The sequence below is a fragment of the Akebia trifoliata genome, chromosome 9, assembly GCF_017979445.1.
Source record: "Akebia trifoliata isolate Shusen 1 chromosome 9, ASM1797944v1, whole genome shotgun sequence".
Lineage (NCBI taxonomy): Eukaryota > Viridiplantae > Streptophyta > Magnoliopsida > Ranunculales > Lardizabalaceae > Akebia > Akebia trifoliata.
The window spans coordinates 25,392,161-25,503,084 of NC_141383.1; the positions used below are offsets into that span (position 1 = coordinate 25,392,161).

Here is a 110,924-nt window from a genome sequence, read left to right on the forward strand (position 1 = left end):
TAGCTTCTTCTATGTACTACCATGGTATGTACTATCATGGTATGGGGCCGGGGACGCTAATTGTAGTGCCCAAGAGTGCCACCGTTATGGTGTTTACTCCTCTTTATAGAAGGGCCAATGTTTTAAATTTTGAAATCAGTAGCTATTTCGATCATCCTGAAAATGGAAACAATTCATGAAAATGTTATAGAGATGACAAATATTGAGGAAATACAATAAACAACCATACGAAATGTGGAAATGAAGATCAACAACGTTATGATACAGTTATGCACAAGCATTTGACTGTTTGATAGTGAAAACAATAGTACTATGTATGAAAATAAGAATATAATGTTACATTATATATATACTCCTTAATATATAAAACACTTGCTTAACTGAAGAAACTATCAAGTATTCCATTCACACGTTATTATATGTCTTATTTTTTAAATAGGTATGAATAAATTACTAATGTACACAACTAATTAAGATATGGATAATCGTGTGTATTTATCCTCTCTGTCCTTGTATCAACATGATGGGGTAGTTTTACCAGTATTGGGTATTGAATGAATTTTGATACTTTCAATATTATTATTTACGTTTTATTTGAAAAGGTGAAAACTTATTAAGAAAGAGAAATACAATAAGTGCCTTTTTTATTAGTACAATAAAAGCTTTTTTAAGGGAGAACAACTACGAGATAGGGAACTGATCTCTAACACTAAGGAAAACACTCTCTACAAACTTTGGCTAAAATATTTGCATTGGGATTTTTTTTTTTTTTTTTGTGGATATGTGAAACACGATAAACAATAAAACTTTATAACAAAAAGTTTATTTCCAGAAAGAGGAAAATGTATCTCCATTTGGGATAGGAATTCTTCTTCATTGCTTTCGTTCTGATATTGAATTTCCTAAAGTGCAAATATGACTTGGGGGATACAGTGATAATAGAAGGTCTCCATTCCAAAATGCTAATATTTCTTCTTCCAAAGATGGAGAGGATTAGAAAGTACTAGCATAAGTTGGTTTAACATCACTTACCCCACTGGTAATAATGTTACCTCTATGCCCAGCTTCTCTCTTGCCACCACTAGGAGCCAAGTGTGAGACCTCTTTGTTGCTTCTGTCAAAGTTTAACTTTTGCCCAACCTTTAGAGGTAACATTAGTATCAGTGGGTTAAGTGATAGAGGCTGGGCATCGAAGTAACCTTTAGATTGAATATTGAAGTTCTTTCAAAAACCAGTTGAACATTAGGGTCCTGGATGTTAGGGCTCTCTGCAAAGGCTAGGATTTGGGTGGGAATATAATTATTGGGTTCGAGGAGGAATCAATATCACTGGGTGGAACTTCAGATTTGACATGTGGGTTAGCTCCAGTGGAGACTTTCAATGGTGCAAAGTAGTTGATTGAGGAGGTAGTGAAGTTATTAGGGAATGATTGGAAAAAAGGATATTCCGCAATTGCAGCCCAGTAGGAGCATGAAGAAAAGATCTGATTTTTAGTGCTCTTTGTTCTTTCTATTAATATTTATGATTCTTTTACATTTTTTTTCCAAAAATGCCATTTTTTTTATTAATAGCAGGAAAAGAAAAGAAAAGAAGCAAGGATAAAGAACACAAAACACCAAGTTAGGCTTCTGACAGATTACAAACAAACTCCTAGCGAACTAAATGTCCTCGAACAACACTCCTTTGAACTCCTTAAAGATCTTGCACCAAAATAACAAATGCCCAAAATTATCATTCTAACAACAAGCTGCTTTTAGTGCTTAGATGTGATTCTTTTTGCCTAAGACTGTAATTACTTTTCATGATTCTTGTAGTCTACTAGTTAACGTTAATAAATAGTTGCATGTCTTGCAGAATTTATGGTTCGTCTTTGGCATGTTTTTGCAAATTTATGACATAGTTATAGAGGATCTAAATATTAAATTCATACTTAGTGGAATTTATTCATGCTGCATACTTTGCTGTGTTATGAATGGTTGGTTAATCTTTCCTGTGGTGAGTCTACTTATCTGGCAAATTGCACTGTTGTTTTTGCATTGGAGAAAATGCTTAGGATGTTTAATTTTTTGGTGTGGATTCAGGAGTGGTTACAATATGGTGCTATACAGATACGGAGAAAAGCTGTATTCAGGACTCGTGACAAGTTTGACAAAGCATGTAAATTTAATGTCACAATCGATAGAAGCTACTCAGGGAGGTTTGTTTCTAGAAGAGCTGAACAGGAAATGGACCGAACATATCAAGGCAGTGCAAACGATCCGGGACATATTGATGTACATGGACAGGACTTACATTCCCCCTACCCGCAAACTCCATGTTTATGAGCTCGGGCTGAATCTTTGGAGGGAAAACATCATCTTTTCCAGCAAAATCAAGCCAAGGCTCCTGAATACGCTCCTCGAACTTGTTAACAAAGAACGTACTGGGGAAGTTATTAACCGAGGGCTGATGAGGAATATAATAAAGATGTTTATGGATTTGGGTTCTGCTGTCTATGAAGAATACTTCGAAAGGCCTTTTCTTGAGGCCTCAGCCAATTTCTACAGTGTAGAGTCTCGACAGCTCATCGAGTGCTGTGACTGTGGGAATTACTTGAAGAAAGCCGAGAAACGTCTAAGTGAAGAGATGGAGAGGGTCTCTCACTACTTGGACACCAGGACCAAAGACAAGATAACTAAGGTGGTGGAGAAGGAAATGATTGCGAACCACACTCAACGATTGGTCTACATGGAGAAATCAGGCTTAGGGAACATGCTTGTGGAAGAAAAACATGAGGACTTGGAAAGGATGTACAGTTTATTTTGTCGGGTCCCTGATGGGCCCACAATAATAAGAGATGCGATGACTTCTTACATTCAGGAAACTGGGAAAGAATTAGTCACCGATCCAGAGAGGTCAAGGGATCCCGTAGACTTTGTCCAACAGCTCTTGGATGAAAAGGATAAATACAATAAGATCATTGACTTATCCTTTAACAACGACAAGACATTCCAAAATGCTTTAAATTCCTCTTTCGTATATTTCATTAATTTGAATCCTCGGTCTCCTGAATTTATTTCATTGTTTGTGGATTACAAGCTCCGTAATGACCTGAAAGGGTTCAGTGAGGATGATGTGGAGATCATCCTGGACAAGGTGATGATCTTGTTCCGCTTCCTGCAAGAGAAGGACATGTTTGAAAAGTACCACAAACAACACTTAGCAAAGCGGCTTTTGTATGGCAAAAATGTCTCTGACGAGGCCGAGAGAAGTCTGATAGTTAAGCTCAAGACGGAATGTGGGAATCAGTTTACTTGCAAATTGGAAGGAATGTTCACGGACATGAAGACCTCTCTGGATACAATGCTGGGGTTCCATGCGAGCCATGGTGACGAGATGGGGGACAACAGCCCCATCTTGGATGTCCAAGTCCTTACAATGGGGTATTGGCCAACTCAGTCAATCACAACTTGCAACCTGCCTGCTGAGATCCTCGGGATCTGCGAGAAGTTCCGGACATATTATCTTGGGACTCACACCGGGCGGAGATTGTCTTGGCAAACAAACATGGGCACGGCTGATCTTAAAGCAACGTTTGAGAATAGCCGGAAGCACGAGCTGAATGTATCAACATATCAGATGTGTGTCCTCATGTTGTTCAACAATGCTGATTGGCTGAGTTATAAGGAGATAGAGCAGGCAACGGAAATACCGTCCTCGGATTTGAAGAGGTGTCTGCAGTCCTTGTCCCTTGTGAAGGGTAAGAATGTCCTTCGGAAGGAGCCCATAGGCAGGGACATTGGGGCGGACGACACCTTTTTCTTCAACGACAATTTTACAAGCAAGTTTTACAAGGTGAAGATAGGCACCGTGGCTGCGCAAAAAGAGTCAGAGCTAGAGAAGCAGGAGACTCGTCAGAGAGTGGTGGAGGACAGGAAGCCAGCGATCGAGGCTGCAATTATGAGGATTATGAAGTCGAGGCGGGTCTTGGATCACAACAATGTTGTGTCAGAGGTCACAACACTGTTGCAGTCACGGTTCCTGCCAAACCCCGTTATAATAAAGAAACGTATCGAATCCCTAATCGAGCGCGAGTTCTTGGAGAGGGACAAAGACGATAGGAAATTGTACCGATATCTTGTCTGAGAAAGAAAAAAAAAAACCGACTTTGTCTTACCAAGTGGATTTCTATCATCCATTAGGTAAGGGGGAAAGTGTCCTTGAATTAGCCCAAGAGATGATGGGCTTGATTGAATAATGTTGCTTTCTGTTTGTCAGTTTATTTGTTCTGCTTCAAATGCCAGATTTCAATCCTTGGCAAGACAATCAAACAAAGCTCTAGAATTTAATAAAAGAACATTACTCATTTTCTGTCTTTGTTTTTGATAGATAAGTTGGACTTGGAGGAGTATAATTTAGGCCGCAACAGTCCATCAACAGAATACACAAACGTATCACTACAGTATGACCTTTTGTTATTAGATTTGATTGGTTTCTTCTAAAGAGAATCGTGAACCGGTACAAAATGAATAGGGATGGTAGTTTTTCCCTGTCCCGCTGGTGTCCCACTCCTATAGGGTCGGTTTTTCACTATTTTAAACGATTTCAAGGTGGAAACGGTTTTGATATACGTGATTTTTTTTACTTATAACATTAAAAAGGGGTGTGGGGGCTTAGAAGAACTATTCGGGTATGGATGGATCATAAAAAACAGACCCAAGTCCGCGACAAATAAATATAATCTGGGTCAGGGACAGATTTAGCTAAATCCGGCCCAAACCTGCCCCATTGCCGTCTGGTTTGTAGAATACAACAAACCCATACAAAGCAATTTACGATTGATTGAAAAACAAGTTTGTATGTACTTCTAGCTAAGGTTGGCAATGGGTCGGATAATATCATTTATCCAACTCATCCGGCCAAAAACATTTGGGTATGGGTTATGAGTACATTTTTATCCGATTAAGAATTCAAATAGAATTATCCATAATTATTTTATCCCAAAAAAAATTTAGGATTGGATATGAACATATGTTATAAACAATCTAAATATCCATTTATTGGACCTCACATCGCACTTCCTGACCTGAAAGTGTATAGGAATCATAGAAGCTTTTCTCGAGATACAACTAAAAAAGCATTTATGATTCCTATCCACTTTCATGTCAAGATGTGCGATATGCAACTTAGACATAAGGTGGATATGAATGTCCTTTAAAAAATTGGATGAATAGTTGGATACAGATATTCTAAATAAATTCGGGTATGGATATCTGAATATTAAGTCGGATATGAATACAGTATATACTTCATCCGACCCACACCTGACCCGTTTCCACTGCTAGAGTGCTAGAAGTTCTAGCGAACCAATAAAACGAATTATTTCACAACCCGTATTCGAACCAGGTAAAGTAGTGGATTTTGACGTACAAAAGCACGAGAAATGGACATGACTGATATTCTTGCATGGTTGTCTCGATGGAAGTATAATCTGGCGCACGTTAGCCACCTTTCATATATACGAGACAGTCGTGTTAACTTTTGATAGCTTAGCGAACTACTTATCGATTTCTTTTTCTCACTATTTTGAGTCCAAATCTTTCTAGATAACTTCGCGAAGAATATCGATGCTTCGATAATCTGTAAGTTTTCTCTAATGTTTTGTGAAATTTATAGCAGAGTTGTGTTGATTCAGAGAAATTTTTTCGGAATTTCGATTTATAATCAGCGATTTGATAAAGTTCTCATCTCTCATTATATCTTCTGCAAGATCCTTCAAACTGTAGTTTTTTTTAGCAATCTAAGGTATATTTAACTTCGACAAGTTTGTGAAATTTGTATTAGAGTTCTGTTGATTCGGAAATGTTTTTTTATTATTCAGAATTTAGTATATAATCAACTATTTGATAAAATTCTCATCTCTAACCAAATTTCTGCAAAAATCTTAATCTTGTTAAACTGTAGATTTTTAGCATTCTAAGGTATTTATCTTCGAAATTTTTTAAATTTCTAGTGGAGTACTGCTGATTCAGAGATTTTTTTTTTTTTTTTTGAATTTGTATGTGTGGAGGATGTTTTTCGTTGGGTACCAAGGGGTGACACGTAGCATCTAGGGATTCGAATTAGACACGGAGATTTGAGCCAACTCGTCCAAGGGTAAGCTTGGTAGCTCGGTCACAAACCAATCATGGATTCAGGTCTCGGTTAGTCAAGGAAATATTGGGTCAATGACGCATGGTAGAGTTGTTCAATCAGCTCAAAATCAGGGATTAGACCAAAAGTGATTAACATCTTAGTGAGGGATAGTCTTAAGGAAGAAAGAATGTATGAGGATGGGATATTTACTAGATATGTTCTAAAATCAGTAACAAGATCTAAAGGGATCCTAGGGGTTTATCTCTATAAATAGATGGATAGAGATACAAAAAGGTATAAGTTCTCCTCTAAATTTTACACTATTTTTGTATTAAGATTCTAACTTGGGCCTCGGAGAGGTGTTGTTGCAGGCACACCCAAAGCATGAGGAGAGGAGATCGTGATGTATTGTCACAAATCTCAAGGTAGTGCAAGTTTTTGAATCTACAATATGTATAATAAAAAATTTAACAAAGTTCTCATCTCTCATCATATCTTTTGCAAAAAACATTTAAACTGTAGATTTTAGCAATGAAAGGCATATTTATCTTCAAAAAGTTTGTTAAAATTCAAGTAGAGTTGTGTTGATTCGGACAAAATTTTCCGGAATTTAGGTATATAATCAGCGATTAGATAAAGTTCTCATCTTTAATCAAATTTCTGCAAGAATCCTAGATTTCTCGTCAAACCTTAGATTTTTAGCACGTTTATATCTTCGAAAAGTTTGTCCAATTTCTAGTAGAGTTGTGTTGGTTCTGAATTTTTATTCCAGAATTTAGGTCTATAATCAGCTATTTGATAGAGTTCTCATTTCTATTCAAATCTTCTGCAAAAATCCTCAACATTTCGTTAAACCGTAGATTTTTAGCATTATAAGGTATATATGTCTTTGAAAAGTATGTGAAATTCTAATTGTGTTGATTCCAAGAGTATTTTCAGAATCTAGGTGCATACATGGTCAGTGATTTGATCAATTTCTCTATAATCAGATTTTCTGCAAAAATCGTAGACATCTTGTTTAATTGTAGATTGTAAGCCTTTTAAGGTATATATGCTTTTGAAAAGTTTGTGAAATTTGTAGCTGAGTTGTGTTGATTCAGAGAAAATTTTCAGAATAAAGGTATATAGTCTAAAATTTGATAACTTTCTCATCTCTTATCAGATCTTCTGTAAAAATCCTAGACATCGATTGCTAAGATGTCCTGCCAAACAGAGAGCTTGAATGTAGTTCCCACGATTACAATGCTTGGGATCATTAATGCTCACCTGTTGGGCGCCACATGAGGTCACACCCTCCTAAAGAAGAAGAGTGACGCATTAACCATTCAGTTTCGTCAGATACTCAAGAAGATCGTCTCTACGAAAGAATCCATGGGAGAGATCATGAAAAACTCCTTTTTGGCCTTAACTGAAGCCAAGTACATAGCTGGCGAGAACATCAAGTACATTGTCGTCGAGAACGTTAAAACTGCGTCCATAAAAGTTCGATCCCGCCTAGAGAATGTTGCGGGTGTTAAGCTCCCTAAATTCGATTATGTCACCAAGTATGATACTAGGAACAATCTCATTGGATTGGGCCAAGGTGGCCAACAAGTGCAACGCTGTCGTGAGGCTTATGTGAAAGTGATTGAAGTCCTTGTTAAGCTCACATCACTTCAGACTTCGTTCTTGACTCTCGATGAGGCAATCAAGAGTACTAATCGTAGGGTTAATGCTTTGGAGAATGTTGTAAAGCCGAGGTTGGAGAATACAATTAGTTATATTAAAGGGGAGTTGGATGAGCTTGAAAGGGAGGATTTCTTCAGGTTGAAGAAGATACAAGGATTTAAAAAGAGGGAGATTGAGAAGCAGATTGCCGCAGCGAAAAAGTTTGCAGAGGAGCAGTTTGAGGAGAAAGTTTCGTTGCAGAAAGGGATTTCGATAAATGCGGCTCATGACTTGTCTGAGGGGATGAGGAAGGATGAAGATGTAATTTTCTGAGATGGAGGTAAGTTCATGTGTTTTCACCTAGATTTTATATAGTGCTCTCTATGCTTATTGTTCATTCATGAAGGAACATTTTTGTGATCATGTCTTCGGCTGTTATGGGAAAATTTTCTTGACTACTTTATTGTACAAGTGTCATGCTTGGAGATTTATTCCTCCCATTAATGTACCTAGTGTCAATGAGCACATGTTATGGGACTACTAATGCTATTTATGATTCTATTGATACCTTATTTTTGATTGATGCAGTCACGTCTGTTACCTTACAGCTGATTAGTTGCTTAAGTTTCTACGGGTCAATTTGGTTGGGTTAGGGGAAAGGCATGTTAAGTATTTGCATAGTATCAATTTTTTTTTCTGTCCCGGTCAACTTAACTAAGTTGGTAAGACATGTGGAGTGTTGTTTCTGTTAACTTGGCTAAGTTGGTAAGATGTGTGTAGTGTTGTTCCTATTGTATATGAGATGTCTTACAATCTGTTGCACTACTTAGAGTTGCAGGGGTGCAGGAGGCTACGTCCCCGGCCTAAATTTTTTAGGAGTATGAAAAGAACAATCATGTAATATTTTATTAAGGATTTTATATTTCAGTTATGATCGTATGCACCCAAGATGAAGGATTGAAACCCTCCTCTCACACCTCAACACATGCCACGTAAGCCACAATCTAAGGAAATTTAAAAAAGGGGGGTATTTTAGGCATCAATCCCTTGGATTGGGACTTGCGTGGCATGTGTTGATGTGTGAGAGGAGGGTTTCAATCCTGCACCCTGAGTGCATAGGATTTGGACTCTTTCTATTTTTAGGGGGTTTCTGTTTTGGGAAGAAAAACATGTTTTAACAACTCCCAGTTTTAGAAATCTCGAGATTTCTAGGGCTGTAAAACTTAAGAGAAAATGATGATTGTTCTTGATTTGGCCTGTGGATGTAGGCACACTACCGAACCACATAAATCCTTGTGTTTTTGTGTGATTTTTTTGTCATCTCTGTTGTATCGTTCTTTCACAGTTCCCATGTCCTGTTCAAGTCCTGAAGTTAAGGAAATGATCGATAAATGAATGGAAAGCATTGTGCCTATTCAACACTGGAAACTCTACCCTGTTGACATGCTAAATAAAATGTTGAGGAATCTGTTTGATGATAATAAATTCCTTTCGGTAGTACTGAGTTACATTACCTGTTTACTTGCAGTATTATGGTATAGATCACGTTCATGCTGTTCCTACTACGAAAGAATGAAGTTGCCGAAAGAATCATAACTTGCTGATGGTTGCTAGAACATTTTTTACTGAAAGTTTCTCAGTCTTCAATCATCCAATGTTCTTCTTACTGTGTGTAATCTCATTAGAAGGACTCCTACATCAATGCTTGGTCATGGTTCGCTGAATCAAGTTCTTTGTGCTGGTTTAGATCTCTTTTCACTATGCAACCCATGTTGTTTGCCCATGATTCATGTCTCGGGACTTGTAAGTCAGAAAATATAGCTACCAAGTGGTTGTCTAATTAGTTGTAACAAGTGTAACGTTGACTAAGGGCATGGTTTTAAAAATTGTCCAAGATAGAGATGAATCGCTCGAGAGTGTCATAAAGAGTGTAACTTTGTATCGGTGGATCTACAGTTTCATGTAAAACAAAACTTCATAAAAATGATAGTTCCATACATCAACGTAATTAAAAACAAATCAACTTAAAACACAATTATTTCTTTCAAACTCGACAGTTATGGGAGGAAAAGCCGATGATGGAGTCGTCCATGTTCATGATCTGAGAATGCGATCTTGTATATCTGCAAATGTCCTCACATCAGATCCCCATAACCTGCTCAGTCAGATTAGAAGATTTACTAGTTAGGGACAATCATCAAAACCCCAAGAATTAAGGGTCGGCTAAACAAATCTTATTCCTCCAGTATTTCACATGTGATTACAGTCGAACCAAAACAAAATATTTTTACTAAGTAGGTGTGAATGTCCATCTAATTAAGCATTTTTGGCCTATTATATATTGACACAATGCCACATAATTACTTTTCTCAACCATTTTGTAGTTTAACAGACAATTTCATTGGCTACCAATCATAGATATGTGCATAGAGAAGTGTGTGTGACACTATAATATACCAGCAATCAATCCCAATGGCATTAGCCCCCATCTTATCTGCCTCTTGATCATCTCCAACATGTACTGCTTTTCCTGCCTCCACGCCAACTCCGTCTACAAAATTGACAATTTTAGACAACACAGACAATAAACTGAATAAAGTATGTTTATAAATGGGAATTTCAGAGGACTTGATAGTTAGTATATAAACATCATATACTGAGACCTATTTATACGGAAAAAAAGGGTCTATTCGTACCTAAAGCGGCTTTGAAGATCTCTGCATCTGGCTTTTCATGTCCAATCTCTGAAGATATGATAATGGCATCAAACCTAAACGGAATAAAAAATTAAAAAATCATTTTACACCGTTTTTCATGTCCTTTCTACTTTAAAACTATATTAGAATTACGACTGTATAAAGGCTTTATAATCAGATTTTTATGTTGAAAGAAATCAACAAACTGGGTAAAACCCCAATTTCCTTTCTTTTTCACTCTAATCAAACCCAATGAGGACATTAGGTCAATTTGGTTGGGGAAATCAATTTTAGCAATGCAAATAACTATTGTAATAAGCTTAGCAAAGGAAGTAAAGCTTACAGATCTGAGATATTGAGGTCCTTCAATAGCTTCCTTAGGCGGGTATCAAAGTTTGAGACAACGGCCAATTTGACTGTAGTACTGGATACCACACTAAGTTAGCAATAAAGCCAAAATGGGAAGAACAATCCAAAATCGGGCTTCTAATCACAGAAAAATAAGGAGAATACTTGGTGAACATGACCTCCAGCATCTTTCATAAGGCATAATGTTTCAAAAGCTCCATTTGGAAGATTCCATGCATCACCATTCGCGAAGTACTGAAGAAAAAAAAAACTTCTAGATTTCAGTTGCAAAAATCCAGTTTTAATGGGTTGTGCTTGTCCAATTAAAAAAATTCTTCCTGAAAAAAATCCACTCAATCAGATGGATATATCGATCCAATGTATCGACTTTTTATGGATGGTGACCATCATAAAATGGGAACAGCACAACAAAGAAGAAATGCTTAGACAAAATAATAATAATAAAATATCCAAGATGAGAAAATAAGTACAATAAAAAGGGAAAAAAAATTTCTAATGAGAACTGATACCTCCTCAACCAGGCCCTAACTGGACTTGACAAACAGAAACTCACCTCATATACTTCCTCAAAGTAGTCCTTATTGGAACAACCAGTGGCTTCAGAAACAACAAGTCTCCAAAACTCTCGGCCATCTCCCTGTCAACAGCACAAAGATTTAGGACAGAATGGACTCGAGTACAATGGCCTTCATATGTTGATAAAATCAGAATTTTTTCACTCAAAAACTACATGTACTCTTTTTCCTTCTCTTCCTAAATAGCAAAAAAAGATTATGAAAAAAAAAACGCTAGAATGGCATAACCAGATGACTAAATTTAGTCATGTGTTTCAAGATCTTGAATCAGTGTTCTAATTTTTATCTTTGAGAAGGACTTCATGTGCTGTAGAGATGAAAAGATAGGTAATTTCTTCTTGATGGGGCAGAATTAATGACTCAGGAAGAAACAGAATATAATCTCAGTGATTGGCCTATAGTTCAGGTATGGCATCGAATGAGGTCAACAGAACTTCCAAGATAGAGAGAATCAGTAGTGTAAAGGAATATATCTAAAAGTCCTCATAAATGGTTAGTGAACTAGATACGTGACACAATATCAAGTCATATGGATTTTGAATTCTCATGTCCATCTAAAATTGATATTTTTCATTTGGACGGTGAGGTTCTTCTTGCTAGGAACACCTCTTGAGTAGAGGCGTTGTATGCCAAATATCTCGCTGTATTATGTGCAAGGCTTCAGAAAGTTGATCACTTGCTCATTCAATGCCATCCTTCTTGGAGTATCTGGTAGTTTCTTTCCATTTTTTGGGATGAGTTTTTTTTTTTTTTTGGACAAATAAACATCTTTTGGGATGAATTAAAGTTTGCTATATTCAGTTTTTGACCATTCGGAGGACTGGAATAGCATGACATTTCTAAGAAAGGTAGGCATCATGGTAGGTCCTCTCTTTCGGAGTATGTTTGTTTATTTGGAACAAAAGGAGCTCAAGAATCTTTGAAAATAAGGAGAGTGTCGAAGCCTTATAAAGATAAAAGCTCTTTTGTGTAGGTGACACTTTTGTTCTTTTAGGGATGCTGGTTTGATGCTTTTGTGTTTATATGGGATCGTTTAATTTGTCTCTCTTCTTGTGATTTTTTCTCCTTAATGAGAGAGCTTTTTTTTTTAACGTGTTGGCTTTATTTTCTTGTGAATAAATTCTCTTTTACCTATCAATGCACACATGTGTGTATGTATTTTTACAGACACACACGTACTTACTACTTAGTTCAGATATGGGTAAATGGAGAAACAAGAATTCATTCAGCCAACCCCAAATGTTCGGGATGATACTTTGGTGATGAGTTAGTTAGTTCAGGCAATAAATACAAGGAAAAAAAAAATAGCGTTAGACAACAGACCTGGTAACGAAGCTTCTCGGGCCATGGGGCTGCAAAAGCTCTCCTAAATCCTTGTTTTATCTCACCAACATTTGATTTCAACCCTGTTAACAAGTTTGTGAAAAAGAAAGAATCTGATTTGGCTATGGTTTTAGACAATAAATAATACCTTCAATCCACCTTACAATATTCAGGATGAAAATTTAGAACACCCGAAACAAACATTAAAGTTAATCTAACTTGATATAGGGCAAATTTACACCATGCAAAAGATTAAATTGCCAAAAATTAAACATAATTTCATTTCCAGCTATGGATGTCCTATAGGTACCAAATTTTTTTCCCCACAGACCTTACCAACTAACCGAATCAACACCTTCTTGATCAATTAGACAAAAATATTTACAAATTATAAGAAGTTAAATATGCTAATAACTTAACATTAGGAACAAATAGAGGACACAAACAAACATAAATCAAGAAATGTAATATACATATATGATATGTACATATATACATTATATGTACGATTTTAAACTAGAGCCTTTACAGAATTTACATGATTTTTCATACATATATATCATTTTATGAAATATATTCTACATTCTCCATGGATTATCCAATTTTGCACCAAAAGTGACTAAAGAACTTGTTCTCCCACCCACACCCACACCAAGAAGCAACAAAATTTTCAATTAATTCTGCAATAACTTGATATTGAAAATACGAAGCAATCCAATTTTATAAAATCTAGCAATTCAGTGCTACATGATCGGAAATAATCGAAAATGGCAAAAGATTGTAACACCTCACACTAACCATATTTCTTCCCTATAGATGAGTACGTCTCTTCAACGGGCTTCGCCAACTGCAGAAGTGTGCCTCCAGCATCCAACAATAAAGCATCATAAGCTCTCCTCCCAAAGCTTCCCACTACACACAGAGTGGTGCATGTTAGATTATCTCCACTAGGTTCTGCTAAAATGCGCCGGAAAAATGAAACCCAGGTCCATATATATACACCACAAAAAGCACACAACCTATCTGTGTTCAATGACCCAAACCGTCCAGCTTCCAGTTAGCCATCCGGCGCAGGTTAGATACTAGCCTTTTATGCTAACATGCGCCGGATCATGTCAATTTCGTTGGAAAATTAAATTACTCTCATAATCGAGATGATTGAAATGGACCCAGAAGAGTAAATTGGGAAAATTTGAAAATTTTCAGAAAAATATTACAGAAAACGATTGAAGACCTTTACATTAAAATTACAGAGCTCAAGAGGTGTAGGGGAAGGATCTGACCTGTTGGAATCCCCATGGAATAGTGCAGAGGAGACGTTCGAAGCTTTAAGTTGAAAGGTTTCACGCCTCTGAAGAGAGCTTTTGTCCAACAAGCTTCCATGGCGAAGGAAAACAGAGGAACTGTTGCTAATTTAGTTGAAGAAAGGTTTAAAGAACCAACCGGTTTGTAGAAATAACACTGTGAACCAGACCGGTTTCAACCGATAGAGAATCGAGTCAATCTCTCCCAAACCGGTCACGTTGTTTCTATTAGGGTGCAACTTGGTTCGGGTTGGTTCGGTTTAGAGTAAAATTAGAACCAAACTGACCAAGGTCTGTTCCATTATATGAGAACCAGAACCGAACCAATTGGATCTAGAATCGAACCAACTCAAATCGATCTTAATTCGATTTGGTTCGATTCGGTTCTATGAGTTGCAAAAAACAAAAAAAGGATTTTCTCCCACAAATTTATCAATAAAATTAAGTAAACGCATGAATTATAAAAAATTCAAAAAATTCAAAATTAAAAAAAAAAATGAGATCACATAAAAATTAGATTAATTTTTTTTAAAAAAAAAAATTGGATTTCTAAAAATTATGGAAAAAATTAATTTTTCTCTAAAATCCATCCCAAAACAAAATGGGTTTAACTAACTTACAGTTGCACTCCCACAGCTGCACGCTGAGAGAGAGAGAGAGAGAGAGAGAAGACCTGTCAACCACCGGAGTTCGCACGCTCGCAGTCCCAAGCCGAGAGAGTGAAAGAGAGAACGCGTAGCCCGCAACAGCTCCTCCTTCGACGAGAGAGAGAGAGAGAGAGAGAGAGCAGCAATAGCTCCTCCAACGACAAGGGAGAGAGAGCAGCAATAGCGGCCCGCAACAGCTCTGACGACAAAGAGAGAGAGAGAGAGTAAAGGGAAAAATGAAAGACTGAAAATCAATTTAAGATTTTTAAAAAAAGAAAAAAAAATTATATTTATATTTAAAAATAGTTGTTGGTTCGATTTTCGATTTTGTTCGATTTTTTATTAAGTCTGAACTGAGAATCGAACCGAATCCATCAGTTCTTCGTTTTTAAAACCCGAAACCAAACCGTTATTAATCTAAACCGAACCGATCCAAAACGCATGATTTGGTTCAATTCTCGGTTTGAACCGATTAACTTACACCCCTAGTTTCTACAACATTTACATTGCTATACAAGGTTGTAAATGGATCGCATCCATACAGTGCTGTAAATGGATCACGTCCGGATCGGATCAGGATCCATCTAGGACAAATCCGGTTAGGAGCTAATCATACCTAGAATTAATTTGATTGGGTTTTTATCTAATCTGAAATTAGGATCCAAATTTGATCTCATAACAGTCGAATCAGGTTCAGACAAGAACAAAACCAATTTGACATTAAAAAAAGTAGTGTCAGGATTCGTTAACTCCAAAGAATGACTCATGAAAAAAATACATGATCCCAACTCTTTAAATGCAAAATCCGTTGGTTGAGATTTATCCTCAAGAATAAGTATCTCCGAGATATGTGTTATCAAAAGATTCATAAATCTCAATCATTGGATTTTGGGTTTAAAGGGTTGGGATCTTTTTTTTTTTTTCATGAGTCATTTTTTAGGAGTCAACGGATTCCAATCCTAAAAAATATAATTAAATTTCATAAATATCTAAACAAAGTATATAATATAATTTGCTTACTTTCTTACATTTTATCCGCCAACAACACGGTTAATCCATAGCCGTTCCACACTTTCTCTCCACCATATTTAAATTCAAAGGAGACAATTTTGAAATTTTAAAATGTCTTAAAAGAGATTTAGGAAAAGAGTTTAAAATTATAAAATATTTTAAAAGGGTTTCTCTACATTTTTGTAGAGAAAGAAAACTCACCTGTTTCAACTAAACATCACAAATTTAGTAAAATGTTTTATATATGAAAGTTATGCTACATGAGTGAGTGCCTCTCAATTTATTGAAATCTTAGAGGCGAAGGTAGGACTTGAGATGTTGGAGGAAACTGAACAAAAAGACGTATAATAATACCTTTAGTTCAGTTTCCTACAACTCTCAAATCCAACTTTAGCCACACCTTGTGATTAGCACGATTTTTTATTTTTGCGATATAATTGCTGTTATTAAAGGAAAATATTACTTTTGGTGAATATCGGAGATGAGATATTGGAGGAAATTAAAGGGAATATGAAACCAAATGAAGACATTAGAGTTCGATCCCTTTAGTTCCCTCCAATTCTCACTTACAACTTCAACACCACCGTCGTCTTGCGTTGTTTGTGTTGAGGAAATCACGAAACCCTAGAATTTATAAACCATGGGAAAGAGAACACACATTTCATTCTTGAGAATCTTCAATAACAGGCACCAATTGCATGATATTAATTATTAGAGGGAGAAGTTTTTTCTCCCACATGGAACTAATTTAGACCATCCATCTACTACAATCTTCGGATCGGATCTTTGCATGGGCTATACTGGATCCATTTAGAATTTAAGTCGTGGTTTTCTAATGCCCCTTTTGACACACGCCCCCTGACGTGGCATGGGCTAGAATCATAAATCTTTTACCCTCGAGATACACAACTGTACATCCCCATAAATATGTGCAGTTGTGTATCCCAACGAAAAGAATATATGGTTCTGGCACATGCCACGTCAAGGGGCGTATGAGGGTGTGTGTCAGATAGGGGCATTAGAAAATCATTGTTCTTAGAATTTATATGACATCTATCATAATATTTGAAATCAATCGAGACTTTTTTTGGATTGGATCATGAATATCACATTTGGATCCAAATCCGATACGACATGTGCTAAGTGTAGTTGGATTTGAACACTATCATTTATTGAATTTATTCGACAATAATCGAATCCAACCAAACAACTTATTAGATATCATCCTCTATTGGAGTATTATATATCAAATGAAACTTTTAATTAAATAGGATTAAAATTTTGAATCATGGTTGGAGATAACCTAAGTTGCATACTTTTCGAAGATGTTGATAGATTTGTATTCTTATTATGTAATTTTTTTAAACATATTATCATTACCAAATAATTGACTTTGAATCATGGTTTTAAAACTCATTTTCACGTCTCATCTCTTCCATGAACGAAACTGAATTGTCCCGAATTAGATATCCAATTTATTTGAGTCGTCTCAAACGAGATTTAAGAAAATGCCTTAGAATTAAAACAAACCATGTCTTTGAGATTAAAACCATGCTATGAATATGTTACAAAATGCCCTAAAAGCCCATTAGAGGCCCATAATCAATTATAACCATGGTTCCAAAACTGCCCCCACATTTTCTTTAATTGTTTGATTGTAGAATAACATATGGTCTTTTCCTAATTATACATATATTTATGGGTTTCTGGTTCTTTTGACCCAAGTCTTTAGAGAAGCAGCAATGGCGACCGAGCTCGAAGAACTCCTGGGATTTCTATCCTCCCCTCCTTCCCCACAAGTAAGTTCTACAGTTATCGAAATTATTGTTCTGTTTCTCTTTTAATTTCCTTCAATTTCACTGTTAGAACAACAACTCATATTTCATAAGAGTTTCTATTTGTTTTTGTTTTTTATTTGATCAATCTCAGTTAAGGGTTTATGAAGTAGAATCTATATTAAACTCTCAGACCCATATGTCAAAATTATAAACTACATGGAATAGAGTTCAATTTAACTAAGAATGCCCAGCACATAAAGGTTTGCTATGATACTCTGTACTGTCAATCTAATAGTCCACCAAATATCATTATTTGGGTCGATTCCATAATGGGTTTTTGGATTTTGGATCAGATGTTGTTGAAAAGACCTCAAATTTGAACATAGGGTATTTGTTTTATTTTGATATAAATGTTTATAATTTTATAGTTAGATTGATTGATTTTATTGGGTTAATTTGATATGAAGATGCGTGCCTTAAACATTGGATTTGTAGCTCCAGATGGGATTGAATGTTATAAGAAATTTTGAAAAATGATGATGATTATGGTTAACGTGAATGTAGAAAAATTTATTGCTCATTTTAATTGTAGAATTTTTAATTGCTTAATTCAATTAAATGTTGTGCCAAGAGAGTTATTATGAAGTTTTCGTTTCATCGTCCCTGGAATAGGATTGAGCGGTGACATAGCGTTCATGTTGTTGCCGCCTATAGTTGGGATAAGGTTTTGTGAAAAATAATGACGATTGTGGTTATAACTTGAAAACGTAATTATATGTATTGCTTCTTTTTGTTGGAATTATTTTTCTTATATTAACGACGAAAATTTTTCAGGTGAAGAAGGCAGCTGTTGACATTGTTCGAGACTTAACAGGTTCTGAGGATGGCTTGCTATCACTTGCCCGCTACCCAGAGATTTTGTTACCCTCACTGTCCCGTCTCTTAGGAGAAAATAAGGTGTGTTCTAAACTTTAGAAAAAACATTTATTTTTATCATCTTGAGAGGAATCTAATTGACATCATGAAGCATAACATTCCGAATGGAACATGAACGAGTATGTGGAAGAACGCAATAAACTTGTAAAATAGAAAACTAATGAGTGAAACTAAGTCACCATGGTTGAGCCATATTGGGCAATGAAAACATGTTCTAATCTGACATTTGGGCTTGTATTTTTAGCATAATATTGTTTTTGATATAGCCACACCATGTGATTCCATGAGGTTCATGCCCATCAACAAGAATGGCTCAACTACCATATCACCTCTAGAGCATGCCAAGCCCTCCCCACCCAAACCATAATTTGTGTGGATTGAAGGAGCTCAACCATCTAATCTAGTCGTACTTATGGATGGTTCCATGACTAATGGAAGAAAGACCAAGATTTGGGTTGATTGGATCCACTATTGTAGATTAAACTCATTTGATTGACCTTTCAGGAGGTTTCAGAACCTGCAGCTGAAGCTCTTGTAAATCTTTCACAAAATTCAGAACTTTCAGCAAAGATGGTCGCCCTTGGAATAATTAAAATAGCCATGGAGATGCTATATAAGAAGGACTCTAGCATTACCCGGTTGTTGGTTATGCTCCTAGTTAATCTAACACAATTGGATGCAGGCATCACTTCCCTACTTCAGGTATTGCCTTTGATTATACTCCTACTGCTTATGTTTTTCTTTATGTTAGAAGTACATTTAATTAAATTACGTAAGTTTTGTTGTTTAGAAACAACTTTCTATAAGAGAAGCTTAGGACTGAGTATGCTTTTGTTCTATCATTAGTAGGGTTGTTCTCATTCTGATTGGGAATAGTTTGGATTGTGATTTTTCATTCTATAGAATGGAGATGAGAAGATGCAAGGATTGTATGTTATGAAGCTTGTGAGATCATTTTGTACCTCATCAAGCGAAAAAAGAGGTATATTTTACTACCTTATTCCTTGCTTATGCTCCTATACCACTGACCTAATAAATTTAGCCTTTATGATACTCTCCACTGGCATATTAGTTTGAAGGGGTGTAAATTTTATCCACACTTTTTGTTGTATTAAAAGTTAGTAGGGGAAGGATTTGGCTATTTCACCCTTTTTTTTTTTTGCAGTGGGAATTGATTTTTAATTTATACGAGAGAAAAAGAATCCAAGTTTTGTTACTTTAGCCTTACTTCTTTCTTCTGTTGCATGTGTGGCAGAGGATCCCTTTGAACATGTTGGTTCTATACTTGTAAACATCTCGAAAATGGAAGCAGGAAGGAAATTTCTATTGGATCCTAATCGGGGTCTTTTGAAGCAGATCATTCGACAGTTTGATTCAGCAAGTCCATTGCGTAAAAAGGGGGTATGAAAGACGTTCCTTTATGGACTAAATTTCTCCTAGGAGAAGAGAATATATCCCAAGCCTATTGTTTCTAGAGTTGCTATCGAGAAAACCTTTATGAAATTTTATATGTATAGCGTCTAGTTCTTATTAAGAGACAGTATATACTATTTTGGGATTCTTATAGTAATCATAGAAATAAAAAACTGTGATTTCTCAATGAATGAAATTAGTAAAAGAAGCTCCAAAAAAAAAAAACAAAACAAAAAAATGGCAACAATGTGCAAAATTATCTATTCTTACAGTTTTTCAAAAGAAAAAAAAAATAGTAATTCATTAATCTTTTTGTTTTTATGGGTAAGGTGGACTTGAACTGACGACCTCAAAGTTGCTTTGCAATGTGTCAAACCAACTAAGTTATGGGTCTAAGCCCTGCATCAAAAACCTATATGCTTTGAACAGTTTCTGATTTATTCTTGAGTGCATTTTTTTTATTTAAGTTCTTTTTCCGAGAATTCTTATGTTTGATTGTTTTTTTATTATTTGAATGTTTGCTTGTAGGTTTCTGGAACTATTCGCAATTGTTGTTTTGAAGCTGAAAGTCAACTACAGAATTTGCTTTTGATATCAGAATTTCTCTGGCCAGCACTACTTCTGCCTGTTGCGGGAAATAAGGTTTACTTTTGATCCTATATCTATCATTTTTAATTGGGCTTCTTATGAAAACTTAGATGAAATCATGGTTTCCACTTCTGCAAGACTGACAAATGTCATGTTTATAGTTTAAAAACTTAATTAAATACTTTGCTTGATTATTCTAAAACCTGAAAAACTCAATCTGCTCAAGTGTTGAAAAGATTCTTACTAGGATAAAATATTTGAACCTTGTCTCTATTTGACTTGACCCGGACACTTTGCCTTATTCTGACTTGAGTTTTGAGCTTTTGAACCTTGTCCCTAGTGGACTTTATCATACTATATTGGTATGGTATGACAGCTCAAAAGCTATTACTGTGGATTTGATCAAGCAAGCCAGCCAAGCTAGCCAAAGAAAGCAAGGGCGGTTGAATGGGATCAGACTGTTAGGAATGAATCAAACAAACAATTACTTGGACGAATAGCTCCTCATACATCCTCGACTTAAAGGGAAGTTGTATGTTTAACCTTATTGACCACATATTATGTTGTATCAGCAATTGCAATATGGTATGGGGCCTAATCCCATCTCAAAAGGGTGTGGGAAACCCTGCGATATCTCAAAAAAAAAAAAAAAACTATTGAAATATGATCAAGATTGCAACAAATAGTGTTATAATAAATCTCAGTCCGTTTCCTTTTAATAAGCAGTACTATTGTTCCCTTTGTAGAGAAAACTTTGGTTATGTTTGTAGTATGTATGTCATTTTTCAGTTATAAACCATTTTAATTGTTCTTTATTTCTTACGTTCCATTTTCTAGATATGATTCCTTTTCCCTTGTTTCATTCAAACAATATTCTTCCTACATTTAATGCTTCCATTGTGAATTCTTTTGATCTCTGGTGAGTTGTGCTCAGATTTACAGTGAGCAGGACATATCGAAAATGCCACTTGAGCTTGGAAGTGCACTCTCAATCGAACGGGAAGCAGTAGATGATCCAGAAATTCGCATCCAAGCGTTAGAAGCTATTTACTTGATTTCATTGCAGGTCAGATTAGTAGCATCAACACTAACCGTAATTGTTATTTTACACTTAGATATAATATGTTGTTAAATCCATGAAAAAAAATATATATTGGATTAAAAAATGACTCATCTATTTCTTTTTTCTTTTTTCTTTTTTCTTTTTTCTTTTTTCTTTTTTCTTTGTTTTTTTTTCAAGTAACAAGATTCTATTACCTTAATAAAAGAGAATTATGATATTTTGCTTTGTTACAGAAGTAACACACCAGCCTCACTTCCCTTATACATAGATATGAGTCTTTTATTTTGTCTACATATGTGTACTCATCCTTGTGGAAATCTGTTACTGTTGGATGTTTCAGCTTACACCTCTCTCCATTTTAATCTTCCAGGAAGCGGGTCGAAGAGCTTTGTGGTCTGTCAATGGTCCACGAATTCTGCAAGTAGGGTACGAAGATGAAGAGGATCCGAAAGTAATGGGAGCGTATGAGCAAATTGGTTCCTTGGTACTGCTAATTCTCTCTTTGTATTTTTTTTTGCCTTTCCTTTCAGTTTTATAAAAGCTTACTCAAGTACTCAATGAACTCGCAAGTCTAAGTGGACCGTTTAAGACTCGGGTCAAGTTAAAAGTTTACGTGGTTTTATAGTACCCTGAGAAAATTGGTCCTAGCAGTCAAAAAACCCCAAAATGGTCTACAATATAATCTTTGCACTTTGAAAAGAGCTTACCCTGAGATAATCTTTACGATATAATCTTGCCAGAAATGGTTAGAGATCTCTTTGCTTCTTGGTCTTCCCTTGGCTACTATTTCCGTTTGCAATTTGTTGGGGTGTTTGGAAAGAGCATAATAGTCTCACTTTCAATGGAATTGGGAAGGATTGTGAGGAAACGTTATAGGCTACATTGAGTCTTGCATTTTGTGGTCCAAGGTCTTCAATGAATTTAGGGGGGGTTCTTTGAGGATTTTGTGGGTAATTGGGAAAGGGTGTGTTGAGGAGTCTCTTTTGTATTGGTTCTCGCTTGGTTGGTCATCTCAGTCGATCTCGCTTTTATTAATGAATCCTTACTTATGGGGGAAAAAAAAAAAAAAAAAAAACCCAATCGAGTACTTGACTTTAGATATCTAGATCACTCGATTTTCACCATTGTCGATTATCTGTGGAGTTGGTACCCAATTTTTGACAATTTTTTATCTATCTATATGTACCAGCTGGTTCAAGGCAGTGAGACAGAAGAAACATCTGCTCAAACGTCAAAATAGAGATATGTGGTTTGTCATGTTCATTCAATTGAGTTCTTTTATGGCATTTCCGAAGCATCTCAAGCTTATTGCGAAGGCCAATGGATCAACTATCGAACCCTTAGATTAGTGCTTAATGTTGGAGGTATGTGAGCTACTTTATTTATGTACCCAAAACAAACTTATATCAAATTGTTTTTTAATTTAACTTTCTTGATCAATCAGTTTAAAATGAAGAAGAATTACCTTTGTGGAAGCTAGTAATGACTTGTGATATACAGTTATTATTTGTACTCTATTTCATATATACAACTAAAATAACATAGAAAAAGAAAACTCTTGGTTTTGAGTGCTAATGGTGACCTTTTTGCACTGCTATAGCTTCTTGTAACTGCTATATTCTTTTTTAGGTGCTTTATGCCAAGTTGTTTATGGTTATAAGGGCACATCGAATCCTACCTTGTGCGGCTTAAATTGTGATCAATAAGATTTAAAAAAAAAAATTACAAAATCCAAAATGATAATAACGAGTTGTTGGAAAGTTTGCTTTTTCTCCTATTTTCATTATTTTGGTTCAACTATCCATAAAGAGAGACTGGTGACGATACCATCAGTATAATTGTAGCTAACATGATTGGCATGTACTATTCAAATTAATGAAGGAATTTCATGAGACAACAATAAGACCAATTATTTCTTATAGAGCTAAACATTTGGCAATTAAGAAATATCTTCATAGAAGAGAAGAGATGAAGATGTTGATATAGATGGTTAATAAGACTAGGAAAAATAATAAAGAAATGAGGGTTTCAAAATGGGTTGTGTTCGGGTTGGATCTTGGATCTGTATCCAAATCCAACTTGGATCCTATTAGCTAAACCCATATCCAAACCATTTTGCTTTCACTAAATCTGGATCTGACCCGATAGAATTAGTTGATTTGGGTAAGTCAGGTCGGATAATTTTGAATCACTCAACATATTTATTTTTCTAATTGTTGTACTGTTCAATTTTACCATTATAATTCTTTTATTTTATAAGAATTCATGTTATATTAAAGTAGTAAAAAAAGATATTTTGAAAAACATAAAAATATGATTTTCAAAGCAGTATATCATTTGGATCTAGGCAGATACAAAGACGGATCCAACTTGGGTCAGTTGAGATACCGAGGATCCTAAAAAAAAAAGTATCCCTCGAAAAATCTGTGCTAATCCCTAGAGGTACAAAAGTGATCTCTAGGAAATATATGTTTTTTGCTCTTATCTCAACCGTTGGTTTGATGGAGGTGGATTGAGGCTAGAAAAGTCCACAAAATGTAAATTACAGGATTTTTTTTTCACTCTGATGGAAGTTTGACAAAGACATTGGAGCTCCTCATTAAAGCTTCATTTTTTTCTTGTAAGCAAGAGCAACAGTGGTAGATGATTGGATCCCACCCTTCTCTTCTTTGCCAAAACCCACACCATTGCAGTATTAGTTGGGTGAGATGAAAAGTATTGGTACAGGGATGGGTCATGGGACTGATACTTGAGAAATAAAATTTGGAGGAAAATTTATTTTCTTATTTCGTAATTTTTCTTCAAGAAGATTTTGCCACCATTATGGATTTTATAAAAACAGATTCTAACGTATAATGAATTTGAAACAATGAATGTTAAATAAAATCTTAGTTTAGAAGAAAGATCCCAAAAAAAAAAAAAAAAAATTCCATAAATGGAAATTTTGAACAATTCAACTTAATCATCCTGTTGGGTTCAAATATTTGGGATGATGGAAGGTCTTTATCCATTTTGTCTTGCTTGTTCTTTTGGTGCAAGGTCCTTGTTGAGTTTACCTCAGTTTCTTTTGATGAGCTTGTGGTCCGGTGGGATTGGGTTTGTGTTATTGTTGTTGCTTAACTTTTTGTACTTGTTTGGTCACCTCCACCATTTTTTAAATAAATTTTCATTACCTATAAAAAAATAAAAAATAAAAAATAAAAAGACGAAGCTTTGATGATGATAACATGGGAACTAAAGCGAGTCCAATGTTGGTCTGATTGCTTTTTCAAAAGTGGAATCATAGTGCCTTCTTGAGTAGAAAAAGGTTGTTGTGGTCCTTTACCCTTTCGTCGTGTACTAAATAGCTTGGCAAGAAAGAAATCGAAGAGTGTTTAATGAGATTAATTCGTGATTTCATGATTTAATTTTAGAAATATTAAACTTTTTTTTTTCCTTGGAGTAAATTCGATCCTGAATTCAAAAGAATATTCTTTGAAGATTTTGTATTTAGATGGAATGCTTTATGTATTATACTCGAACTAACATTATATCTCATTGTATTTTGTTTTGATTCTTGTATTTACTTCTTATAATGTGATAGTTGTAGAAAGATAAAATCATCTCCTATGTGAACCGTTCAATTGTACTATTAACACGCATCTCAAGATAAACACGTGATATTATTTGAAGAAAACTCCATATTATTAAGAAAGAATCTCAATTTAAGATGATCATCCCCTTCTTATATACTTACTAATTTAAATAAGAGATAATAGGATTAATTATAATTTAAAAACCTTTGGACCATTGTAAAAGAGAAAAAAATTAAAAATTAAAAATTAAAAATGATCAAAGTGAGAAAATCATGTAATCAACTCAAATTTATATTAGAACAACTCCCCAAGCCCGTGGACGTAAACAAGTTTGCCAAACCACAAAAAATCCTTGTGTATTTTATTTTCCATGCCTTTTCTATTATTTTGTGAGTTTAATAACAAAATCGTAATCAAGACCAATTTATCACAAAATTGACTTATACAATGGTCATCTCAACTGTTCAGTTTATTTTAATATATTTGATTTACCAATAAAAATAAAAATAAAAATAGTGTGCCCAACATGTCTAATTTACCTAAAACTTGCAAATTTATGGATAATCACTCCACAGCCAAATGAAGAAAAATATATAATTTATATATATAACTAAATATTGTATTCAAGAAGCCCTTATAGCCTCACCCAAAAAGTTAAGTCTACCTTCTTTCCCCACCACTAAGTTACCACGGTAGCAAAGAAGTCAGGTTACTACAAGATGACATATAGCTACTACAAAGGATAATTTAAAGTGTATATGGTCCCTGTTACTTCCCCCTTTTGCATTCGATCCAAGGTTTCGCTTCGCATGAGCCGTAACCAAAAGCAAGAAAGCCAAAAAAATGGAAAAACCTGGAAGGAGACTTTATTTGTCTACCTCCTCATCACTATCTTCATCTTCAAAACCATTGATGCCGTTTTCCTAACAAGAAACACAAATCAGAAAATACAAATGAAGGGTAAAAGAAAGGGTTGATTGGTCAATCATCTCGAAGGCCAAAAGTCAATCCAATTGGTTAACTAAAACCATCCAAAATCTCACTTCAAGCACAATTTTAAGCCAACACTTGTGAGTTGAGAAGTCTATGAATGATGGGTGAACAAATAGCAAATGTAGTCATAGAAAAAGAAATAAGACATGAGAGAATGAAGGAAAACGAATCTCGTCGTCTCTGAGAGAGAGATTCATCAGCTGTAGTAAGATATCATACATTTAGAGATGACAGAGATACCAAAATCATGATCATTTACCTCTTCATCATCTTCGTCACCCTCAAAATCCACTTCATCAGCCTCCTGCACCAATGACATTGTAAATTACCTCTCATGGGCAAATTAAAGTATGCAGCATAGAATCCCTCCCTATTGTAGTAAAAAAAATCAGAAAAGAAGCTAAACAAAAAACTCACATTGTTGAAATATCTGAGAGGGTTGGGCCATAAATCCTCCTTGATTATCTCTGCTACCTACATTTGTAGAAGAAAAAGCTAAATAACATTTAAATGATGGGAAAAGAACAAATGGGGAAGAAAAAGCTAAATAACATTTTCAAGAAAAAAAAAAGCTTACCTCATCATGAGTCTCTTCCAAATGATTATTTTGTTCAGACTCACTGAACCAGGTAAAAAAGCTGCACTCACAACAGTGAAGATGAGACAAGGAACAGGGCATACTTTATACACAGATAGGTATGTGATGCTAAAATGATGAGGTGCACACATCGATGAAGAAATGACAAATAGGTTAAAGAAACCAACCTTTCATCAATAAATGGCCTCTTGTTCCCTTTCTTCTCTTGATTATATCCATTAGCAATGACCTTCAAATGTTAAAAATGCAAAGTGAAAAATGTAACATAATTAGAATTAAAAAAGGTTGTTATTCGAGAATAGCAAGGAGACGCCCTTACCATGCCCTCTTTCCACTTGATTGCCGTACCAGTTATCTTAGTTGTTCCTTCATCAGAGTAGGAAAATGTCTTTGTAAGCTTTGTTTCTTCAAAATAAGGGTTGGGGTTGAAGTTCTGAAAAACAAAACATCAAAATTAATGAAATTCAGTCATCATCATCAAAGACTTGTCCTAAAATTTTATGGGAGTCAGCTGAATGAATCTTGTTCCTCCATTAAGGGGAACAAAAAACATCTATGGATGAATATCCTAATTCCAAAATAATGAACAGTGGGAAGAGAGATAAACTCACAAATGCAATAGTGTACCCAGATTTCACATCTTTAAAATCATCAACATCCAGAGAACTGAGGTGCTTGAAAATCTGCATCAATAAATTAGAGGCTGTGAGTTCAAGCCAATAGCATAATGATGTCAGGGTTCAATAATCAGTTCCAGAAACTAGGCACATGAAAAATGGATGATCGAAATTTTATTTTAAAATAAACCTCAACGGCAAGAGAAAGATTTCCAGAAGAATTAAGCATTCCAGTTAATTTAGTTTCAGAAAAAGCGCCAAACCTTCTGGTCTTGCTCATTCAAGAGATCACCAAGGGCAGGATGACTCAAAAACTGCAAGAAATAGCATCGTACAAGTCAAGTGGATGAAAGAGTTATTACATAGGTATCAACCAATAATCATGTACACAGACAAAGAGGGTGGATTACGAACAGCAGTTAACCAGAAGTCGGGAATGGATTTGATGATCATGTGCCTTTTATCGTAGACAGGCCTGCGTATCTCATTATATTTCTGCTCCACTTCCAAGACTCTGTCGCTTGCCTCCTCATTGACCTGTTGACCACCAGCAAGCTTAATAAGCATTAGTATCTAATAGAACATTTTATTCCAAAAGAGAAGTTGCCCAAACCATAGTAATGAAATCCGGATTCGGCAATTATTCGACAGGGGTTCAGTTTAGTTTAATACAGATAAATCCAAAAAAAGTTGCAGAAAAAGAAGAAGAAAAAAATGGAAACGTTTTTGGGTTTCTTCCCAAAAATCTGTCAACTTCAACCACCCTAAAAAACCATATATTGTTATAGAGAATTGAAGATTGAAGAAGACAGAATCTCGAGGTTGAGGGAGGCAGGACAGGGGGTGGATAAATCATCAAATCACCGATTTAATCAATCTAGTCTCTTATTTGGAGAATTTTGCGATGGTAACCTGGATACTTCAAAATAGCACTGCACCTGTGTTGGACAATTCCTTTTTTATTTTTTAAATGGCGTGCATGTGGCGTACTCTAGGCATGTCTCTGCCTCACCAAGGTAACATATCTCAAGAGAAAACTCATTTAACATCTAGATCCAATCGATCCCAATAACTAAAAATTAGGAATCAAAAAGTAAGCACTACTGGCACTAATTTTAGATAATAATAGGCATCCATTATACAATATACTCTCTCATTCTTAAGAATAGCAAATCCTGACAGGATGAATATTAGATGAACTCAACTATAATGAGGGATAGGTTTCAAAATCCCGATGCTACCAAGAGATGAAACTTTTTTTATGGATAAATGCACAATCTATTGAGGTGGTCGAGACATAGTCACCAAGTTGGAGTTCGGGAATAAGTTAGCAAGGGGAAAATTCGGCAAAATCAGGAAACATCAAAAAAAAAAAAAAAAATCGAGCTAGGTTAGGGCTATGTAATTGTTCCAAGTTCCATATTAAACTAGAATGATAAATCAAGAATTCCCATGTTGATATCATTTATGCATCCACAACAAGTAGCCACAGATTCACAACATATTCAAGGTTTATACTATTCAAAATATTAAAAAAAAGCACATGAGTCCGAATTAGGATTCATTAACAGATCAAAAACATCAAATCAATGTCATTCTCATTTGCATCTTCATTATCTTATGCATTATTCGTGATTTAATCGTGAAGTTCGTAAAAGTCACGTATTGTGATTAAATCAGTGAAGGAAAAAATTCACGATTTAATCGCAACTTTTTCAATAAGTCAGAGACTTTGGTGACTATGGGTCAAGGTGAACAACAAGAAGGGTACAACAAAACCCCATACACTAAGGACTTACATGGGATCTAAATTACAAACCCAGTCCCACTCCCACCTACCCTTGAAGTACATTAAGACACTATACACTGAGAGATGAAAATTTAACATTGTGTGGGAAGGAAACAAACAGGTAGTAATTGTACATTGGATAGCCATTGAGCTTCCTTTCATTCTCTTAGTATAATTTATTTCTTCAACAATCACTAGTGGAAAAAAGTTAACAGGCGAGGCAGAAGAGTGTTTCAACTGTTTAAGATCCCTAATCAGACCAATCGAGTGCAGGTAGTGCAACCATAAACCCATTCATGGTTTCAAAAGAAAAATAAAATATGCAAAACCTCTCTCTCGTTCTTTCTCATTTCCGAAATAGTTGAATAAGAGGAACAAAAGCATAGAACACTAAATAATTTTGCATAACTTTATAAAAATTAGATTACTTCAACATAGAGCTTCTATAACTGAATCCAACAAATGGAACAAAAATTTATCCACTGTTCGATACAGAATTAACACCATGAAGAGGAAAGTTCGTTACTTGATATTAAAATAAGAACAAAGACAGAAAGAAACCATCTTCTACACAAATAACAAATCTAAGACAACCGAAATAAAACATGAAATTCTTAAAAATGCAAACTTTAAGCTCGAACAGAACTAAGAAACCAAAACAACAACAAAAAACAAGATTGAGATAGAAAACCTAAAATACTGAAACTTTCACCTTTTCGAGCTCATCTTGCACCTCCTGCAACTTCTCGATGGAGAGAACGAGCTCTCCATCAATGTGATCTGAATCTTCTTCATCACCATGTTCACAAACTTTAAGTTTCTTTCCGTTTTCTGCAACCATCTTCACGATCTCCACAAACCCTAGTTTATATTTATTTATTATTCTAGTCTTCTAAACAGAGAAACTCAGAGAGAGTGGCGGAGCAGAGAGTTCTCAATCTCCACTCTAGTCTCTAGTGAGAATGTTAAAAAGTGGACACGGCGGGTATTTAAGAGATCTTTTCAGATAGTCTGATTTGGACCACTGGATGGGACCCATTAGGGTTTTTCAAAGTTAGATGGTAGATACTATACTCCAAGGAGTTGAATAACTACCCAACTCACATTTCAATTATTTTTTTGGGAAAAATAATTATTTATTTATTAAAAAATTAATGATTTTTAATTTTTTTTTTTTAAGATAAGAAACCATCTGTTTTCTCTCTATTTTCCCTTGAATAGCTTATTTTCTCAAAACATTCCCTTAAATTGTATGTTTTCACAAAAAAATATCGTGTTCAAGGACATATTTTCAATTTTACCTCTCCCAAAACATTCCCTTGAACAACGTGTTTTCAATTTTTTATTTGAAAAATATAAAAGTTCATATCCAATGGCCTCTAACGACTCTTTTTTAGGAGCATGAGATGTCCATCGAGTCCAAAACATGTCCTTGAACAACATGTTTTCAATTTTATTTTTAAAATATAAATGTTCTTATTCAACGGTCACTAATGGGTTTTTTATGAAAATAAGATGTCCAATAACCTGTTTTCAATTCAAACGTTTAGTTTTCAACAAATAAATAGAAGAATTGAGAGTGTTATTTCTCAATTGCTCATGCCGATATGGAGATTATTGTGAAGATCTGAAATACATCAGTGCTATATATATATGGGTTGTGTTCCGTGTACGCATAAAGCTACTCATATCTTCACAAACAATCTCAGTCGTTAAATCACATTCAATCTAACGACTCAAATCTATTTTAAGTTTAAATGATAAATTTTAATATTTTTTACTCTACCCTCCTTTAACTTTTATCTATTTAGTTACACCACCTCACCATCATAAAACCCAAAACACTATTAGAGAACAGAGAGTTGTTTCACTTTCTCATATGAACAAAGAACAAAATGGAAAAAGGATTTTCCTTCTGATTCCGGTCTCTCTTCTCTTCTCTTATGTGACTCCAAACAGAATTCTTACTAGTTTTGTGTTTTTCTCCACTCATCGACAATTTGCAATGGCGACGATAGTCAAATTTTTGTCTCCACTCTTCTCCTCTGCATGTTCAGAAACAGCTCGATGATTTGCCATGACGATGATAACAAAACCCCTCATCTCAACTTGTCAGTAACCCTAAAGGGAACCCTAGCACAACCCCCTCTGCCATCTACAACGATTTCACCCCCAAACTTTCAAAACCAAACTTTTTTTTTTTTAATTTCATTACTTTATTTTTTATTCAATTTTGGAATATTATGGGTTAGATTGATGCACTCTGAATTTACATGTTTTTTTATTTATGGTTAAAAGGTAAACAATAAACAAAATTATTATGAATCCTTGGTTGAATCATTGAGAAATCAATCCAAAAAACTAAGAAAAATAAAACAATTTGAAGCCCTTGACTACATGACCAAAGGATGAACAAGAAAAAAAAGAAAAAAAAAAAACCAAGTAAAAGGGAAAATCCTATTTTTTCCCAAAAAAGAAAGGTCGGGGGCGGGGAGCGTCTTTGTCTAAGAAAGATCGAGAAGAGGGTTATGGTTGCAGAGATAAATGAGGCAAGAAGAGGGTTAGGTTTTTTTTTTTTTTTTAAGAGTAGTAGAAAACGTTGGATTGAATTTTTCTTTGCAAGTCTTAAGTTGTGCGAGGGAGGTTTAAGTAAATAAAAAACATTTGAGGAAAGGCACTGTTAAAATGCGGAAGTCATTCACTTAAAAGATGAAATTAGATCTCAACCATTAGATCTATGTTTAATCCAACGAATGAACTGATTTGTGGAGATATAAGTAGATATATGTGTAAACAGAACGCGACCTTATATATATATATAGGGTCCCGTTCAGCACCCTAAGCTTTACCACACACTTTAACAAATGTGTTTTGTCTTACATGGGTTAGAAGTTTTGGAATTGGCTGATTTTTGGTGAGGATGATCTCTATGGTGAGGAAATCATCCTCACCAAAAATCAGCTCATTCCAAAACTTCTAACCCCATCAAAAATGGTTTACAAAAAATGGACGGTCCATGATTTTTCAATGTGTAAACATGGGGCTAAACATTTCGGAATGGGCTGATTTTTGGAGAGGATGATCTGCTAATCATAGAGATCATCCTCACCAAAAATCAGCTCATTCCAAAACTTCTAACCCATGTAGGACAAAAAACGTTTGTTAAAGTGTGCGGTAAAACTTAGGGTGCTGAACATTTCCCATATATATATATATATATATATATATATATATATATATATATATAGGGAAATGTTCAGCACCCTAAGTTTTACCACACACTTTAACAAACGTATATATATAGGGAAATGTTCAGCACCCTAAGCTTTACCACACACTTTAACAAACGTTTTTTGTCCTACATGGGTTATAAGTTTTGGAATGAGCTGATTTTTGGTGAGGATGATCTCTATGATTAGAAGATCATCCTCCCCAAAAATCAGCCCATTCCGAAATGTTTAGCCCCATGTTTACACGTTGAAAAATCGTGGACCGTCCATTTTTTGTAAATCAATTTTGATGGGGTTAGAAGTTTTGGAATGAGCTGATTTTTGGTGATGATGATCTCCTCACCATAGAGATCATCCTCACCAAAAATCAGCTCATTCCGAAACTTCTAACCCATGTAAGACAAAACGCGTTTGTTAAAGTGTGTGGTAAAACTATATATATATAGGGTCCCGTTCAGCACCCTAAGCTTTACCACACACTTTAACAAACGTGTTTTGTCTTACATGGGTTAGAAGTTTTGGAATGGGTTGATTTTTGGTGAGGATGATCTCTATGGTGAGGAGATCATCATCACCAAAAATCAGCTCATTCCAAAACTTCTAACCCCATCAAAAATGGTTTACAAAAAATGGACGATCCACGATTTTTCAACGTGTAAACATGGGGCTAAACATTTCGGAATGGGCTGATTTTGGGGGGGGGGGGGGGGGGATGATCTTCTAATCATAGAGATCACCCTCACCAAAAATCAGCCCATTCCAAAACTTCTAACCCATGTAGGACAAAAAATATTTGTTAAAGTGTGTGGTAAAACTTAGGGTGCTGAACATTTCCCATATATATATATATATATATATATGGGGACGGTTCAGCAGCCCTAAAGTTTGCCAAGTTTGGTGCCAAATATTTTTCAAAATATGGGTTAGAAGCTTTGGAATGAGCTGATTTTTTGTGAGGATAATCTCTATGATGAGGAGATCATCCTCACCAAAAATCATCCTATTCCAAAACTTCTAACCCCATCAAAAGTGATTTACAAAAATTGGATGGTCCACGATTCTTCAACTTGTAAACTAGGGTAAGAAATTTCAAAATGAGCTGATTTTTTGTGAGGATGATCTATTCACCATAGAGATCATCCTCACAAAAAATCAGCCTATTCCAAACTTCTAACCCCATCAAAAGTGATTTACAAAAAATGTTTGGCACCAAACTTGGCAAACTTTAGGGCTGCCGAACCGCTCCCTATATATATATATATATATATATATATATATTAATTTCTAGTGCATGATTGGGATAAGTATGGGGGTATTTTGGGAATTTTACTTTATTTTCTTAAAAATATCCACTTCTAATGCATGTGTGGAGAGCATTTTCGGTATTTAATTATTTTTTTTTTCTTTAAACATCCAATTCAATGGGATGCTTTCGTGAACATCTACTTAAAAAACATTCACTTTTAATATTTTTGCTATAGCCTTGAAAACTAGGTCTGTCAATACAATCAGCTCCAGATTGAATTGGGTCGAGTTGGTATTAATTTGATAAGGAAGAGATTAGAACTAACCAATAAGTATCAGATCAAACTCTTATTGAATTTCAATATTAAAATCTACACCGTCATCCAATAACAATTGGACCACCTAATCAAAATAAATTTTATATATTTAAATATATATATATATATATATATATATATATATATATAATATAATATAATATAATTTATGTATATTTGATTCTTATCGGAATTCAACATCAACCCAGACCCGAAATTATCAAATTGAAATGGATTAGATCTCTTACAATCCTATTGACAACCATAGAAAGACCTAGTAAAAAGGCCATTACGGAAAAAAAAAATCTTAATTTCTTCCTATAAAATTCTCCAATCATCCTATTTTTTTTAATATCTATAGATGGATTCAATAGTGGGCCCAAAATAAGAAAGAGAGATCTAAAGTTATTTGCCACATGGCTCACAAAGATATGTCGAGTTAGTATTACTATGTATGTAATCAACTATCTATAGGATAAGTGCAAGATATCTCTATGAGGGCGAATGATTAACATACAGAAATTTAATCGAGGGATTCAACAAGACTAAGGATTTGTGGTGAGGACTTGGGCAGAAGATGAGGGCATTTAGGTCATATTATGATAGTCTATAAAAGAAGAAGACAGTAGGGGTGCAACTTGATTCGGTTTGATTTGTTTTGAGGTCAAATTGGAACAGAACTGACATAAGTTGATTCCACTTAATAAGAATCAAAACCAAATTAAATTCCATTGGAACCAAACCAACCCAAACTAAACTAAAGTTGGTTTGGTTCTATGGGTTGCCAATATTCTATAAATTGTATGTAATATTTTTAATGAAAAAAATAAATATATAATAAACATAAATTTTCATAAAATAAATCACTAATATATCCATAAAAAATCATTAGTTTATTCATAAAAGATCATTAATCTACGTTCTAACTCCTAAAATAATTCATAATAATTATTATGTACATATATATTTATTTATTACATAAGAGCTCAGTTCTATATAAACTTGATCCGAGCATTGAACCAAATTGATAGGTTCTCCAGTTTTGTAATCCATAATCAACTTGTACCAAATCATCCCAAAACTATCAATTTGGTTCGGTTCTCGATTTGAATTAAATCAAGTTGCACCCCTAGAAGACAGGGATCAAGGGGCAAATCATCATTCTGAAAATGGGTATCTCAAATATTCACCTAAATGTGGAGGGGTAGATATAAATGACCCAAGAAATGACTTGTTTTTCGCGTCCAATGGAGGGTTGTGATGGGAATATATTTTAAAAAGATGTTTCAAGGGAAAACTGATCCCAACCAGTAAAAATAGAGAGATATTATTACCACTCCAACTTTTACCTAATACCACACCAATTCCTGATCTGAACAGTTAAAAACAGAGAAATGATGTTGCCGCACCAAATTTTACTAATGCCACATCAATTCCTATATGAATCCCAAAGAATTGCACATAATTGTGTGACGTTAGTAAAGTTAGTGCGGCAATAGCAGCTTTCTAAAAATATCAGAAAAATACACCAAGCCAACCGGTCGCACCATCACGTGGCTCATAGCTGTCCATCCACGTGTACATCTTTCTCTCCCTCTCTCTCTCATCTTCGATTTCAACGATTCTCTCCAACTCCTGAAAATGTCGTTGCGACTTGCGCCGAATTTTCCCTTCGTTGACTCCAATTTAAAGTCAAATTAGGGCTTTTTTGATCTTTTAATTCGATTATATTTCTGAAATCTGTCGATTAGATCTCTCTTCTTCAGATTTTGATTTTCCTTTTTGATACTTTGGTTCGAGTTGCCGTCAGATCTTCTCAAAAACTGGTGGATCTTTTAAACCCTAAGTCTTCAAATTTTTGTGTTGTTTTGATTGAATTAGGAGCTTTAAACCCTAACTCTGCATTGGAACTGGGGTTTTTTTTTTTTATATCATGTTAGCCATGGGTTTTTCTATATCGGATGAATTAATGGGGACTTTTATGCCGATTTTGGTTTATTGGGTGTATTCGGGTATGTATTTGATGTTGGGTTCCTTTGAGAATTATCGGTTGCATTCGAGGAAAGACGAAGATATCAAGAACCTGGTTTCAAAGGGGACTGTTTTCAAAGGTGTTATTCTCCAACAGATGATTCAGGCTGTGGTTGCTATCCTCTTGTTCACTGTACGTAGCTTGAAATTCTGTTGTTTGGTTTATTTATGATTGAGAGATATGAGCTAAATTGTGATCAAAATGAGATTTTTTATTTTTTGTTCTGGCTAATTTTCTACTGTCTGATCTATTTTAAGAAAAAAAGGGGGGAAAGAGAGAGAGAGATTAGGTTGTAGATTGATTTTGTAGGTATTATATATATAATGTTGGTAGGTGGTGGGGTGATGTTTCTCATGCTATAGTTCTGATTTAGCTAACCGTCAATAATTTCCCAATATTGCATTTAGAATTCCATGGTAGACATGGTTTTAAAACTTGGTTTCATGTCTTGTCTTGTCCATGCCAGATACCGTGTCGTCTTGGACGATTTTTTCTGATACGTTTGAGACACCTTGTTCAAAAATGAGAAAAATGAACGTGGGGTGTTAAACCTCGTCTGAAAAGTTGACTTGTCAGCCCATCTCTTCCATGCCCGATACCAAGATAACTCGGGCAATACGTCTAGGTCTCGGACGAGTTTTGAAACCATGATGGTAGATGAATTAGCATTTATTTAATTTTTCATGCTTAATGGTTTGTAGGTATCCTTCAGAGATTATTTACATGTAGAAAAACTAAGTTTTTTGTGTGTGTGTGTGTGTGTGTGTGTGTGTGTGTGTGTGCACGCGTGCTCGTTGGGGGTGGGGGGAGAGGGTCTGGCTACCATTGATGGCTCAACCTTCACAATCATGATTATTTTCAAGGAAGATATTCAGTCAAGTAGAAGCTCCTTGGAGCTAATTCACTTGAAATATTTCATTTTACAACTTTGGCTCCAATTGGCATCCAGACCTAAGTCCCTGGAATATTCTCTAGATGGATCCCGTTGCCATCAATGTCTCAACATTCATCCCAACTTGAGATATTTCATTTTACAACTTTGACTACCTTTGGCGGCCCTAAATCCCTGAAAAAATCTCTATTCCCTATGGTTTAACTATTTTTGTAATGGGTTTGCTTATCAACCCATTTGGACGCAAGCAACGTAAGTTGATGCAAGAACCAGATAGAAGGTATCTAATATGCTGAGGTTTGAAAACCTGATGCATTATCGTACACTTTTTTGGCAAGAAGTTTCAAAAAATACATGATCTTTGCTACTAACACCTTGAATTTCCAAATTAAATCGGATATTATAGATCCTTTAGTGTCATACACATTTGATATCGCTCCAAGTTCACCAAAATTGTGATGATTTTTTTTTCCAGGTAAACCACCAAAATATTCACCTTTTTTCCTCCATCCCATACCCCAAAAAATAAAAAATAATAATAATAATTATTATAAATAAATAAGTAAAGAAAAAAAAACTTTAACATTTAAAAGAGAAAACATCCAATAGCTAGCAATTTAACTGGTCTTGGACATAATATGGGCATGAAATTGAATAACTTGATGAATTTTCAATTATATGATTGTGCTTTGCATCTTCCCTAATCAGCAGTATTTTTTTCTTACTGTCAAGCTATTTTTAAAATTCTGCATATGCTGATGGTTAGAGCTTTATTTTTCCAAATTCTAACTTTCCATGACTAATTTGCTAGCCTAGCAGTGTGCAGTATTGATTGCATAGATACTAAGTTTAATTCTATAATTGAAAAATTACTATGGCTTACCTTTTGATTGGTGCTATTTGATGGATCTTACTATGTTAAAAGTCAATGTAAAAAGTGTCCAGAAAGAAGTCTATGTATATGATGGTTATGATTGTTTTGAATTTGGCCAAAGAAATTTCCTAGTGGGATCAATGGAATGGTATTACAACTATAACTGAGTGCACTTATTAAAAAAACTATAACTGAGTGCCTCTTTTCTTGATATTATGTTACTAGTGGCAATATCTGTGAATAATACTCTTAAGGGTTAGTGGTTAGCAAGGTGAAGTTGGGATTCAAAGGGGTTTGAACCTAGGACGTGGGAACAACACTCCACATCTCTTACCAACTTAGCTAAGTTGGCACTTCATTTAATACATATATCATCTTTTGCTGATTTACAGCACCTCAAACTTTCATGATTAAATGCATATTTTAATATTGCAAGCATGATTCTTGGTTATGACGCACTTTTGTCTGTTTGAAGGTAACAGGAAATGATAGTGGGACAGCCACAGACTCGCAAACTTCCTTCGTTGTACTAGCGAGGCAATTCTTGTTTGCAATGCTGGTTTTAGATACATGGCAATATTTTATGCATAGATACATGCACCATAACAAGTTCTTGTACCGGCATATCCATTCTCAACACCATCGGCTTGTTGTCCCCTATGCCTTTGGAGCTCTATACAATCACCCTTTAGAGGGACTTCTCTTGGACACTATTGGTGGGGTGCTATCTTTCCTCCTCTCCGGTATGTCGCCTCGAACCTCCATCTTCTTCTTCTCCTTTGCTACTATCAAAACAGTGGACGACCATTGCGGGTTATGGCTTCCTGGGAATCTCTTCCATGTCTTCTTCGGAAACAACACTGCCTATCATGATGTCCATCATCAGCTTTATGGAAATAAATTCAACTTCTCGCAACCATTCTTCAATATTTGGGATAGAATTCTTGGAACCTACATGCCTTATTCACTTGAGAAGAGAGCAGGTGGGGGTTTAGAAGCACGTCCCACAAAAGATAAGCAGGTGGATTGATTACCTGATGGGTATTTGTTTGTGTCACTGTGTATCACTGAGTTTTTCACGAACTTGCTTTGTTTATGGGCCAAAACGCTTGAATCATTTGTATATACTCTTATGTTAGTTTCTTTGTTTGTATTAATTTTTTGGGAGTTTAGAGGACCCTAAAACATATATTTTGTTTTCCAAAATAATAATAATAATAATTTTAACACTATTTGACAGTGTTGAATTAATCATAATTCCAGGTAGGTGGTTGGCTTTACAGATTAAGACGACCATCATGTAGTGTGGTGTATGTATTTTCATCCCATTGACAGCACAACTGATTTCTATGATTTTTAGAGTGAAGACATGATAAGTTTTGCATTTGTTTCTAGATAGCTTGACAGAGTAGAATATTTGGCCCATAGACGACACTCATAGACGAATGACCTGACCAAGTAAAAACTCTAATTTTGTAGGACCTTGATGGAAGAATGTCACGCTACGTGTGGGCGTTAGAAGACCTATCTTGTCAATTCAGAAGGATTTGTGTAGTTTTTATTTAGATAGAGCCTGGTCCTAGGTCCCCATACTACCTACATTACATGATATGCTGTATACACGTTGTACACGTCAATCCATACTACCCAGGTTTAGGCTAGTCCTCTCATGGACCATATCTTCGAGGATTGTGTGATATGGGGACTTAGGCAAGGAAATCATGTTTCACCATTTTCTTATAATTGTGTTAGAAACTCTAGTAGAGTGGTGTTGGCAGGGCTGTGGAGAGGAGAGTGATTAAGAAAGTCCAGTTTGTGGATAATGGTTCAATTATTTCTTGGTGAGAATTATATTCACAAAGGCCTGTCATGATCAATTAAGGTACTTGAGATGTCTTCTGAGATTTCTGTAGCTATTTTAGGACTGCCCATTAATTTGTATATCAGATTTAATGGCATTGGAAAGGTGCAGAATATATAATAGCATGCTCTTTGGAAGCCAGTTGGTTGTAGAATAGAATTTAGAGATTTCTTGTGAGGAGGCGAGGATAACTCCCACAAGTTCCACCTGATGGTATGGAAATAAACCGATGTTTCCAAATTGAGATGGGGTCCTGGCTTGATACACTTGGAGTTGAACATGGCTGCGTGGTTATTTATGTTAAGGAGAGAGAGTTTGCATAGTTGACCATGGGACAATTATTTGAATCCAAAAGTACTATTTTACTCATATGGTATGGGAGTTTGCACTGACATTCCCTTTGAGGTAGGTTTGTGCAACTCAATTTGACTTTTGATAGGCTAGGCTTTGCTATCCCTAATATGTACAGATGAATTGGTGGGCAATTTGATATATATTACATGTTTGCTTAGACAGTTTAAATGGATTTATTCTTGAGCTTTGGCATGCAATGGATGGTCTCAAATGCGACAAATGATCTCTTTAGAGGCTGGTATGTGAAAGTTCTCCCACAAAGGGTGTCTGCGTAGGATTTTCCTTCCCCCATTTGATGTGTGATGGTCCATGTGGAAGGAAAGGAACAACAATATTAGTATGGAGGGGGCACTGGTTGCTATAATTTTGGAGACTAAACCTTATTGATCTTCAGTATTTAGGGTTTTAAGGAATCAATTTGATGATTTTGTATTTAGATGGAATGCTTTAAAGGGAAATTAAGTGCGGTATTTCTTTATTTATTTTCTTTAGATTCATAGTGACTCTCACTCACTAGGATTTGTATAATGCACCATCTTCATTTTTTCAGTGAAGCTTTGCTTGTACTAGTAAAAAAAATATATCACATGCTTAGAAGATAACCAGTGGACCCTAAACGATGCATCATCATCGTCGTCGTCATCATCAGCTATGGCTTTATGTTAAGAATTGGGGTCAACGCCAGAGAAAAAGAAATCTATTTCACCATTCAACTATATTTCAAACCATGTCATTTTCAGTTTTACTTGTCTGTTATGGCCTTTAGCTCATACCAAAGGACCTCTTCACTAGTGTCATTATACATCTCTGTTGCCCTGCAGAAACCTTAATCATTTTTGTTTATTTATTTATGTTTTTTTAATTTAGTTTTAATCGTAATTTATGTATTTTATTTACCTTCCATCGGTGTTATCATAAGATTCCTTTGATGGTACTTCTTTTTAAATCCATCTCAACATCCATACATTTGAAATCCTCAACAAGAAGTGCATTTCCCATGTCCCAGAGTTGCTTCTCTTCTCGTAGCTTCAAGATAGGTTTTGGCCCATGAAAACCACTGTCATAATCTCCAAAACCCTAAAGGATATGTATGATTGCAGAGAAAATGTATTCTCAGGAAATTAATTTCGTTGAAAAATGTGGGTTGATGTTTGATTGCACGTAGGAAAATTTGAAGAAGAGAGTTTATGTATAGTTTTGGGTCCTTAGAGCAACTCCAACGCACTCGGGCTCGGGCTCGGGCTCGGGCTCTGCATCCCCTCCCAATTGCCATTTTGGAGATCCGGAGAGCACTAAAGAGACTTCAACGCACTCTGCATCTGGCTGTCAATTTCTCAATATTTTAGAGAGACTTTTTTCGATAGGCAAAAGAAGAGAGTGAGATTCGTTCTTTCTACTTTTGGGCAACAAATGAAGATGACCGTTGGTTGTAGGTTTATGGAGAGCCATTTTGGATAGCACAGTTGGAGTGCATATCCCTTGAATATTCAAAATGACTATAATGAAATGCGTAGTGATTATGGGGAGTCCCATTGGAGTTGCTCTTAGTATTTTGCCATCCTGATTGAGAATCAATTTATTTTTTAATTTTTAATTTTTAATTTTTTTGGTGGGGGAGTGGTTGGGGAGTGAAAGTGCACAATCATAATTCCAAATCACATTTTACTGGAAAAACTATTTTTTCCATAAATTTTCTTTTCTTGTACAACAAAAAGAACAAAGAAAGATCTATGGTTAGGAATTCAAACAGTCAATTTTCATGAGTGACCACCATACCCTTCATAGTTGTTTGGCTCATGAAGAATGTTGGGATCAAATAATGATAGGGAGATCTTCCAAATCATCATCTCTACTGCTGCTTTCTTGAACCTTTATCTATCAATCATTCTTTCTTCTTTAACTTGCATTGATACTTAAGTCTCCACAAGATATAGTGTGAAACATCAATGGCCTCCTCTCTCAGGTGGTCCATGATAGCAACTACAGATGATTTGCTTCCACAAGATATAGTTTGAAACATCAATGGCCTCCTCTCTCAGATGGTCCATGATAGCAACCACCCTCACTGTCTGTCTTAATTTTACTATTTCTTAACCTATAGTTTTCGTTTTTGTACCATTTTTATCTCTTAGATTATATGTGATGGGTCTATCATTTCTTTGCATTTATTTCTTCATCTGCCTTCTCTTGTCATTATTCACTCTGTACCCATCGTTCACATGGCCGCTTCCCTCTATATTTAAGGTTCTTTTATATACAAAATTTTCCAAGAACAGCTGGCCACTAAAGGATTTATAGTTGAGAGTGATGGAAGATAGGTGTGAATCTCTTTTGGATAAATCTTACCCAAATTTAATAATGGTCAAGTTTGATTCGCGATGATATTAATGTGATAAACACCATTCACATCACATCCTAACCTTGTTAGAAATATTGTATAGTTCATTCTAACTTTGGTCTAGATCTTTGTAACCCAACAAAAAAGAGGAGAAGCTTATACATGTTAAGATTCTTTCACCTTTGATTGAGAGATATGGCTTAAAGGTTCACGACAGTAGTGCTGGAGTGAGCTCAAGATTGGACCTCACATCGCACATCCTGACGTGAAAGTGTATGGGAACCATAGATGTCCTCCAATCAGCATTATTCAATGGTGAAAGTTGCCTAACAATGCGGTGTATTTGGTCAGAGTTTGGGAGAGAATTTTTTTAGATTCTCACCCATTAAAAGTACTTTCACGAGTAAAAAAGCATGTATAAGGGGCACTTTTGGCTTTTAGATTCCCACGAAAGTTAAAATCCAAAAGGCATCTGAAGAACAAGGTGGTTACACTTTCACATCAGTATGTGCAATGTGAATCTTGAGGTCACTTCAGCATTATTCAAATGGTGAAAGTTGCCTAACAATAAGGTGTATGTGGTCAGTGTTTGGGACACTTTTTTGTATCCTCATCCATCAAAAGTACTTTCAAGAGTAAAAAAGCATGACTAAGGGGCACTTTTCGCTTTTAGATTCCCACGAAAGTTAAAATCCAAAAGGCATCAGAAGACCAGTTGGTTCAAAGTTTTGGGATTTTGGCAGGAACATGTCCCTCTCTTTTGAGAATTATGGGTTTCTTACTTTTCCAAGAACTCAAATGTAACAAGAACTATGGGATTTTGTTTTGGAAATGTGCCATTTTTAAAAGTTAATGATCAGGATGCAATGAATTACTTTTAACGTTCACCCTTTCATCACGTATTTACCTTCACACAATCTAGATTCTAGAATGCCAAACGAACTATCTCACAGCTTTTGAAAGTGCTTCTGAATCCGAAAAAGGGGTTCGTCAACATTGTCACCAAGCAATCCATGTCACAATCGAAATTCATATAGAAACGACTCCATAGAAACACTTCAGTTGAACACAAAGTTATGTCAAATAGGACCCAAGCCAATATAATGGTCATTTTTAAGACACATATCAACTACTATTTGATTTGATTTGGCTTAAATATGAAATGGGCATTGTTTACTAGATTGCTTTGGCATGATTATAGGGCCTATGGGATCCACAGAAATGAATAAGAGCAACCCCACATCAGTCACAAACAGATAAGTGTAATTGTCACAAGTTGAGCTCGCCATTCCAAAAGACATTCCTCTCTCTCAACAGCTCTCCACTTCAAAATAATAGCTGAGAAAACTTCCACCCACCATTGAATTAGATAGGAAGGTGAAGTATCGACCTATGGACATGGAAAACGTGTCATCTTCGCCACCTCTCCGTTCTATGGCCCCATTGTACATTTGTCATCCAAATATGCCTGCCTTGTTACCATCACCCGTCATTCTTTGTGCCTAATCTTTAAATATTTGGGGTCGGCAGTATTCAATTCTATCCAAAGCCATGTCTCAATCGTCTCATGATAACATATTAAGAACCTTTTGAAGAGCCTGCGGAATCCTTGCATCCAAACACTTGATTATATGGGGCTTTTGGTTTGGATTGTTAAATTTTAGAACCAGGTTATAAAAATTGATTTTTAGAATCTAAAATCTAAATCTAATTTTTTGACTATGTTTCAACGGTTGTGATGTGAAATATTATATGTACTAGTAAAAAAAAATGTCACTTTAGCACAAAATTCAAGAAATGGTTCCTGCCTCGTTTCTTATTTTAGCGAATTTCTGATTTTGATTATGGGAGAATCCCTTTTATAATCCAAACTAAATGTACCATCATAATCTAGAATCTGTACCAAATGCCACAAGGATGGAAGCTCAAATAATCTAATTTGTGTCACTTTTTGAAGCAAGGCTATCAAATTTAGATTCACAAAGAAACATATCCACTAAGATATTTATTTGTAGCCTTGTAGACCAGCAATAGAAAGCAAAGATTGGAATAATTTGAGTTTATAAAGATAGACATGGATGATTCTACACATTTTCTTGTTGGTGACAAAACCAAATAGATGATCTCCAAAAGCACACAAAGCATCTCTAGTTTTCAGTCTTCAACACAAGAGGACAAAGGGTCCGAAGAAGCAAAAGGAGAGATGGGTGGGACGAGTGGTCATGGAGTTTTGTTACTAAACCCAAAATGGGTCCAATTTATCTTGCAAATTGGCTTCAACCTCTAGTTGCTTTAGTTGTTCTTTTGAGGTGTTCAGCCTTTAGAAGACATCGTCTAATATATGGGTCTAAAGCTCTCTCTGTTCATCACATATGACAAGTTGAGATCTCCATCATATTATATGTAACAGAAAATACTTTACATAACATGAAAAAGAAAATTACATAATCAACTACAAAACAACCCTTCTACAGATTAAGAATTGAAAGTCCACCACTTCTTCGACAGAGTAAGCTACAACGAAGGAGGGATTATAGATGAGAAAGCTAGAAACTATAACCCGAACAAAGAAGAAGAAAATAATGACTTGATCACCCCTCATAACACTTAAATTTTCCTCCTTAAAAGATAAACATGAGTAACCATTACATGAGTGTCTTAGTGCCAAATAACCATGAACTAGTGCAAGTAAACAGAATGTGTGGCAAAAGCGGGTTGCACACGTGAAGATTCAAAATCTGTCACCTTAGTCTCAGCTTTAAACCTTGCCATAGGAGTTAAGGAACCCAACTTGTGTCCCCTTCGTGGGTCAGAATTGGCTTTCTCAGACATAATGTATGCTTCCCCAACCACATTCACCGCTTTGTGACTCCTACAACCTGATAACATACTAGGACGACGTCTTGGCACCTCCTTGACCATTGTAGTCTTGGCCTTAGTAGTCATGGTCTTTGTGGGATTTGTAACTATCGTTAGTGCTTTCTGTTCATCGTTATCTGAAGCCACCGAGAAATTAGCCGCACTAGCAGTGACGACACTCCACTCAATGCTTGCTTCACTTGGCTCATAAGGGCTCATACAGCTTGATAAGCCACCAGATACCTGACGGCTAAACGATGGATGTACATTGCTTGTAAGGCTCTTGATCTCAAATAAGTCCGAACTCGAATCACTATCGATATCATCGTTCATTCCACCACTCCCTACGTCCTTGGTTCTTGGTTTGGAATCCCAATTCAACATGTTTAACCTCCTTTCAATGCTTATAGCTATGTCCTCTTTGTCCAATACAGGTGACCCAAATACCTCCAACGATTTTCGCTCCTTATCTTCGTCTTGCTTCGCTTTTTCGAACCTAACGGTCAAATTTCCCAACTCAGAGTTCGAAATTGGGAAGGTAAAACAATCTTCCCTTTGTAACCCAAGGGCCGCCTTACCCAATTTTTGGCCTAGAATCTGTTCTTTCAACCCGGACTGCAATCGGGTCTGCTTCAAATCAAGCAAACTAATTGGGTCTTGTTGAATTTCGATTGGTACTTTGGTGATTGTTCTTCCATGAACCTCTCCAAGATCATCATTTGTCTTATAGTTTCTTGAGATTTTGTTCTCCTCAACATTCTCATCCATACCAACAGATTTCTTATCAGCACAAATGCATTTGCAACCAAACGTCGCAAAAAATCCTTTACCATTTGCCTTGATTCGTCGACTTACAGATGGGTTTCTCAAAAGACTTGGCAGTAATGCAGTTTGGCTATTCCAACTTACTTCCGAACAAGTACTCGGAGTCCCCGGTTTACTTCTTGATTTCATCTGATTTACATCGATCCTCGGATCTTTCTTAGGCTGGTGCATACTTCCATTATTCTCAGAAATTCTAGGCTTCTCGTCTACTCCACTATTGAAGTACTTCTCCGCACCAAAAACACATATTTCTCCATCTTCAGTCTTCTTTCTTCCTAGACGTATTTGGTAAGGATGCTCTTGAGGTGTTCTAGTGGTGAAAGATGGTTTAAGTGTTGATTCCGTGAGTTTTAGTACGAAATTTTCTTCGTTATTGCTGAGATACGAAGAAAATGAGGCGTCACGGACATGGGTATTGTTGTTTTCATAGGACAAGATGTTTGCATTGCAGGTTGGTGTTAATGTGATTGTAGCCATGGTGTTTAAACAACAAAACCCAACAAGATAGAAACAAAATGAAGAAGACCCCAAGAGAAAAAATTTGTTTTTGAGAGGATTGAAAGACTACAAGAACCAAATCTTTGTAAAAATATAAGATGAAAAAAACCCAACAGTAGGAATTCAACTATATACTTAGAGAAAGATGAGAGAGAGAGACAACATGTATGTATAATAGGCCAAGAAAAGAAGACCCCCCAAGGGAAGGAATTTAGTTATAATAAGCTTGAAAGACTAACAAAATCAAATCCCTTTACTTGGAAAGAACCAAAAAGAGAAGAACAGAAATTAGTGTTTTTGAAACTTAGAGAGAGAAAATCTAAAACTAGAAAGATTTGAGAGGAAGAAGAAGTTTGAATTGAGAGGGGTTTGAGATTACTGGGTTTCCAAGGCCTATAAGAAGACTTGAGGGGTGAGTACATCATGCTAAATGGGTGGGTCCACATACATGGAGAATAAATTTATAGCTTTCTTTTCACAATAATTTGATGGAATAAATAAAATATTATTTATTTGTAATAGTTTTCTAACTTAAAAAAAATTAAAATATTTATTATTTGAAAATGAACCTTACAACATACAACTACTTACTTAAATACTATCTAACATAAATAAAAACCCTAAGAGTTTTATTATTTTACATGAAATTTATAATTATGGTAATTTTGAGGTACCTCACTTGGTTTTGGTGAAAATTAGATAAAACATCATTTTTTCAACATTTATGGTAACTTTTTTTTGCCCTTATCTTTAATCTTAAGGATTCTATCTCTATCAACCTTCAAATTTCGAGAACAAGATCCGGATTTTTGGGAGTTGGGGAGGTAGAATACGATGGGATTTAAAGAAGAAAAATCAATGGTGTCGGTGAAATTGAGTAGGTTAAAAATAATTTACCTTAGAAGTTGAAGATTTGAAATTAAAGGGGAAAAAAATAAAATAGGCAATTGGTTGAAGACAAGGGCATTTCAGTCATTTTGTATTAATCTCATGGAAAACTATGATCAAGGAGCATGTCATCTATCTCAAAATCCCCTTATGTTAAGGGATGATGATCAATCATTCATACATAGAATGTAATATATAGTATTAAAAGTACTAGATAGCAAATATTTACATTAATCTTAGCTTGGACACGAGTCACCTCGAGATGTAGACATCTTGATTAAGAAATCAGAAATTCTTCTGATTGGACACCCTCGTATAAAATAGAAATGAAAAAAAAAAAAAATAAATAAATCAATTTTTTTTTTTAGGAAAGTCATTATTGGGTTAGATGTTTTGAATTAGGAATGAGATAGTCATAGATGTGTTTCCTCGAGATATGAGTTAAAATCATCTATGGTTATATGCACACCTCCACATCAAAAATGTGAGAATCGCAATAAATCCTAGTGTCCCCCAAGGATATTATTCATCAAATAGGGCAAATATGACATTATTTTTTTTTTTTTTTAATAATGGGGGGGGGGGGGGGGGTGTCCGAACTTCTTGTTATCGTTGTGCCCATTCTAAGATATCGAGAGAAAAGTCAACGATTCACCATTTGATCAGATTTGTAAAGGTCAAAATCAACTTGATCAAAGGATCATAAACATTTGATCAAATATTGGTCCTCTAAAATCAAAGCAATGGTCAAAATCCGGGTTTTAGGATAATGGATAGTAAAATAGGGAACCAAATTCTGATTAAAAGATAAAAGTAGAAGACCAAACTCATACTCCAAAAGGAATTTATTAGTAAACTAAGAAAGCATGTTTTAAGTGCATTAAAGCTCAAATCATAGTTCTAAAACTCGAAAACTTGACTCAACTCGAATATCTTTTAAGTCAGCAACTCACGAGTTGACTAGGATGAATCAAATAAAAATATATTAAATATATTATAAATTTAATATATTTTTATTTGAGTTGATGATTAAACAAGTTGACTCAACAAGTTATTTTTGGGGTCAAATCAACTCAAAATCCAACCAAATCAACTTGACTGGACGAGTTTTAAAACTATGTTTCAAACTTCAAATCATGTTTAGTTTTATTATCTACTAAAGCTTAATTGTCACATTGCTTTTTAGGGTTATAAGCATGAATTGGATCTTGGGAAGGTAATGTCCAGCCCAACAAAACATTAAGGCCCAAGTCCGCCAACGTTGGGGTGTCAATCGGTACCCATTTAATCGGAACTAAAACTGAATTCTCTTTTTATAATTGGAACCGATTAAAGTCAGGTCTAATATGGAACCAAACCGATAATAGCTGAAGGTACCTGTAGAAGCAAAAATTTGCTCTGCCTTGAGATCTATGATGATGCCTTTTGATTTATAATCCTTGTACGTCTAGGTGTGCCTGTAATAACACATCTCCGACGTCCAAGTCAGGATTTAGTATAAGAAAAATAGTTTCCCCCTTTAGTTAGGAAAAATTGCATACCTTTTAATTTCTTGTCCTTTTATATTTGTAGGGGTTTCCTTCCTTGATTTCCGTTTAAGTGGGTTCCATTCGATTTGGGGTTTTTCTTGATTTTTGCAAATGCAGTAACTCTTTATTTTCAAAGATTCCCAAATTTAAATTATAAACCCTCGGAGTTGGTTGAAAATAATGACCGACCTTTCTTCCCCCTCTGTTAATTCAGACACTCAACTGTATTGTCTCGTGATTCGAGTGCTTGGCTAAGTTGTCTTGAAATTGCCATATGTAACTTTTTTTCAAAAAATACTCTCCAAAGTACCCGCAATCGATTTATTGTGATTTATTTTTATATTATACATGATTGAAGATTTTCCTATATTTTGAAATTAACATATATTAGATAAAGTTATTCAAATTTCATATAAAGTAAATATTGGAGTTTAAAATGAGTCATTTCTTCTTAAATTTATTACTTGCAAAGGAGATTAATTTTAATTTTTGAAAATAAACGTTATTTAATTCTCAAAACACACACTTAATTAAATGAGATTCTATGCCACTATTGCCCCTACCAAAAAAAAAAAAAAAATTCTACTCTTAATTGCCTCCACAATTATTGTTTTTTTTCTCTTTACTCTTATTTATCCCCACAAATTTTTTTTAACACTTAATTGCCCCCCACATGGGCAAAATTCTCGTTTCGCCCCTATACCTACTAAACTAATATCTTTTTCTTTGCATCCAGAAAGATTTCAAGGAGGGTTTTAAATTTTGATTTTACTTGTTTTTCGTACCCTAACACCTTTAATCAAGTTGAAGTCATTCATATGAGAAAGTAATATTTTGTAGGTACCCACTGAATCAATTTTGTAATGCTTAGTACGCACTTAACAAATCGGTTTGGTAATATTTGGCACGTACTTACCAAATTTTTTAAAACAAGTTCGGTTTGATTCTATAGAACAAACCTGTCAAAAATCTCCGACTCCTTCGATCTAAATCGATGTTTTTGAGGTTTTATTAGTAATTTTTCCATCTTCCTTCATGATTAAATGCAAAAAAAATCAAAGAAATAAGATAAATTGAAAAAAAAATCCTAAAACCTAATCTATATTGATTCAATCTCTCACAAATTTCAAAAAAGAGATGAATATGAAGAGAGGGAGAGTAGGACACAAATAGTGGCGATTGACGACGATGGTGGTGGTGATCACTGTGCATGGGCAATTAAAAGCTTCTATCAAGGCTAACCTTCAGTGTTCCGAAGGCAGCCTGCCTGTCAAGTACCTGGGGCTGCCCCTCATCTCTTCGAGACTTCGAAGCCAAGATTGTGAGCCTATATTGGATAAATTGGGTGCTAGAATCAAGTCTTGGAAAGGAAGATTCTTATCGTTTGCGGGGAGAGTGGAGTTGATCAGATCTATGCTCAACAGCATCCATATCTACTGGTCCAGTACCTTCATCATCCCCACCAAGATAACCAAGAAAGTAAACTCGATGTGTGCTAAATTTCTTTGGGCTGGGACTAACAAGATTTCAGCAATGCACTGTGTTAGTTGGCAGAGAGTGTGTAAGCCCACAAAAGAAGGAGGGCTCGGGCTTAAAGACATGAAGCAATGGAACCAATCAGCCATTTTAAGATTAGTTTGGATGATAGCAGCTAACAAGGATAACCTATGGGTCAAGTGGATACAAAAATTCAAGGTGAGGACAAAGCACTTTTGGACCATGGAGTGTCCGAGGGAAGCATCTTGGGCATGGCGTAAGATTCTTAAAGCTAGATTCCTAGCCTCCTCCATTATTAAACACTCCATTGCTAATGGCAACGACACCTCCTTGTGGCATGAACCTTGGCACCACCAAGGTATTCTCTTCCAATGGTTCCCGCAAGAGTTAAGGTATGACTCAACTATGCACAGTGAAGCTATGGTTTCAGCTTTGATAGACAATGGGCAATGGCGTCAACACTACCAACGGTATCAGCAAACAAGACTAGCTACATCTTTGAGGGCATTTAATTTACACGAACTACAGCAAATAAGCTTAAGGAATGAAGGTTCTGATTCAGTAGTGTGGACTGGCACTACCAACGGTACTTTCTCTATCAAGAGTGCCTTTGAATGCTGCTACGCTGATGATTATCAACCCGCATGGACCAGCCTACTCATAGGTAGAATTGCTGCCCCAAGACACAAATTCTTTCTTTGGCTAGCCCTTAACAATGCGTTGAAAACCAAAGATTGGCTAAGAAACAGAAACATAGTTGATTGTTCTACATGTATATTCTGCAATACTGACAGGGAAAACATCAACCATCTCTTCTTTGGCTGCCAGTTAAGCAGAGACGTTTGGCACTTTGTCTTAGCCAAAGTTCTCATAGTGAAGCAAATTGGTTCTTGGGATGACGAAGTCCAATGGATGATGGATCACTGCCGAGGTAGCAACACCTCATCTCAAATCAAGAAAGCCTTATTTGCTGGTTTTGTCTACCACATATGGAAGGAGAGGTGTAGAAGAATTTTTAACAATACAAGTATGGATAGTAGAAGCTTAAGTAACATGATTCTCGAGGACACAAGGAGAAGAATAGATGGCCTAAACATAACCATGGGAGATAGCGACATCAACAGACAGATTGTGGAGGGATGGGGCATCAATGTAAGGCTTACCCTTCCAGCCTTCTCGACTTGCTACTGGAATCCACCTCCAATTGGAGTTCATAGGCTAAACACAGATGGATCTCTCCGAGGCAACATAGGAGGTTTGGGAGCTGTTCTTAGAGATCACACAGGGAGAGTAATCAGAGTCATGGCTGGAAGAGGGCAGGGGGTATCGGTTCTCCATCATGAGCTCCAAGCCATTAAAGAAGGGGTGCAAATGGCGATAAATTTGAACCTGCAAAGGCTCATCATTACTGCCAACTCTCTCATTGCCATAAATTGCTTATTAGGCAAGTGGGAGGTCCCTTGGAGGGTCAAAGACATAGTGCATACTATCAAAACCATAGCAATCAAGTTCCAATGGCATAATTACGAACACACCTACAGAGAGGCCAATCAAGCTGCTGATCACCTAGCTTCATTTATGTTGTCTTCTGATATAATTCAATGGTCCCCCCCTTTGTCTAGGGATTTGAGTAAAATTATTGAGAGGGACGCCACTGGGCAACCTTTCTTGAGAATGTAATGTTCTTTGTTAATTTAATATAGCTGGTCGGGGGTCTGCCTAACCCCCAGCTTATCTTCCAAAAAAAAAAAAAAAAAAAAAAAAAAAAAGAAGAAGAGAGGAAGAAGGTGTTTGTATGTTAGGGCATGTCTATTAAGAATTTTAGAAAAGGGTAAAAATGTAAATTTAATTTTTTTACATTTTATAGTCAAGTCTGTATATAGAATACTTTTGGTGTGTGCAAAATAGACGCTCCCGTTTACAAATAGATTCGTGTGTTATAAGTAAAAATTGGAGTATCAATAGAATCTCTCCTCAAATGCAAAAGGAGCAACTAATCCTCGACTAACACGTAACACATCTCCTCTCGTCCTCTCTTCTTGTTATCTTATCAAACAACGAACTTAAAGACCGAAAACTAAACTAAAAATGCTTCATCCATGGATGATGGATTACGTGGTTTCTCCAGAGTAGCTTTGCTTGAAACCCTAACCCTAGCTCCTTATCACTCCTGCTTCTCTGCAACATTTCTTCGAACAGATACTCTGCAAGTTAATCGAGAATTTTCTGATAAATATGCAAGTGTTAGCTTGTAATTCACCTTTGCAGTCTCAGCAATTCAAAATTCCGAAACGTTTCGGTCGGAGAGAGGTGTTCTTCGATGGAGCTTCATCGTTTTGTTCTAAAAGAGAAATTGAATTCGACTCTTTCGACAATGTTTCCTCTCAATCTATCTCTGTTCAGAGGTTCGCCTACTTTCCTCAGTAGCTGTAGCTCTTCACATAAGAACAACAATTGCATCTATAGGATTGTATAATTTTTCTTCACAGTTGAATTTGATCTAATTTCTCATATTTTGCTTAGATATGTTTGGATCTAAGAATGTGGATGTGTAGACATGCATGCATGTATGTGGCAAGGTGTATGTGCATGTTCATGTGTATGTTCCTATGTATGTCAACCATGTTACCAGTGGCCAAGTTTGTGGGTATATGTGTATTAGAATGGTATTGGTGAATATTTGTGATTTTGTGGCATTGTTGAATCTTATTTAAGCTTATATTGGCCTTTAGATCAACTGAAGATCAGATGGAAAATTTGCGTGAAGTGATATGCAATAGCATTCCTTTCACCGCAAGGCGAAGAATGTTGTTTGCAAGTTCATTCTTGTATATTTGTTCTCATCCTTCAAGGTACTTCTCAGGTTCGCAACTGTTCAGCACTGTTAATTTTTTAAACCTCTTAGTGTTTTTTTTTTTTTTTTCTGCCCTTTATAGCATTACGAACTATGATTCTTGAAATTGCACATTTATGTATTTGGGTAGACCTTGAAATTTTCATGGACTTTCTGGTGATTTATTATAATTTTTTGACAAAGTGATCCAATATGGTGGTGTGCCACTGGATTGCGTCATACTTGATATCTGATCTGATCTGAGCCAATATTATTGAGTTTGGACTTTGGATCAAGGTGCTGGGATTCAATAATGACCCAATCTTACAGGGACTTGATTCAATGGGACATCAGAATTGTTATTGATTTATCATGCCTCAACCAGACAAATGACTTGATTCGACATCACACAAGAAAGTGCATATTGTATTAATTTATTTACATTTTATTGAGATATTGTGGCTGTGGTTTAAAGTTTCAACCATCTCGGACAAGACACCTTGATTTTGATCAAAACAAGAATGGAACATTTATCCGAAACATTCTAGTGTTTCTGGCTTGTCTCGGTGGGGACAATCTCTTTTTTTTCTCTGACAAACCCTATTCGTTGACACATCCAAACAATTGATTTCATATTTCGAGATAGATGTTTTTTCATTGTTACTTCCATTCATGTGAAGTAGACATCACATAAAAACATATACATTAAGTTCATCTATAGACTATAATAATATTTCTAGTAAATAAAATGAGTGCACCCTTTGTGATTGTGAAGCACTTTTGCCACTTTTATCTCCCCAAATGCCTATGTGCTATCAACTACAATGATTCATTGGTCAGCTCACAACTGAGACACAAGGGGCATATATTTTGAAGACCTGGTTTTTATGTGGAGGAATATTGTATCCTAATTTTACTGTTTACCTTCCTATTTGTGGTTTTTATAATGTGAAGCTCTCCACCTCTCTATTTTCTCTTGAACTGTTTTTTTAAATCCTGGTAATATTACTTTTTGTTGATCGGAAAAGGGGGTGAAAGAAAAAGGACGACCCAAACATTCCCTAGTGGCCTAAATATACAAAACTACCAAGCTACTTAATTGTAACCAACCATATCTAATGTTACTTTATTAAGAAGTTATTTTTTGTTTGTTTGTTTGGAATTTGGATCATGTGGGGGAAATTCTGAAATAAGGACACGTGGCAGGAAATTAAGCTCGGAAATGTATTCAAAGCTCGGATGGCCTGATAGGTAAGCCCAGTAGATTGAACTCCTCGGGAACAAATGGATGATTGAGCTTGGACCCGAGTCACTGATAGGTTAGGTAGTACGGGTAATGGTATCATAGGTCGGTTGTACGGATCTGACATATGCGTCAGTTGATTGACAACATTAACAACTCACGTCATGTCTAGTCCGTTCTAACCATCCCAGAAGTGGCAGGGCAGTTGTAACAACTCCTGCAGCTGACATGTCAGGGAGTGAGCTAACTGCCCTAGGTCACCTCAAAGGGTGGCACAGAAATCGAACCAGATCAATGCCTATAAAAGGAAGAGGGCTATGGGTAAAAGAGGTTCGATTCCTTCTTCTCTCAAAAAACTAAATCACACTGATCAATTTGTCTAACTTGATCGTCGGAGTGGGCTGGTTTGCAGGTCCGCCCGAGCTAGGAGAGAAGAAAAGTGTAGAGCAATTTCTTGCATCTACAGATCACATACCTTCCAATTTGTAAGTTGGTTTGCCTTTCAGAAAGATTACCATTCGAAAGCTCCTCCCGAGGTCTTTATAATGATATTAATTTTTTTAATTTAATCAGTATTTACACATGCAAATGGAATGTAGATATTTTACCTAGCCATTTAGCTTTTTAGTAAATTTTCTATTGCTTTTATCTAAAAGACTCCTATTCTCAAGGAAAACTCTAGCAGCCATATAAAATACAAACAATGCAAATTACCTAACCAACACATTCATCACATAAACATTCCTACTAGTTTAAATAGTAGCCGAAAGTAAAGTACTTAATAAAACAAATTAAAGATTTGTAGGCTAGAGTATGTTGGCTTGTGTCTGACACAGGGGTAAGACATGGGGGAGTGTCCTCGTTACTTGCTTATAGGGTCCTAGACGGCTACACTCTATCCTCGATAAAACACCTGGGCAGTGAGGCACCCACCTTTAACAGCGCCACACTCATTACTTCTGTGAATGAACTTTTAAATTTGACTCAGTTCTTATAGGTTGCTAACCAGCTTCAATTTACAAGTTCTGGGCTGATCAGCATGTTCTTGGTTTGGCATCTGGAAGCATGTATATACTGCTTCTGATTAAGTTGTAAATTTTGGATCTACAGCCCTGGCTTTAGGGGATCCTTCTGTGACGATTGAAGAAGCAACTCCACCTGTTTTTCCATCTGGGGCACTCTTCCCTTATGAGGTTCATTCTCAATTATATCAGTTGATTATTCTTAATTCCCCAATTTATTTTCCTTTAATAGTTGCTTTATGTGATTCACTGTACTTTCCACGGGCTGCATATTTTTGGCAGGTGAATTTGATTCATGTCTATTTGGCAGGAAAGAATTGTCCAACTGTTTGAGAAGAACACTTACGCTGTTGTCAACATCTTTGATGTAACATTGCGTCCTCAACTTAATGTTACAGGTGTAGTTGAGGTAGATCGTTCCTCTATTTTTTAGAATCATCTTTCTTACCAGTTTGGATTTTGAGAAACGTGGCTGCAAACCCAAAGGGTGTGATTTAGGAGCTGGTTGGAGCACTATCTTGCTTCAACAAGCCAAACCAAGCGCCAACTCTTACAATTTTTTTTTCCTTCTTTCTTTTCCCCCCTAATAACTCTTTTTACATCTTTTCATGCTTATGCTATAGTGATCTGTTAACTATTCTCTAAATTGGGCCAGATTCCTGAAGGAAATGGTTCTGGAGTTGTTTGGGATCAACAAGGACACATTGTGACTAACTATCATGGTAAGGCCCATTAAACAAGTATTTATTTTGCTATGTGGAAGAGAAAGATAACTCATTTATGACTTCTTGGTACGGTGGATGTCCATATTGCTATTGCATGATGTTTGTTTCGTCAATGGTAGAGCCTGAGTAATGTAGCTTGTAGATTTTTGTTGTTGTGTGTGGGGGTGGGAGAGAGAAGAAATGAACGAGGTAGGGGACAAAGCATGCAAATAGCTGAAGAGGTCAAGATGACCTGTCTCGGCAAAAACAAATAAGATACAAAGAAGACTAAGACCCCCATTAATGATGAGATCCCATCTAACAATCAAGCCCTCTAAGAACAATCCCTACATTCCTTGAGGGATGGAAACCTGAATAACAAGACTTCGATGCTGATAATGATTGCCTGGAATTTTATCACTCATTGCCTCCTTGTGCAATCATCTTGGGGCACTCGGGTCCCATCCAAGGTTTCTTTTTTCATTTGGACTGCTGTTCCTGATAAGGTTCTGACTTTAGGCCAGCTCATTGCTAGGGGCTTTGTCATAAGGAAGTCAATAGACCACATTCTTATCCATTTTCCTTTCTCTAGAACAGTCAGGTAACCCTAAACTTTTTCTTCCTCACGAGCATTGAGTGGGTTTGTTCCAAGTCGGTATTATCTTTCTTCCAAGGCTGGGTCTCAAATCCTTTCAGATCACGTAAGAGAATCCTTTGGAGCATTATCCCGCTTGCCATAGGCGGGTGTTTGATAGGAAGGAAATGGGTGTCAATGAAGTCATTGTCGACATTATGGGTTTGTTGCTTTTTGGTGCAAGGCATTTAAGGAATTTAGGGGTTTCTTTAGTGATGATTTTATATATAGATGGGATTATGTAAGCTTTGAGGAATCTTATTAGTGTGTTTAGTGTTGGGTTTTTTGCTTTTTCTTTTCTTTTCTGCTCTATTTCTTGTTTTGTCTTTTTTCCTTTTGCTCGGATGGTCTTTTTGACCTCCTCTTCTGTGCTTTCTTTCTCCCTTCTAATGAATTTTTTTTTTTTTTTTTTGATAAATATAAATTATATTAATGAAGAAAGCGAGAAGAGGAGGCTGAGTTAGTCCCCAAATACAAGACAAAAAAACAACAAGGAGATAACAAAGAAAGGAAAAATGAATTTTCTTTACCTACCAAGAAAAAATGTAAATGAAAGAGAATTCCTAAGCCTATTGTGACAGTGATTGGAAAATGGGAATATCATGTGGTAGCATATTGGATGGACCATTGTATAATATATCGTATAAATTGAATGTTTCAGTTAATGAAAAAACTGATAGGGTATCGGCCGATACATTCCCGAAATGTTTCAGGGTCAATGTTTCTTATAAGTATTGGCTGATACTGATACGTATCAACTGATACATTCTGATACATTCCAATATTTTAAACCATGGGTTGGACTACCCTGACCTGATTCAAGGCTTTCCAGCTTGACTGCAAAACCATCATAGATTTGCATGGGCATGTAAGGAAGAATGAGGGACTTACAGATGCCAGCATGGCACCTCTGTCGCTGGTTTCACCTGATCCCCTTCCTTCATAATCCCAAATGCTTTCTTGTCCCTTCTGAACACATTTCCATTTGAGAGTCACCAACCTTATTAGATGCTGACTCCCTTTCTACCCAACTGCTGAACATGGAAAACCATAGGATGCCAACTAGGCATAATAAAATGGCTGTTTTCTAACCATTCTCTTTCTTCATCCTGTTCAGTTGTTGGTAATGCTCTTTCAAGGAATCCGAACCCTGGCCAAGTTGTTGCACGGGTTAATATTCTTACTTCTGAAGGGTGAGTGTTTGCAGTGTCCTGTACTGATTTCTGAAAATTTGAAATTCGATATTTAGATGGATTCTTAATTCTCTGTGTGAGGATGTACTTTTTTCATTATTATTGTAATATCCATTTTTTCTGATTGTGCTTTTCCTTGGAAGGGTTCAAAAGAACTTTGAGGGTAAGTTGATCGGTGCAGACCGTGATAAAGATCTTGCTGTTTTGAAGGTAACTACTTATTTATTTAATACACGCTCTTTGTTTCCATTCTAACCCTAACAGTAACCTTTAAGCATTGTAACATATATATATATTGGGTTTTTGATATATGGTTGAAACGGATTCTAATCTTTAACACGCTAGGTGGAAGCTTCTGAAGCTCTGCTGAGGCCGGTCAATGTGGGGCAGTCTTCTGCTGTAAGAGTAGGCCAGCAGTGTTTAGCAATTGGAAATCCATTCGGTTTTGACCATACCTTAACTGTTGGGGTTATTAGTGGATTGAATCGAGAAATTTTTAGTCAAGCTGGAGTAACAATTTCTGGGGGTATTCAGACAGATGCAGCCATCAATCCGGGTAACAGGTTTGTCTGGGAGCTTTCATTCTATTACAAAACAAATTCAACAGTTGGTTTGATGAAATTGAGAATAGTAAAAAAATTAAAAATGAGTTGCGGTTCAGGAAATAGAGATATTTTTATGTGGAATTCTATAATATTCACTTCTGACAATGCCCTCCTGGTTATGGTATATTTTGGAATTTTGGATCATAACTTGTTTCAGCTAAATAAAAAAATTTCCTGCAACTTCATAGTTAGTTTCTTCTCTGAACTATGTGGCTCATTCTTCATTGAAATACATCTCATCTGATTTAACAATAGTTTCTTTGGTATCCTTGACTCGTTAAACTTGGAGAAAATGTTGTTTAAATTCTGTGAATAAGTGGTTTTTAATTGAAACACACGTCATATGCATCCATTTTCTTATTTCTCATAATTTTGGCAGCGGAGGCCCCCTTCTTGACTCCAAGGGAAATTTGATCGGGATTAACACGGCAATATTTACTCAGACAGGTAATAGCTTCCTTTTGGTAAATTGAAGCAACTTCCTTTCTTATAACTTAAGGGAAACAAGCAGAAAATGCCGCAATTCTTGTACATATTCAAATTTGAGTGGAGAAATGCAGGTTTCACCAGTGAATACTGCAAATATTGCCTCTTTATTGAATGATCTGTTGTGCTGCTTCTTATGTTGATAGTGTCCTAGCATACTTTGGTCTAAGGGATGTTAAGGGTTTCTTACGGGCCTCTACCTGTAAAGTTAGTTATTTATGATTACACAGCTTAAAAGGAACCATTCCTGAATTGTTCAAAATTTCATTTTTGTTGTTGTTATGGCAGGAACATCAGCAGGTGTAGGGTTTGCCATCCCATCCTCAACAGTACTCAAAATAGTACCTCAATTGATCCAGTTTGGCAAAGTATATTCTTTTTGCATATTTTCTTCTTGTCAACTTTTGTTGTTTTGGCTGATAGAGCTTTTATAGGAAATAAGGAATAGATATTTATATTAGACTCAGGATCCAATATGGAGTCCCCTTCCAATAAAAAAGGTTTGGTGTCTACATGGCAAGCATTAGTTGGTGTTTAAAACACCTTGGGCTCCTAATCAAGCCACTCACGCAGTACAATGTGTTTATTTAATCAAATTGTGCCACGTAGACAACTGTTCATATCTATAGAAATGGGACACCGTATGGGATCTCGACTCTTTATTAAAAAGTTGTGGTGAACCTTATTGTTGATGGTAAAAAATCAAGTGACCAAAGGATGATCGGATATTTCTATTTAATAATTTTATATCTAAATGCAAATCATCATGAAGATCTCAAAGAGAGCTTTTAAATGGTAATATCACAAACAGATTTATAGATCAAAAGTTATGGGATTTCGAAAAATTCAAACAAAAACACAATGACCTTTTAAGAGAGGCATGACTAGACTGAAGGACAATTTGAACTGTCTGTTTGAATTTCCAGACTACAATCCATTCGATTTTGCAAAGCTAAACATAGTATGAGTTTAAAAATATGAACAACTCAGGCATGCCTGTAATTCTTTGTTCGGATGGATTGCATGCCTGTGATTCTTATTTCATGGTCATTCATGTTAGGTTGTTCGAGCTGGTTTGAATGTGGACATAGCTCCCGACCTGGTTGCAAATCAACTGAATGCTCGAAATGGAGCTCTTATTCTACAGGTATACCTGCACAATTGAGTTTGGGCCAGTAATTGGTTCACAACTTATGTTCTTCTATATTAAGAGCTCCTTCAATTAGCCCCTGAGCCATAGAGAATAACAACTAATCATGTTCGGTAGGTTCCTGGAAATGGTCTTGCAGCCAAGGCTGGACTACTTCCCACTACGAGAGGCTTTGCTGGTAATATAATACTCGGGGATATCATTATTGCCGTTGACAATAAACCTGTAAGCTTTCTCTTACTATAATTGATTGTTTTCTATCTATAAGTTCTATGTTGATTGTTATTGTTACTTAAAAGATGAGGGATACTTGCATCTAGATTAATGGACAGAAAGGAGCCATACTCTTAACTATGTCATGAAAGTTGTAAACCTGTCCAGAGTTCGGACCCAAACATATCCCAAAAGGTGACCATATGAGGACACACTGAGTATTGGGGTGTCCTGACTAGAAGCATATCCATGACACAAGTGTGGGTTAATGGCTTCTTTTTGTCCGCCTTGTTATTAGGGCGAGGGTCGGGTTTTGTAATCAAAATCATATATCGCTTTTGGTTGAGCAGGTCAGAAACAAAGCAGAGTTATCCAAGGTTTTAGATGACTACAAAGTGGGGGATAAAGTCTTGCTAATGATTCGGAGGGGCAGTGAGAATTTGGAGCTGCCTATAACTTTAGAGGAAAAAAGCTCGTAACGAGGGATGCTCTGGTATCTATTTCTACATTGAAACATTTTAATATGATTCATTATTTTTTCAAGCATCTAGTGTCGGGAAAACACCAAACTTAAAATGAGTAACGTAAAATATCGTTTCTATTTTCAGAGGCTCTGAATGTTTCAGTGTGGATAATCGCCATTTCAGTGGTAGTGCCTTAAAACCTATTCCATTTTTGGGCCTTGTAACCCAATAGGTGGATCTTTTGGTGGACCTATTCATAAACATTTAACTTGATTGGTGGTTTCTAGTCATAAAATTTGACAAATTTTGATGATTGATTACTAATCATAAATTTGCGTATTTTTACTCAAATCTAATGTCTGAAGTATTTTTTTCTTTTTTATTTAGAGAAATTCTATTGGCATCCCAACTTTTACTTATTACACCCCAATTACTTAAAATTATTTACCACACCTCAACTAAAAATTTACACACCATTCAAAATAGGAATTAACATTTTCACGTCAATATTTTCTTTGTAATACTTGCACACAAAAAAAGCCATGAATGCCACTATGGGTAATAACCCATAAAAAAGAACAAGTTGACACCAATGTTGATCTCGTGTTCTTCATTCCTCGATCTCTCTCAATCAAAGAGAAGAAAATATACATATCTAATGTTCTTTACTAAAGTGAGTCAGCTCTTCTCACCCTATTAATTTTTGTTTTTAAAATTTTGGTTGGGATGTATTCAGTAAAAGTTGGAGTGTCAATAGAAGTTTAAGGTGTGTGGCTTTTGCAAACTGGCTTCAAAATCAGTTTTCTTGGTTACTTTCGTTGGCTTTATCATTATAATTGTCAAAATGGACGACAATATCAAGGTTAGATTCAGCTCATACTCCTGTGATTGAGAGAAAACTGTTGTTCACAGCTCATATTGATTACTCAAGAAAATTGAGTGATTGGATAGCTCTTGAGAAATCTGTTATTGCTTACCCAGAGAAGCTGTAATTCACTTACCAAGAATACAGGGAGAAGTCGAACATGGCACAAGAAAAGCCAATTTATGGGGTGGGGCTATTTGCACACCCCAAAAATACTCTATGTACCTACTTACTCATCGTACACACTTCAAAATTTAAAAATTTCAACATAAACTTAATTAAATGAGGTTATTTATGCAGACACCCCATGAACTATTGAATGAAATAAGGGATGTTTTCGGAGAACATTTACAAGTGACAATTATTTTTACATCTCTTGGATGCCATCCATCTTACTAGATCCAACGGTATCTGGTGGTATTGTAGAAAATATTGAAAAAAAAGGGTGGTATCCCTAGATGCCCCTAAACACATCCCATGAAATACCATTTATTCTCTATGACACCTATCCAACGAACCAATCTTTTTTTTCCTCTCTTTTTTCTTCTTCGTTTTTTGCATCTAGAAAAATTGAAATGAGGGTTTTAAACTTTGATCTTACTCGTTTTTTGTACCCTAACACCTTCAATTGAGTCAAATTCATTTACATGAAAAAGCTTTGTTTGAATCTGTTATGTAATGTCCAATAAGTACTTATCGAATCGATTTTGTAATGTTCAGTAATTTTTTTTTTTTTTTTTTCGTTAGGTACTTATTGAATTTACTAAAACAAGTTCAATCTGATCTTACCAAACAAAATTTGCCAAAAAAAATTTCAAGTTCTTGATTTCAAAATTGTCGTTTGAGAGGTTTTAATAATGTTTTTTTCATCTTCTTTGATGATTAATTGGAAAAAGAAAAAAAAAATTTCAAAGAAATAAGATATCTTGAGAAAGAAATCTTAAAATTTAATGTCCATTGATTCAACCTCTTACAAAACTCAAAAGGAGGAAGTGAGAGAAAAAATTGATACTAAATTAATCTCAATATAATCCAAACTCGACCCGCTTATATTCAACTCACAATTATATTCATAGAACTGGTGATAGAAAAAAGATGCAAAAGATGTTTAAATCGAATGGTTAAGAATCACTCATTGACTTAATTGAGTTCATATCTAACTGAGGAAAAAAAAATGATTCTTAATTGATCCCAACATAGTCCAAACTCGGCCCACTTACATCCTACTCACAATTATATTTTGAATTTAGTAGTCAAGAATCATTGATTGACTTTTAGTGGGGTCAACCCTGCAAAACATGGATAAAGTTAGTAGGCCCACAAAAAATGTGCCACGTGTGAAAAAAAGAGAGGTGGAGTTGTTGCTGGAGTTTAGGACTCGGAGTTCCTGAATACCAAGTAAATTAAAAAGTGCCCAAATTATCCGTTCTAAATTCTAAACTGCTTGTTTAAAACTAACTAATGATTTTACTAAAATAACCCTAATCTTATCTCAGATTTACTGTATTCTCACCTAACCAAAGATCCCATCCCATTTTCTGATTCTCTGACTCTTACATTCAAGCAGACATTCCATAAAGCAAGGGTAGTTTCGTCACTATAATAATTATTGGCAGCACACCGCACACGTGCTAAACAGAAAAGCCATAAACATGAAATGACTAAAACACTCCTCAACCGAAAGTTACAAATTTATAACATTCTTATAAAAGAGAGGATATTTAAGTAAATTCACAATACTGGAGCGCTGTCTATCTAAATAAACAAAATAAAGAAAAACGAAAGGTCGCGTAAAAAGCAGTTTCTTTGGGTTTCGGATTTCAGGGCTCCGATTGACCGGAATTTTTGAATTCGGTTCACGTCCGGTTAGGGTTTCTGTGTCTTCGTCTTCTTTGTTGTTTCTTTCTTTGCAATTAAGAGGAAATTTGAATCTTGTAGGGTTTTCGAGGTTTCAAAAGAGATCAAATTTCGGTTTTTTAGGGTTTTTTTTCTTCTTCTTTGATTTCTTGCTTATGAATGTGAAATCTGTGATCTACAACATAGAATTTCTCGAAAGAAGGAATCTGTGATGTTTACGCCTCAGAGAAAGGTTTGGTCTGGTTGGCCAGTTACACCACAGAAGAACGGTGATGGTGGTTCAAGTGTTAAAAACCCTATGAACGTAGATCGAAGTGTTGCGAAGGGGAAAAGTGTTGCTTTTGTTGAAGGTACGCCACCACCTTTGGGTTTTTTAAGCGAAAATGTAGGAAATATTGATGGTGGTGGCGAAACAGAGGTTTGGAGGAAGTTTAAGGAGGTTGGATTGTTGGACGAAGCGTCATTGGAGAAGAAAGATCGAGAAGCCCTCTCGGAGAGGGTTTCGAAGCTTGAAAATGAGGTTAGTATAGATTATTTAATTTCTCAATTCCGTTTTTACACTTGTTATCTTGTTTAATTTGATTAAATTCAATTTTGAATATCTTTTTGTTTTTAAATTATTCTGAAATTTGAGTCTGAAATTACAAATGAAGGGCTTACTATGTGTTATAAAAAGTAGTTTTTTTTTTTTTCAAGTTTATCATACTTAGTTTCAGAGTGTAATTGGACTGAGGTTTGTATTGGTGCCCTAAAATTCGGTACAACTTTATTCGAAAATTTAAACCTTGGTTTTTGCTATTTGTTAGGTTCATGATAAAGCATGCTTAAGGGAGTGAGGGGAAAATTATTGGTTTATGAATAACAAGAAAATGATGAAATGTACGCTAATTACTGAAAAGATTGCAGGTGAAATCAGAATTGACTCACAATTTAGAAGATTAATCCTTAAATCAGCATCGTGTTACAGGAATTGGATTGGACGTTTAATAATTTGATAAATTTTTTTGCAAATTAAGAGATAATAGAAAAAAAATAAAAATTGATGTTGTAGTACCAACATAATTCATATTCACGATAAAAATTTTGAATTAAAAAAAATTGTATACTTGTAAAAACATAAATATAATAGTATAATACTGAAAAATCAAATTCAAGGCTGAATGTTATAATCAAACAAAAATTTCTCACAAATCAACAATTGCTCAAACTACATGATTACCATTCTCCCCCTCTATTCCACCTCAAATGTACAATGGGATCAGTCATTGGATGGATCATGGCCCTAAGCATAAGAATTAAAAAACTCTATCGGCAAAGAGAGACATAGGGTGATTATTACATGGTTTTGAAGGATCAATAGGGTGGTGATTGGTATATGGTTCAACATCCCATTATCCAATGCCGACGGACGTCGGGTGATCCTAAGTGTTATCAAGAGGAAGTGACTGTTACAATAAATAACAATTTAACAAAGTGAGGACGCAAGAACATGATCATGGGATGAATCCTAGACTGTTGAATAATGGTGATTGCTGAAATGATTAACGACAGATGGCTACAAGATGACCAATGAAATGATGAACCTATAGGACCGTGATTTTATGTGAATTATTAGTTCAATTTGTTCAGTACTGAATTATTCTTGTAGTATCGGTAAGGGTTCATTACTTCATGATTTTATAATGGCTGAAGCAAGCACTTCAGAATTAATTTGTTTAATTTTATATCTTTTTTTTTATTATACTTAAAGTTGATCTTGGCCCTGCGTTTACTCTAATTGTTCTTGGTTTTACTGGTTTGGGGTTCGTATTTCATATTGCATATTATGCCTTTTCTCATCTCATCTGACTGACTTGATGTGCAGCTTTTTGAATACCAACATAATATGGGGCTTCTCCTTATTGAGAAGAAAGTGTGTTCTTCTAAGTACGAAGAACTTAGGCAAACATTAGCTGAAGCACAGGAGATCCTTAAACGAGAACAAACAGCACACATGATTGCAATATCCGAAATAGAGAATCGAGAGGAGAATTTAAGGAAGGCCTTGGGAGTGGAGAAGCAATGTGTGACTGATGTACGGTATCTGCTTGTGGTTCATTTCCCCCCTTTAGTTGCTGCTTGCCTACTGAAAATGGCAGCGCTTTAATATTTTTGGTACTCTTGATTACCTCGTATTTTGAAATACATGCTCATTGCGCTTTCTCATTAAGCATATGACATATCTTCACAATGCATGAATGAAATTGATGGTGTTGGGTTCTAATGTATCTAAGTAATAAAATGGGATGGATGCCCCCCCCCGCCCCCCCAAAAAAAAAAAGAATAAAAAAATAAATAATAATAATAATAATAATAAATAAAAATAAATCCATAGCCTGGGTGTGGGGCATAGGGACTAGTCAGGATGCGCACAAGCTGGCCCGGATACCCTTCGTTATCAAAAAAAAAAAAATAGTTATTTGGGTTGATCATTTTGCCATTCATTGTTCTCTTACTGCTTTATGAAAGGTTGTTTTATTTTAGATAAATGGTCTTTCTGTTTATCTGTTTCATATCACACTATCTAGGTATTTTATTGCATGAATATATATATATATATATATTTGAATGAGGAATATCTGGTTTATTTATAAGGAGAAGAAAAGAGAATTTCTGTAATTATTTTGCTGTCATGAATTTTTCATCATTTCCTGAGAATGTTGATGGCTGCAGCTTGAGAAGGCTTTGCATGAGATGCGTGCAGAATCTGCTAAAATGAAATATTCATCTGATTCAAAGATGGCTGAAGCTCAGGCTTTGGTTGCCAGCACTGAAGAGAAATCTTTGGAGGTAGAAGCAAAGCTGCATGCCGTTGATGCCAAGATTGCTGAAACAAGTAGAAAGAGTTCAGAGGTGGAGAGGAAATTGAAAGAGGTGGAGGCTCGGGAAAGTTCAGTTCGAAGTGAACGCCAGTCTTTAAATGCCGAGTATGCCTTAAGCTTCAACAACACTTCTCTCTCAGCTTACATTAGAAGTTTTTGGGTAGCATTTTTCCATTTTAACTTCCGGAGTTCATTTTATTATTTCAGGAGAGGAGTGCATGAAGCAGCTTTATCTAAACAAAGGGAAGACTTGCGTGAATGGGAAAGAACGCTACAGGAGCGAGAAGAGAGGCTGACTGAGGGTCGGAGAATACTTAATCAGAGAGAGGAGAGGACGAATGAGAAAGACATGATTTTAAAACAGAGAGAGAATGACCTTGAAGAGGCACAAAAAAAGATTGAGATAACTAACTTAACTTTGAAAAAGAAGGAAGATGATATAAACATCAGACTAGCAAACCTAGCTGGCAAGGAAGGGGCAAGTTTCTCTTCTATCTGAGATGTTACTTATATTTTCATTCATCCATGTTTTCATATCTAACCCTTTTCTTTATCTTCTCCTTTTTGCCTGTTTTATCCAGGAAGCTGATGCTTTGAAAAATAACCTAGAAATGAAAGAGAAGGAATTACTTGAATTAGAAGAAAAGCTTAATGCTAAAGAAAGAGTGAGTAGAGTAAATTTTTTTCACTAGAGTAGTTCAACATACATTGTGATTGAGGAAGATAATGCAATAGTTTGTTTTTGGGTAGATTTCTGTCATGCCTGCAATGGTAGGATTATGATATGGCTTTTTCAAGCTTCATGAGATGCTTATTTATTTTTCTGCTAATGAGATGTGTGGTGCAACTAATATAAACAAGTATATACATCAAAACAAGAAGAATTTACCAACTATTTCTATACCCTGCCGATTCTTTTCAAAATAACATAAATTTGTGGATAACTCGCCTCAAAATCAACTTCATGATTCGTGTTTTCCAAATCACAAGTTTCTTTTGTTGTCTTGTAGGATGACAATCTTCGCCTCCTCTTTCTCTCTTTTGATTATAATAAATTTATATTTATGGAAATTCACTTTTATTTAAGTTATGGAGTGTAGGAAATTTCTTTTGCTTTTTATTTATTTTCCCAAAACTTTATAGGCTAGGGTGAGCTTGTCTAGTCTGAAAAATGTGTTCCTAGATCTAGTTGTGTTATAGACGTTATTGGCTCACTTTTACTTGATAACTAATATCTTGATGATTCTACTCTTGATTATTTGGGATATTTAGGGTTAAGGCTCCAATTTTTTCAAGTTGGGAAATTGAAACGTTCACATTGTTCAAGAATTCATCTGTTCATATAAGGATTTGATGCGTCTCAGAATTTGTAAAAAGAAAAGAAAGTTCTCGATGTTGAGTTTTGAGTTTAACCAGTATAATGTTCTAATGTCCACTTTAGCCGAGTCTGACACTTGTCTTTTGCATTTGAGTTCTTGCAGGTTGAGATTCAGAAACTCCTCGATGAGCACAATGCCATCCTGGATTCAAAAAAACATGAGTTTGAGCTGGAAATGGACCATAAGAGGAAATCTCTGGATGAGGAGCTAAAAGGCAAGGTTGCCGCAGTGGAGCAGAAAGAAATTTCAACAAACCTCAAGGAGGAAAAGATCAGCAAACGTGAGCAGGCTTTGGAGAAGAAAATGGAGAAACATAAGGAGAAGGAGAAAGACCTTGATTTAAAAGGGAAAGCTTTGAAGGAGAGGGAGAAGTCTATCAAAGCCGAGGAGAAGAATTTGGAGATTGAGAAGAAACAGATGCTTACTGATAAAGAAAACTTGCAGATTCTCATTGCAGAACTTGAGAAGAGGAGGACTGACATTGAAGAACAACAACTCCATTTACATGAAGAGATTAAAAATCTCAAACTAACTGAAGAAGAGAGGAGAGAACATGTGCGCCTGAAATCAGAATTGAAGCAGGAGATAGATAAGTGCAAACTTCAGGAAGAATTGCTTTTGAAGGAACATGAGGATCTGAAGCGGGACAAGGAGAATTTTGAGAGGGAATGGGAAGTGTTGGATGAGAAAAGAGCCGAGATTACAAAAGAGCTGAAACAGGTCAGTAAGGAGAAGGAAAGTTTTGAAAAACTGAAACACTCAGAAGAGGAAAGGTTAACAAAAGAGAAGCTGTCGACACAGAGTTATGTTCAGAGGGAATTGGAAGCTCTCAGCCTGCAGAAAGAATCATTCGAAGCCATTATGGAGCACGAGCGATCTGTTATAGCTGAAAAAACACAAAGTGATCAAGAAGATATGGTTCGTGACTTTGAGCTGCGCAAAAGGGAGCTTGAGTCTGATATGCAGAATAGGCGGGAAGAAATGGAGAAGCAACTCCACGAAAGGGAAAGGGCATTTGAGGAGCAGAGGGAGAGAGATCAGAATAATATCAATTACTTAAGGGAAGTAGCTGGAAGGGAAATGGAAGACATGAAGATGGAAAGACTTAGGATTGGGAAGGAAAAACAGAAGATTACTACAGACAAACAACATCTTGAAGAACAGCAACTCGACATACAGAAAGACATTGACAAACTTGATAACCTTGTCAAGAAGCTCAAGGGTCAAAGGGAACAAATTAAAAAATTTGTTGAGAAGCACAAGAGTTGCACGAACTGTGGAGAAATAATCAGTGAGTTCATTCTTTCTGATCTCCGATCGATACAGGAATTGGAGGATTCAGAGATTCCTCAGCCAAGGCTGGTGGGAGATTATTTGGTGGGGAATATGCAAGGAAATCTGGCTTCTCCATTGGGAACAGGTTCGGGTTCTGGTATGTCCGGAGTACCCATGTCTTGGCTCCGCAAATGCACCTCCAAGATATTAAACTTGTCACCTATTAGTAAGACTACGGAAACTGTAGTGGAAGGTTTGGCAGATGAGTCGCCTCAAGAAGCATTACTAGGATTAGATGGCTCCAATAATGTGCTGGAGCCATCCTTCGAGATACCAAGTGATTCGATTGATTTTGAGAGGATACAATCTAATAACAGCATCAGAGAGGTTGAAGGTGAACCTACTTTATCTTTTGATGAGCAGAGCAACATGGATAACATGTCCCAAGATGTTCCGGAAGATTCCCAGCGTTTGGACCTAAAGAATGGTCGGGGGAGACCTCGGAAAAAACGCAATCCTGGAATTAGGAGAACTCGCTCTGTGAAAGCAGTTGTTGAAGATGCCAAGGTTTTCCTTGGGGAAACACCAGAGAAGGATGGTCAGCCTAGTGGGAACACACAAGATCCTACTCATATAAATGAGGAAAGTCCAGGAGATTCTAGTATTGCAGCTAAAGGAACTAAAACTGTTGGGTTGAAGCGGAGAACCACTGCGAGTGAGCAGGATGGTGATGAAAATGATGCCCGTTCTGATAGTGTTACAACTGGGGGGCGCAGGAAGAGGCGACAAACTGTTGCCCCGGGACTTCAAACTCCTGGAGAAAAACGATATAATCTCAGGCGACCTAAAACGTAAGTTTATCTTTCTTTATTTAAGTTGTGTGCGTTGGCAACCCATTATTGTGGTTGATGTAGAGGTACACACCAATTGGTGCATGTACTCATTACGGCACCTCTTGAATGGGCCATAGCTCCTGATTTGTGTACCTTTTTGTGGATCATTACTTTTATTGGTTCTATAAAAGATGTAATTATGGTTTAAAATATCATATCGATCGAATGTTTCGGTTAATTAAAAAACAAATATGGTATTGGCCAATACATTTGATACAAACCAATTCATACCCAATACATTCAATAATTTGTATCGGTTTTGGCCGATACCGATATGTATCAACCGATACATTCTGATATTCTAAAGCAGGGATGTAACCGTTATTTTCCAAGAGGTATGCTATTATTTTGATCGTTCAGAATGAATGTTTCCAAACCAAGTACAACAAGATTTCCAGGCAACTGATTGTATATTCTAAAAGCTGTATTTAAATGGTGAACAGTGCTGGCACTGCTTCAGCAGCCCAAGTATCGGCCAACCTGACAAAAGGGAAAGAGAAAGAAGCTTATGATGGTAGTAGGGGTAGAGCGGAAGAAGCTTCTAAACCTGAAGCTGGTGTTGCTCATTCTCAAGTGGAAGCTGATGATGGTATGGGCAGAGGGGAAGAAGCTTCTAAACCTGAAGCTGGTGTTGCTCATTCTCAAGTGGAAGCTGATGATGGTATGGGTAGAGAGGAAGAAGCTTCTATACCCAACGCTGGTGTTGCCCATTCTCCAGGGGTTGCTAGTGACAATGGTAGAAGGACACAAATGATGCAAGTGACGACAATAAGCAACATTGTGGAAATTCAGGAGATCTCATCGGATAGAGTCGTCAGGGTAATGAACACCTCTCCCTCAGAGTAGCTTTACTTTCTATACTCTGCAGTGCCTTTGCTGAGGCTTTTCTAACTATGGGTATTATAATTTTCGTTGTAACAGTGTGAAGCAGCGGCGGAAAATGATGGTGGTGATGCCGACATGACAAAGTTGGTTGAAAATGTGGAGTTGAGCGAGGATGTAAATGGGATGACAGAAGGTACCAGGGAATACGGTGATGAAGATGAAGATGAATATGGGAGTGAAATTCGTGAGGACGACGGATATGTGGATGAGGATGAGGATGATGACGAGAATGAGCATCCAGGTGAAGCTTCTATAGGAAAGAAGCTGTGGAATTTCTTCACAACTTGATTTCAAGACACGATCTTTGTGGTGTGTTGGCACCAATGCATCAAGTCTTGACTGCATCAGTTTTTGAGTCTGCTGTTAAGAGCTCTTTGATGTTCTGTGTGTATCAACATTTTGGAATGTAGTTTTAACCAAGAAATTCACATTTCAAGTTGGGTTTAGTCAGTAGCTAAGTGTTTCTTTTCTTATTTAGTAGGATCTTAGGCTATTATTATTTACATCACAACTGCTTGATTTGATGTAGTAAATTGTTTGCTCCATTTTAACAGTGCCACTATTAGCCTTCTCTCTGTCTAAATTATCTGTATTTTATTACTCGCCTTGTTATTCTGGGCTGTGGGTTTTCATTGTTTGTGGTTAGAGTTCTTCTCATGAAGCAATCTTTGTTTCTTCTTATCGTGGGTACCCCCACCCTTCGGGTGAGATTGATCCCATGGTCACATGGGACACCCATTCAGAAAGTCTTATGTGCAACTGATTTGAGTTGAGAGCCAGACCTTGGAGGGTGGTCCTGAGGTATTCATTGCTTCGTGGGGGTTTCGAACACTTAACCTACCCTTCCTGAGGAGCTTATCAAGGCTTGGCTTGCCACTAGGCCAACCCCTTGGGTTGCAAAAGAAGCATTCTGTTTTATTTAAAAAAAAAAAACTTGCTTTGTGGATGATCACAAACAGAAGATTCATCTCTGTATATTGTTTGTTTGTTTTTTCAATATTGAAGTTACAAGGGGATTGCTTTCAACAACAAATACATCCATGACATGTTCTAGTATAAAAAATGTTGGAGCCTTTGGAGTAATTTGGGAGACCTAAATATATGATTAAAAATAGATTAAATTATACATAATTAAAAGAGTATAGTTAGTGGCTTAGGCAGGTTACAATCTCACCTATCAATGGCATGTCGAGGATGAGGAGAGGAGGTCAAAATTTTGATTCATTTGGATGATAAGAATAGCTCAATCAAGTTGTGCAGAGGGGAACAATCAAAAGAAATGGCTTCAGGTTGGATACCCATTGGTTGACATACTACAGACAACCATGGGGTTGTGGGTTTGATCACAATTAGTGTGCTGCGCGGTCCTGCCGAATACTCCCAAGACCATAATTCATGACATATTGAGGGTTATGAAGAAAAAAAAAAAATAATTTATCAATGGGTGGTTCTATTATGTATTAGTTTAATTTTCATATGGAACTTAAATTTGGTGAGCTCTGTTAAAATTACTTTACAAATAATAGTTTTATGAAAATTGAACAAAGAAGTCAAGATGGCCGAGTTGGTCTAAGGCGCCAGTTTCAGGTACTGGTCCGAAAGGGCATGGGTTCGAATCCCATTCTTGACAATTAGCATTTTTTGAAATCTTTTTTTCCTGAGTGAATTGGGATAAATTTTATATAATCCTGTGTTTTCGAACTGCTGACATGGATTCGAATCCCATTCTTGACAATTAGCATTTTTTGAATTCTTTTTTTCCTGAGTGAATTGGGATAAATTTTATATAATCCTGTGTTTTCAAACTGCTGACATGGATTCGAATCCCATTCTTGACAATTAGCATTTTTTGAATTCTTTTTTTCCTGAGTGAATTGGGATAAATTTTATATAATCCTGTGTTTTCAAACTGTTGACATGGATTTGAATTCCATTTTCTATTTTTTGGGGGAAAAAAAAATTTCCTGGTTGATTTAGTATAATTTTTGGAAAATGTTTCTTTTTTAGGGTTTGGTTTAGAAACTGTTTTTTGGGGAAATTTCTTTTCCAATGGGTTGATTTAGATAAATTTGAGATAATCCCATGTTTTCAAACAGGTGACATACCCCCTTGGCTTAGGGTGTTTCCAACCTTGAGTTGCTAATTCTTTCTACTCCCTACTTTCAAACTTCAAGTAGTAGCATAGCAATTTTGGGTAAGAAAATCAACGTTATTCTTCAAAAGGTCTTATGGAAGGTTTGAAATGATGGATTGAAGCTAAAGCTTACTTGGCTTAAAATAATTTAACATCAGATGTTGAAGATAAAGCATTTTCATTAGTCTTATATAAGAGAATTTTGATCTCAAGGGATATGTCTTCAGTTTGTACTCGAAGGGATAATATGTTGCTTAGTTTCATTTTTCTTCATTAATAATGATTTCCAACTCATTTGACTCACTTAATGTTGCTATGAAAGCGTGGATTTGAAGCTCATTATTAATCAAAAATGATTTCTAACTAACACACCCACTTTCAATTTCTTTTTTAATGAAAATATATGAGGAAATATTATTAGTATTTTTAAATTAACCAATAATACTACTTTTTTTTCTCCAAAATGATAATTCCATATAAACCCCCCTCAATTAAAAAAGATCAGAGTTTTAAGACCATAGGAAACTCGAGAGAGAGAGAGAGAGAGAGAGAGTGCCCTCATTGCCTATTTTCAAGGTTTTATGTTTTAATGACAAATGACAAAGAGTTTCATACTGCAATGACATTTTTATAAAAATAAGATAATTCTTGAAGATTATGTGACATATATAAATACTATTGCACAATCAAAATAACTCTTTTTATTGCATCAAAATATAAAATAAAAAATTACTTTTTTAAAAACACATTGTTTGGAGTTTTACAAATCTCCCAATAGAAATCTAGTTTAACCCTGATCATAAAGAATAAGCTGGCTCTGGTGCCATTCTCTCAGTTTCCACATGGGTACCACCGAAAACTCTGCAATTTCTCAAACTTACCAAAAAAATTCTACTTCCCATCCCATAGTTGGCCGAAACCTGCTGTCCACAGCTCAATTGTGCTCCCAAAGATGATCTGGCTTCAAACCCAACTCAAAACAGCAACTAGATAGGGAATACATAATCTAGCACAGTTCAAGACACATCCTGAACCATAAAAGATTGTTGGCTTTTTCTCATGGACTGGTGGAAAATATCATGTCATGGTCAACACAATTTGGGTGGAAAAGGTAAAACTGCAAAATTTGTAAATGCAGTAAAGATTTTAATGGCCAACACCATCTTACCCAGTAGTGCTGAGGAGAATCTAATTTCCAAGCAAGAAAACTACACAGTGCAGCTGTTTCTCAGTGAAAATTGAGACTAATAAATGGGCACCAAGATCACATGTGACCATGAAGAGCACATTGCAACCAACAACCACAACAGAATTATCAATCTTCCATCTGGACATGAGATGCCACATGAAGAATTTAACAGATAAATTGGTAGAAACTAATTGCTCAAGCAAATTAAAAATATAAAATTTTCATAAAAAAAAAACAAAACCATGGTTGCAGATTTGTCGTCGAAGTGAAGAGAGTACTGGGAACCCATAAGAGTCTAACCCAACTAAACAAGACAAAAATAAACTTACCCAGGCAGAACACACTTAAAATACCTAGCCTTACTTTTCCCATGAATCATCATTGTCTGTCAAAGTCAAAATTTCGTTCGACCAGAATAAAACTTAAAGACACTCCTCTCATTTTAGCTCTTTGAGGCTTGCTTTTCCTTGGACTTCTGGATCTTCAAGACCTTCTTCACAATCTTTTGCTCTTCCACCAAGAAGGCCCGGATGATCCTAGATGTAAAAAAAATCCCAACATTATACCTAAAATAGCCTCAAGTAAAAGATAATTTAAAAAATAAACACGAGGGGTTGCAAGAACACACCTTTCCCTCACTGCACCTCCTGACAATACCCCACCATAAGCACGGTTCACGGTTCTCCTGTTCCTAGATAACCTGGACCTCTTGTACTCAGTGGGTCTCAAATGAGGAATCTGGAGCCAGAGTCGACATTGCATCAGGATTCCAAATATACAAGAGAATAAATACAAAACTCACAACTAAAAGCTGAAAAAAGAAAAAGAAAAAAAGAATTGCATCTTGCAATGATAAATTTAGTATCAGAAGTGGGTAATCATCACTGAATTGGAGACAAGACTCTAGATCTAAAGTAAGAGACCAAAGAAATTCAAGCCCCAATACATAGAAAATAATTATAATCTTCTCAAACCCTCACTCGTAAAAGTAAGCTTCTCAAATGTACAAGGCAGAATCTGAAGTAAAAGGATTAGCCTAGAGTGCATGATTTATGTTCAACACAATGTGTGAATTAGATTAGGGTTCGTTTAAGAACCACAAAGGGTCACCCCATGCATTTGGCAGAAATTTGCATATTTCAAAGTGAATCCATGACAAGCTAGAGGTTATATATATATATAAAATTCCGGGCAAACGAATAGAAATTCCAGAACATATACATATTAAAGCTACATGATTATAGATTTTAATAGAGTGTCGGTGTGTGACACGGTACCTATTAAGAAGCAAAAAACATCAAAAGTCCATTCATATGCATTATTTATTGAGTCATGCTGGAGTTTACTCAGTTTTTACTAATAGAAACCAGGAAAGAAATATATATAAATCAATAAATCATATCTTCATAACATTGGGTTTCTTATATTAAACCATTGTAGTATTGACAACTCAGTAAACCAATGCATGGAAGATGGACTATACTAACCTACTTCCAAATTCAAAAGTCATTTTTTACAAAAATTCATTAAAATATAGGATGACACTACCCTACGCGGTAGGATGTGTGAGACCATCAAGGTGTGTCGAGTGTGTTATTGAACCGATACATGTTCTACATTGCAAAATCTTGAGTGCCTTATACAGCTGAAAATGGATTGATCACACACTCAACTTAAAGAGATTGTATACACAAACAGCCATGAGTGGCAGAACTAAGAACGCATGAAAAAAACTAAATGAATGACCATTAGAAAATTCTTAAGGTGCCAACTGATGTGCATTATACTTCCAGAGATAATGTACCACAATATGCAATTTATAAACCAAAATTAAATAGAAAAACATAAACTTGCGACCGGAATTAGTTTTGCAGTAATACAATATTTATAAACATGTTAACAAGGTTGTTATGGTATATACATATAAAACTAAATTAGCTAAACATAGTTAAGATTCTTGATCACATGTAAATATGGGCAAATCAATTTGGCATATAAACAAAATCTGTAAAGCTCAGTGAGCTAATTTTAGAGTGAAGTGGGTCAAATGTTCAAGGTCAAAATTATAATTTTCAATATAAACCATAAACCCTAATACATAAACCAACAGTCAAATAAATCCTAAATCCCAAAATTCAAATAACCCTAAATCCCAAAATTGCTCTGAGAAAGAAGAGCTAATAAACGAAGAACAAATGTTCAAGTAATGATGATGGCATACCCCTTGGATTCTCTTTCCCGTAACAGGGCACTTTGGTCCGCTTGCCCTCTTCTTTGTCCTCTGATAGACGAGTTTTCCACCTAAATTTCAACAATCAATTTAAAAAAAAACTTCCAATTAGGGTTTCAGTGAAGTAAATCAACGGATTCTAGGGTTTCAATTAAAGCAAGAAAAAAAAAAACAAACAAACAACAGAGATGTAAGATTTTAGCATCAATCGTTCAGATTAAAGTAAATCTGGAGTAAAAAATCAGATTGAAATAAAGTATGAGAGGATAAACCAGGGTTTGAAGAAACTAGTGCTCATCATTGGCTAGGGTTTTGGAAATTTGAAGATGGTTAGGGTTTTAGATCGAAACGAAACGAATCAAATAGAAAGAATACCGGGGGTTTTGACGACCCTTGTCTGGTTGGATTTGGTGGCATAACTATGCCGAGTTCGATAGGTTAGCCTCTGAACCATTTTCGATCTTTTTGCTTCCTTCGCCGCTCACAGAGAGAGAGAGACTTCGATCCTTGCGAGGGCACAAATAAGTAAGAAAGACTTCGAGTTTAGATCTCAAATGCCCTAGATCCTACGGCTATGAATCATCTCTATGGCTCATTCTTTTTAACGGTTGAGATTAGTCAGTTATATTCAGGATCGTCAAATAAATATGAAATAATAACATAAAAAATTCCCTATTAAATACTTTTAGAAAAAGAAAAAAATATATTAAACTTTTTCTAGAGTTGCTAATGCTTCACCAACTTTTGCTAATGCCACACCAATTCTTAAATAAATTGTCAAGTAATACGTTGATATGTCATTATCAAAACTTGGTGCGGCAATAGTAGCTCTCTTTGAGAAAAAAAGAATAGAAGAAGAAGAAAGAAATCAAAGGAAACAAGCAGCACATAATAAAATCAAGTAACAATTCCATCTAAAAGCAACAAAATGAATTTTATCGATTTTCCTCCATTTAATTATGTATTTAGTACACAAAAAAAAAGAAAGAAAGAAAATTAATTAAACACAAAACTATCGAACAAACATTTTTGGTGTGAAGATGGAAATATACTAGACCACTAGTGTATTTCATCCTGTTTTCTTTCTTGGAACTCCACTAGATCACATCTCATTAGTCGACGCTGATCATTAGCAAGCAAATGGCTTCAATTGATGTGAAATGTGCATAAAATCGTAGATTTTTTTTCCTTGTATCTCATGGAAAAAATCCCAAGGTTATGTGTACATTCCACGTCAATTGAGTGTATTTGAGGTTTTTTTTAGTTAGTAAAGCATGGTTCTATGGTTAATTGTATGTCAAATCTCTTCTCTCTCTCGTTTCACTTTGCTTCTAACACTTCTTGCGTGTGGTAAAAAGAGAAGAGTTCGACGTCGTAATCTATGTGGGAGGTATGCCTTTGCATATCCATCTACATAGTTTAGAGTGTGTATGAAAACATAGAGTTCACATTGATAACTAGTAACTCGCCTAATTACCAAAAAATGTGTGTTTGGATGACCTAATCAGTGAGAGTTATCAACTTTTTAGCTCTTTAATTGCAAGTTTTCTTCTTATTTCAACTTTCACCATAAGGGGTGAAACTTGGGAATACTGACATGTGAGAGTTCTATCGCACGAGGAGATTGATACCTGATTACTACTCCATTGTCTCAACGGAGAAAACAATCAATCTAACAAGCGTGTGTGTGTGTGTGTAGTTTGATGGATTGAGGTTTCTATTGTTGATTTAGGGTTTGAAACCCCAAAATTCTATGGGGACAAAGAGAAGAGAAGAGGAGGTGGTGGAGATGAGAAGGGTATTTGGACCTTTCAAAGTTCAAAGAAGATAATGATATGATGAAATGAATGTGTTTAATTGAGAAACAATGATTTACCTTTCTTTGATTCCATTTTCTAAACCTTTTGTTGTATATAAATTAGAGAGAGAAAATCATTTTTTTTTACTTCTAAAATTGTTGTTGTAGATGTGAGAGAGAGAGAGAGAGAGAGAGAGAGAGAGAGAGAGATGTTTGATGTTGATGTTGTATATAAAAAAAAAAAAAATTAGGGTTTGAAAGTATTTTTTTATGGTACCCAATTCTATATGTGAATTGTCAATTTTATTGATTTATGGAATAACCCATTTAATTTTTCTTGGTCATTTTAATAAAATTAATTTTTTAGATGAATGTTCATTGATAGCCAAACATTTTAGTTATAATTAACATGTAGCTATGTGATTTTCGATGAGGGGGATCACATTATCACTTGATTTGGAGTTGCCGCCATTATTTTTTAGAAATGGGTATGAATAGCCACCTGAAAATTATTTAATTAAAATTTTTTTTTTCAGATATCGTAGTATCTCTTTTTGATGGATATGGAAGGTATTAGAAACCTTATTTTCTCCACCTTAAGGTGGTTGGCTACCTTTAAATTTGACCATTTTTAGTATTTTAAAATAATAGAGAGATAATGCATGGAATGCACGAGATAGGTGAGTGTATGCTCATTAGTGAAAACATACCCTCTTATTGCTAGAAATTTGATGTTTCAACCCCTCAAGAGAGGGACATTCATATTCATCATTGCCATACATATGTGGGTGTGTGCATTAGTGTGCATTATGACGTATGAGAGGGGATAATACAGATTTCAACCTTTATATTTTCGTTCAAACCACCTGCTCAAGATTGTGGTTAAACTTACTCCGGATGAAAGAGGGTTCTTCATTACATCCTAAGATTTTCTAAAACTAAAATAGAGAGGGGGAGTAGAATAGGTAGGAGAGGGGTGTTCAATATTTTAAATTAAATTTTATTGTAACCCGCCTTGTATACTTGAATTATTCTTCTATCTTCTTCTTCCTCTTTAAGTTCTTAATGAAGGTCTTTTCGAGATACGATTTTAAGATGAATAAAAGAATAATAGAGTAGAGAAAAGTGGAGAAGGATTTTTGAGTTGAAAATTTGGTAGAGTTTGAGATTGAATAGGAGGGTTTAAGAATATGTCATTTATTGTAAGAGAAGGGAGTTTTTATAGAGTTTCGAGATACCTCTTAGAATCAAAAGAATGGAACTTGAAAAATAGGCAAAATGCCATGGGATTTTAGAAGAATGATGTTGGAATTTGGGATTAGTGGAGAGTAAATATGGGAAATAGGGGTATGGGCCTTTTGATCCATGTTTTTTAGGTGAAGCCCATATGGGAGGTGGTTTGGATAATTTTTGAAGGTAATGATGTGGTTTCGTGAATTGGAATGATAAAACATGACATGTGACAAGGTGGTGGGAATGAGTTTTTTTACTTTATTTGGCTTTGACAAGAGTCAATGGACTTAATTGGGGGTTTGGAATAGTGTTGGATTTAAAATGGTCATGGGTATGAGATTGGGCTTTGAAGTGATATGGAGATGGGCTTTGAAATGGTGTGGATTTGGAAAAATGGTTTAGAATTACAATGAGCTTGGATAATGGATTGGAAATTGGCTTTGATTGAAGGATTGAAATTAGAAGTGGGATTGGGGTTAAGCTCTGGTTAGAAATTGATCGTGAGTGATATAGGATTTGGAATTAAAGGGGATCAAGGGTTTTATGAAATTGGACTTGGTTTAGATTAGTAATTAAGTTTAGAAGTAGTGGGCCTATGAAGTAATTGAGCTTTAAGTTGGGTGCATAAATGGGTTTGGAGAGGCTCAAGACATGGATGCAAGCAAAATGTATTATTTATCGGTCCCTAGGGCCATTTGAAGGCCTTTGGACTTTTATTTCTATCTTAAAAGGTTGGTTTTGAAAACTTGGACTTTTGGCTCATTTGTTGGCAATTTGGTTTAAAACCTATTTTAGTGGACCCATTCGAGTGGGAACCGTGCAAATAGGGGTGTCTAAGTAAACTCTCATCATTAACTTTCAAGAGTTGAACTCTTGGTTGTCCAACTATCTTGATGAACCCTCGCTTTTCAAACACACCCGTAATGTTTGAGTTCACGATGGGTTCAAGTCTAGCTTACCCGTCAAGGTGTTTGAACCTCTGAAACCATAACTCTTATATCTATTACAATGAAACATTGAGGTCATGGGTTCAACTCTAATTTACTACGAAAAAACCTTAGATTAAAGGATGCAATGATCCTTATGGTGGGTTCGAGTCCAATTTTTTCTCGAAAACTATCAATTTTTTACAAAGATCTCATGTCTTCGTCAATATAATTTACTTGGCAAAGTGAATTTGGGTAAAAATTTATTTATTTTTAATAGTTTAGATGAAAAAATAGCAAGTGAATGAAATAATTAACCAAACCGGGCAAAAAATAATTAGTGATAGCTCCTTAAAATGAGAGATTCTACTGGCACACCGACTTTTATGTACAACACACCGATCCTTCTAAAATTTAATATTAGCTTGCATATAGATTGGTGTGTTAATAAAGTTCTCTTCAAATTTTTTTTTTTTAAACATTTAAGAATTTTTTGCAAGCGGTTGAAGATGGGGGGTTCTTCCGTCATTATCTTTAGTCTCATATGGACGACCATAGTCGAGGAGTATGTCATCATTTTGAAAATCCAGGGGGTATCTAAAAGATTCACCAAACTCTAGGGGGTATTTGTAAATTAGCCAAAGAAAACATGAAGGGTTTCATTTCCAAAGTCAAAGAAATCAAGAAAAAAATGGAGATTTTTATTTTTTATTTTTTTAAATTTTAATCGAAGAAAAATCAGACATGGATCCAACTACTTCTCCTCCTCTCACTTGCCTTAAACCCTAACCCTAGACATCTCTCTCCTTCGTTAATGGCGTCCTCTGCAACTTTCTACCTCTCTCCATCTCCCACCCGTATTTTCTGCAAATTTCATCGATGTTCTCCTTCTCAGACTCCCCTGTTTCGAAAATCTCTAACAGTCAAAGCCTCAACTACTATTAATTATTCTAAAATCTCTGTCGTCGATAAACCATCAAAGGTGAGCAAGGTTTGATTTTTCAATCATTATGTAATCTCAATTTGTGTTTTTTTGTTATTTTAAATTGTTTATTTTGTTACTTTCTTTTACAGATCAAATTTAGGAAGATTCCATGCTCTATGTGTTAAGAATCATAAATGTCTGATTGAACTTTAGGTTCTATAATATAATGTCTTGTTCATAATTCTATTATTCAAAATTTGTATCTTTTTCACATTATTTCAGTTGATTCCATAGTGAAACATTGATAAACTCAAATGGGTTCCTTGAAAACCTTGATGATTTTGAGTATGATATAAAAACTAGTTGGATTCATGCTCTTTTCATGTTTAACCCAGAGATTTGGAAATTTTAAACTTGTATTTTAGTGTAATAGAATTGGTTTTTTTTTTTTTTAATTAATTAATTTATTTTTAAGTTTTATGATCTTATAGAATAGAATTTTTGTTCTGTAATTGATGTTTCATTCAGAATTCTATTATGAAAATTTTGAATCTTTTCTGCATTATTTCAGTTGATTTCACAGTTAAACACTGATATACTCTAATGGGTTCTTTGAAAACGTTGATGAATTTGAGTATGACATAGCAACTTGTAGGATTCAGTCCCTTATCTGATTAATTCAGAGATTTGGAAATTTTAAATATGTATATTTAGTGTCATGGATTTGGTTATGTTTTTTGAATTTCTTACTTCTTTTTTAATCAAAATTCTATTGTTAACGGGCTGAATTGTTATCGTTGGGTTGGGTTTCAGACTGGTAATTGGCAATGGAAGTTTCAAGATAATTCAGTTAACATCTACTATGAGGAACATGAGGGAGAGAGTTGCGAGCCATGTAAAAATATCCTTATGATACCGACGGTTTCTGATGTTAGTACTGTTGAGGAATGGAGATTAGTGGCAAAAGACATTGTTCAACGAAATGGGAAGGTGAATTGGAGGGCCACTATTGTTGATTGGCCTGGTCTTGGTTACTCTGATAGGCCGAAGATTGATTACAACGCAGATGTCATGGAGAATTTCTTGGTTGAATTTATGAATGCACGCGATGGCCCATTAAAACATTCAGGTGCTTAATCAACCTTACTCATTTCTAATTATTTTAATGATAACTTTATATGGTGCTCAAGTTAGTGCATTATAGTATTTTTTTTTGTTTATTATTTGTTAAACATAAGGCCCTGTTTGATTTCCACTACAGGGTTTTTTGCAAAAATGCCTTCCAAAAACTATTTTGTTGTGAACGAAATAGAGTGTTCATTTTTGTGCAAAAAATATGTTTTATGAGTAATGAGTTTAATAGTTTGTTCTTGTTGATCTTTATGGTGATCAATATAGTGCTATTATCATTTATATGTGTTGATTATTGTTGAATATAAGGGTGTTTGATGCCCGCACCCTCTCACATCGACCAAACAAAGAGTACAAGAAAAAGAAATTTTAAGAGCTTTTCATGTGAGAAAAATATTTTTTCCTTCAGCAAAAATTGGTGATTTGGCAACATATTATGAAGCTCAAGGTATATATTAAGATACAATTTCATTCTGATACAAGAAAAACATACATAAATTTCATTAATTTGCATTCTATTTTGATTGTCAATCTATCAGGTTTTCTAGAATCACAGATTTGATTTTGCCTTAGCATGGTCTACCCATTTCCCACCAATTTGTGTTGTTTGGGTAGGTTTACTCATGCCGTCTTTGTTAAAATCCCGATAAACCTTTTAGATAAAATGCTAATGTTCACCCCCTCTCTCTCTTTTATTATATACTCTTCACTGTGATGCAGTTCCTTGCGTTATTTGCTTACTTGAAGTTACATTCTAATAATGACAAAACAGTTTACTTGACTATCCCAATATGCTCTTTGGAAACAATGCTAGAAACTTGTAGTTGTACAACCTCAAGGTCTATACTCAAAAGGAAAAAAATCCTAGTCACGTATCATCACTTCATTGTAAATTAGACAAATTTCCATTCTCATAAGCCATCCCAATTCTCAATCTCTTTGTGTGCATCAATGTGCTGTTCTTTTCATCTGTGCTAGGTGATACTTAGTACTTAGGAAAGCATCCATGGTTTACTCTCTTTTTTTTCGGTAGCGCTTAAACTTTAGGAAAAACAGAAAGTACAAACATGAGAGTCATTGTTTAAAATGAAAAGTGTGCATTTTGTTCATTTATTGAAATCATAAGATTTAGTAGAATTTTGAAGTCCGAATCATAAACCTTGCTCAAATCATAAGATTAATACTGGATTCATTGATTTTTCATCTAAAAGGATTCATACATAAGATTCAAATTGTTCGGGTTAGGAACTTATGTGAATGATTGGATTCAAATTGTCATTCGTAGGATTTAATGGAAGTGCCAACATATTGGAATTCTCTAGGGTCTCCAACACCTCATATTCATATCCAACACCGATACTCATATTTGTCTAAATGGTATATACTTTCTTACCAATGTCTCTTGCTCCCAATCTTCTGCAATTTCATCAGATGAGGAGTTAGTAGTTTTTGGAGGCGGGCATGCGGCTACAATAGCACTTCGGGCCGCAAAAAAGGGTTTGGTGAAGACATCAGCCATTGCTGCTGTTGCACCCACCTGGGCTGGTCCCCTTCCTATTGTTTTTGGTCGAGATTCCAATATGGAATCAAGGTAATATGAACTCAAATCTCTTGTATGGATTGAACACTTGCTGAATTGTTTTGAAGTGTGATTGTATGCATTCTTTTCCTCATTCGTTAAGGATCATGTAAAAGAAATAAAGAGGACATATAATGGTGGAGTGGGACATTTTAGCATACAATGGCAAAAAAACTTAAATGTATCCTGCCAAAGGTTGTTGAGTTTGATTGATCTGATGATAGTTCATGCTGCTATATTTTAATTTTGGGTCTAGGAGATCTCCGGATTGGAACCCATTGACTCATGGGTCCCACCCCTCATCTTTGCTTCATGTATTGGTTATCTTTGCCATGGAGATCTTAGGTTTTTTATTGTAAGATTCATTGAAACCTTATAATGATCTGATCTCATTTTTCTCCACCATCCATGAACTCACAGGTATGGGTTGTTGAGGGGCACTCTTAGGGCCCCTGCAGTGGGTTGGATGATGTACAACATGCTCGTTAGCAATGAAAAATCCATTCAATCACAATACAAATCCCATGTTTATTCAGATCCCGAGAATGTGACCCCTGGCATCATTGAGAGCAGATATGCTCTGACAAAACGTAAGGGTGCTCGGTATGTCCCCGCCGCTTTCTTGACAGGCCTCCTTGACCCCGTTACTTCAAGGGAAGAATTCCTCGAACTGTTCGCAGGGTTGGAGGGGAAGATACCCATTCTAGTTGTCTCAAGTTCAGGATCCCCGAAGAGGTCAAAAGCCGAGATGGATGCTCTCAAGGAAGCCAAAGGAGTTACCAAGTTTGTGGAGGTGGCCGGGGCTCTTCTCCCACAAGAGGAGTATCCTGCTATTGTTGCTGAAGAGCTTTACAGGTTCTTGGAAGAGAACTTTTGAGTGGTGTCCCAGTATTGCAAGTTCATTTGTCTGGATTTTTTATTTTTTTTTACTCAAATGGGGTTTTGAGGTCAACAACACTATAGTCCCTCTATTTCTCTTTTCATGTTGTGTTATTATTATGGGTCTAACTTGTGGATCGGACCAGTTTTTGAGAACCCTACATAGAGAACAATGTACCTAAAATAAACATACATTTTGATCATTGAACCTTCTGTCTCCTTTATGTGAACCTAACATCCCTTGTTTTTTTAGTTAAAGACTGTCACTTTGCCTTCTTGATCCTAGTTGTATGCTATGAAAACAAATGACATTCTATTGAGCCATGATCCTAATGTTTGGGTTATGAAAAACAATGGGATGATGATGGTGGCCCTTGGGAATTATATTTCAATCTTAAAACCTTGTAATCTTCTAAAACAATGGAATAATGGCTGGATAACAACATTGAAGGAGGGTTATAATCTTTACTATTAAGAATGAGATAAGTGTAGGTATTGTTTACGAAAATTCACATCAATGAAATTTGTAAACTTCAAACTACTCTTTGTTTTTTTGTTTTTTTCTTTTTTTGATGACGGGGTGCCTGAACTTATGTCCGACTAGGTCAACTGGAAGAGCCAGGGCTGGAGCCAAGGCATATGGGTCCCCTCCCCTGGGCACGTGCAACACCCATTGTGTAGGTGAGGGTGCACCCTTGCAGGTGCCCCCGAGGAAATACTGCTCAACTCACAGCCTATGGACTCTCACCGCTTATTGGATCTGAAATTGCCATTGAGCCACCCCCTCGGGGTTAATTTCGAAGTGTTCTTACATCTTGTTTGAATAGATCAAAAGTTAACATATACCCATTTTAATGTTTAATTAAAATAATTAAAATGACCTAAACATAACAAATTACCCTTATTGCAGGGTCCCATAATAAAAGTACATGCACACACTTCGAATCCATTAAACCTGTTTAGCTCTCTCTTTTCCCTTCATTGGCAATAAATATTGTCGTAATTTCTTCTAATTGGATTTATGTCATTAGGGTTAGATCAACGACAAACAACAAACCTTTAAGATTCATTGAAACTTCTAATGTTAGTTGCATTATGATTCACATATTCATGTTTTGCTCACGTCCATCAAACATGCATTTCCTCAATAGCTTAACGAGTAATAATCAAAGAAGACTGAAGTTGGCAAAAGTCAATGAGTGTGGATACCGCGACATAGGTTGAAAACCACCTTCACCCACTAATTAATGACCACTAATCTCGCTTGCCTTGCAAAAGAACAAAAGAAATTGAAAAAGACTAGTTTCTTTAACCCTACATCATGGTACAATTCCTCATCCATACTTTATTTAGATTATTGTGGTTGACAATATGAATCCTAATTTTTCATTAAATTCAATGGCGAATTCCTTTATATTTTTTCTTTGTACCTTTGTCCATGGTTTCAATTTCCACTTTGTATTATTGTAAGAACATGACTTTGTAGTGGTAGGCCACTTCAAAATTTTGGTGGAACCCACTCCTTAATCTTACATGTGGTCCCTTATGTTTTTAAGTCGATTACATACCCTTTGCGGGTTTTGTTAATATTTTAAATATCTCTTTTTTATGTTTTTAAATCGATGAAGGCCCCCCTTGAGCTCGATCTTTTCTTATAAACTAATGAAAAATGATTTCAACACACTCATCATATCCAAGAGGTTGAAGACGATTGATTTTCGGAAGAAAGAAAGAAGGGTTTTTAAGGACCGAGGTCAAGGGAGCATGTCATCATTTTGAAAACATAGAATACCTCAAAAAATGGTGATAATATGACTCCCTCACATGTCATACTCAATCGATTCCCTGACATGGGGTGCATCCCAGAACTAATAGACTTTATGCCTCGAGATACACAACTACACATCTCCATAAATCCATACAGTTGTGTATCCTAATGAAAGGAAATCTATGGTTCTGGCAAACCCCACGTCAAGGGAGTCAGATTATCACGACTCTATCTCAAATATTCACCTAAACGTGAAGAGACTCAGAGGCCACATCTCGGGTAAATGGAAAGGGAAGGGTTCCTCCATAATTATTTTTTTGATTTTTGATTTTTTATTCTTTTTTTACTATTTCAACCAAGATTTTTGATAAAATCTTTCACAGTATGTGATGTTGTTGTTGTTGATGTTCTTCACATATGTTCAAACCATGTCAAAGGTATATCAAAACAGATAACCAATTGAATTGAGGTTGATGTTGCTCCAACATGGATGAATGATAAAGAAGATAAATAGAAGCTTAGATCTATGATTGGAACATGTGGCTGTTACTGTGCAACACGTTTCATGTTACTTGCTCCTACAAAAATGTTACACGTGGTGATACAAAATAAAGTCATGTGTTAGATATTTAATTTGCCTCCTTTGATAATAAGATGTATTTAACATGCCTCCCTTGATACTGAACTGCCTTCGGTTGACTCTGTGTTCAACACTGAGATGATGTGGTGGTGCGTAGAGAATCGTAAATTTATTTATTTGTATCTCGAGAAAAAAAATCTATGGTTATCTGTGCATTACCACGTCAGTTCAATGTTGAACACAGTGTCCAACGAAGGCAATGTAGGACGGCTCTGTGAATATACACCATAAATGATTTTACTATATAATGTGATTTTATAATAAAATCATTTATGGTGTTTATTCATACCATAATGGTGTGGTAATATCATTGCCCGTTTTTATTCAAATTTTTTTAATTAATTTTTTTCTATTAGTTTAGGCACCCTCGCACCAAGTCTCACTATCTCAAATCGTGATCATTTTGACTTTTATCGTGCTAAGTTTGTTCTCTGGATTTAATACTTAAAAATCTATCCAACGAATATTAAAAAATTTAAGGAGATCCTTATCATACAAAAATTTGACCTTGGATCAATGATTTCTCAACAATTAGGTATGCTTCTCTCATTAAATTTCACCACAAATGCATAACATAAATATCTTATACTACCAACCTATTGTAATCGTGATAAAGCTATTAAATGACTAACTTATTAATCATAGAGATGGGATAAGCGATCACGACAACACGATTCTATCTCAGAGATTTGGGGCCGCTAAGCTAATCTTTTTCCTCTGTTTCGCATAATCCTAAGATATGTTCTTTATTATGGAAAATTAATGAGTTGATATATGCTTTTGTTGTCTCCATACAAGTTCTTTTGAGTTTGTTTTGTGTTGTTTTAGAACCTTCAACTTGAATACTTATTTTAGATAAGATTGTAATCTACCTTTGATGAACAAGTACAAATCATCTATCCGATCTTCTTTTAATTTAGAAGAAATGATCACGATAGAACAAAAAAGATTTCGATACTGAAAGAAAAAAATAAATAAATAAATCAAGCGATGATCACTCGTGTAAGATTTTAACAAATTATCCAAGTAAAGATTTACTTATTTAAATTAATTAATTCACATTTTTTTTTATAAATTATTAAATTAGATGATCTATTCTTAAATTTTCTTATCAGTCGTGATAATCTGACTATCTGACCTGATAAGTTTGGGAATTGTAAATTTGCACTCCTTAGGAAACACGATTCTCTCGAGGTACACTTTTTTATGGGGAAGTGCATGCATGTGTCTCAAGGAGTGAAGATCTACGATTTTGAAACTTGTCACGTTAGGGTAATTGACTGAGTTTGCCACGTGGGGTAGTAAGATTATTAAAATTTTTTAATGAACCTCATGTTCAATGAATGTTGTTCGTACACGTGTACCTAAATGAAGGAAAAGCGTGTAATGTTAGCAAACCTAGCCATTCTATGCTTCTAGACGAGTGGAGTTTTACTTGATTGTCTAATTAACACTATGTAACGGTCGGTATCATCGTATTGATGATGTCTGTGTTGTACAAATTTGCCACGTGTGTAGTTATGATGGTTGGGTCTCCTAAGCTTTTAAAGTGAATGGGCTTCGAGTTATTTTGACTTTAAAAGCCACATACATAGTCAAACCATAGATCACCATATTGAATCATCCATTTGAGGTGGGCCCCACCGAAGAAGATACGTGTCACGCTTGTCACGAGATTTTAGAAGATGCGATCATCCTCATCTACGTTTTCTAGCACTAACAAATTGTCAGAATCTTAACAGGTGTCAAGCAGATAGAGACTGTTTCATTCCCGTGCGTCAGCGTATCCAAATCCAACTAAGATCTATGTTATATGTGGGCCCGGACCGAAAGAGTCGCAATAGAAGATGCTTTTTTTTATTATGTGGTGGGCCTGGTTTTAACCTACCAAAGCCCAATCATGGGAGATGGCCTTAGCTACATATTACACCTGGCAACCTCCAAGACATCATCAGCTCGATGCGTTAAATGAAATGCCACGTGGGTCTGTCTCAGCCAAAAGGTGTACTTCTTGACACGTGCATGGATTTGGGACGTTGTGGGCCCATGTGTCGCTCACATGTGAAGACTCAGTCACAATTAATTGATGAGTCCGACTAGTCTTACTATGATAACGAAAAAAAAAAAAAGTCTTACTAAGACTCATTCATCATAAAATAGATCATGAGATTTATTATAATAGATCTGGAGATCTTATTTTATGCATTTCAAGATTTTTCTTAACGATGGATGAGACTTAATAATGCTCTTTTATTTACTATCATAGTAAGAAAAGGATTTCTCTTAATTGATATTAATCAATCTTTTAAACTACGATATTGGCCCTGTTAACCCGGTGACTTGGGTTTAGTAACAAAGATTAATGTAAAATGATCTAAATAATACCCTCTATCTTTAACTAGTAAAAATTTATTGATTTTCTCTTAAAAATATGTCATTATCCTTATCTTCAACCTTAAGAATCTGTCTTCTTTGACACTTAAACTTTAAAGAAAGATATGATTTGAAAAAAAATACAAAGTATATTTTCAAGTAAAAAAGTCAAAGGTTTCTAAAAATATTGTAAACGATGAACGGCCTGAAGACGAGATTGAATAAAAATACTTCAATCTAGAAATTAATGGTTTGATCATGAAATTTTTTTAAAGATTTTACTAAACTCTAAGATTCTATCTTCAGTAACCTGCAAATCTTGATAACGAGATAAATTCCAAGAGTAGGATGAGATTTTGAATTTTAAAAAAAAAAAATCAAAAATTTTCTAAAACACATTACAAATAAGATTGAATAGGTTATGAAAACTACTTTACCATAAAATTGTAAGATAACATACTTCTTTGAAGGAAAAAAAATTAAAGAATTTTTTGTTAGAATTTAAAGATAGGGGTATTCAGATCATTTTGAGTTAATCTCTATGGTTAAACCTAGGTCAAGATGGACATGTACACGTCATCAGTTTGAAAACACCAAGAGTGCCTCCAAAAATGGTGGACTAATAAAAAGCTAAAAACTAATTAGTTGATAGAGGAAAATTGAATCCAACATCACGTCCTATCATATTAAATAGAGGTTTGAAGTAAACCCAAAATACAGATGGATAACTGACAACAAGATCAGAGATTGGGACAGGACACAGGAGGCATTTTCATTATTGATAGATGGGTCCCACTCCAATATTCTAGTCTTATTAATTAATATATTCCTGTACTTCAGGCCGTTGGATTCTAGACTAATTCCTACTTAAATGATCAAAATGCTCCAATAAATTAAATCTTTTGCCACGTGTCAAATAAAAAAGTAATAGGTAGTAATGTTGAAACTAACTTCCCGGAGTACAAGATCTTATCTCTTCTCACCATTAAATTGATGTGGGCACACCACTGTTTGTTATTGGACACGTAAGAGCCGTCCTCCGCCGTCCAATACCCATCTCGATCGCCACATAATAACGAATTGCCGACTTTTTTTAAGTTTTAACTATTTTTGTCTTCTAGCACTGATTTGTCAGCTTTTATTTTTTGAATCAAGATTTGTTGTCTCAATTTATAGATGTTAATCTGTTAAATGAACTAAAAACAAAGCCACGTGTATTATAGACGTAAAACAGATTATTTCAGAGACAAGTGGCTGTTTCTGGTTAATTTAATAGCTTAATAGTCTGATTAGTTATAACAGTAAATTCAGAATCCGCTACTACCTAATATGCATTTTGTTTGTCCGTACATATAAAAAAACAAATTATACTTTTCAAAGATTAATGAACAACGAAAGGTACCATAATTTTTTTGATGAGTAACCTATGGTGAGGTACATATCTCTAACTACTTCAATTGGGTCGAATTTTATTTGAAATATGAAATTTATTCTAATTTAGTGGGGTTTGCTTTTTCAAGTATATCTCAATTAAAAAATGGGTCGAATATGAGTTGATAGCTCTTGACCCGAGTTGGATCTAAGTCAGATATAGGTCTATCTCTACATTCATTTAAATTCTAATAATATATTATTTTATAAATTATGTATTATATATTTTTTAAGATTTTTTTTTTAATTAATAAGTGTTAAGTATAGTGGATAAGACTTCCCTTAAAAAAAAGATGAAGTCTTGAGCTTAAGTCATTTTTTGTTTGAAATAATTTGATTCAATCGATACAAATCAATTAATTTGGTCTGATTAGATCCAGATAGGAATTTTGTGAAAATAAAATGATTCGGATATGATTTTATATAGTAAGATTTGAGTTGGATTCGGATTTGGATCCAAACAAAAAATTCAATTACGAATATGGATATGCTCATACCCAACTTGACCACAACCCATTTAGGCCCTAATATCTCTATTGACAAAAATTGATATTATATCTACATGAGAATTTGTTGCTATGTTAAACATTTGGCTTGGATCTTGATTTTTAATATTGATTTCTTATTTTATCTTGTCCATAATATCAATATATATATATATATATTTTCAGAATAGGTTTTTCTAATTTTTATGCGAACTATAAAGAAATAGATGATGAAAGGGAATCTTGACATGTCTTGTCTTGTTGACAAAGGATACTGAGATGACTTTGCGGATTATTTTGACATTCTTGAGTATTTTGGGGACACATTGCTCTTAAAAATCCCCAAATGCAACTTAACTGTTAATGGAATCCCAAATTATTCCTAATTAAGACAAAAACAAACAAAACTTGAAAGAGTGGTTAGAACCACTTTTCACAGCATGAGTAAAGACCTTTTAGTATTTAATATAATAGTGTGATAAAAGTCCAACACATTTCTTATCACAAAAGATTTTATATGATACATAAGAAATGAACCCTAACCACCAAACATCACTTTATAATACGTGGGTTATAAATGAAAATTCAATTTCTTTATGGGCAAAATTATCTTTTCATCCCCTACATTTAACCCAACATTAACCTTTGATTGTTAAATTCTAACCTTGGATTCAAGGAATTATTAACAAGGCATGGAACCCTTTTTTCGGCACCACTTCTAACAAGGATTTTTTTTTCTTTCTTTCTTTCTTCAGGTGATCATGGGATCTATTTCTTGCATTTTATGTGCTAATAAGGCAATTTTACACTTAGATATAATGTTATTTCGTAGTAAGGTCATTGAAAGAAGATTCTGATTATTGATTTTGAAATAAGGTAAAAAATAATCTAATCAAATGAGCTTTTAGATTTCGAAAAATCTCAATTATGCTTGTTGTGTTACGTGCGCCAATTATGATGAATAGTATGAAAAGAGAAAAACAAGTAAGAAATAAGAACACATAGATTTAACGTGATTCGACAGTGTGCCTACATCCACATGATTGAGGGGCTAAATTTTCACTATATGTCAAGTTAGAGTTACATCATATGAATTTATAGTAAACCCTAGTCATTCCGTTCCGTTTCACTCTCGGCATCAGCCTATTTTCTTTATATATGTGATTCACTCAATATGAACCACATACTAAAACAATGCTACTAAATGATGATTTAGTAACATTAATGAGACCTCTAATTAAGAGGAATACATGACATTAGCATAAAATAATTGGCATTCTACTTGTGTGAGTAGAGGATCATCATCATTAAACCCTTATAGAGGGAAAAATTTGTCATTCCTTTTGGATTTGTGTTAAAAATTTGATCAAATTGTTCAACCATCTCTCCGACTTCTAAATCCACATTTTGAAAGGGTGCATTGGACTCAACCTTCAATACCCCACTCTAAATAAAAACATGTGCAAGATCATGGTCTCTCATCTCGTATCTCAATGTGATATGTCCACATTATGGATAATAATGATTTATGAGTTGTGATAATCTAACTACCCCACTGGCAAACTCAATTGACTACCCGACGTGACAAGTTCGAGAATCGTAAATCTATGCTCCTTGAGATACACGGTTCCTTTGAGATACACTTTTTATGGGGAAGTGTAGCTGTGTATTTCAAGAAGTGCAGGTCTACGATTCCCGAACTTGTCACGTTAGGATAGTTGATTGAGTTTGCCACATGGAGTAGTCAGATTATCACAATTCACGATTTAGCCTTCTATCAACATTATACTAAAGTATTGGGATCGATTAAGTGAATCCTATTTCTCCAGTCAATTTTGTCTAAGCCATGTCTTCTATTATAATTGTGTTTAAGAGGATTTGAACACACTATGTCATACGGTAATCCCCATGGGGTTGCTTAATGGTAAAATTAGTGACTAAGGTTTGTTCTCTTTGATGGTGTATTTGGATCTCGCTAATCTCTTAACTTACTCTACTGTATGCTGAGAAACTTCTATGGGATCAAAATGTAACAATGTTAGGATTAGTTCCATCCCAAAAGAGGTGTTATATATATATATATATATAAAGAGTCACAACAAAGTGACATGCAAAATTGACACTCTTGACATGACAATGTACAAACTATCAATCTTTTTCTTCAGGATACATAAGAAAAATGATCTATGATTTTGTGCATTGCTACGGCAAGAGCGTTAAGTTTATCATTAGTCTTAAAAGAAATTGTCATTGGGTAAATAGGAAAGAGAATAATGAATGTTACACGTGGCAAATAATGGAGTGGTGTAACTAAAGTTAACAAACTTCTTGGAGTACAGTAAACACACTCAAAGCTTATACGGGATTTACGGACTCTGGAAATCTAAAACGGATTAAGGTTTCTCATAGCCACCACATTGAATGCTACGCGGTATGTGAGGCAGAGAGAGAGAGACTTGGCACAGCTGACTTTTACAAACCCATGAGTAAATGATCTTGCTGGCCTCTTTTGACTCTGGGGAACTCTTCGTATCTTATCTATAAATATTTAAGACATGAAAGTCTGTCCTTAGACCCTTGTCTCTATATTCTACAAAAGAAAAGGAAAGGAAAGGAAAGAAACTCATTAGTTGAGAGAAATAGAGAGAAAGGGAGAGACTTCAAAGTTAAAAAAGAAGATATGGGTAGACCACCACCTTCTTGTGATGAGATGGGTATGAAGAAAGGACCTTGGACTCCTGAAGAAGATATCATCTTAGTCTCTTATATTCAAGAAAATGGCCCAGGAAATTGGAGGGCTATTCCTCAAAATACAGGTAAAATATCTCTCTATAAAATTTGATTCTTTTCTTTTAGATTGGTGGGTTTGATTTGTTTTGGTGAAATATATTTTTATTTTTTATCATTAAAGTGTAGTTAAGAGACTCTGAGAGTTTTGGTTTAGAGTCTATTTAATGTATTTTTATTCACATTTTTTCCTTTAATGTGGTGGTGTTGATAGGTCTGCTTAGGTGCAGTAAGAGTTGCAGACTTAGATGGACTAATTACCTTAGGCCAGGGATCAAACGTGGTAATTTTACTGATAATGAAGAATCAATGATAATACACCTTCAAGCTCTTTTGGGCAATAGGTAATTTACAATCTCTCTCTCTCTCTATCTTCCAATTTGGAAGAATGCTTCTTGTGCTTTTGGCAGTCAAAAATGCTTTTAGACTCAAAATTATTATTTGGTGACACAGGCCTAGAAAGCTCTCTTTCAACATTTGTGAGAGTTTGACTAAACTTAATTAATGTTACAGTATTTTGAATGATAATGTTTGTATTTTTTAGAGGATGATTAAAATAACATTCCAAAAATTTTCAAAGATATTAAATTAATTAATGATTATATATTACCAATTATCTAAATAAACTGTTTTTTTTTTAATGGCAAATTTTGCAAATATGATTCTTATAGAAGTGTTTCAATGGATGCACAACGTTTCCAAATGAGGCTTTCTTTTTTCTAATTTTATTTTATATTAAAATGTTATTAATATATTTTTTTTCTGTATGTTTACATGAGTGAATCATGTTTTGTGTATTTTGAAAGATTTGGTCTCTTAAACTAAAGAAAAAAAAAATGTGATTTGTGTGCAGATGGGCTGCCATAGCTTCCTACCTTCCTGAGAGAACGGACAATGATATCAAGAACTATTGGAATACCCATTTAAAAAAGAAACTCAAGAAACTTGAAACAAACCATGAAGGTGTTAACAAAGATGGGTTTACATATTTACAGCCAATCGCCAAAGGTCAATGGGAGAAGAGGCTTCAAACAGATATACACATGGCTAAGCAAGCACTCTTTGAAGCCTTATCTCTAGAGAAGAAACCCAACAATTTATCTGAATTGAAGGCCTCCGATGGCTATTATAAATCTTACATGAACCCGATCCAACCGACTACCTATGCATCAAGCATGGAGAATATTTCCCGATTACTCGAAGATTGGAAGGAAAATTCACCGAAACGTGCTCGAACAACTAGCTTGGAGACAACTCAATCTTCCTTCAATAACACAACTTGGACTGATTCCACTTCTAGTGAAGGGACCCCAAGTGCTGCGAATAATGGTGAAATCGTTTCCACTGCGAACTTTGAATCACTATTTGGTTTCGACTCTTCAACCTTTCATGTCAAGAATGAAAATTTCCTACATGAAACTAGCCTCTTTCATGGAGAAAGTAAGCCGAATTCCGAGACCCAATTCCCTACCATATTTCTTGATAATTGGCTGTTTGATGAAGGTGTTGCTCAAAAACAAGAAGACATGGTTGAGATGTCTGATAATGTCAAATTCTTCTGAGGGGGTTCTCTCTTTGGGGTTTTAAGTGTCTTAATTTCTTTGTCACAACTATTTGGGCTTAGTTTTCCACTGATGGGATACAATTGTGGCCTGATATGGTCTTTGATCAGCCCCCAATGCTAGACAAGAAATGTAAATTAATTACAAACATTTACATATAATTTTGTTATGTGTATTAAAGAGAATAATTTCTTTCTTGGTTTGCTTAAAAGGCTTTTCTCTCTTTTAGCTACTGAAAGCGCTTTTTAATAAATAAAAAAAGGGTCTTGTTAACATCTGCCCTAAGGGCACACTCAAAGTGCAATAAATACACTTTGAAAATTGAATTTTGTATCGAAAATGCCCTTAAATATATATATTTTTATATCAAAATACCCTAAGATGCTTATTAGCAAAGTGTATTTATTGCACTTAGGGCACACACTAAGAAGACCCACAAAAAAAGTACACTTTGGAAACTAAAATTAATTAAAATGGTTTTTCATGGAATCGAGATGCCCAAGAAGCGGATGAGACACTCATTTGGCTTCCAATTTCTGCAAGAATCTTAGAAAACTTTAAATTTCAATATTTTTGGATGATAATATTCTTACATTTATTTAAATGATCAAAATTAATATTCAAAACTTTAAGCATAGTTATAAAAATGCATGAAGAAGTTGTTTGTTCTCCAAATGCCTTAATTTCTTTAGATCTTAAAATCCGCTTCAAAAATCAATCTTGCCAACTGGTTAATTTCGCGCACTAACAGAAACGGTAAATCAAAGAAAAGTGCTTATATAAAAACGTGTTCACTGAAGACCCAAATGAGTCCACAATTTGTCAACTAATTGGGTATTTCTCAAGCATCAGATCGTGAGAATCAGTTTTTTTTGTTTTGTTTTTGTTATATTGGAATGATGAGATGATATGAAGCCAAGCTATTTTTCAAAGTTCAAAATATATAAATTATGTGAAACCAAGTGAAAAATATTAAAAATTTGAAACCAACTTTTTATATGAATTTGCTATTGTCCACATCAAGAACCTTCATCTCATTTCGTTATGTGTGTCGACTGCAAAGGGATGGAGACTTCAGTATTTAGGTTATGACACGTGGCCGACAAAGAGTGGATGCAAGAAGGAATTAGAGTTTGACTTTTCTCTTTAAATGTGAAGAGACAAAAGTCAACCCTTATTAGGTTTAAATGGAAATTATTCATGTAAGGTACAGTGGAACTTACATGTAAAAGCTTGGTAATTTTTTATCAAAAACAATTATTTGAATAACTCCCCAAAAAATATATATTCATTTTACCTTTTACCTTCTAATATTTTTTAACCTCTTTTATTATGGTAACGTTTTCCTAATGCAACAAGAATAAATAAATAAATAAATAAATCAAAGAATTAATATTATTTTGCCAAATATACTTAATGGTCCATTTGGGCCTACATAGTAAGGACCAAAGGGGTATATACCAAACAAAAATTGATTGACGCACTCTATCCGCTTATGATACAATATCTCTCACTTAAAAGATGTTTGTATAGAGGCTATTTTATGATTTTTTTTTTTTTTTTGGGTTAACTCATTGTGTTCGAAGATTATTATCTGAAGAATGGAGATTACATGTATATATATTATTGTGGTTTGTGAATCTTGATAGTACTGGTCAACAAGGAGGTACTGTAAATCAAACCATGAGTTTACGTTGTTCAAGCTAATTTTTCAAAGGTATTTTCGTAATTTTGCTAATATTACGTAAAATCCTAGTTAGATTTCTTGGGGTATTTATATTTTTCATTTTGATAAAAATATGTAATCTATAACTGTGAATTTTCTCTTCATAGTGGAATCGGTGTGTTCCGTGGACGTATCTCAATCTTGAGGGAACCACGTAAAATCTATGTGTTTTTTTGTGTGATTATATCTTATCTTGCATTTATTTATTTTTAACATATACCTTCATTTAGATTTTTAAAATTGTAAATATAGGGGAAATGCTCTTGAAATACTATAATAAGTGGGATTAGCCCGATTAGATCTTTTAGGCATGCCGCGTGAAGAGAAATAGGGCTATAGCTAGTTACCCCATGTATCAAGTAATTGGCTATAGCTAGTTTTTCATTCACGTGGCATGTCCAAAAGTGTTAATCAGGTTGGGAGCCAGACTAACATAGTCAACTCCTTTGCTTGCCTTAAACAAAGTTATGATTATATCACGAGATCCTGCTCACTTTGTTTCATAAATTGTTTGTGTTATGTGAAGTGTTACCTTTTTGCAAGTTGGAGTATTTCATCCTCATTCCTCACCATGCATCTATATATTACATAACAACTCCATTCCCTTTCCCTTTTTTAATTAATAAAAAATAAAAAAAAAACAGAAAAGTCTATAAAAAATACATGGCTGGCTTCTCTTATCCTTCACATGTGAGAGGCCTTGAAGGGTAGGAACAATGTGACAAAAGGTGTTTTCTCTTTCTTAAAAGTGGAGGTCCAAGATTAAACAGGTCCACAAACAATAAATATACCATGAACCCTCCTCGTGTTTCATAAATGTTGGATGGTACACTCTTTTGAGCTCACTGACTCCATGAATTTTGTGTGCATTACATGGTGGATCTATATATAAAAAATCAACTTGATCGATGAGTACTAGTCGTTATATATAAGCATTTTTCATGCGGTTATTTATAGTCATTTTATTTAAAACTAACTTGGTCAATGGTTACTAGCTATTAGATTTGAACATTTTTCATGGGAAGATATCTAACTTTTGTATTGGTCATTTTTTGAGTATTTGCATCTAATGGCTAAAAATCATTTCTCATGTAAATCTTCCAAGAGATTGGTCGGATGGTCATAGATCATTGGGCCCAAGGATTCTCCATGTGGCCTTTTAGTCTTGTCTATTACCATACTGACTTCTTAGAAAGAATTGTGTGTGTGTGTGTGTGATCAATTTTGTTGAATTTATGATTTTGGCTCACTGTTCATTTTAATTACCAAAACATAAACGATAACGAATTCGGAGGTTTTTAAAGTGACTATTTTGCAAGTTTGAAGTGACTAATTGGAAATAGTCACTTTAAACCTGAGAAATAGGCAATTTAAAACTGCCGAATTCGTTACTGTTTTGAATTTTTTTTTAACGAAAACTTGATCATTCACATTTTGATAATTAAAATGAACTGTTAGCCAGAATCGTAAATAACTCATTTTCAGCTCACGAAATGGTAATTCACCCTAAGTAGAATAGCTCCAATAAGTGATAAATTACGAAAAAAGAAAGGTCGATTGAAATGACCCAACAGCGACAAGTACGACACAATTTAATGAAGGAACAAGAATTGGCCCTACTTCCTGTTTTAAAGTTTTTCTTGAGCAAGAATTTGTAGGCCTTTTCATACTTGAGTTGGGTCTATCTTACATGGGACACATAGACCTTGTTCACATTGCATTCTTGTCCCCTGGAGGACCAGACCCATAGGTGAGTTTGCTTATAACAAAACTATTCTTGATTGAAGTGGTAGGAAATGTACTTAAAAAGATGGGGACTATATTTACAACCATGTTGCTAATATCTCTCTTCTTCATTCATTAGTAGACTAGGGGGTATGTGCAAACCCACATGTATTATAAAGTTCTGTTTGTAACTCCCCTTTGACACACGCCCCCTGACATGTCATGTGCCAAAACCATAGATTCTTTTTCTCGGGATACACAACTGCACATATTTATGGGGATGTACAATTGTGTGTCCAAGGGTGAAAAAATCTATGATTCTAGCCCATGCCACGTCAGGGGCGTGTGTCATAGGGGCATTAGAAAATCACAACTCTTTAAAATATCAATTAGAGGAATTTTTAGGATGATATTAAAAAGAAAATGATATTTTTATAATTTTAGAAAGAAAGCTTCTGTTGCCATACCAATTTTTACCAAGGGCACCCCATGATACATGCTAAATTCTTCTTTGATATCACATGAATTAGGAGGCTCTTAGTAAAAGTTGGTGTGACAATAGAATGTCTCTATTTAAAAGCTAACTTGACTATCCCTGATTATATAGAGTTTAATTGTTAAAGTGGAATTTATTGGATTCAGATTTGTAGGATTTTTTCTTGATTCATATTTTGGGAAAATATGAAATCAAATACTTAAAATTGTATTTTTCAAGAAAAATGAATTTTCTTCCTATTTTTTATGAATAATTCTTTGAAGAGTAGGGTATACCTGACGGGTTTTGAGAAGCAAAACAAGGACTTTTTCACACTTTAAAAATTGGGGTATTTAAGTCATTTTATTTGAAAGAGTGGTCGGTAAAAGTCGGATTAAAAAAATTGGGCTTGATGCACAGTAGTGGTAAAGAATAGATGTTAAAAAGAGGGAGATGACTTAATATGTATTTGATGTAAAGAACTAAAGGTATTATATGTAGTTAATCTTATAAATATTGTGGGTTATTCTATGGTTTGTTGGGTAACAAACTTGGTAAAGTAAGTTACTTGGAGTTATTAGAACTCCAAAGGGAGTTTTTATAATAAAAATGCAACAATGAGGTCTGCCCTCGTAAATCTCTCTCTCTCTCTCTCTCTCTCTCTCTCTCTCTCTCTCTCGTGTGTAGATCTACCGCTAAAACTCTCTTAGGCATTGTAACGTGTAGGTAAACAAGCAACAAAATGAAGAAAATTGGATACAAACTATATGACTTTCAAAGGATTAAGACAAGGAGACCCTCTTTCACTTTAAAGGAAACGAAGAAAATTGGATACAAACTATATGACTTTCAGAGGATTAAGACAAGGAGACCTTCTTTCACTTTCGAGGAACCTAGAGAATCTAGCTCGTGAAAAAGAAATTGGTAAGTAGGAAACTCTTGAAGCATCCCACCTATTAGTCATAATCAACTTTATCTCATTTGGTAAAGCTTCCGAAAAATGTATCCAAGCTTCAAATAACTTTGAACTTGCACAAACCAAGTCAAGTACTAGAGTACCAAGCGAACGTCTACTATTTATTACTTTAATGATGTTGTGCTTTGGATTAGAAAGCTATGGTCTAGGCTGAAGTGTGTCGGGTTGTTCTATTCGCAAACATTCCCACCTTCCCAAAACTCGGAGAGGGGAGGCGGTATGAGACAAAAAGTCTCTTAATTCTTGTTAAGGGCACACGTTAAAGTTCAATAAATACACTTTGGAAATTGAAATCTGAGGATATTTTGATAAAAAACAATTTTAAGGGCATTTTTGGTACAAAGCCGATTCCAAAAGTGTATCTATTGCACTTTAACGCGTGCTCTTAGGGCACATGTTAACAAAATCCATTTAATAAATACTCTTGGTAGTACAGTAATTTAAAAATGGGAAATTTTAAAAGAATGCGGTAATAGATAGCTATATATATAGTCACAACCAAGTCATTTTGTTATAAGTTGTGTGATAATAAGAAATTGAATTGGTGTTGCCATTCCATGATCAGATCATGTTTGTCGGCCAATGCACCCCATGGTTTCAAAACTTGTCCGAGATCGAGACGTAAGCATGGATGAGACAAATGGGCAAGTCAATTTTTCGGACGAGATATTAAACTCCACATTCATTTTTCTTTTTTTTGAACGTGACATCTCAAATGTATTGGAAAACTTGTCTGAGACGACTCGGTATCTGGCATGGACGAGACAAAACGTGAAACCAAGTTTTAAAACCATGATCCACCCAACACTCAGATTCAGTGTGTCAAGTGAGGAAACCCTCTATATCTTCTTTTATGTTTGGTTTCCACAGAAGAAGAATACAAGAATTTCATACATTTAATAGGGCCCTTTTAGCCCAACTTAGTTACCCATAAAAAAAAAAAAAAAAAAATACAAGAATTTCATAAAGAAGATTGAATATCGTTACAGAAACCTCATCCTAGTGTTTGTGGGCTTTGTCAAGAAAGCCCAATCATAGAACTTTTCCTAATAGAGAATTTTCTATTCTTTGTGGGCTAATATAAGCTCCAATCTAGAAAAGCCCATGAATGGTGTATTGTCCATTATTGCTGCTGTTGTTTTTTTTAAGAAGGTATTGTTGTTAGTATTATTATTATTATTACTAAATTTTTTTGTATGTTAATTTTTTTTTTTTGAAATTGTCGTGCCCCGGTTTCCCAAATATATGATCTATGACTCGACTCGTGAATCTCGAACCCTGGGTGTGAGAAAAAAATAAAATAATGATATATATTGATCCCTTAATTATATATATATATATATATATATATATATATATATATATATATATATATATATATATATTTGATCTCACCCGTAGTCCTGACTCACAAGTTGAGTCATGGATCATGAGCAGAATAGGGGATCCAAAATTCGGAGAGCGACAGAAATTATGATAGATTTCAGCAAACTTCTAACAATAGTTTTAAAACTCGAAAACTTGAACTTGTAATGTCAAGTCATGTCAATTGTCAACTCAAAAACTTATGAGTTGACTTGGACGAGTCAAATAAAATATTAATTTTATAAATATTAAAAATATATTTTAAAATAAACAAAATAATATCTTTATCCCCCACGAAATATTATGTACAACCAAATAACTCGGTCAAGTTTCTGATCTGACTTGCTTCATTTTCGAGCTGAGTCAGTCAAGTTGACACAATGAATTATTTCCCGTGATTATGAGCCCGAGGCACTTCAAAATCGAGCAAGCCGAGTCAAGCTCAATAAATGTCGAGTTGATGGTTCTAACAAATGTTATCCTAGTGAGAAATTTGCTCCTATATTTCTCAAAATGAGAACAGTTAGAACCTCACTTTCAATGTCTACTATTCATGATTGGGATCTCCAGCACTTGATGTTGGTAGGCCATTTCTTAATGTCCACTTAGTTGAGGAAGTTTACATGAAGCCACCATTAGGCTGTCGATGCAAATCTAATAAAAGATTTGCTATCCTTATAATGTCTTGTATGGACATAAGCAATAATTAGCACCTCAAGATGACTTATGTAGACTACATGATTGTCACTTGTTCCAGTCAACTTCTATGATGTTACGTGCAAATTCTGATGCAGATTCGGTTGTAAATATACCTCCATGAATCCTCTTATTCATATCTTTGAGATGTAAGACATATTGAATTAAGGTCTTGGAGGTTACTGTTCATTAAGTACTCAATCTTGAGGGCTCTTGACCCAACAAAAGTCTATTGAGTCTGACTAACCTTGCTAACATAGTGATGAAAAGAAAAGGTCTTACTAAGTCTCATCCACCGTAAAAAGGCCTCGAGATTCTTAAAACAAGTACTCGAGGGTTTTTTGTTGATGGTTGAGGTTTAATAAGGCCTTTTTCCTCATTATGTTAGTCAAGAAAGTGTTTGTGAACTCTATTAGGGATATTTGACATAAGGGTAACTATGACCTTTTAGATTAGGGGGAGTTAATTTTGGATTTGGGAAAGCTACAATTTTATAAGTTAGCGTTGTTAACCTTCACAAACATAGTGAAACTCTCTCATCTCTCATTTGTAGACATAAGCCTAATTGAATCATGTAAATCTTGTGTTTCTTAAATTTTTTTTATTGTATATATCACCAGATCTAAGGATTGACACGTACAAATGATTCAACATGAAACAATAATATTAAAAAAAAAAAATTGGAATCCATCAGAAAGGAGATCTCAAAATGAAATTTTTATTAAATTGAAAATAATTTTTTGCCTAGTAATTATAACTTTTTATAGATTTTTTTTTTTAAATCCTAATAAAACATAAAAATAGTTTAAAATAATAATAAAATAGTAAAAATGACTTAAACGAGAAAATTGAAACTACTTAACCTTAAAAAAATAGTAAAAATGAGAATTGATGATACGTGATTCTAACTTTTACAACTAAAGTTATTGACAAAACAAAACATTTCTAAAATAGGAAAATTGTCTAAAAAGGGATTAAATGAAGGAATTAGTCCTAATAATTAAAAAAATCATAGATTATTATGGATCTTGAAGATCTCTATCACAATGTGAAAAAAGGTCAAATTTGACGGACTAAAAAATTGAATTGGAGTCAAAATTTTCATTGTTAAATTTTTTTTTTTTCGGTGGGTCAGAACTTTCAAATTAATGAAGGAAGGGGGAAATTCAACAGCTCTAAGCCGTCAAATCTGGAAACATCAAGAATTTCGACGGTCCTAAACCGTCAAAATTCAGTTTCTAAAATTCGTGAATCTTGGCCCGTCAATTTTTTCTATCAAATTTTCCAGTTTTCACATAGTGTATGTTTTCATTCAAGAATGGGTCTCCACGGATGACTCTGGCTTCATCACCTACTTGGGTACATGTGCCCATGGAAGTTTTTTTCCTTTAATTATTGGTAGAGACAAGACCCAACTTCATCTAACCTTAGTGGGTGATCTGTATTAATAACTTTAATGTAATCATCATATTACCTCAACAAACTCTCATAAACAGTTGAAAGGAAAGCTATTTTCCAAGCATAAGATGCTCTAATCAAGTCACCAAAAGCCAAAAAGCTTAGCCATTTTACTAGGGATCACTAATTGGGTAGGGTTGGTGAGTAGCAAAAAAGTCTAATCATTCATTTTATATCACAAAAAACAATCATCATGTCCCTAAGTCCCTATCAATTACCTTCTACTTTTTGATTAATAATCTTCTCTTTCATATATTTATCACCAACAACTCATAATTAATTATTGCTTTTAAAATTATAGAGAAATTTCATTTCTTACCATATTTACATTTAGATTTGCCACAAAGAGTTAGAAGATCTTGTAATGGAGATCAAATGGGTTTGGCCTCATTTAGATTTTCAAAATTGTAAATATTGGAGTGTGTCCTTGATTCTTTGTAAAGTACTATTTAAATCTTTACTTGCTTAGGAAAAAAAAAAAAAATAGAATCAACCATTATCCATCTATCTATCTATGAATATATTTGGAGGAAATACCATAGTATACATTTTTTGGACCCGTCAACTCATGAATATTTGGATGACTTATCTGTGGACCTCATCATCATCAATGTTACTCTCCTATTCATGGATTTACGCACAAAAAATTGTATTTGAGAACCCTAAGAAATGTACAAATCTAATGCCTAAAATCCACTCAACCCTTCTTCAATGGAGGCACATAAATCTCTCAAGAAGCTTTAAAAAACCCTCCATATATCAATAAGAGATGTTATATGGACTCCCCTAATAAATCAAACACAATGTGAAAAAAATCCAAATTTGATGGACAAAAGGGTCAAATTGGCATCAAATTTTTCATTATCAAAATTTTATTTTTGATGGGTCGAAACTGTCAAATTAATGAAGAATGAGAGAAATTTGACAACTCTAAACCCTCAAATTTGGGAACATCAAAATTTTCAATTTCTAAAACCCGTGGGCCTTGGCCAATTAATTTTTTTTGTCGAATTTTCCAATTTTCATATAGTGAAAGTCAAATCAGTGACTTGATCACTCGATGGACATCCATGATAAGTTGAGTTTTAAGTTTTGAAATCTCCCGTGAATTTAGGTCCTCAATATCCTCATCATGTCTTCAACCCCTTTTCGAGTGGATCCATCTTATTACTTTATGTGGATCACATTTTTCTTTACTATGGTACAATGAGTTGTTAATGTGAAGTCTATTTCTATTATTAGTATCTATTGTAGCTTTGTAAGTGCACTTTGGTACTTCACTTGGACATGTCCTAATCCATATTATAGGATGGACTACAACATTTACTATTAAACACTTCTTTATGGTGGAACATATTCTTTAGTACCTTAAAATTCTAGTTTCGTCACGGATTATCTTTACTATCTTCTCGATCATTTTTATTATGTGGGTCATCCTGATGTTGATTGAATTGGCTATATTAGCCGTTTCACACTTGGTTTTGTCATTTTTCTTTGGACTCGCTTGATATAATTTCAATTAATTCAACAAAAATACCTAGATGTTGCCTTCATCTCTTCAGGGTCGTAGCACACCAAATGCTCCACAATTGAAATTCTTGAAGGCACATTTTGTGGCGGCTTTCGCTCTGGTACACTTTGTTCAGGGATTTAATTTTTCCTATTTCGAGGATTTTGTCGTGAGTACCTCTTTAAGTTCCTAAATCATCCGATGATGCCCTCAATGCCCATTTGATAGTAACTTTTACTCTACTGCCCTTCTTTATGAGCTCCCATGTGACCTTTTCCCGTGGTCACTCTTAATGAGGTTTAAACGATTTTAATATCAAATGTATGAATCCAATTAATACAACAAAAGCACCTACGTATTAATGATTATTTTATTGTATGAACTGTCCTTCACAACGTATTTTGTAGACTTTATGCAGTCTAATCATGTTTTTTCATGTCTGCTCCAAACCCCTTTAAATTGACTAAATTTTGTGTACATGAAGACTTGATATGGAAAGCATTTATGATGATTCATTTCCAATAATGAATCAAGCCTAAAAACAAATCCAAAACCCATCCATGATTTTCAATTGACTAAAATTTGAATACTTCTTGGTTAATTTGTTTATGAGCCGCCTGGTGACATACTCAATCGACTCCCTGACTTGACAAGTTCGGGAACTGTAGACTTGTATGTCTCCAAATACATGATTGCACTTCCCCATTTAAAAAAAGTGTATCCCGAGGTGTGCATATCTATGGTTCCCAAAGAAATAGAAGAATAGGCAAAAAATAATTTACCAAGGTGTTTTGGTTTGAGATTGAAGATGAGGGCATTTAGGCCTTATTTGCTCATCTTCTGTTGAAGACTTAGGTCAAGGGGTATGTGTCATCAATTTGAAAATACTGATTATCTTAAATATTCAAGAAAATATGGAGGGCATCTTTATATCTGTAAATCACCCTTCAAAGTTTACTCACGAGCTAGGTTAGTATAGGGAATAAAATGAGTTGGATTTTATTCAAAATCCGAAGCGGGTTTGGACCCTTGGAGTAGATCTGAATAAAAAATGGGTTGAATACGGTTTGATGTGTCTTGATCTAAGTAAGATTTAGGTCAGGTATGCATCCATCTCTATATCTGCCTAAATCCGAATGATATATTGTCCTGAAAATTATAATTTTAAGATTTTCAAAATATCATTTTTTATTACTTTAACAAACATGAACTCTAAGATTATAATAGTAAAATAAAATAATACTAAGAAAGAAGTATAGCAAAAAATAATTGAACAGTTCAAAATTATTTATTTCGACTTGACCTGAATCAAGCAATTCAGATTGGGTTAGATAATTTGATCTGATTTAAGTGAAAATGAATTCAGATATGGTTTTATGTAGTGGGATCTGAGTTGGATTCAAATACCTTTTCAGATCCAAGTAAAAAAATTCAAATAATTCAAATATGGTCCGAGTAAATTTCAACCCTAGGTTGACATTTAAGAGTCCTTTAGGGACTATGAGTGTAATTACAAAGAAAGTTAGGGGTTGTTAAGGGTATTTAACATATTGTTTAGAGTCCGACTAACCTTACTAAGTCTCATCCAAAGAAAAAAGCATAAATCTCAAGGTCATATTTTACACATCTCAAGGTCCTTTTGACGGTGGATGAGGCTTAATAAGATCTTTTCCCTCACTATCTTAGTAAGGAAAGGATTTCTCTATTGTTTATGGTCTTTGTCCACCCCCAGCTGCAGAAATAACGAAACTCTAGTGTCCAACGCGGCCGGACACATAAGTGTCCACTGTCCAATGGCAGTGTGAGGAGAACATGTATCTTTAGTATGTTGGACACTACGTATCCAACGACATTGGAGTCTGGAAAAGTCCCAGCAATATCAACGATGCAATATGTGTGGACATTTCTAGATGACGTGGACGGGTAGGATTTCTTCGTAGTGATTGATTTAATGGTTGGCCTTCCCACCAAATAAAGAAAGAATATTTATAGAAGAATATAGCCAATTATGTCTACACCGTTAAATATTCTTGATATTTGTGATCTGAGAATATTCTCTCATCCATTAATTTAAGAGAGATTATTGCCACACCAAATTTTACTAAGAGCAACCCAAGATGTGTACTAATTGTATGTGATTTAAGTATGAATTGGGGTGCTCAAAAGTTGGTTCGGCAATAGAATCTCTCATCGATCCATGATCCGAAATAGAGCATCTTCTCTTTTGAGAATTATCCCATCTTTTTCTTCCAAATCTTGATTCTACCAGGAGCAATGCTCCAAAATTTACAATAACACCCTTATTAGTTTTAGATAGATTCTATTTGTCACACCAATTTTTACTTATAGCATCACAATTCTTATGTAAATCACCAAAGAATTAACACACATATTAGGCTGTGCTAGTAAAAGTTGGTGTGGAGAAGACCATTGGTTGGTCGAGATTTTGTGAAAAAAAAAAAATGAAATCCAGACTGTTAATACGTAAAATGAAACGATTTGGATAAAACACATATCCCGAGTGTATTATATATCACTAAGATAAATTCCATCGCGTTTGAATTGATATCAATGATTGCGATTTATCTTAGAGACACAAAAATTTATAAAAATGACTCATAAAATAGATAATTCTAAAACATGAAATCCAATTATTGAGATATATCTCAAGAATACATCATGCCTCCTTAGGAAATATGTTATATCACAATTGATTGATTTCTTATTTTAATAGTAGGGATTGTGTGATTCTATATGAGCCATTTTTCATGAATCCATGAATCTTGACCCATGTATGATACTAATTTATTTTCGTGGAGCTTTGTTCCCAAACTCAATACGTCGAGTTGACATGAATTACGATTTTACTTGACGAGTCATTAAAATAATAATTAAAATCAAAGATGTTAACAAACTTGTATTTACAAAAATTAAAATCAGAAAAAATAAATATAATGTTTTAAGAATAGAAACCCCAGATTTATTTATCACAGTTGTTCCTTTGTAAGTTAGAAATTTTTGTTGGGTGATTAATTTTCTTAGTTCATTAGAAAATGTCACAATTTTTCTTGAAAAATCATATGAATAAGATTCTCTTTAGCACAACCTCAAGGGGTTGGCCTAGTGGCTAGTCGAGTCTTGATAAGCTCCTTAGGACAGGTAGGTCAAGTGTTTGAAACCCCAAGAAGCAATGGATTCCTTGGGGTCACCATCCAGGATCCGATTAACCCTCGACTCAATTAGTTGCACGTAAGACTTTCTAAAAGATCAGTGCGTGTGACCATGGGATTAGTCTCTCCCGAAGGGTGAGGATACCCACAATAAGCGGGAAAAAAAAATCTCCTTAATAGAAAATCTTGATGTGATCATCATCTGAAAATATCTCAAGGCAAATTCTTTTGGACTACTAAATTAACCTCATGAATGTCAAATTATTTCTAGAGATTAGTAATACATAAACATTATATTTGAATACCAAAAATGAGCAAATCAATAACTAGAAATTAATAATGAAAATTATTAAAAATCTAATTTCTAACAATCATCAATGGGGCTACTCTTTCTTCTTCTTCTTCTTTATTTTTGGGTTTAGCTATGGGAATCATTTGTTTGTAGGTCTACGAAAAGATCAGGTTATGGGGTCAGTAGCAAGGCTTAGACCCACATAGCACACTTGGTTAGACACATTGCAAAGCAACTCTGAGTTTGTGGGTTCAAGTCAAACTTACAAATCAAATAAAAATAAAATAAGACCAGTAGTAGTGGAGACTTTAGTCCCTTTTTTAATAAATAAGAAGTACTAGTAGTACAACAAGACCTCCAAAGCATTTATCCACTATCTTTTTTTCATAAATATGGAAACAAAATAGACATGGAAATGATTCCAATCCTCCAAAAAAGATGGAAATAATTTAAATCACTAACAATATATATCATGACTTCAAATCTGGTTTGAGACCTAGATGGTATCGTCCACCAAGGAGACAGATAGACAAGTCAAACATATCGGACGAGATTTAAAACCACAATCAATTTTGAACAAGACGACTCAATCATACCAAAAAACTCATCTGAGACCACTCAGTCTTTTTCACAAACGAGACGTCAAAACGATTTCTAAAACCATGATATATATGGAAACAATTTAAACTCACCATAATAAATATGGTAACGATTTAAAACACCCCATAATTGATATTGAAGGATTGCAACCATGATTCATGTGTAAGAGGATGTATCTTTATTTAATATCCTAGATTCTTTCCATTTTTTTTATATTGCAAATCAAAATACTGATTTGGTATGGCCTAGAGTATAAAATATTGGGTGCTCTTGCATTTCAATATGTCGATTGATCCAACATACTAGATTAGTCTCCATTAACTTGATTCAAAAATATATTCCACCACACATTATAGAGGATGAAATTGGTTGTTCGACCACGACCCCTTATCCCAAATGTACATAATTCAACTTGATGCGCTTATGTCTCTCGTTCTTGGAATCTTTGTTTGTTAGGTCAACTTAAATTATTGCGACACGAGAGCTCGAACCCACATTTGTTTTGATGTGGTGGTCTCGACACCATTCGTATAATCGTTTTATGTGGTATAAAATATGATCTACAAGATTTGTCTAATAATATCCATTGAGTTTAGCAAAAAATTAGATATGATAGGCCCACGTTTTTAGGTCGCAAGACAACCGTTATTGGCATCGTTTCAAGGGGTCCATCCCTAGCTTTTAGGGTGAGTGAGGGCCCACAGATATTTAGGTTAGCCAGCTTAGCTGCTCTTTTCTATAACAAACCAATCAATCTTTTAGGGCCCAAAAGTAAAGCTTTCCCATCATCTTGTGGTCGTCTTAATTACTCGGGAATCGTTTTCTTCTGCCCTAATGAGTTGGAAGTCGGTTGAACGATCAATTCTCAACGACTCTTCTAGGGTTTGTTATTTAGATATGGCTCTTTGTATTTTGATGAATATTTGAAATACATCCCTATGTTTTTACTTTGTTGACATTATCCATTGATCATGGTCTTTTGTGAGAGACTAACTGAAAATGACTTGAATACCCACATCTTTGA

At 35.1% G+C, this 110,924-nt stretch overlaps 11 protein-coding genes, 1 non-coding gene and 1 pseudogene across 15 annotated transcripts in view; 9 read left to right on the top strand and 4 right to left on the bottom strand.

Moving 5' to 3' along the window:
- LOC147394991 (cullin-3A-like) overlaps positions 1-4,354 on the top strand; it is a 5,797-nt gene extending 1,443 nt beyond the window's left edge. Inside the window, exon 3 of the mRNA XM_086454104.1 lies at positions 2,082-4,354. Coding sequence (XP_086310230.1) covers positions 2,082-4,125 — 2,044 coding nt within the window. The 3' untranslated portion in view covers positions 4,126-4,354. The remainder of the gene's footprint in view (positions 1-2,081) is intronic.
- A 1,110-nt stretch (positions 4,355-5,464) lies between these two features.
- On the top strand, positions 5,465-9,554 carry LOC147394992 (V-type proton ATPase subunit D pseudogene; annotated as a pseudogene). Its single transcript, XR_015181673.1, has 4 exons — positions 5,465-5,621; positions 6,486-6,539; positions 7,277-8,101; positions 9,290-9,554. The product of XR_015181673.1 is annotated as a V-type proton ATPase subunit D pseudogene (transcript).
- A 163-nt stretch (positions 9,555-9,717) lies between these two features.
- Positions 9,718-14,162, bottom strand: LOC147394993 (Haloacid dehalogenase-like hydrolase (HAD) superfamily protein). The gene is made up of 9 exons (XM_086454529.1): positions 14,008-14,162; positions 13,523-13,636; positions 12,725-12,807; positions 11,380-11,463; positions 10,985-11,060; positions 10,801-10,873; positions 10,458-10,531; positions 10,219-10,312; positions 9,718-9,916 (listed from the first exon to the last, which is right to left on the bottom strand). The coding sequence occupies exons 1-9, from the start codon at positions 14,105-14,107 to the stop codon at positions 9,856-9,858; spliced, it is 759 nt and encodes a 252-aa protein (XP_086310655.1). The 5' UTR covers positions 14,108-14,162; the 3' UTR covers positions 9,718-9,855.
- Positions 14,163-17,329: 3,167 nt separating this feature from the next.
- LOC147394994 (ARM repeat superfamily protein) lies at positions 17,330-23,039 on the top strand. The gene is made up of 9 exons (XM_086454313.1): positions 17,330-17,485; positions 18,299-18,421; positions 18,905-19,102; positions 19,304-19,382; positions 19,656-19,801; positions 20,342-20,455; positions 21,336-21,467; positions 21,835-21,948; positions 22,654-23,039. Exons 1-9 carry the CDS (start codon positions 17,429-17,431, stop codon positions 22,702-22,704), a joined length of 1,014 nt encoding a protein of 337 aa, XP_086310439.1. The 5' UTR covers positions 17,330-17,428; the 3' UTR covers positions 22,705-23,039.
- Positions 23,040-25,619: 2,580 nt separating this feature from the next.
- LOC147394995 (NAP1-related protein 2-like) lies at positions 25,620-30,000 on the bottom strand. The gene is made up of 10 exons (XM_086454730.1): positions 29,749-30,000; positions 27,662-27,784; positions 27,511-27,561; positions 27,242-27,313; positions 26,950-27,063; positions 26,798-26,859; positions 26,610-26,670; positions 26,450-26,506; positions 26,292-26,336; positions 25,620-25,962 (listed from the first exon to the last, which is right to left on the bottom strand). The coding sequence occupies exons 1-10, from the start codon at positions 29,875-29,877 to the stop codon at positions 25,906-25,908; spliced, it is 771 nt and encodes a 256-aa protein (XP_086310856.1). The 5' UTR covers positions 29,878-30,000; the 3' UTR covers positions 25,620-25,905.
- Positions 30,001-35,452: 5,452 nt separating this feature from the next.
- Positions 35,453-38,858, top strand: LOC147394996 (sphinganine C4-monooxygenase 1-like). Its single transcript, XM_086454106.1, has 2 exons — positions 35,453-35,992; positions 38,102-38,858. The coding sequence occupies exons 1-2, from the start codon at positions 35,762-35,764 to the stop codon at positions 38,654-38,656; spliced, it is 786 nt and encodes a 261-aa protein (XP_086310232.1). The 5' UTR covers positions 35,453-35,761; the 3' UTR covers positions 38,657-38,858.
- A 5,502-nt stretch (positions 38,859-44,360) lies between these two features.
- LOC147394997 (protein PHYTOCHROME KINASE SUBSTRATE 1-like) lies at positions 44,361-46,726 on the bottom strand. The gene has a single exon (XM_086454868.1). The coding sequence runs from the start codon at positions 46,338-46,340 to the stop codon at positions 44,859-44,861; it is 1,482 nt and encodes a 493-aa protein (XP_086310994.1). The 5' UTR covers positions 46,341-46,726; the 3' UTR covers positions 44,361-44,858.
- A 5,543-nt stretch (positions 46,727-52,269) lies between these two features.
- Positions 52,270-61,262, top strand: DEG8 (Trypsin family protein with PDZ domain-containing protein). Of its 2 annotated transcripts, XM_086453634.1 has the most exons (14): positions 52,270-52,680; positions 53,008-53,138; positions 55,462-55,544; positions 55,684-55,782; positions 56,029-56,095; positions 57,829-57,904; positions 58,048-58,114; positions 58,250-58,467; positions 58,889-58,956; positions 59,284-59,363; positions 60,056-60,142; positions 60,263-60,370; positions 60,709-60,851; positions 60,967-61,262. In XM_086453634.1, exons 1-13 carry the CDS (start codon positions 52,511-52,513, stop codon positions 60,835-60,837), a joined length of 1,383 nt encoding a protein of 460 aa, XP_086309760.1. In that variant the 5' UTR covers positions 52,270-52,510; the 3' UTR covers positions 60,838-60,851; positions 60,967-61,262. The 2 variants fall into 2 exon arrangements, with proteins under 2 accessions (XP_086309760.1, XP_086309759.1); XM_086453633.1 differs by having other exon boundaries at positions 60,709-61,117.
- Positions 61,263-63,468: 2,206 nt separating this feature from the next.
- LOC147394999 (nuclear matrix constituent protein 1-like) lies at positions 63,469-71,406 on the top strand. Its single transcript, XM_086453365.1, has 8 exons — positions 63,469-64,064; positions 65,409-65,618; positions 66,257-66,510; positions 66,613-66,887; positions 66,991-67,070; positions 67,887-69,910; positions 70,396-70,771; positions 70,874-71,406. Exons 1-8 carry the CDS (start codon positions 63,756-63,758, stop codon positions 71,123-71,125), a joined length of 3,780 nt encoding a protein of 1,259 aa, XP_086309491.1. The 5' UTR covers positions 63,469-63,755; the 3' UTR covers positions 71,126-71,406.
- Positions 71,407-72,386: 980 nt separating this feature from the next.
- On the top strand, positions 72,387-72,467 carry TRNAL-CAG (transfer RNA leucine (anticodon CAG)). The gene has a single exon. It is a non-coding gene; the product is annotated as a tRNA-Leu (tRNA).
- Positions 72,468-74,364: 1,897 nt separating this feature from the next.
- Positions 74,365-76,921, bottom strand: LOC147395001 (large ribosomal subunit protein eL34-like). The gene is made up of 4 exons (XM_086454308.1): positions 76,766-76,921; positions 76,382-76,461; positions 74,789-74,898; positions 74,365-74,696 (listed from the first exon to the last, which is right to left on the bottom strand). The coding sequence occupies exons 1-4, from the start codon at positions 76,842-76,844 to the stop codon at positions 74,603-74,605; spliced, it is 363 nt and encodes a 120-aa protein (XP_086310434.1). The 5' UTR covers positions 76,845-76,921; the 3' UTR covers positions 74,365-74,602.
- Positions 76,922-81,033: 4,112 nt separating this feature from the next.
- Positions 81,034-85,113, top strand: LOC147395002 (alpha/beta-Hydrolases superfamily protein). 2 transcript variants are annotated; one of them, XM_086454488.1, is made up of 4 exons: positions 81,034-81,338; positions 82,086-82,401; positions 83,835-83,994; positions 84,403-85,113. In XM_086454488.1, the coding sequence occupies exons 1-4, from the start codon at positions 81,162-81,164 to the stop codon at positions 84,857-84,859; spliced, it is 1,110 nt and encodes a 369-aa protein (XP_086310614.1). In that variant the 5' UTR covers positions 81,034-81,161; the 3' UTR covers positions 84,860-85,113. The 2 variants fall into 2 exon arrangements, with proteins under 2 accessions (XP_086310614.1, XP_086310615.1); XM_086454489.1 differs by having other exon boundaries at positions 81,036-81,329.
- Positions 85,114-94,123: 9,010 nt separating this feature from the next.
- On the top strand, positions 94,124-96,100 carry LOC147395003 (myb-related protein 306-like). The gene is made up of 3 exons (XM_086454782.1): positions 94,124-94,374; positions 94,560-94,689; positions 95,199-96,100. The coding sequence occupies exons 1-3, from the start codon at positions 94,239-94,241 to the stop codon at positions 95,905-95,907; spliced, it is 975 nt and encodes a 324-aa protein (XP_086310908.1). The 5' UTR covers positions 94,124-94,238; the 3' UTR covers positions 95,908-96,100.
- The last annotated feature ends 14,824 nt before the right edge of the window (positions 96,101-110,924 follow it).

Coding starts and splice junctions, on each gene's coding strand:
- LOC147394993 (XM_086454529.1), bottom strand. CDS start 14,107: ATGGAAGCTTGTTGGACAAAAGCTCTCTTCAGAGGCGTGAAACCTTTC. Junction 11,061..11,379: donor ACTTTGAGGAAGTATATGAG/GTGAGTTTCTGT, acceptor TTTTTTCTTCAG/TACTTCGCGAATGGTGATGC. Junction 9,917..10,218: donor GCCATTGGGATTGATTGCTG/GTATATTATAGT, acceptor CTGACTGAGCAG/GTTATGGGGATCTGATGTGA.
- LOC147394994 (XM_086454313.1), top strand. CDS start 17,429: ATGGCGACCGAGCTCGAAGAACTCCTGGGATTTCTATCCTCCCCTCCT. Junction 21,468..21,834: donor TTTACTTGATTTCATTGCAG/GTCAGATTAGTA, acceptor TTAATCTTCCAG/GAAGCGGGTCGAAGAGCTTT. Junction 21,949..22,653: donor ATGAGCAAATTGGTTCCTTG/GTACTGCTAATT, acceptor TATATGTACCAG/CTGGTTCAAGGCAGTGAGAC.
- LOC147394995 (XM_086454730.1), bottom strand. CDS start 29,877: ATGGTTGCAGAAAACGGAAAGAAACTTAAAGTTTGTGAACATGGTGAT. Junction 26,671..26,797: donor AGGCCATTTATTGATGAAAG/GTTGGTTTCTTT, acceptor TTGTGAGTGCAG/CTTTTTTACCTGGTTCAGTG. Junction 26,337..26,449: donor CTCTCAGATATTTCAACAAT/GTGAGTTTTTTG, acceptor TCATTGGTGCAG/GAGGCTGATGAAGTGGATTT.
- LOC147394996 (XM_086454106.1), top strand. CDS start 35,762: ATGTTAGCCATGGGTTTTTCTATATCGGATGAATTAATGGGGACTTTT. Junction 35,993..38,101: donor TTGCTATCCTCTTGTTCACT/GTACGTAGCTTG, acceptor GTCTGTTTGAAG/GTAACAGGAAATGATAGTGG.
- LOC147394997 (XM_086454868.1), bottom strand. CDS start 46,340: ATGGCTACAATCACATTAACACCAACCTGCAATGCAAACATCTTGTCC.
- DEG8 (XM_086453634.1), top strand. CDS start 52,511: ATGCAAGTGTTAGCTTGTAATTCACCTTTGCAGTCTCAGCAATTCAAA. Junction 58,115..58,249: donor AAGATCTTGCTGTTTTGAAG/GTAACTACTTAT, acceptor TTAACACGCTAG/GTGGAAGCTTCTGAAGCTCT. Junction 60,371..60,708: donor TTGCCGTTGACAATAAACCT/GTAAGCTTTCTC, acceptor TTGGTTGAGCAG/GTCAGAAACAAAGCAGAGTT.
- LOC147394999 (XM_086453365.1), top strand. CDS start 63,756: ATGTTTACGCCTCAGAGAAAGGTTTGGTCTGGTTGGCCAGTTACACCA. Junction 69,911..70,395: donor AATCTCAGGCGACCTAAAAC/GTAAGTTTATCT, acceptor AATGGTGAACAG/TGCTGGCACTGCTTCAGCAG. Junction 70,772..70,873: donor CATCGGATAGAGTCGTCAGG/GTAATGAACACC, acceptor TCGTTGTAACAG/TGTGAAGCAGCGGCGGAAAA.
- LOC147395001 (XM_086454308.1), bottom strand. CDS start 76,844: ATGGTTCAGAGGCTAACCTATCGAACTCGGCATAGTTATGCCACCAAA. Junction 74,899..76,381: donor CGGGAAAGAGAATCCAAGGG/GTATGCCATCAT, acceptor CTCTGGCTCCAG/ATTCCTCATTTGAGACCCAC. Junction 74,697..74,788: donor GGAGGTGCAGTGAGGGAAAG/GTGTGTTCTTGC, acceptor TTTTACATCTAG/GATCATCCGGGCCTTCTTGG.
- LOC147395002 (XM_086454488.1), top strand. CDS start 81,162: ATGGCGTCCTCTGCAACTTTCTACCTCTCTCCATCTCCCACCCGTATT. Junction 81,339..82,085: donor AACCATCAAAGGTGAGCAAG/GTTTGATTTTTC, acceptor GTTGGGTTTCAG/ACTGGTAATTGGCAATGGAA. Junction 82,402..83,834: donor TGGCCCATTAAAACATTCAG/GTGCTTAATCAA, acceptor CAATTTCATCAG/ATGAGGAGTTAGTAGTTTTT.
- LOC147395003 (XM_086454782.1), top strand. CDS start 94,239: ATGGGTAGACCACCACCTTCTTGTGATGAGATGGGTATGAAGAAAGGA. Junction 94,375..94,559: donor GGCTATTCCTCAAAATACAG/GTAAAATATCTC, acceptor TGGTGTTGATAG/GTCTGCTTAGGTGCAGTAAG. Junction 94,690..95,198: donor CAAGCTCTTTTGGGCAATAG/GTAATTTACAAT, acceptor ATTTGTGTGCAG/ATGGGCTGCCATAGCTTCCT.